Source organism: Gracilinanus agilis, chromosome 2 (genome assembly GCF_016433145.1).
Source record: "Gracilinanus agilis isolate LMUSP501 chromosome 2, AgileGrace, whole genome shotgun sequence".
Classification (NCBI taxonomy): domain Eukaryota; kingdom Metazoa; phylum Chordata; class Mammalia; order Didelphimorphia; family Didelphidae; genus Gracilinanus; species Gracilinanus agilis.
Genome location: NC_058131.1, coordinates 358,554,070 through 358,698,248, shown reverse-complemented (window position 1 = coordinate 358,698,248; position 144,179 = coordinate 358,554,070). Strand labels below are relative to the sequence as shown.

The 144,179-nt window shown below is 37.3% G+C and overlaps 1 protein-coding gene, 1 long non-coding RNA gene and 1 pseudogene across 4 annotated transcripts; all 3 read right to left on the bottom strand.

Moving 5' to 3' along the window:
- Positions 1-31,087: 31,087 nt before the first annotated feature.
- Positions 31,088-109,470, bottom strand: FBXO38 (F-box protein 38). 3 transcript variants are annotated; one of them, XM_044664435.1, is made up of 21 exons: positions 109,343-109,470; positions 99,667-99,800; positions 88,750-88,913; positions 86,347-86,512; positions 80,657-80,794; positions 78,062-78,199; positions 71,778-71,871; positions 70,466-70,596; positions 65,008-65,178; positions 63,363-63,505; positions 60,802-61,012; positions 57,825-57,932; positions 56,868-57,047; positions 52,426-53,148; positions 42,526-42,626; positions 41,172-41,274; positions 38,910-39,076; positions 36,745-36,890; positions 34,036-34,139; positions 33,327-33,440; positions 31,088-32,050 (listed from the first exon to the last, which is right to left on the bottom strand). In XM_044664435.1, the coding sequence occupies exons 1-21, from the start codon at positions 109,468-109,470 to the stop codon at positions 31,872-31,874; spliced, it is 3,543 nt and encodes a 1,180-aa protein (XP_044520370.1). In that variant the 3' UTR covers positions 31,088-31,871. The 3 variants fall into 3 exon arrangements, with proteins under 3 accessions (XP_044520370.1, XP_044520371.1, XP_044520372.1); XM_044664436.1 differs by having other exon boundaries at positions 52,651-53,148; XM_044664437.1 differs by lacking the exon at positions 52,426-53,148.
- A 1,352-nt stretch (positions 109,471-110,822) lies between these two features.
- On the bottom strand, positions 110,823-111,775 carry LOC123233780 (annotated as a pseudogene).
- A 19,723-nt stretch (positions 111,776-131,498) lies between these two features.
- LOC123235523 lies at positions 131,499-133,381 on the bottom strand. The gene is made up of 3 exons (XR_006505389.1): positions 133,325-133,381; positions 133,138-133,227; positions 131,499-132,003 (listed from the first exon to the last, which is right to left on the bottom strand). It is a non-coding gene; the product is annotated as an uncharacterized LOC123235523 (long non-coding RNA).
- Between the last annotated feature and the right edge of the window lie 10,798 nt (positions 133,382-144,179).

Below are 144,179 nucleotides of genomic sequence, written 5' to 3'. Positions count from 1 at the left end.
GACCAAAGTAAAGCAGACTCTGACCTCAAGGATCTTACATTGCATCAGAAAAGATAACAGATACATTTAGAGATACAAAATAGATATGAGGTGATTTTAACGGAGAGGGCATTAGCAGCTGTAGAATCAGAAAGAGGCTTGGTGTCATCTGGGAGATAAATTGCTTTGCCTGCCATGGAACTAGACTCTTAAATAACATTTTTAGCAGTATGGTAAGGTAGAAAGTACACTACACTTAAGAGACTTGAGTTCTAATCCCAATTCTGCTATTAACCAGTTGTGTGACTTTGAAGAGTTCACTTCAACACTCTGAGCCTGGGTTTCCTTAGTTGTAATACAAGGATAATAATGTTTGTGCTACCTAAGTAATAAGGCTTTGCATCTGTGGCTACATGATTTCCTTGGTACAAGTACTCTCTTCAATGACACAAATTCTAATTTTCCAGACTTTTAGTAGACATTCTTCATGAGTTGCTACAGCCAACCCTCTAGTCATGAGCATCTCCAAACTTTAACTATTTTTATTTTTATTTTGAATATTTTCCCATAGTTACATGTTTCATGTTCTTTCCCTCTCCCCAAGCCCCCCCTAGCCCCCCTTAGCCGAAGCACAATTCCACTGGGTTTTACATGTATCATTGATTAAGCCCTAATTCTATATTATTGATAGTTGGACTAGAGGTATCATTTAGTGTCTTCATCCCCATCCAAACTTAACTAGATAAAAAGTCAGCTAAGTCATGCACACAGGTCCATTATCAAGGCCTTTACAGCTTGGGAGGACTTGCCAAAGTTTAGAACCGTTTAGGTAATGATATCCTAAAATGCAAAAACATGAGTGCAGGAAAGAACTTTGGAGGCTATTGAGACCAATGTCCTCACTATGTGGAGGAAGAAACAGATATCCAAAGAAATGACTTGTCTAAGACTTGTCCACTACTACCAGAAAGTAGTAGAATGGACCTAAAAGCAAAGTAATTGATCCCTGCCTCTCAAAGCCTCTCTTCAATGAAGTGTTGGTTTTGAGATCTCAGGGCCACATTCACACCATATCATAATGGAACACTGGACAGGGATTTAGTAGAGATGTAATCGGGTATTATAATTATTCTACTATGATATGGTAGAAAGAAGCATTAGATTTAAGAGACCCAATTTTCTTTTAAATTCTTAATTTCCAGCTTAGATTCAGTATTGGTTCTAAGGCAAAAGAATAGTAAGGGCTAAGCAGTGGGAGTTAAATGACTAGCCCAGGGTCACATAGCTAGGAAGTATCTGAGGCCAAATTTGAACCCAGGACCTCCTGTCTCTGGGCCTAGCTCTCTATCCACTGAGGCACCTAGCCGCTCCCAAGATTTGACTTCTAACCTTGATTCTGCCACTTTATAATTGTTTGGCTTTGGATAGATCACATCAACTATCTTAGATTCATATCCTTAGCTGCAAAAAAAAAGGGATAATTACAATTACCAGCAATGAATTATTTGAGCCAAAACAAGTTATAAAGACCATTAACTAAGACAGGGAAGATCTGTAGTCTTTGTGGGTCAAGGGCAGACCCTCACTTATAAAATCACAGAAAGCAATGAAATATTAAGATTCTATATCATCTTGCCTAGCTTTTCTTTTTTAATCTTTATAGAAGCTTTTTGTTTTTTTTTTAATCACAACCATTTCAAAACACACCCTCTTTTCTGAACTACTGCCCAGATCCCTTCCTTGTAACAAAGAACAACAGTTAAACCAAACTAATCACACAGCAGCTGAATTTGCTGAAAGAGGCAACATTTGTTCTCTATAGTCCCCTGCCTCTGAGGGAGGTATGTACCAGTATCAGTCCTTTAGGAATAAAATTGGTCAGAGTTCAGTTGCCTTTTAGTTTAGTTTTCGTTTATATTATTTGAGATATCATAGATAGTGTTCTCTTGCTTCTGCTTTCTATCAGTTCATATGTCTTCCCATTTTTCTCTAATTTCCTCATTTAAAAAATTTTCTTATAGCTCAATAATATTCTGTTACATGCATCTACTGTGATTTACTCAGCCATTCTCTCACTATTGGGAAATCACATTCTTTCCAATTCTTTTCCAGTCACGAAAAATGTCCAAATTTTATTAAGGAGACTTAATCAACAAAAAAATCATTAAACACGTTAATGTACCAAGCAGTATTATAGGAACTGAGGATATAAGAACAAAACTGAAATGGTCTCTGCCCTCAAAGAACTTACATTCTATCATGAGAAACAGCATGTATCCATGTAAGCATATACAGAATGAGAACGAATTATGTATAAGGTAATTTTGGAGTGGTTTATAGACAGCTGTCTGAAGGAAAGACAAACAGGTTAAGCCAAGCTCTAGCTATTTCTCTCATTATTATTTCTTTAGATCTTGAAAAGACCTTGCTCCTGATCTTTGAGGTAGTGGGAGGAGGGGTCACTTCTCTATCTTTGCTGCCCCTTGCCTTACCTAGTTTCTTGAAAATGGAGATAATTCTAGGCTCTCTCTCTCTCTCTCTCTCTCTCTCTCTCTCTCTCTCTCTCTCTTTTCCTCTTCATCTGCAATTGGGACAAAGTCCCCTAATAAACCTGGGTCATATTCTCCCACCAATGGAAATGGTGTCCATGGTAGGGAAGATATGAGTATAGTTACAGAAACCTAGTGATGAAACATATGGGAAAAGCAACTCATGTGGTTAGGGAAATTCATTCTCCTTTTCTCATTTCCAAAATCTTCTAATGTTTCAAAACTGGTGTCTCTTTGTAAGACAGGACCCATCTCTAACTCAGACTGAAAAATCCAAACTCCATAGTTCTATTAGGTAAAACAAAATCAAATAATTTACAATTTCCTTATAGTCTCAAAGTAGTGCTTTATTATTTGTCATTGTCTTAAAAATCCTTTTTAAAAAAGTATATGTTAATAAGCTGATGGACCATATAGCCTTAGAACTCTTGACTTTTAGTTGATTTCCAACAAATCCTCTGAATCCATTTGAGGGACCATTTTCTATCAGTCCTCAGACGTCTGTCAAACAACTGTTAAAATAGCCTTTTCTATGAATTACAGTAACCAATTATGGAAATATCATGATGGGTGGAGATTGCCAGAATTTTCCATCATATCATTTCTGTGGTCCTTTGACTAAGTGCATGTGTGGAGGGACTGGGAACTACATGCAAAGCAGGAGTGGCAGTAAAAATGAGACAGAAAGATAGGTAGGAAACAGAGCTCAAGAAAATAGAATTAGGAGTGAGGAGCCTGTTTAGCCCAACAGAGAGAATATGCTGCTCAAATCATTGTGAAATTGGAGAGAAGGCAGGACGTGGTCAGAAACAGTGGAGAAGAATTACATTTGCTAACTTCTTCTAATTGTATAGAATGAAATCTAGGTGGTAGTCATGTTGCTCCTTTTGGGACCTTAAATTGTCAACATCTTTATGAGTCTGGGTCCTTTATGAGCCTGGGCTGGATATCATCAAAGAGCATAGGACCTAAGAACCAGGGGGAAGACCTCCTTGCAACAATAAACTACTATAAGGCTACAGTTTCCCTACCTTTCCATTAAGACATTGTCACAAAGGAGTCTACTCTATTAGGAGACAGAATGGTGTGATGGAAAGAGCATCAATTCAAGAATCAGAGGACAATGGATTCAAAACTTGGCTCTTATACTTAGCAACTGTTGTGGCCATAAGCAAATCCACTTTTTTGGTTAGTGAAGCAGTGGATAGAGAACTAGCTTCTGAGTCAGGGAGAATTAGGTTCAAGATCCACCTCTGACCATCAAGGGAGATATGACCCAAGTAAGTCATTTAGCATCTCAATGCTCCCAGGTAACTCTCTAAAGACTGTAAACTGGGAAACACATATTGATCTGTCTGGACAGAGGGAGTTTCCTCATAGGGACTCCCCCGTCCTGATGAAACCAAAGGTCTTGGCCTCCTTATAGTTCTGGTCTCCAGTTTACTAACATGTAAAATAGAAATGAGTTTCTGTAATCACTTCCTTCTCAGAGATATTGGGAAGAAAGTGCTTAGAAAAATTTTAAGCGCTCTAGAAATGGGAGCCATGGTTATTAGAAGAGGGGACTGCTGTTTGTCTCAGTGGAGGGAATCCGTACATGGATGAAACCATGCATATTTTTTTTCAAAATTTCAGAGTAATGCTAGATAGAAAAGAATGCTAGAAACACATTTCTGTATCTCCCATGAGTGAACCAATAATAACCAATTGAAACTCCAACATCATTCTAATAGGTTTCATGTGATTTAGAGCTAAAAGAGCTCTAGAAACAAGTTAAAATCCTCCATTTTATAGATGGGGAAACTAGGGAAGAGTGACTAGCTCCCAGTCACACAGGTAATGAGTTGCAGACCTGGAATTTAAACCCCTCTGCTTCTTCTGACTCCCTGTTTATTGTTCTTTTCTCTATCCAAATTGACTCAGTTCTTTGTAGGGAGTGTCAGGGTACAAGGAGGTGGTGCACTCCCCATACTACTTTTTACCTAATCTGTGCTATCAAGTGCCCTACTATATTCCAGACTTCATTCTAAGAGGTGATCACAGAAAGTAAAGGGCAGAGAATTGATCCAGGGTTTATTATCAATATTCTAATGAAATACCATGAGCCTTTTATTCTTATTGAATTGGAAGAGCAATTGGCCAGTGGAGGAATGAAAACTGGTCACCCCACTGCAAGCCTTTTATAAAGCTAAGGCTGCCAAGCCCTGAAAACAAACAGTTCTAGGAATTCTAGGCAGGGACCAGAGCAGGGGATGTGAGTCCTACATCACCAGAAGACAGCAGAGATGGGGAAAAGATTTTCTCTCCTCCCTCTATTTGGATGGAGCTACATGCCCATCTGCATCAAATCTAGCAGTGGTAGAGTTCAGAGCATTGAGAAGTTCAGGACGGAGTACAGATACGCAGCCTCCCTGCCCTTCCTTCCCCCACCCCACATGGACACAGAGAAGGAGTGCACCTCAAGGTAGGAAGTTTTAAGGAGCAAGATCTATGGCAGCAAAGAAGAGAGCTAAATGTTTATTTAAAAGAGAACTTGTCCTGAAAGTTGAAATTGAGTTGCAGAGAGGAGCAGAAGTAGGGAATCCAGTTGTTCCCAGAAGAGCACAGCATGAAGATGACTTGAGATGAGAAAGGATATTGGGGTCTTGAAGTGCTGGAGACATGAATTGTTTTGGTCCCAAATGCTAGACAGTTGGTAGGTGGCACTGTTGACAAAGCACTAAACTAAGAGTCTGAAGATCTGAATTCAAATCCAGCCTCAAATACTTACTAGCTGTGAGCAAATTACTTAATCTCTCTCAACCTCAGTTTCTTCCTTTGTAAAATGGGGCTAATAATAGCACCTCCTGAATTGATGTTTGCATAATGCAAGTGAAACAATGAGATATTTATAAAGTACTTTGCAAAACTTAAAGCCTCATATAAATATTATTATTATCTATATGTGTGTAGATACTCTACCAATGTACTGTAAGTGACAATCTTCTTGTAAATGTTAGGAGTATTTGTGGGCAAGGGTACTCCTGTTTCATGAAAAGGAAAGCTTTGCCCTTATATTGTCAGCTTAATAAAAGTCTTGGGCTTTAAGGCAATCGTCCCTACTCAATAATTGTTAAAGATATGCTCACCTGGTGGTAGGGTGGTGGGATGGTAGAGAGAGAATAGTAAAGAGTTATAGTTTTAGGAGTGCAAATCCACAGAGAACTTTTGGATCTGTAAGAGTATATTGTCTCCTGGGGCCCGAACATACAAACCTGTGCATGTCAGGTTGGAAAATTAGTCCAGAGAGGGTGCTATGATAACTAATTGGACAAAAAAATTCAATTTATGTTACTACTACTACTACCACCACCACCAACCACCACCATCACCATCGCTACTACTACCCCTACCACTACTACCACCACTATAACCATTACTACAACTACTGCCATTGCTACCACTATTACTACCACTACCACTACCACCACCACCACCACCACTACTACTACTATTATTACCTTACATTTGCATAGGTCTACAAATAGGCTTGCCCAAGGAGGAAAAAGATCTTATTTTGTTTTCAACATTCCAAATATCTATAATTCTACTGAAATATCATTCCTCCACCAACCCAGGCTATAATTCCTCTACTCTTCAGTAGATATTTCCATGGAGTGCTGTGGCTTCAGAAGTCCATCTCCACACTTCTTTAAGTTGGATCTTGGCTAATGTGTAGACACCTTGGCTAATGTGTGCCTTTACAGTATGGTAGGACTTAACAGAGCTTATGTTCTATTGACATAACCTTTAAAAGTCCAGAGTCACCCATATAACATATGGAGGAATTGGAAGAAGGCTTCATTGGAAATAAGCAGGAACCTAAAGTAAAAGAAGGTAATGCAAATGTTAATTTCTTTCTTCTTCTGAGCTTTGGAACCCGTTAATGACATACATACCTATGTAGGAATATTTGGCTTGAGATCTGGGTTAGATTTAGATGATCTTGGAGATCCCTCTCTCCTCTGAGCACCTACAATTCATATTTCCCAGAACCTAATAATCCTGCACTACAGAGATAAAGAATCCCAAAGGATTGTGCAGGCTATTTCTCTTCATTTTGACCTCCTTGGGCAGATGGCAAAAGCCCTGTGTAGACATGAAAGATAAATGTGTACATCGAGTCTTCCAATTCAAGCATAAATAAATGCATCAACCAAATGTATCAATGTGCCTTCTCTCTCAAGCATCACAGGGAGAGTTTCCATATGATTTTCTCTCCAGAAAGCTTCCATACTGTTTAACTAATGAACAAGTAAATGCAAAAGAAAGCTTATGCTTTGAAACAAAATTGAGTAGGGGAAAAATGGGAATAGAGACATATAACTGAAAGAATCTTAGGGACAAAGAAAAAGCATTTATTCACCCAATCATGCAGCCTCCCCCCACCCCCAACCTCATTCATTCACTTAGTCATTCTCATTTATTTGTTCAAACAATAAGCATTTATTAAGCACCTATTATGTACTGGGCACTATGCTAAGGGCCAAGGATACAAGACAGTCCTTGCTCTCAAGAAGCTTACAATCTAATGGAGATGATAACAGGTAAATCGATATATACAAACAAGATATTATACATAAGATGTACAGTCACAAATTCTACTGTGTACTAAAGATTCTTAGGAAAACTCTCTGTGACCTAGTTCATAATTAAATACAGAAAGGAACCTACTTCCCCACTCCCAAATATGTAGTGAAGAAAATGTACAAGCATCATTTTGCAAAAGTGTCAGAGGCAGCAAAGAACTTTTCTAAACTATTATACTGTGCTACAGGCAAATGACAGAATTTTAGAGATGCGAAAACTCATGATGTAAAATTCTTACTGTTCCTAGGAGCTGCAATGTGTGGCTAAGAAGTTGGGTAAACTTGATATAAATGATTACAGCAATACTACTGATATTAGTACTTGAGCTTTAAAACACGCAAGAGTTATCATAAAGAAACCCATCTGAGTCATAAGGAAATGTGCTAGAAAACTGACCGTGCAATTATAGTCTTAAACAAACGAGAAGAAAAATGCTAATTTTTCTTTAGTGGATTTCAAATACTTGGCTGTCCAATTATAACAGTTTTGGTAGCAAAAGCCCCCATAATGTAACATCTAGGCTCACTCTCCTAACTCCCACTGCCATTGGCAGGTCGAGTCTCTAGAAAGCAATTACTATATCTCCTCTACAAATTTTAAGAGTAATGCTCCAGATAGAGTTCATATTTATCTGGTTTATACTTGTCTGGTATAGTCACTAATAAACCTTCAACAAGTCCAAATTGATTATCAATTTTTGTTGCTGTTGGCACTTAGTCATGTCTGACTCTATGTTACCTCATGGATCACCTCATGAACTTTGTCCATGGAGTTTTCTTGGCAGACACTGGTGTGGTTTGCTATTTCCTTTTCCACCATGTCCTCATTTTACAGATGAGGAACTGAGGCAAATAGGGGTTAAGTAATCTGCCCAGGGTCACACAGCGAGTAAGTGTCTAAAGCCAGATTAGAACTCAGACCTTCCTAACTCTAGGTTCAGTGCTTTATCCACTATACCACCTAGCTGTCCCTGATTATCAATTACCGGAGTTTATTAGCCTTAAAATGCTGTAAAATTAGCTGTAAAAACTAAGAGTGCATAGTAAGAACAGATGGCTAATAATAATAATAATAATAATAATAATAATAATAATAATAATACGGGACACATTCTCTCACAAGTACATACAGAGCCTAGGAGGAAGTGCTTCAAGCCTGAAGAGCTCATGTGGCCAAAGGCTAAGCTCACAACATTGAATTATTGAATAGAAGTCATTTCCTACTTTTATGGAGTCCTTATGAAGTTCCCCATAGACATAGCTCTTAATTAAACTCCTAGGATGGGTGTCTTTGCAGAGTCCTGATGCTGCCTTTCCTTGGTGAATCTAGATGTTCTTGGCATGTCCCTCAGCTCCCAGTGTAAACATTGACATAAGTCGTTACTGCTCAGGGAACACTCACACCAACACAGATGAATGTCCAAATCTTTTGACCTTTATAAGTTAGTTCACAAGGCTGAGATAGTCTAAGGAGAAAGAGGTGAATATAACAGTACTTTTGGGCTAAATGCTCTTTTCCCTGCCCCTCAATAGATTTAATTTAAGGAATCTGCCTCCTCAAGTGCTTCTGATACCTGATTACTTTCAGCTCAAATCCCTTCACTGAAATACATACACACACACACACACACACACACACACATTACATAAACACACACATATCTTCAAATATGTCTAATTGTTTCAAGCAATCCCGATACAATTTCTTTACATCTGTCACTTGATTTCATTCAATAACTTGAAACACTTCACGCTTCCCAATTTAAGGACTTATTAACACCTAGTTTACATCCTTAATTAATTATTGTAATTCAATCAAAGAAATATTCTCACTCAATAGAGGTATCAGGGTATAGAGTATCTTGTTAATTATATTACTTGGGATTGTGGGGTGTATATAATAAAATCATTAACCATTTTTACATGACATTTTCAGCATTCTCTGCTCCTTATTTTAAGGTACCTCCTACTTCTAAAATTCCATGTTCTGTGTTCAATGTTTTTATCCAAATCTGACATTCGATCTAGTATTTATTATGGTTTCTTTTATTTATTTATTTGGTTGGTTTCGAGACTGGGTCTCTCTATCTCAGCCAGGCTGGAAGTACATTTGTCACTTAAAGGTCTGATTCCACAATGCATCTAGATGCACAGAAGCTTTGATCAGCTCATTTCTAACCTGTTCCAATTCACCCCTTCTTGGGCAGCCTGGCGGTCCCTGCTCCTGGGGGCTGATCATATTGTTGGATCCCAAATCAGCTTTCATCCTCTTAGCACTTAGAATTCTCTTACTCAAGTCATTCACCAATTTCATCCTTCTTGAGTTGAAGGGTTTACAAATACATGCCGCCATGTTCAGTTACTAAGGTTGTTTTGGGCTTTAGCATTCTATGCTCAACATTCAAAGGTCCCTTTTGGCTCTAAGCTCATATGCTATATATATAAAGTAAAGTCCCATCTAATGCTGACATTCTATGTTCTCTTGCCTGACATCCTTTCTAGTTCCACATTCTAAGGTTACTTCCACGTCTAATATTCAGTGTTCTATTTTACATTCATTAGCATAAATGTTCTATGTTGTCTAGCATGAAATTTTACAAAGAAACTAGTTAGAAAGGACCAGTGAAATAATCTAATCCAATTACTTCATTTTCCGATCAAGATACCTGAGATCAGGATGGGGTATCCTGCCCAGCATCATAACTATAATAAGTAAAAAAAGCTGGGATCGGAACCCAGGTCTTCTGCACTTCTTCCGCTCTCTCACACAGCCTCTTTCCCTTTCAGCTTTGACAGTCTCTGTTCTTCATTCTCAGGTCTCTCTCAACTCTAACATTCTATTATACTAATTGACCCAGCTTATATTTTAGTAATTAAAACATCTTATGCTAAGCATCCTATTGTGATCTCTCCTGGTGGGGGGTGACAGGAAGGGGGTAAATTTAGGAAGAGGGAATGAGGGCTGGGCCATGTGTAATAAATTCTAATTATTTCCTCCTAATAGCTATGCCATGTATTTGCACAGCAAGCTGAGCAACTCCAAGAGATTATTATAATGCATCTAATTATCAGCATCAGGCTGCTCTAAGTGCTATGCTAATGACTCAGTGAATGAATTGTAGACTCAGGTAATTACAGAACCTAATGTAACTCTAAGCTCCCTGTTAATGCCAGGGAAATGGAAACAGAGCCAGCTGAGGGTGAGAGAAGCTCGATGCCTTGCAGCAGAGAGACAAGGACTAGATTTTGAAAAACCTATGATACACCTGTCTGCTCCACCGCCTACTGGTCTGTGCTCTCCTACAATTTGAAGGTGTGACCCTACAAACGGGAAGTGGAAATAGTCTATAGGAATGAGCCCTGGTCTTAAAATCACCAGCCTGGGGTTCTAGTCCCATTCTACCACTGACTTACTCTGTGACCCTGGGTGAGTTACTGCCCTATTTCTGAGCCTTCATTTCCCCATATATAAAATAAAAAATTCTTTCCAGCTCTAAGAGTCTATATTCTAGAATGGAAGGGATCTAATAATACAGAATGATAGAACCTAGATCATAGACTCCTTGAGCTAGAAGAAAGCTGAGATATTATTCAGTCCTAACTGAATACCTACCTGAAGCAATCATTTCCCTTTATTGCCACAGTGCTGTGTCCCTAAGAAACAAACAGAGAACCAATTGCGGACCACAGAGGTCCTTGAACCAAACCACAGACCTTTGTGATCATCTAATGGTAGGGGTTCCTAATCTAGAGTCCATGAACTCATTTTAAAAATATTATAACTATATTTCAATGTAATTGGTTTCCTTTGGATGCCTATATATTTTATTTTGTGCATTTAAAAACACTGTTCTGAAAAGGATCCATAGACTTCACCTGACTGCCAGAGGGGTCTGTTACACATAATAAAAAGGTTAAGACCTAATTATTAAATCCCACTTCCTCATTGTTCAGAGAAAGAAACCAAGGTCCAGAGAGAGGAACTGACAGCCAGAGTTACATAGTAAGCTAGATATGAAGACAAGCCCTACTTAAACATGTAAATACAGAGACGGTACATTTCCTGAAACCAAATTTGTCAGATCTTGAAAATGATATTTCTTAGATATACTCACTGTGAAATATGTTTTTGTGATTGTTGATGGTCTACTGTTGGCTGTCTTTCACCAACTCTGTTCTTCCCAGGATGTACTTGGGTAATCAAGCCCTATATGCTGATAGTTCCTATCCCCAGTCCCACAAGGGGCCTGGACAGTCCAGCAAATGCTCAGCAAAACCAGCTGTGAAAGTGATGATTTGGAACATTCTCTCCCTCTCCTTTAGCTTCTAGATCTCCCTTATGTGTCTCTCTGTCTAATTCTCTCTCTCTCTCTCTTTCTCTCTCTCTCTCTCTCTCTCTCTCTCTCTCTCTCTCTCTCTCTCTCTTTCTCCATTTCTCTCTCCTCTCTCTTCTCTCTTATATGCACACACATACGCACACACACACACACATATCCTGCCCACTATTCTCCCTATTCCTTAACAGCTTACCCATTAACACATGGAATATAAACAGTCAGACATGTGGAACGAAGTGTGAACAGAGCCTTTGAAGATGGGCTCGCCACCATAGCAACGACTTTTCTAAGAGAAATCAAAACAGAACTCTTATCCTTAATGTGGATTCCTTTTTAGTGGAAGCTCAGGGATGGTGAGTGTGGCTATCCTTAGCATGGCCAGGAAGGAGGAAAGAACCGAGGTACAAGGGAGAGCCTAGAAACCCTGATGACAACATCTTGCCTTTCCACAGCACAGCCTAAATTAGTAAAATTTTTCCTTACATTGAACAGAAATCTCTCTTTGCAACTTTCACTTTTATTGTTTCTAATTCTGTTATGCAGGACCATGCAGGACAAATCTGAGCCCTCTTTTCTCTGACTGCCTTCCAAATACATATATAATTATGGTCTTGGGAGTTAAAGGCTGCTTAATTTAAATCACATATGACCAAGAATTCCTTCTATGACCTCCAAACAAGTAGTTATTAGACCTTTTCTTAAAGACTTTTAGGGGACATGTAAGTTGCTCAGTGGATTGAGAGCTAGGTCTGGAGACAGGAGGTCCCAAGTTCAAATCTGACCTCAGATACTTCCTAGCTGAATGACCCTGGGCAAGCCACAACCCAAATTGTCTAGTCCTTCTCACTCTTCTGCCTTAGAACCAATACTTAATATTGATTCTAAGATGGAAGATAAAGGTTGAAAAAAAAAGACCTTTAGCTAGTGAAACATTAACACAATCCAAAGAAACCCAAACACTTTTAAGATAGTTTCAGTGGGTAAGGAAAGGAAGATTGATATAATACTTGTGAGCTAGTCATAAAGTCATGGAGACCTGGATTTGAGCTCTAACTCTGATATATACTAGCTATGGGACAATGGGCAAGTCATTTAACTTGAGTACATCATTCAACTCTCTAAGATTATAAAACTTCCAATTTGCCAAACTATTTAGTTTCCTTTGCTGGTTCTTCTTTTTAGGGCTGTCATGCCCTAAAACCATCTGGACCATCTCTTTTGGCTTTATACTATGCCCATAGTGATCTTTCAGTTCGATGGCTTCAGTTATTATCTTTATGTGCATGATTCCTATATCTACATATCAGGCCCAAATCTCTCTGCTGAGCTACTTCTCCAACTGCCTCTTCTATATCTCAAACTGGATATCTCCTAGACATCTGAAACCCATCATGCCTCAGAGAGAACACAACTCAATATTTTTCCATTCAAAGTCTCCCACTTCTGAACTCCTTTATTACTATCAAGAACACCACTAATTTTCCCAATATCCCAGGTCTGCAATGTCATGTTTGACTCCTTTCACTCACCCCACATTGCTAATATATTGCTAAATCTTGTTCTTTCTACCCTTACAACATCTCTTGTACATATCCTTTCCTTTCCACTTAGACAGCTACAATTGTAATTTAGCCTTTCATAACCCCTTGGGTAGACTATAGCTGTACTTCTAACTGGTTTTGACCATGGCATCCTCTACCCCCATCCTTATTCAGTGAACTCTTCATTTCAGTCATTTTTTTAGTCATGCCCAACTTTTTGTGACCCCATTTGGGGGTCATAAACAGATGAGGAAAATAAAGAAACAGGGCTAAATGACTCGCTCAGGGTCACACAGCTAGTAAAGGTCTGAGGCCAGATTTGAACTCAAGATGATGAATCTTCCTGACTCTACATCCAGTATTCTATCCACTGTACCTCCTACCTGTCCCTAGGGTACTCCTTGTCATTTTACTTTCAATATAAGACAGAAACTCTTCTGTTTGGCATTTAAAGCTCTTTATAATCTAACCCCCCTTCCTACCTTAATTGCCTTCTTATGCTTTGCTTCTTCCTCTCCACTCACTCTACAATTCAACAACCCAGGATTATGTACTTGAAGTTTCTTGAACAGAACTCTCCATCTCACATCTCCTTTCCTTTGCACCAGTTGTTCTACATGACTACAATACTCTTTCCTCTCACATCCACCATTTAGTTTCCTTGGCTTCCTTCATGACTCAGTTTATATCACCTTCTAAAAGAGCTCCCTTAGTTGATAATGTCTATCCTTTATAGACTGCCTTCATCTCCTCTGCATATATCTTCTATGCACCTAGTTATTTATATGATATCTCCCCCATTAGAATGAATGCTCATTGAGGGTAGGGACTATTTTCTTTGGGGGCAGGGTTTGTTGTTGTTGACTGATTGAATTGGTGGAAGGACTTTCCATACAAGTATGTTCTCATGTAGATGAAATCACAGGTCTGGAATGTCCTAAAAATTACTAGCAATATCTTCCTTTCATTGATACTAAATCTTCTCATTGTTATTAGCCTAAGCAGAGCAAATCTAATACTTCTACATAAAAGAATAACCCCTTCCCCAGAGACCACCTCTACTCATTGCAAAAAATAATGTAAAGTAGGAATTCGTCTGACCAATTGTTTTGTCTATACAGGAAGCCAAACAATAGGTTTGATTAATACTTTTAATGAATTCACTACGAGTTTTGGTTCCATGAAGGCACTGATATGTGTGTGTGTGTGTGTGTGTGTGTGTGTGTGTGTGTGTGTGTGTGTGTGTATAGGGGGAGTTTAGTTTTAAACTCTACAGAAAGCTCATCAAAGTGATGACTAAGATGTAGGCATAGAGATAAGTGATAACAAAATGTGCATGAAATTGAGCTTGATTTAAATGCAATTAACATATTGAGTGCACCTGGGCTAGAAGATGAAAAGAATCATTGGCTGTCAAGATCTGATAAGAAAAATCTATATTGAAATTTCAGTATGGGTTTTCAAGTCAACATAGTTATTTGATTTATCTGTGTGATTTCTAGTTGCTCATATATAGATGGCAGAAATGAGAGAGTCCAGAACAATGAATGTCAAAACTAGAAGGAATCTCTTTCATGTCATGTCCTCCTTAAGTTTCCCCTTCTTCAGATTAAACTTTGCCATTTCCTTCCATCAATGACAAAATCTTAAGGCTCTTGACTATCCTGGTTGTTCTCTCCTGAATATTAGAATAAGAATCACAGATTTTAAGTTAGGAGGGACCACAGGGGCTAGAAAGGCAGCATGATGTATACTATTAGATCAAGAACTAAACTTTGGGTCAGGAAGATTTGGTTCACATTCCAACCCAAACATTATTAGTTCTGTGACCCTGAGCAAGTGATATGTTCTGTGATTCTCTGGGCCACAGGTACCTCATCTGTACGATGAAGGGATTGCACTCAATGACCTTTACATCCCTTCTAGTTCTAAATGGATGATTTCGTGATCCAGTTGAATCCATAACTGACCAAGAATCTCCTCTACAATATCCTTGACAAGAGGTCATCCTGTTTCCAAAGAACCTCAAGTCAAGCCAAGAATTTTAGGTCCTTGCTAAGTACCAGACCTTGTGCCAAGTCCTAAAAATACATATACGAGTAACAAGAAAGACTTTCTCTTCCATCTGAGGAACTTGCATTCTAATGAATGGAGACAATATGTAAAAATAAAAAGTTGTAAACGAAGGAGGAGGCAGAATACAAAAGAATCAGGGATAGCTGGTATTGGAGAATTCCCTTTACTGAAAGGGATAGGGACCTCTTGGTCCTCTCAGCAGGGGTCTAATGACTTTGGGTAAAGATAAGAGGCCAAAATGAAAGCGAAGAAAAGTATTGGCATTCTAAGGAATGCTGTTCTTGCTGATAGTAGTTTCATCTTCTTAGGGTACAGATTTGGTTTTATTATCTTTCAGACCTGCTTAGAAAGGACAGGATTCTGTGGCAATTTAGGATAGGTAAGTAAGAAAGAGAGGAATCCACCAAGCATGAAAAGAGGAGTATTTGGAGTGCAATGACAGAATTTACAATAATAATGGTAATAATAATAGATAGCAGTTATATAGGACTTTATCATTTGCAAAATACTTTATAAGTATTTTATTTTCTCCTTTAGAAATCTATTATTACTCCCATTTTATAAATAAGGGAAGAAGACTGAGGTCAAGTGACTTGCCTATGGTCAAACAGCTACTATCAGAAACCAAATTTGAACCCAGATCTTGCTGACTCGAGGTCTAGCACTCCATCCACTTCATCATCTAATTGCTTCTAAGCATAAGAGACAAAAGAAATAATGAAATATTTTTTACAATTATGAATTCTTTCTAGAATAAAACTGCAGAATCTCTTCCCCAAGAACAGCAAGTAGTTGTTACAGGAGTATATGAGACCATCTGCTTTACTGCATCCTTATATAGTTTACTATATTGTACTTTTCCTTCAAAGGGCTGGAGACTGTCTAATAGTAGGTAACCAGGTTGTTGGGGGAATTAGTACTTCAGTAAGGTAACTGTAGCTCCTAATTTTCCCCCATATTGGTCTCCAAATGAAGCTCACTGAAACAAGTAGTAAGAGAATATCACATCACCTACCACACCAGCTCATTTCACTTTGGAATCACTTTAATTATTAGAAAGTTTTCCCATACAATAATATCATCTTTAACTCTCATCCATTGTTTTTAGTTCAGGGAAGCATTTCAGATACTTGAAGACTGCTGTCATTATTCCTCTAAGTTTCCCATCTTCCAGATGAAACTGTAAAGAGTGAATCAAACTCTCTTTGTCAATCAGTGACTCTTAAGTGAATCAATCAAAAACTTAAGAACTTCTACTTAGTACCTTACCAGTCACTAAGTATGAGAGTTCACAAGTCACTTGCTAGAGTGGGTGACAACTACTCTGTCCCTGGGCAGTGCTAGGCAAACTGAAACACTACGATTGGTTCCCATAAAGTGGGGAAGGGACAGGAAGTTATGGGGGAAAAGGACTATAAAAAGTCCTGAATTTCCTGTCCAAGTAACTTCTTGAAACTTCTCCTTGGGAGCTCTTTTTTTGGAGTCTCTGCTCCTTGGATCTTCTCCTTTGGATTTCTTCTTTGGAGGGAAGCTCCTTGGGACTTTTGGACTTCAACTTGAAGCTTTACGCCTTTCAATTGGAGTTTTTGGCTTTGGGACTTTGACTTTGGAGCTTCTTGGAGTCAGGGACTTTCTTGTTGGGTTCACTGCTGCCTTGGTGAGCTTAGCTCAAGAGAGTTTTTCTGCATTGGGACCTTGCCTGGATCCTGCCCAGCTTGCTGGCAAATGACTAGGATTCCCATGTGGCGATAGGAACTCTGTCAGGGAGCAAGCTTCATTTCAGCATTTATGGTAGGCTAGGCAGTTTTCTTACCTCTTTCCCTTCCACATGCTCCTCTTTTTTTACTAATATTCCAATTAAACAAAATAGTTAAAAGCTGCTAATAGTTTTCCTGTCTCAAGGGATAATAATCAGTGATCACTTTTATAACTCTCTTATTTAGTCAAAATTCCAATTTAACCATTATAAAACTTTGCCATTTCCTTCCACCAATGACAGAGTCTCAAAGCCCTCAAGCTTGACTATCTTGGTTGCCTTCCCCAGACACTCTTCAGCTTATCAATTCCTAAAATTCAGTCCCTAGAACAAATCACAATACTCCAGATCTTTTCTGACTGAGGCAGAGGACTGAATGAAACCATTGTCTCCCTCAATCTGATTGCCACTCTTAAGATAACCTAAGGTCACATGGGATCTTGGGAAACTAGAACATGAAGTGTCAGAGTTCAAAGAAAACTAAGAGGTTGTCAAGTCTAACTCTTTATTTTAAAGAGGAGAGAAATGGAAGCATGAGAAGGGAAGTAAATTATTCAAGACCATGCTGTGAGACAGCAGTAGAACAAGAATAAAAACCAAGGTCTCTTGACCTGACCCCCTTAGCCAAACGCTTCCAATTAGAACACACAGAGCATACTTTCCCAGTCTCTCCACTCAGTCTTATGTTTTCCTCAGGGAATGACTTGGGAATTATGTCTTTGAGTTGGACTTATCAATCCAACCAACTACAGAACACATTAAATATACTACAAAGATCTTGTTATAGGTTGATCTAAAAGCAGAAGGGATGGAAAGGGGAGAGAAGATGGAAGAGTGTGGTTGAGAAATAGGACTAGTAATTACACTTGTGATTTCATTAGTTTAAGAAACTCCTAGTTAACTTCTTCCCGTTCCTTTTCAGTCACAAACTGCTACCAGTTTATTCTTTGTAAGGCAATGCTTTGATCACATCACTGCCTTCAACTCAAAAAGTTACCTTTCTCGTAAAACAAAATCTAAGGCCTTCCGTCTAAAATCGGTGGATTGGTTAGTCCTTGGCCTCTGGGAACCCAGCCTCTGATTAGAGGATGAGGACTTCTCCTAGAACCTTTATTTAAGGAAGGTACCTAGACCAGCCATCTCTTCATTTCCTACCAGGCTGTTTTCCTCTTGACTTCTCCTTCATGCCCTTCTTCCAGGATACTTTCACCATTTACCCCCCTTTTCAGCTTCCTTTTATGAAATATCTTCCCCCATTAGAATGTAAGCTCCTAGAAGAATTGACTTTGTGCTCCTATTTGTATTTCCAGGGCTTAACACAGTGCCTAGAACATAGTAAGCATTTAAGAACTGCTTATTGGCCAACTGCAGCTTACGGTCTAAGAAAGCTGCCTAGTATACTGAGAGATTTGAACTCAGGTGTTCCTTTCTCTGAAGCAGCTCTCCATTTACTCACTACAACACCATGTCTCATTGTGATTAGTTGGTCATGTCTAGATAAAGTCATTTGGATTCCTGGCTGGTCTTGGTATGAATCAGTGTGCTAGTAGTTACAACCGCAGCTGCTCCTTAAGGTCTATGGAACATCCCCTGGACAGCAGAAAACATCTTGTTCTCCTCTTTGTGGGGAGGTGAATGGACTTTTCACTCCATGCTCCTGTGGGAAGACAGGAAGGAAAAGAGAGGTTTAGGGGATCAGGGAGGTTGTGCAGAGTGGATTTACTGAAGAAAGTAAAGATGCTTCCCCTGGAGAAGAGAAGTTGGAAGAAGTCTGTAATTTAATTATCTTAAGAGTCTATAAGATGAGGGAATTGGTTTAGAATAGATCAATGATCCTGAAAGTAGAGGCTGGAGATGGGTGGTGAGGGTAGGGAAAAGAGTTATAGAGACTATCCCAGGAATTACCTGACATCATTGTGTTTATGATCAACCAGTTAAAAGATGGAAAGTCGGGCTACCAATCCTGATGTTTCTCCTCCATCCCTTGCAATTTAGAGATGCTTAGAAGTAGAATGAGTTGTCTCAAGAGCGAGCAAGTTCTCTGTTACCTTTTGGTACTTGTCAGCAATGTTGTAAAGGGAATTCCTGTTTGGGTATAGCTAAATTGAATGACCTCTGAAATTTCCTTCCAAAATTCCATGAAAAGTTTGCTGTTTATTTCATTTAGTTTAATTTTGTAGAATCTATAGTGGGGAAAAGGCTCAAAGAGGGATTAGAGTCACTACTTGGGATGGATAGAATGATTAATAACTCTCTTCTTCCCTCTTTTCTTCTTCCTTCTTCCCTTTCTATATCACATTAAGGTTTAGAGAGAACTTTCTTTACAATGCTCTGAGATAGAGAATGGATTATGAAATACTATCTCTATTTTACATATGAGAAAACAGGGTTTCAGAGAAAAGAAGATCACATAGCTAGTAAGAGGCAGTACTGGGATTTGAACCCTGATCTTCTAACTTCAATACTTTTCCAGTGCTGAGATTCTGTGATTCTATGACAGCTACATGATTCTTTCCCCTACTTTCCTTCTTCCCCAGGTACACAGTTTTACACAGTGGGCATCATCAGGAACTTGAGAAACTCCCCATACACAAGGACCCTGAATCCCAGGAGTCCTTTTTCTGATCAAAGACATGGATAACAGACAATAGGCAGCACTCTGGCAACAAGATTTCCAGTCACACTCACTTCCATTGAAGGGATACCTACCACATTTTTCTAGCCTTCCCTCCACTCCTCCAGAGGACTACAGAGGACAAAGGCTACAATAAAGTGAGGCAGCTGGGAAACAGCACCAAAAAGAAGCTGCTGCCCATGGAAAGTAAACCACAGAATTATAGAACCTCAACATTGGAAGGAATTTCAAAAAACATCTAGTCCAACTTTCTACCAAGGGCATCCCTGCCTTTCCTGACAGTTTCAACAGACGGTCATTCAATCTCTGCTTGAATAGCTGCAGCAAAGAGAACTCACTAACTCAGTGTTGTTGGATACTTCAACTTGTTAGGAAATTCAAATATTGATTTAAATCTACCTCCCTTTCACTTCTTCCCATTGCTACTAATTCTGCCCCTTGAAAGAGTCTAATAATCTTATCCCTATTCCCTGTCACAGCCCTATACATAGCAAAAGATGGCAAGTATCTCTTGTCCATCTTCTATGCCTCAGAACAGTGATGTGAACCTATGACATGGATGCCAAAGATGGCACACGGAGTGTTCTCTGTGGACATGCAGCTGCCCTCCCCCTTCTTTACCCTCCAGAGTTTGTTAATAGAAAGGCAGAGGGATCGGGTAGAACTGCTCTCCACCATGCCTGACATTTTTTTTACATTCTCTGCCCCTCTGTCCAGCAGCCCAATGGGAGCACACAGGGGATAAGGTGGACAGCTCACAGATGGCAGAACTGGAAGGGAACAGAGCACTCAGGCCACTCCCCTCCCCTTCTCTATATTTGCTGAGGACATTCCTCTCTTCAACCACCCCTCTGCCCAGCAGCCCAGTGGGAGTGCTTTCTCCCTCCCCTGTGTGTGTGTGTGTGTGTGGGGGGGAAGGTATAGCACTCAGTGAGATGAGTGGGGTGGGAGCAGGGTCTGACACTCCATCTCTAAAAAGTTCACCATCACTGCCCTAGGATTTCTCTTCCATAGTCCTTTAAGAGAATGAGAAAAAAAATTATTTAATCTAACCAATTGGTGAGTAATTCCAGTTGGACTAGTATACTCCTCAGTCCAACTGATCTTCATGGGACACAGTTTTGATTCCACTAGAATCCTAGGAATCCTCCTCTAAACGTTCTTCACAGAAATTCTATAAATGAAGCTTGACAATGTCAAGGCTAAGGCTAATTTTCTTTACTACAGACAAGGAAGGTAAAAGGGGTGGATACAATTCTAAAATCTCAGATTTGGAGGGGGGTCTGTAAGATCTCTAGCAGGAATTCCCATTACAATATCCCTGATGAATGTTTGTTCAGTTTCTGCCTGAAGACTTGAAGAAATGGGAAACTTGTTACCTCCCAGGGCAGCCTATTCTGTTTTGGAACAACTCCGATTGCTAGGATATTTTTTTCCACCTACCATCTTGGTTCCTCTACCAATGAAGCTTTGATTTTTAGCCAGACCTTTGTTTTTTTTTTTCCCCACACAGAAAGGTAGAGATATTGAAACTCAAGATGAATTTGGGATTGGGCTGCTGGAATACATATAAGGTTTCTGAGTGGTGTCCTGAGCCATGGAGGAAGAGGCTACTTGGCTTGGTTTTGAGCTGATACATGGATATATTTTTGAAACATGAATTCACTCTTTAGGTGAGAAGAGTTTGGAGGACCCTTGACTGGAAATTTGCTCTTTCCATAGAAGTAGGTAGCCAACTGTATTTTTTTCCTGGAGATCATCCTAGGACATCCTTTGGTGATTTCTCTCCCTCTGACAGGATGGAGTGGTGTTGGAGGAGGAAGTAGTTTTTGCTGTGTCCCAAGGGGCCATGTAGCACATCCTGTTCAATTTAAGTCATTTATTACATGTCTTTGTGTAAAGTCTCATGCTCAGTACTAGTGTTTTGAAGGTGGACAATAACAGGGCTCCTTAAAACAAGAGGGAACTTGCAATTTGAGTTCTGGTCACTACCTTTCTTGATTCCATAGAAATCTAGTATATAAAATGTCTTATGTAAGGTAGAATGTGATGAGGATGAAGTAGAGACCTCAGATCTAGTAATACTTTAAGAAAAAGAGAACAATTTCAGGTGGAGAAGGAGAGGAAAAATTCAGAGAAGGTAGCACTTGAGATAAGCTTTGAAAGAAGATTTTGATAAGTTGAGATGAGAGAGTGCAGTCCAGGTGGGTGGTTTGTGTGAATGCATGGAGACTACGGAGAAGGACAAATTTAGAGAAGAGGTATTAGTTCAGTTTTTCTGGAATGTAGAAGGAATAAAAAGGAATAGTATGAGATCAGACTGGAAAGGAAATTCAGTCTTGAATGCTAGGCTAAGGAGTCTGTGTAGTTTATTTTATATGCAACAGGAAGTGACATGATCCATCTGTCCCTTAGAGAGATTACTTGAGCAGCTGTATAAAAGACAGATTGGAAATATGGGAGAGTAGTCACAAGGAGACTAGTTAGGAAGTGTTATAAGGAAGAGAGGGTTTGAGTAAGTGTGCAGAGGGCAGAGATATGAGACTAACAGGGAGAGAACTGTAGAATGGGAAAGTGGGTTCAGACAGTTAAACTAAGGTTGGACTGGTCTTTCTCTGGTTTGACTTTCTCTGCTTTTCTTTGGTGGCTGATACTATCTTGTACTACTTGATTTTCCATCTTACCTGCTAACCTGATTCTTTTTGTGATCTATTGAGTTTCCTGGTATAGTCCTGAACCATCTAGACCATCTGTCTGTAAGGTCAGGTCTGGGGTCCTTGTGGATCCAAGATCTCTCCCTAGGCCCTGTTAAGTTTGCTGCAGATCACTACCTCTATTACCATCCAAGGAAGGGTTGGTTTAGTGCAGGCTTAGCTAGTTTAGGGACTGGAATCTTTAGACAGTTAAGTAATAATCAGTGTAGCTCAACTTTCATCTGAAGACTTTCGTCGAGGGAACAAATTTAGATCGGGGTGGGGGTGTGTTAGATAGTTGATTTAGTGTTAGGGTTATCCAAAATTCCCATCTAACCTTTCCCTGTTACAATAAATACAACATCCATACCTGTTACTGAGTGGTCTGTGTGTATCGGTCCAGATTCAGGCACTGCCTATTGGTCTTCCCAAACCTGTTAATCTTCTGATACTGGCCCTGTCTAAACTATCTGGTCCCATCCCCTAAATAATCTTACAGAGGTAAGAAAAATACTTGGGAAAGGGAGTGTCAAAAGAGAAGCCAATATCCTGGGTCCTGAATTCTCTCAAAGCCAGGGCTATACTTCCTGAATAAAGAGTCCCTGCTTTGCCCAGGAAGATGAGTGACTTGGCTGAACTGTGAATATTGGTATTACGAAGATAGAAAGCATATTATGATGAAAAGATTTCTCAAATGGGAAGCAGGAGACCTGAAATAGGAGAAATGACTATGCCACTTACCAGTGACTTCAAAGGCAAGTATCTATTAAGAACATACTATCTTCCAGTCACTTTGCTAGGCATGGAGGTCACAAAGAAAGAAAAAAGAGTCTCATCTCTCAAAGTATGTCTGATCTTGGGCAAGTTACTTGATTTCTCTGTATCTCAATTTCCTCATCTGTCATATTCTTCAAGACAGCCATTCTCAAAGTGTGGTCTGGGGACCCATGGGATCTCTAAGATCCTTTCATGGAGTCCATGAGGTCAAAATTATTTTCATAATAATACTAAGAAGTTTTAATTTATATTATGGTAAGTACACATACATATACATCTACACACACACACACACACACATACACACACGTATCCTGTATAAATGAAAACTCTTTGCGGGATCCTCAATAATTTTTATGAGTGTAAAGGAGTCCTGATATCAAAATGTTTAATAACTACTGCTCTAAAAGGCCCCTTCCCCCATCATTATATTTTAAAGTTCCTTTCAAATTCTAACATTCTAATTTCAAGGTCCATTCCAACTCTCAAGCAATAAGTTTTGAGGTTCCTTATAGCTGACAAACTATGTTCTAAAAGTTTTCAAAAATCAAGTCACGATTTGACTATCCCTGGGACAATAGTTACTTGCTATAGCCCATCATCATCATCAGTAAGGTTGAAATTTGCCTTTTTTTTTTCTCTTTCACTCATGGAAGGATTACACTTAGCAGACACATGTACTTCTGCAAAAAGAGTCCATTTTGCATTGCTACGTGACAGGTCTCCCTTGTTTAAAAAAAATATCTTGGATTGTGCAGTGATGCAAAGATTCCAGCGTGGGTGGGAGAGAGCCAAGCCCCCACCATTGCTCATGACAAATACTTATGGCCGCCAACCCAAGTCCTTGTCATTTTGAAAGGTCATGGCGATCCAGGCCAGTAGTAATGCCAATAATTAGATGAAATGGCACAGGAAGAGAGCTGGGGGCTGGGTGTAGATGTTGTTTCACTCCGAATAGCTAGCTGTTTTTGCCACAGACAAGGAAAACAGGAGGCTTTAGAGGGAGGTACTAGCAGGCTGCCTGGAGGAAGGTTCTGAGGTGCAGAGCTTTCCAGATTAGACTCAATACTCTGGATCTGGACTGGTAACCAATCGGTGGTCTCCCTTCCCCTCGTCAACACAGCACATCCAACCCCTCCCATTACACACATCTTCCAATGAACTGCTGGATGAACCTGTCAGAGACGGTGATATGAATAGATATGGTATCTACAGGCTGACAAGAAAATTGGTTTTGGACATGAACTTGTCTTAATTGTGCTGCTCACTGGGTGTGTCCTTGGGCCAATGACATTTATTTTCCTTTTTTATAATATGAGATTAGACCTTCTCAGTTCTGACCCCACTGTGCTTGAAATTGTATTAATATCAAAAGGTATAAAGTGTTGGGAAGGTGAAGGCAGAAGTGGGTATAGTTGCTCAAAAACAATTATGTTCGGCAGTAGGTAGGTGGCTCAGCGGACAGAGAGCCAGATCTGATGGAGGTAAAGGATTCCTGTGTGTGTGTTGTGGGGGGTGGGGGGGGGTGAGGAGGGGAGGGCATAGAATCTTGGAAGAGGAGCAAGAGACCAAATGGCAGTTGGAAGAGCAGAGAGACTTCTGGGAAGGATTTCCTGAGAAGAGGGTCTTCGGGGGGTAAGAGCTCAGTGAGGGGTGAAGGAGAAACAAGCTCTGAGCAGCCTGAAGGCTATCCTTGAAAGTTTCCTGATCTGAATGAGAAGATCTGATACCTTTGTTCACTGTCATCTTGATATCACCTCAGTCCAAGACCATACCAACCAGTGTTTGGGGGTTTCTGGACTCCATCTGGGAGTATATGCCTGAACCCCCATTTTCCTTGAACCTTGCCTTACAGAGAGCCTTATTAAATATAGACAGACTAATTAGAGATATTAGGCATAGGCTTAGCAGGAAGGGCAGGTGAAGCTTTGAGTTGAGACAGACTTGGTCTCCTCAAGGTGAAGGACCTGAAGGGGTCAAGAATGGCTTCCTGCTCCCGCTGACCACCACCTAACCCACCACCTTTATCCAATATCCTGTTATCCTCATTAAATACTTTAAAGTCAGATAGCGTTACAACTTATTCTTGAAACAGATAAGGGAAGAAGTACAACAGCTTTGCCTGACTGGGATCCATCTTTTAGCCAGACCCTCTGTGTTGTGGATGACTGATGGGCAATGGGGTGGGGTGGGGTGGGGAGTGCCTATGTGAGCCCCGGTTCTGAGCAGCAACAAATCAGGTCACCACACACCCCAGCCTGTGTAGAAGTCTTCCCTCTAACCCATTAGGGGTGGCACACCTTCCCTGGGTACCTCAATTTCCAAGGGGACCCGGCATAGTGCCACAGTATTTGTGGCCAAGAGTGAAAGAGGAGGAGGTTGCTACACTGATTCCACTTTATTCCCTTAGCTTTATCCTCCTCCTTATTAGCCACCTTAATACAATCTAGAGATGAGAGGTCCTGGATTCAAATTTGGCCTTAGATATTTCCCAGCTGTATGACCTTGGGCAAATCACTTAACCCCAATTGCCTACTTTTGCCACTCTTCTGCTTTAGAACTGATACTATTAAGAGAGAAGGTAAGAATTTTAAAAATGAGAAACAATATTGAGACTGCAAGAAATAACTGAAACAAGTGGAAGATAATGTACCAACAATTTTACTAGAATATTTGAGCAGATTAACAGGAGTGGGGCAGGTATATCTGGGACCAAACTGATCTACACTTATTGGTAAGAGAGTCTAGGGAAGGAGCAGTCAGGTCTGGAAGGCACAGTGGAATATACCAATTGGGGCCTCAGTGTCTCACCATTACCCAGTGCTACCTTGTGGTGGTGTGACTTGTAGAAATATTCCCTGGGCATCTGTACTGAGTGGATGGGCCATTAACTGCAATAATCTCCATGCAATAGTCCCCAGAGTTGGAGGACAATTGCCAAACACCATGGTCTGATCTAGTCTGGAGCTATCTGAATGGGACCAGCTGGGTTCCAACAAGGCTTCCTCTCCCTAGGGAAGGGGCATAGATTGAGGACTCTTGACAAACCTGCCTTGTCTCCACACTCACTCCATGGTCTTGTCCCAAGTTAAAGCTTCTCTATTTTAGGTATTTCTACTTCCTTTTCCATTTTGTCTCTATGTGCTCTGGTGCTCACATATCCATCCTGCTCCATCAAATTGCTTTAAAGTTTTGGGAATTAGGGAAGGGGGGAAGGGAACTGTAGTCTTTCTGTTGATGTGATAAAATTAGTTTTTATATTTTTGTCAGATAAAAAAGGTCACTGTCCTGTTGGAAAAGTGGACAGTGTCAAATAGACTGGGACAGGATCTGTGACTCTCTAGACATGGCCTTGAAGATTGGAATGTTGAGTTTCCTGTTTATTTCTTTTTTTTTTCCTGTTTATTTCTTATTCTTCCTTCATTTGTGACTAGATAAAATTCTCACATTAATGCGATGTACCCATAAAGAGATGAGCCTGTGCTTTTCTCAGAAGTCTGTGAGACACACAGAGATATTATTATCACTTTGGAGGTAAAGTGATTTGCCCAAGGTCATCCAGTTAGCAGATACGGAGGCAGAATTAGAACTCCCATGTTGTGATGTAAAGAAAGACATTGTTCCTTTCTATTATGGCATGGCAGCTCTCATTCCCAAGGGAATCCTATGTCTCCGCCTCTTCCCGTCTAGAAGGCTGAATACGTCTGTAATTTGAAGTAAAAATAAAGGTTTCATGGAAATTCTGGGTAAAGTGAGTTTTGATTCATAGAATTGTATCCCTCCCTTTTTGCCCCTCTCCCCAATCCCATTTCACATGAGAACAGTGAGGAGCTCATCTGGCTGCTATCATTCCTTTGCATTTGTGATTCATAAATCCTCTAAGGGAAAGAAACTCAACCTGGGAGATAGAATACTTGCATTCTGGCTCTGAGTTTTCCCATTGATATACTCTGTGACCTCTGGTAAATCTCTTTCCATCTCTAGACTTTTCTCATCTCTAAATTGAGGGGGCTGGGGGTGGGAGAGTGGCCAAGATAATAATACATAGCAGTTCATATATATCCAGGGCTTTTGCATTTACAAAGCACTTGGAACATTTACTTGATTGTCACAACCCCATAAAATAGATGTTATCATGCCTATTTTTACAGAGTATAAAAAACAAGGTCCAGATTTCCCAGTCATATCAAGATGCAAAAAGGAATTGAACCTAGGTCCTCCTCTTGATCTCAAGCATGACACTCCATTCATTAGCCCCAGGCTGTCACTAAGGTCCTTTCCTGCCATTGTGTTCTAAGTTCTATAGTTCTAACTCTACCATTATGTGAGTTTGGTGGCATAATAGCAGGAGCCTTCTGAATCTCCTTCCAACTGATCATTACAAAGTATCTAAAAAGGATAAAAATCAAAACCAGACAAGTAAAGGGGCTCTTACTGGATGTAGAGGTAAAGTTAGGCAGCGAGTGGGGATTCCCACATTATAAGGGGGGAAACTGCACTAATCAAAAGTGCAAGCTGATCACCCCTCCCCCCACACTTCCTACTGCACCAGAGTTAAAGAGTGAGGGCCAGCCAGGGCAATCTCTAAATTCTGGGGAGTTGGCTGAAAGCATCACAGACTTACCCCTGAAGGCAGTGCAAGGCCTTGGCAGCGAGACTTGAGGCTGAAGAGTATGGAGCTTGGGCAGCAGAGCATGGAGCTTAGGCAGAAACATGACTGGCCACAGCCAAGGCAACAGGGGCTGGAAAGATAAGTCTCAGGGCAAAACACACAGTGCAGCTGGAAATTCAAGCTGCAGAAGCTGAGGAAGATAGCCTCAGGGCAAAATGCTTTAATGCATGCACTACCCAAGAACACCATAGATCTCCCTGTCCTCACTCAAGCTTCAGACAGGGAAGGGAAGACACTACCATGGCAAAGCTCTGTGAAACAGAAGCCAAGAAAGCAATGACCACCAACATGCAGGAACCCCAATCCACTAGTGGCAAAAGGAATAAGCAACAGCAAAAAAAGCTCTTGACCCTAGATAATTTCTATGGAGAAAAAGAGCAAAATACTGAAGCAACAGCATAGTGACAAACAAGCAAACACATACAAACTCCTCCCCACACCGCCCCCCCCCCAAATGGAAATTGGTCACAAGCTCTGGAAGAACTCAAAAAAGAGTTCAAGAACCAAGTAAGAAAGCTTGAAGAAAAATGGGAATAAACGTGGAAAAAATAAATGAAAGTAATACAAAAAGAAAATAACAGCTTAAAAGATAATTGCCCATATGGAAAAAGAGGCACAGAAATCAAATGAAGTAATAAGCAAATTGGAGAACAAAACTGACCTGTTGGAAGCCATGAAAAGCTGGATAAACCAAACTGAAAAGGAAAATCAAAAGATTATAGCTGAAAATCAGTCTTTAAAGAGTAGAATTGGGCAAATAGAAGCTAATGATCTCACAAGACAGCAAGAATTAATAAAGCAAAATCAAAAGAATGAAAAAATAGAAGGAAACATGAAATATCTCATTGAAAAGACAACTGACCTGGAAAAACAGATCCAGGAAAGATAATTTGAGAATTATTGGTCTACCTGAAAGACTGGAACAGCAACAAAAATGCCTTGACATCATATTACAAGACATTATTCAAGAAAATTGCCCTGATATTCGTGAATGAGAGCAAAATAGACATTAAAAGAATCCATAGATCACTCCCTACATTAAATCCACCAAAAGTCATTATGTGAATTTTGTATCGATTGGCTACTGGAAGAGCAGACTATGCAGGGTTGTAAATGTCACTCAAAATCAGAAAAGCAGTGCCCTCCAGTGACTAAGCTGAGCACTGCTCAGAAAATTCATTTCTGCCTCTGAAATAGGCAAGTTTGTTGTTGATCTGGTGCTCAATAACTCAACATGAGATAGTGACACAGCATGTCATGCTTCTTCCTACAAGGAACAGTGTATTACAACACCATAGTCACTGATTTTGGAGGTTTTAGACCTGAATTTAAAGCCTCGCTTCCAACCCTTGATTTGTGACTAGGGGCAAACATTCCACCTCTAAAAGGGATGAGTCATTCCTATTTACCTTATGGGTTGTTAGATTAACTTGGCAAACTGTCAAGAACTACTGACAAGTTATTTCACAGTTTTCCTCAGGTGCTTTATGCTCCAGCCAGATTTAACTACAAGTAGTTCACCATTCTTTTAGTGCTTTCCAGGGTTCTTCCCTATGCTTGGAAGAGGCTACCCTGCATCTTCTCTGATTGAAATCTTCCTCCCTTCTGAAAGTCTTCCTTCCAAGCCATCTCTTCTCAGGGGCCTTCTATGAGCCCTCACATAAGAAATGACCTTTCCTTCCTGAAATGCCCAGTGACACTTTTATCTCTTAAAGCACCACTTACTGAATTTACCTCATTTTTTTCTTATTCCCTTCCCCTATTCTTCACAACTGAATCCATGGGAGTAGGAACTTCATCAAAATATTTGTTGCTCTCCTCAACATCACTGTCAAATAGCTCTGTTAATAATAACTCTCATCCCTTCAGAGCTCCAAATGTCTAAATATCTTCCAAACAATCCTATGAGGTGGGTGGTAAGGAGTACTGGCATCCTCATTTTTCAGGTGGAGAAACTAAGGCTTAGAGAGGTACTTATACCACTAACATCTAAAGTAGGATTGAAGGCTAGGTCTCCTAACTCCAAGTTCAGCACTACTCCTTCCTAGCACATTACCGCTTTCATTATAAAGTTATTTAAAAAAGCAAAAATCTGTTTCCTTGTCATTCTTCCAGATTCTCTTACTTCTTAGTCTGATCCCTTCTCATTAGAAGAGCCCTTGAAGATAATCATATTCCTCTTCCATAGGCATAATTTGTAGTCACTCCCCTCACTTGCCACACTCATGAAAACAACTCCAGGTTTGGTAGCTCTATAGTTTTCAAAGCACTTCCCCAACAAAAAGCTTCTAGGGGTAAATAGTGCAAATCTCACCCCCATTTTTACACATGATTTGACAGATTTGGAGATTAAGCACTTTCTGTGTGACTTTTACTAGGCCTCAGTTTCCTCACCTATGAGGCTAGATTAAATGACACCCGAGTCCTTTATAGTTTTAAATCCTATGACCCAGGAGGCAGGTGGGTGGCTCAGTGGATTGAGAGCCAGGCCTAGAGGCAAGAGGTCCTGGGTTCAAATGTGGCCTCAGACACTTCCTTAGCTGTGATTCGGGCAAGTTACTTAACCACTATTGCCTAGCCCTTACTGCTCTTCTGCCTTAGAACCAATATACAGTACTGATTCTAAGATGGAAGGTAAGGGTTTAAAAAAAAAATTCAATGTCCCAAAGTAATTGCAGAGAGTTATTATATGGTGGAAAGAGCACTAGTGCTACTGTCAGAGCACCTTATTTTTCCAGTCCTAGCTGTCAAGTCACCTGATTTTTCTGAACATGTTTCCCCATCTGTAAACTGGAAATAATATCCCTCACATGCTCCTAAAGGACTGCTATGGAGAAAATGCTCTATAACACTTGAAGTGGTAGACTAAGGGGAACTTTATTAGCAGAAATCCCACACAGGCCACATCTCATACTCCATCATCATTGTTTAGTAATTCCTTTGAAAGCTGTCCCAAGTGGCTTTCTTGTTCTTCCTACTCAAAGACTATCAGTGACTGGAACCCTTTTATCTCCTAAGGTATCCACTTCCCCTTTGATACAGTTCTAATTGTTAATAAGCTTTCCCTTAGAACAGGTCAAAATCAGTGTCTCTGTCTCTGCTACTCACTGCTACTAATTCTGGTCTCTGGAGCCAGGTATCAAGTCCAATCCCTCTTCCACCTGAAAGCCATTTGAGTACATGAAGACAGCTAGCATGTGCCGTCCTGCCTTCTCTTCTCAACACTAAACATATCCAGCTCCTTCAACCAATTTCCTCTGGCATGCCACAAACCTGATCAGCAAAACTTTTTTTTTTCCCTTTCTCCAGATTTTGCATGGATTTCAATATCCAACTAAAGAAAAATGGAGAAATTGTATCAGTCTTCATGTAGTCATTCTGTCTCCATGTAATGTCACCTTTGGAAATAAGGTTCAAGGTAAAAAACAAAAGCAAACAAAAAAACCCAGTTTGTAATAAAGTTTTATTTTCATATTCCAAGATAAAACAAATACACAATTGAATGTGGAAATAAATAACTAGAAAATGCTTTGGAATTCAGGTTTTCAAACTCAGGGAATTTCAGTCCATAAGCCTTTTTTATTTACTTGATTTTAAGAAATGTGGAAACTGTAATGTTTTTAAAAAAAATAGAAAGTACAGTCTCGTACAGAAAATCTTATTCCACCCTCTCCAATCGTGTTCTCCTATGTATGCTACAGCACTCAGATTTTTTTTTTTTTTAAATGCACTCGAGACACACAAACTGCTCAACAGATTTACTCAAACAGACTCGCTCAGGAAGAAAAAGGCACAGATTTAAGGAGACGCCAATGATTTTTCTGAATGTAGCAACTGAGGTCTTGGCTTGGCAAATGAAGAGACACTTAGGAACTGAAAGAGCCAAGAAAAAACAAACAACTGTGTCAATTCTTCTGTATTACCTGCCTTCATTTAAATGGATTTTTAAATTAAATTGTATAAACATATGATATAAAGTCTGAGCTTCAAGAAGCTCCCCCCCCACCCATATTTCCGCTATGTACAAATCTTTGTACACACTGTTAATGTTCCTTATACATTTACTACATACTCTACACCAAATCAAGCCAGGATCCCCCACCCCCTTCGAGGACCTGGCCCTGAGACATTGCAGTGCACTAAGGCAGCCCAACATATCCTCCTGTTTTCTAGAGGAATAGCTGGAGAGTGGGAGTGACCAGTGGCTGGTGGGGCACACTCAACCCAATCATATGTAGTCGTCCTCTACTGGCTCTCCATTGACATCACAATAATGGATGAAAATGGCAACTACTCGCTGAAAAACTCCCTTCTTCATCTGACGCAACTCTGAGATTTCCTCTCCTATTGTTTCCATACAGATATCGGCAGACAGCTGCCCTTTCCTCCGGGGAGCATAAATGGTGGCTAGGAAGAGAGAGAAGGGAGGGAGAGTGACATGGTTATTGAGATCATTTTGAAATCTGGTTTCTGCATTAGGCTTCTTAGAGGCAGCCTTATTATATAGACAGATCATCTTGTTGAAAATAGCATAGATTTAAATTAAAAAAAAAAAATCCAGTTTCTAAGACCAGTATGCCTCAGACAATGTCATTAACCAGTTCTATGAAAATGTAATTTAGGCACAATAATGGAAAGCAACATCATACAGTGGAAAGAGAAATGTATTTAGAATTAGAAGACTCAAGTACTAGCTAAATTTGAATCCTGGCTTTGCTATTTTTGACCTGCCCTTATAAAAGTCTCTTATAAACCTATACAGGCCTTAGCTTCATCAGCTAAAAACTGAAGGAACTGGATTAAATGCCTGACCTCAGAAGTCTCTTCTGGATCTGAGTCTATAATTCTATGATTCTTTGACTAGATGGCCTCTAAGGAATGTTTATTATGACTTGGCTGGATATGTAAATTCATATAAAGGAAACTGTCTAGAAGAACAATCTACCCAATAAAGAGATGTTTGATTCAACATTCAAGTCCATCAGTACTTCTCATAAACTCCTAATTTCAATGAAACCAATTCTTCTCTAAACTTAAGAACAAATATTAAGGAAAACATTTAAATATTGGTATAATGAAACACCCTTTATAAATTACATCTGTTTTACATTTAGCACCTAAAACCATTAGTGAAAACAGATAAGTGAACAATAGTTAATATGAAGTTGTCAGAAAACTCAAAGAAATAAAAATCATAATTCTTTAGAACTAGAAGAGCCTGACCTCAAAAAATTCAAGCCCCACCTAACCAGAAACTCTCTCTACAACAGCTCCCACAAGAACATCTGATCTTTGTTCAAAGTCCTCTAGAGGTGGGGAACCCACTGCCTCCTAAATACATTCCATTTCTGGATGCCCTGTGTGCAAGGAAGTTCTCCCTAGAATGAGCCAAGATCTGTCTCCCTGAAACTTTGTCCTACAGCTCTTGGTCCCACCCTTTGGTCCAAAGAGAATAAACCTGTTCCCTCTTGCAGTTGTATTTCAGCTACTATTAATTCTTTAGTGTTGATTGCTTCCTCTTTTGTATATAAATCAGGGTCATTTTTGAAAGTGAGGGAGAGGAGGGGAACTTCAATATCTGAGATTTCAAAAGGTTATTCCTGAAAAACATTCAGTTAAAATATCAGAGGTTCCTAAGCTATCAAATACAACAAAACCAGAGAGTACAACAAACAGTAATTACTTCTTTCATCATCTTCAAAATCATATCTTGCATAGCTATTAGGCTCTGCTGTCCGTAGTGACCTCAGCCACGGGAAGTCTGTAATCATGGAATATGGTGCTCCATCCACAACACCTAAAACATCAAGGATACAGAAAGTCAATTTTTCCAAAAGAAAATGACAAGAATATCAGTTAATGAGAATTTGAGGTATGCTTTCCCTGCTAAAGGATTACTGATCTTGATACCAGAAGGTCTAGGTTCTACTCCTGCTCTAAATTTGAATAATTTTAATAAATTTAAATAAAAGACTAAATTTGGAGAATTTCTTAAGTTTTCCTTTGGACTTCAGTTTCTTCCTTTACAAAATGAATGGATTTAGCTGTCCTCTAAAGCTCTTAACATTAAGTTCTAAGCTGTCTTCCTTATTTTAGCATTCCTTGTTTTGTTCTTTTCTTAAACTTTTTGAACTACACCAAAGTACTCTTATTGTGAAAGTCCTTCCTAGAAGTATACATGAGCAGACCAACAGTCATCAATCTTCATGTTCTGCTACTGGCTGAGATATGGACTTAATCTAAATTCATGGTTTTTGCTAAGCTTACCTTCATTGCTGGCCTAATGTCTATGGATCTTATAGAAGCATCTACACTTGCTTAGTCTTTTAAGAAAACATGTCTTTCATTTGTGTGTGATCAAACTCTTCAGATCTCCAACATTTCACGTTTACCTTCTAAAGTATAAATCTCTCTTCCCCAAGGGTACTTAGAATACTTCTTCAGGTCTCCTTCACTTCGTGTGGCTTCAGGAAAAAACTCATATTTAATGAGTTCTCTGCAGGTAAAAGGGAAAACACAATATAAATTACAGAAACGAGAATATTTCAGAAGAAAACTGTCAAAATACTGTCTATGACTAAGGGTTGATTCTCTTGTACCCATTTTATACACAGACACAGCAAGCACATTCTGAGCCTAGTAAAGTAGAAAGATTGTTAGGCTTCAAGTTGGGAGACTTGGATTCAAATCCTGGATGCCCTTGACCCACACACATACTATTATGATCTTGGCCAAGTCACTTCACTTCTTCTGAGACTCAGTTTTTTCCTTCTTCTTTTTAACCCTTACTTTCTGTCTTAGTAACAAAAGAACCTTAAAGAGTTACTCAAACAATCAAAAGGCAAGGGCTATGCAAACAGGTAAGTGACTTGTCCAGGGACACACAGCTGGGAAGTGTCTGAGGCCAAATTTGATCTCAGGTCCTCCTGACTCCAGATCAGGTGCTCTATCTGCTGTGCCACCTAGTTGCCCCATTAGACTCAATTTCTTCCTTAAAAACAAAAACAAAAAAAGGTATAACACCAGGAAGGCATTGATATATTATAATGAAAGTGTTTAATAGGCCTAAAAGCATATTAGAAATGGGAGCTGTTATTAAGAGTTCAGAAGAGGAGAAATTATCAAGAGAATCGATCATTCCATATCCTGCATCTTTGTAAGAAACATTATATTAATTTTTAAACTAAATGAGTTCCCTTCTCTATGAAATTATTGTAGAAGATATATAAAGACAAATATGCAGAAAAGCTGTCTTATGTTTTCCAAGGCAAGAGTTCTCCTGAAGGATGAGAGCTATTTTGAAAGGAATTAAAAGTGGTAGCCATGGCATGAGGCCCTTCCTTAGCCAGGTGGTGCATCAGGATCATACAGATATCAGTGCCTCCTGTAGACTGACTAAGGAACATCATAGTTATTTGCTGTAGCCAATGAAGTAAGTCAGGCTCAGAGGTTAGGTGGGGACAGGAGTCCTTGGAGAAAGACCTCATTCCAGGCTTAGGTGGGAGTATTTGGTTTATGGTCAGGGGTATTGTGAGGTTCAAATGAGATAATAGGTGTAAAGTATTTTGCAAACTTTAAAACACTACATAAATGCCAGATATTATTCTTATTCTTAGAACTTAGTTATTAAAACTTTGGCTTAAGGATAACTTCTGAGCCTTCTGCTATACTGTTGCTGAGCTCAAGCAAATTTTATAGAGCAATATAGGGGTATGCCGGTAAATGTTTTAACAACTGGTGAAAAAATATTTTATATACCTACACTTTTAACTTTTAATCTGTATTACAAATAATTTTTTCTCAAATTTCGATAATGAATAAAAATAGATCCAGTCCTGATTTGTAATGGTTGCTGATTTCCATGGTGTAAATGCTCACAATGAAAATTTAACAATCAGCTTGTTCATCCCTGCTTATAGTGGTTCCTGATTTCAACAAAGTGGAAGTCCTGGGCCCAGAAGTGTCATTTTTGGAGCCCTGATGGGGAGAAGGGGTAGGAAACTAGTTTAAATTGAAAAGCTTGGCATTACTCAGTTGTCACTGGTCAAATACCTATTGAATGCTCTGATTCTCGTATCTCTCTCATGCATATTAGAAATTTTACTTTTCCTGAAAGAAACACTTCTCTTGAAAACCTTAATGTGGCGTGGTGCAATGTGAAAAAAGAATGAGTACCTAAGGTTCAGGGGGAACCAGAGTGGTAGTGAAGATCTATGGTCACATGAGAAAGGCTGAGGTTTCAAGCAAGTCTCTCAGCCTCTCTAGAGGCCTTAGTTTCATGGGTAAAATGAAGTTGAACTAGATGATCTACAAGGGTCTCTTAATCCTAAAATCCTATGATACTAATAATGTGGCTTTCGCTATTAAGCAGTGGTTGGTTAGACCCGGGCAGAATTCAAGAGACAATGTAGTGTCATAGAAAGAGAACTGGTTTTCTAGTCAAAAGACCTGGTTCAAGTCCTAGCCCTGACACTTATTAGCTATAGGTGACCCATGACAATAAGCTATTACTTCATGGGGATATTAATACCTACAAAACTTATCTCACAGAGTTATTGTAAAGAAGTGTTCTATGAATCTTAAAAATGCTACAGAAATGCGAGTTATTAATTCAAGAAAGAAAAGTAAGTAGGATAGAATTCCTTATTTACAGATTAAGTTCTGTTAATGACTGGCTCAGGGACAGCTATGAAAATAAGATGGTTGCCTGTGGATTTCATTACTTTTCATTCTAAGTTGAAAAAAATCATTCCCTGCCATGCATCTTAAGAGGCTTCAGGTGAGCATCCTCCCACAGAAACACAAAGGCAGAGTAGTTCAGGGAAAAGAAGGTTGGCTTTTGATTCATAGGGCCTGGGTTTAAATCCTGGCTTTGACCCTAACTACTTGTGTGATTCTGGGCAACCTCTCTGGGTCTCAGTTTCCTCAGCTATAAAACAAGGGGGTTGGATTAAGTGACCACTGAGGGTCCCTTCTGTTTAACTGGACCATCTCATTGGTCTATGACTGTCTCAGCATCTGAGATTCACCTGTGGGCACTGCTTCTCAAAAGAAGGATGACTTTCAGACCTCTCCAGGCCTCTGTGCAGATGGATACTTACTGATTGATGTTTGCTATTGTGTCCATCCAACTGCGAATGCGAACTTTGTTCCGCACATTGGGAGGGTTACTGAATTCGTGAATGATACAGATGTGATAGGGATAAGGGCCGCTGAATATCTTCTGTTCCAAAGTCAGTGTGTCGACCTAAGGGGAAGGATACAGATGGAGGGCTCAGAGCCAAGATGGGTCAGGAAGGGAGATCCAGGGAACAGCAGAACTACTGCTCAGAGATGGGTTATGACTATAGGTTGGTACCTAGGTTCTAGCCTGGGCAATAACTTAGCTTGCTAGAGTGTGAAGATACCACTTGTATTCTCTGAGCCTTCCAGCTTACTCAGCTGCAAAATGGGAATAATACTACTTACCATCTGTACTTCTTAAGAATTGCTTTGAGGAAGGTACTTTGTTCAACTAGAGAAATTCAGGCTCTTTTTAGGAGGTGATACAGTAGAGTGGAAAGAGCCCTGGACTAGAACAGGAGGTCAGTTAGAATCTCAACTCTGCCACTTACCTACCCTTGTGACTTGATGCAAAGGACATCTCTCTGAGCCTCAGCATGTTAATTTGTAAAATTAAAGTACTAGACTAGATGAACTCTAAGGTCTCTTTCAGTCCTAAATTCATATAATCTCACCTTTAGGTTGTAAGCTTGTTAAAGGCAGAGATGTGTTTTAATTTATCTTCCCCTTAGCATCAAGTGCAAAATTTGGCATGTAATGTATATAAATAGTAAACACCTATTACTTATTCACACAAATAACTTTTTATTAGATCTACTATGTGGAAATGCATTGAATTAAAGGATAGAGGATATAAAAAGAAAAAGTAAGACAATCTCGGCCGTTAAGAAGGTATAAAATATAGCAGGGAGATTATGTAACTCACTCTCAAATATGCTAAGATACATATCAAGCACGAATAAGCTGCATCTTATTACCAAAAGAATTGTGCAGAGACAAAGCACTGGAAAAAGAGGTGGGATAACAGATAGAAAGCCCACATACACTTTGAGTATCCATGAAATGTCAAGAAATTTAGGGGAAAGTTTCCAATATAAAGCAGGTAAGGCATTCATGATGGGATGACATAGATAAGAATCAGATAGAATGAGAAGGTATGGATGGATTGTAATTTGCACTATGGGAGGCAAATACCTGCATCAGTGAAATCACAGATCCACTGAAGTATGGTAAGAGTAAAAGAGAAGTAAAAATTCTATGAGATGGAGAAATCACTTTCAGATGAAGGGGTTCAGGAAAGGCTTTCTGGAAGAGGTAGCATTTGAGCTGAGCCTTGAAATATGGGTAGAAAGTCTATAGGCTAAGACTTAAAGGGTGAATGTATGAGGATGGAGTGATCAAAAAGCAATACCATTAATCAAAAGCAGAGCTAACTACCAGCTGCACTGGGTGTTAGATGAAGAAGACATTAGAGGTATAGGACAGTATGAATAAAGGTACTGAGATGAGAAATTATGGAATGGGTACAAGAATGGCAAGTAGTTCAGTTTGGCTAGGATGCAAAATAGGTGAATAGGAATAGGTGAGGAGGAATAGCAGGAGACAAGGTTGGAAAGGTAGGTTAAAGACAGATACTAAAGGACCTATGTGTTCAAATGTGAAAGCTATAATTTACTATTTTGGGTGGCCTCAGGAAAGTCACTTAATCTTTCTGGGGTCTGGTGTCCTCACATGAAAAACAAAGGGGTTGGACAGCTTCCAAGATACATTTCAGTTCTAAATCTATGACCTCTTCTTTGTTTAGTAACCAAAAACAATCTGTAAAAAACCTTAGAGTACTGATGTTATGTACCTTAAGTTCTCTCGTTTTCTCTGTCTTTGTCTCTCTGTCTCTCTCCTGTATACCATCAAGACCCAGCATAGATTAGAGGGAAGAGAATGAAGAAAAGAAGACAAGTAAGACCACTGCAATAGTCTAGGTGTCAGGGAAAGTTGATGAACAACACTGTTTCATCTGCCTGGTGGAACTCTTTAAGTGTTTACAAAAAAACTACTATAGCAACTTTAATGAAGGACTATGGGATTCTTTATTAACAAAAACATGTAGGGTGAACATGAAAATGCAAATATCTAAAAAAGTGAACATACAGGAGAGGGGTGATCAAAAAGCAACCCCATTAATCAAAAGCAGAGTTGGCTCTACCTGCTGCATTGGGCGAAGGTATATGATCCGATTTCTCTCTGCAGGCATCCTTAGGATTTGATCTAGTACCTGATCCATGTTCAGTTTCTTGCACTGAGCATAGTCAAATCGATTTACAATTGGTGCATTCTCGACTTTCAAGTGCTTCAAGACTCGACATCTTGTAGCTACAAAAGAAAACACAAAGCTTCTCAAGGACCAGCACTACAGTGAAAGTAACATATTATCTACAATCTTTCTAGACTAAAATAAAATTGAATTCAGAGGCAGTAGCAGTGTAGTGCAATGAAAAGAGTACTAGATTTGGAGCTGAAGAACTCAAAATTGAGCAGGCTCAAGTTCCGGCTCTGCTACTGACATGACCTTTTGACCTTACATGTCCTATGTGATCTGGAGCAAATCATTAACCTCAGAACTTCAGTTGCTTCATCTGTAATGTGACTGATAGGACTGTGTGGCCTTTAAGGTTCCTTCCAGCATTGTTTCTAAAATCTATGATTATCTTGCTCATTTGTGGAATAATATATGCCTATTAAATACTTAAAAATCTCAACTTCATTCCACAACACTATGAGATAGAAGGCATATATGTATATGTACATTTATATGTATGCATGTATATTTCACAGTTGAGAAAACTAAGGTTAGTCAGGATAATGACTTATCAAAAGTCATAATTAGTGTTTAGGCCAAAGCAGTTTTGTTTTGTCTTTTTTGACTTCAGTTTTCAAGTCTTTTCCTCATACCCAAACTCTTGGGACTTGTATAAAAAAAAAAACTCCACAGATGTGGTTCATAAACAATGAGGTAGAAACTAATGCAATCTAGTACTGAAAAAGGAATGTCAGAGCTGTAGGTCTGTGTGTCAACCATTGCCCCAGAGGAGCTGAGCAATGCCATGAGAATCTTCTTAGTCAATGAATCTCAGAGTTGGAAGGAACCTAAGAGGCCATCAAGTTTAATCTGAGCAAGAATCTCTTCAACAACATCCTCAACAGATAATCAGTCTCAGCTAGAAGACCTCTAATGATAGAGAAACTCCCTCTGCAATTTAGGATTTTTTAAAAACCCTTATTTTCCATCTTAGAATCAGTACTATGTATTGGATCCAAAGGAGAAGAGTGGTAAGGGCTAGGCAATGGGGGTTAAGTGACTTGCCCAGGGTCACAGAGTTAGGAAGTATCTGAGATGTCTGAGGATGTTTCTGAAACCAGGATCTCTTTATCTCCATGCCTGGCTCTCTATCCACTCAGTCACATAGCCCCCTGTGGTTTAATTTTTAAAAGAAGTCATGACAAAACTCAATTGTGTTGTTCCATTCTTCACCCACAAGCTCAGGCCTTCTGTAAATTCAGTACTACATTGAGCATGGTTGATGCTCAATAAATATTTGTTGAATGAACAAATACATGAAAGTATTGGTATTGAAAATTTTAATTTGTTACATTTCATGGGCAAGAACTAGATTAACAAAAGGTCAGTTTCCATAGAGTAGTTTTTATACAGGTCCACAGAAACTAATAACATGGTTACAGAGAAAGAAGAAAGCTAGTATGTTACCACCATTCTAAAAGGATGCTGTCTTGGGCAGAAAGATGTGTGAGATAAATGGCATCTTGTCATTTGTTCTGCATTTTCTCTTCCACTATGCTAACTTTCTCACTGATGGGATCGCTTCTACAAACTCCATCTTCCTCCTGAAGGGCCCTAGATTTAGTCTACAATGAGATAATATTGGAGCATTCCCATATTATCATGATTACCTTTCAATAAAATGCACTATTATATTATGCTTATTACAAATATAAACAACTTAATTTGGGGACAGTGATTTCATTCATATGGTGCTGCTGAGTAATAAGTTTGAGTTAATAAGTAGTCTTTGCAATTCTCCATAGGCATGATGAAAATTTCTGCATAAGCTCTAACATAATCACAATCATTTTAGGCACAAAAATATGATTAGGAATGCTAAGAAGCCATGATTACTCTTTGGTTGAGTTTGTAAAGACATTCCTCAGATACTGAGCCCTTTACATTCAAAGGAAGTACTAATAATTTTTTTGAGTGACAAAATCTAGAATCTAATCAAATAGTGATGGCAGTAAATGTCTACTCCCTCTGTTATGTGTTGCAATACTGTGTGTTGATTATTTAAAAGTCAATCCTGCAAACGAGAATTTATTTTTTAAAGATGCCCAAAATTATGACACAATGTTAGCTTCTGGCACTAATTAAGCAAAACTGGAAATAAACACCTACCATGAATAAACATCATCTTAGGACAATCTTTAAGTACTAGATCTGTGATTCCACAATTGGTCAATGTAATTCCAACAAGATTCTTGGATTTCAAGACAAGAACCTGTTGATAGTAAAAAATAAAGTTAACACAAAGCATAAATCTCTGCTTAATACTATTATTGTTATTATTATTTTTAAAATGTTATATTTCCTTGCAACCCTAGAATCAACTTTGTCTCTTCCCTTTCCCACCATATCCCAAAGAGTAGCTCAGTCTTTCTGGTTCCACCACCAAAATATCTATCCTGTGTTCTCTTTTCCAGTATCACTGCCACAACTCTAATCTAGACCCTTATCTCTTGTCAACTGGATTGTCCTAAGCAGTTTTCCTATAAAACCAAACTTTCTCATTTCTAATCATATTTGTTGGGGAAGCTTTCATACTAATTATTTCTAATGGAGTTCATGATTACTATTACTCTATCTGAAAACCTAAAGCTCACCACTGCCTACCTGATACTAGTGTTCAATCAGCCTTTCGCTATGTCTCCAAAAGACTTCTTATAAGTGTCTTCTCTTATACTATTCTCCTTTTCTCTGTTTAAAGTTCCAACCCAAAGAGACTGCTCTCCATCCCCTTTTTTTTTTACCTTGCATCCTTTTGTTTATGTACCTTATTCATGATATTTATCCTCCACTCCTGCAATGGAGCTCTTAGTACCCATCTTCAGGGGCTGAAGTTCTTCCTTTCCTTCCTCAGGTTCACTACAAATCCTTACCTAAACTCCCTCTCACTAATCATATTTTTGTACCTGGGACTCATTAACCATCCAGTAGAAGATATGCTGTTTGTGAGAGTTTAACTCCCTCCATGCTTTGGTATATGGTCTTTGTGAGTTGCTGTGACTGAAAAAAAAAATCACCACCCAGTTGTCATCTTTCTAGCAGCGAACCTCTTTGAACTGAGCTAGGCTAGTTTTAAGGTAACAGGTACACAATCTATCACTGTGCCCGTATGTTCAGCACCTTCCAGCTTGTTAGGTAGGGGCTGCCAGATTTTTCATTTTGCTAACAGAAGGCTCTGAGAATGCAGGGTCACCTCCAAGACAAGAAGAGATCCGGGAGGAAAAAACTACTTATAGGACAAATTATACTCAAAGAGCATTCAAGGCCCTCTACAATTTCTGGTACTCTTGATTACAAATCTAGTTTTCTTTCTACTATATTACACTTAACATTTTTCTGAAAGACAAAGAAATGATGTAGATATTTAAAAGTTTATTCTCATTAATGTGAAATATAATTAAATCTCTATTGTATATGAAAACAAAAACATCTGATTGCGTTAATCCTAAAAGAAAAGGGATGTCACCTGCACGTGATCATCCTCAATAACAGGATCGCTAGTGCTTGTGGACTTATCAGCTGTCCTTTTCCTCTTCATTGCATGACGTGGCTTTGGTTTGGCAACCTCTGGAAGGAGAGGGAAAAACAAACAAACATATATTTCAATGTCTTTTCTTACTCTACATTCTATCCCTTGTTGACCTCATCCACTCTGTTGTCTTCAATGATCACAACTCAGAGGATAATTCTCCACTAGCTAGATCCAATAAGTAACCAGACTTCTGGAACTAAATTTCTACCTAAGTAAGCTGCTGACATCTTAAATTCAACATTTCTAAAACTGAACTCATTGTCTTTCTCCCCACTAGTGTATTTTCTCTTCCTGATGAATACCACCACCATTCTTCTAGCTATTTTATATTATATATTCATATAATTAGTTATATATCATATCTTATTTGTTAGAATCTATGATATTGTATACAATTATTATAATTTAATTTTATAATTATAATTTATATAAATTATAATTTATAATACAAATGTTATAATTTATATTAAAATAATATATTTGTATAATTATATAGTTACATTATATTTAAGACTTTGGGGTCATCGCAATTCTCCCTTTTCCAATTTTTCTTACTACCTTACAGCTAATGGACTTTAGAGATCACATAATCCAAACATTCACACTTACAAAATGCAAGGAATATCTTTTGTAAGAATTTACAGGTAAAGGACATAGAATGAGAGAGAAGATGGAAGGGATGAGATGTAACATTCAGACAGACAAAAAAATGGTGGTGGTATTTATCAGAAAGAGAAAATAATCTCTTAAATGACAAATACAGTGGTCTCTTCTCAATCTTCATTCTTCTTGACCATTCTGCAACATTTGACACTGTTGACTGCTCTATTCTCCATGGGTTTTGGTAACACAGTTCTCTTGGTTCTCTTTCTATCTGTCCAACAGCGTCTTTGCAGGCTATTTTGCTGAATTGCCCCCTAACAGTAGGGATGAGTTCTGTACATAAGAGTTATCTTAAGGGGGCAGCTGGGTAGCTCAGTGGACTGAGAGCCAGGCCTAGAGATGGGAGGTCCTAGGTTCAGATCTGGACTCAGACACTTCCCAGCTGTGTGACCCTTGGCAAGTCACTTGACCCCCATTGCCTTACTACTCTTCTACCTTAGAGTCAATACACAGTATTGACTCCAAGACAGAAGGTAAGGATTTTAAAAAAAAAAATAAAGAGTTATATAAGAATGCAAGTGCCTTGAAGACTGACACTGTTTTTATTTTTTTTTTTAATTTCTAGTGTTTAGCATAGTGCCTGGTACATAGAGTGCTTAATAATTGTTTTTTGATTAGTGACCTTATTGGCGCCTATAGAGTAAATGATCTCAAATTATTATGCAAATGAGCCTCTGATTTATTCATATTTAATCCTGGTTCACCAATGTGCCTTTTAGACTCTTCTGATATTCTATGTATTTCAAACCTTAGCATGTCTAAAACACAACATTTCCCCCCAAAAAGTTGTCCCTCTTCTAAACTCTTTTTTTCTGTCAAGGACATCAACATTCTTCTAGTCACCCAAATTAGTAACAGTTGAGTCAGTCTCCCCATTTCCAATCAGTGGCGAGATCTATCCATTTCTAATGCCTTAGTATTCACATCCATTTCCTTCTCTCTACCCACCTCCACCACCACTAATTTAGACCTTCATCAGCTCTGACCTGAGCCACGTTTATGCTCTACTTGTCACAAAGTTTCTTTATCTCCTTCCCAATCCATCCTATACACATCTGTCAAAATGATATTCCTAAAAAACAGAACTATGTCACTTCCAGTGGCTCCCTACCTGTAGGATCAATTTCCAACTCTTCTATTTGACATTTAAAATCCTCCCCAATGTGATTTCCAGACTTAATATAGACCACTTCTCTTCACATACCTTATGGCCTGGTTATAATGGAGAAAAGGAATATTCACAAGGAACCCAAGGAAGACATGGAACATAAGTTTTAAAGAACCACTTTAGTTTTATGTAATTAGATTCTATATAACTAGAATTCACATAATCTGAGAGTTGGAATTAAAGAGTTCCTTGAGGTCACTTAGTGATTTAGTGACTACTTCCTTAACTGCAGTTCTATATAAAGTTCAGAATTGGATGGTATCCAAGAGATGAACAAAATATCATTCCTTGGCCACTGAGCACACAGTTCTACAAGAATGATTAAGAACAACCAGAAAGAATAGTAACTTCTATGATGTTGTAAATACTCAGTGTTTTTCAAGTTGGCTTAAATGTAGCAATCTTCAAGTATAACTTGACCATTAAAGTTCACACAAGTATTACTTAAGATACTGAGGGGAAAAAAAGAGATGATTGCCCATATTTCACCAAGTGACTGAGACTCAATATAAAAAGTCATGACAGTAAATGGGTAAATCCCAAACTGTTTTTTTTTTTCTTATCAAAGCAACAACTTCCTGAAATGGGAAAGAGAATCCTATCTTTTTTTACAAGCCCTGCAGTGCATCCAAATACTTTCTCCTGCCCATCTAGTCCAGTTTATCTTATACAAATCTCCTTCACTAATTCAGCAGTTACTTTCCATTTTCCCATTCTTGTCCTCTTCCCTGATGCTCCCCAGGCTAAAGCTGATTTTCTCTCTTCCAATTTCTTCCAAAATTCTGTCTAGTCCAAATCTTGTATCTTTCCTTTGCATTGGTTATGTGTCTGTTTTTCCTTTCCTATCAAATTGAAACTCCTTGAGAGCAAGGCCTATTTCATAGTTGTCTTTGTATCTCCATTAGCAACAATAACAATTATAGGAGGCAGCTAGGTGGCTCAGTGGATAGAGTCAGACCTACAGACAAGAAGTCCTGGGTTTGAATGTGGTCTCAGTCACTTCCTAGCTATGTGACCCTCATTGCACAGCCTGTGTTACTGCTCCTCTGTCTTGGAACTAATGTACAGTATTGATTCTAAGACAGAAGGAGAGGGTTAAAAACAAAACAAAACAATTATAGATACTATTTTATAGTGACTTAAAGACTCCAAGACACTCATACATTACTCATACATACATTCCAAGGCACACAAACATTATTTCATAGAGGCTCCTAGTACAGTAGATAAGTGTGCTGGAGCTAAAGAAAATCTGGGTTCAAAATCCTACCTGACATCAGCCCCTGAGGGTCACAACCTCTCAGAGCCTCAGTTTCCTCATCTTTAAAATGTCAGACTAGATGACTTCTTAAGATCCTTTTCAGAGCTATATCTCTGATATCATGACACAACAAACTTGTGAAATGAATTCTATACCTATTATCCCCATCTGACACATGAAGAAAGAGGTTTAGAGTGGTTGTGACTTGCCCAAAGACATATAGCTCAAAAGTGTCAAAGACGTAGGATTTAAGCTCAAGTCTATAAATCTAGCAATGTTTTCCACTACACAATGCGGCCTTCACATGTGAGAATAGTCTTGCACTATAGATAACTTTATGTTTAAATGAATGAAATGCTCTTGTAGGGAACACATAATTCTCTTCTGAAAAGCCTTAGCTGAATAGCAAACTTTTCTCCCTCCCCCCCCAGCATCTGAATAAAAACATTCCCTAATTCACAACCAATGAGAAGTGTTTTTTATTATGCGTGTGTGTGGAGTGTGGTTAGCTTTGGCATTCAGAGAATCCAAGTCAAAAAGAACTGTGCTCAGTTCTGCTCTGAAATATCCTGGGGTTTGGTGACCTTCAGCAAATGAGTGAAGCTCCCAGTGGTCCAGGCAGCTCCCTTTTTAAAAGATTCTAAGTTGCAGATAAGGTACCAAACTGTGGAAAGAGGAATTTTCTCACTGAAAGTGGATGAAATCATAGGTCTGGTGGGGGGAAAAGAAGAATTCTATATAAATGAGTACCTACTGTGAGAAATTCTATAATTTAAGTTGAAGCTAATTAATTTCTATCTAAAAATCTAATTTCTATAATATAAATGAAAAGCATGTTAAGATATATATACAAGTATTTTTGAAATATTTCATTTTTCTTGTTTAAAAAATTTTCATCTTTCATTCTAAAAACTGGATACTAGCACAAACTAAATGCGTTTACTAGGGTGGAATGAGAGACCCATCTTGTGGTTGTTTAAGATATCACTCCTGAAGACCATGAAATTTATCTGACTGTGTTCCCCTAACATCACTGACATAAATGTGGTTCAGGGACAAGAAGAATTAAAGAGAAATGAGGAACTGTTCATCTTAAGACCATAAGTTAGAAGGGACATTGAGGTGAAGTGCTCCAGCTTCCTATACAGCATAGAAAGTGTTTCTACAATATCCCGTAAAGAGACACAAGGCAGAAGAGCTCATGAACCCCTCTGGAATCTGGTAAAAATGATGAGCCTCTTCTTGGAATAATGTTTTCCAATGCATGAAATAAGATACAAAGGAAGCCAATTAAACAGAAAACATGGATATCAAACTAGTTAAAAATTAAAAACAAGTTCAAACATTTCAGGCTAAGAACTTCTGGCCTGGAGGAGTTCTGAATTCTACATCAGACGAGTTGAGCCGAAGCTCTTGCTCTGCCTCTTCCTGGTTGTATGACACTGGCACAAGTCACTTCTCTAGAGTCTCGGAATCCTCAAGGAAACAAAAATAACTGCAATCCCGCCCCTCAAAGCTGAAGAGGGAAAATTGTGTTGTAAAGTGCTATACACATAGGAATTATTTTATTAAGTGTTACTCAATTTTTAGCTGAAAAGGAAACACAATCCCTCTCAAAGCTATCATTCTAAAGTTATATTGCTTTAGTTATTAAAGACAATCTTTTCTTATATCCAAAGACAGGCTTACATAGCCTTTTAGAATTCACATCTTTAGTCTAAATATCCCTAGCTTCTCCAGTTGTTTTTCCTTTGACTTAGTTTCTAGATGTTTCATTCTTATCACCATTCTATCTTTCTCTATTTCTCTCTTCAAACATAAAAAGAATATTTTGAATCTACAGTATAGCCAACTTTAAAATAGAACTGAAGTACCTGAAAAAATTATATTCTCTCTTAATTTTTACTTTTTAAAATATTTTACATTTCATTAAACAATATAAATTGGATTGCTAAATATATGTGCGTGTGTGTACACACACACACACACACACATAAACACACACACACACACACACACACACACACACACACACACAAAATCATCAATTGAAGTATTGGGAGCAGCTTGGTGCCTAGACATAGGAGGCCCTGAGTTTGAACTTGGCTTCAAATACTATTATGACTGTGGGCAAATCATTTAACCTCTATTGCTTTAGCCCTTAATGCTCTTCCGCCTTGGAATCCATACTAAGTATTGATTCTAAGACAGAAAGTTTTGTTTTGTTTTGTTTTGTTTTTAAGAAGTATTGTTCCTTCTTTAAAGGGAAAACATAACATATTAGAATCTTATCACTGAAAGAGACCTTAGAAATGACTACACCACTTTTAGCCAACTCTGGCACGAAAACCTTCAAATACTAATTCCCCAGCTATACCAACAAAATCAATGACCTTGAGTTCCTGGAGGCTAAAGATAAAACCAACTTCTACTAGAACTAAGGCTTCTCACAAGAAAATCACCTATATTAGCTCTAAGTTAGGAATCATAAATAAATGGTAAAGTGTACATGAATAGAATTCTTCCCACCTCCCAATCACAGAAAACAGATGTTTTTATTATATAAAGGAATGGGAGTCTGGGGTTTTCTTGGCTTTTACAAAGTAACTAAGTCATTGATGAGCACTGCCAGATGATTTTGTTTTCATTCCAGAATTTAAGCGACCCTCATTTCTTGGTGCAACTTGGTCAAGCTCCACTTGAAAGGGAAAAAAAGTCACATTCATTAGTCCAAATTGCAATCTGAAACAATGGTAATACCTCAATACAAGACGAAAGTAAGCAGTTATTTATCCTTACTTTTTTCTTCCTTTAAGTTCTTGAACTAATCTTCTATGGGGGTAATTTGGGGGAGTTTTATGTACTATACTTATGTTTTCTCTTGCAACAACTTTGTGAGGTAGATACTCTTATAAACCTAATTTTACAGATTAGAAAGGAAATGAGGGTTGAGAGGGGTTAGGTGTCTGAGACAGGATCTGAATGCAAGTATTCTTGGCTTCAAATCCAACACTCTATATGCCATGCTACCTAGCCGTCTCTATAGCCCATGTGATTTCCCACTAGACTCTGAAACCCTCTAATAAGAAGCTTATCAACTCTTAATGGCATGTCTTTGCCAGTCTTCCAGTTTCAAAGAGAGTGTATTTTAGAAAGCATGATGCAGTGGAACCAATGACTCTATCATGAGTACTAATTCTTCACAAAGCAAAATCACCACAAGATCTGAACAAATATATTTAACATTTCAGAAGTAAAGCAACTAAAAAGATTTCTGCTTTTCACTGGGGGATCAAGAACAAAAAGAGTACAAAAGCCCACACTATAGCAAGAGAAAGTTCATTCCTTTAATAACTTAGATTTCTTTTCTTAAAAACCTTGAAAAACTGATCAGCAAATAAGGTCCTAATTTATTTTAAATGTTAGGTGGCTAATACTATAGAATCACATTGTGTTAGAATTAGAAGACAGTTTATCAATTAACTAGTGCAACTCTCTTGCTTCGCAAAAGAAGAAAAAGGATTTATTTGCCCAACATCATTTATGCCATTGTAATAGTTAACAATTATGAGGCTGATAGTAGCTTAATAATAACTAAATAGGATTCCAACTCAAGTCTCCTGATTCCAATCCAGAACTCTTTCCACTACACCAGGCTTCTTCTCCTAAATAAAAAAAATTAATTACCTCTAATTTAAAGATGAAGAAACAGGCTGATAAGTTTAAATGTCTTGGCCAGGATTATAAAACTCCTAAATGGTATAGACTGCAAACCATATCTCCTGATCAAATCCAATGATCTTTCCTTTATACCAAGAGTTACACATAAATTTAGAGTCCTGCTGCTTGTAAAGTCATGGGTGCAAATGGTCATGTGGATTGTATTTTAAAGCAGTAAGAATGTTTTAGGAGTTTTTTTCTCCTTTAAAACACAAGCTAATACTTAGAAAGTCTTGTCATTGTGGAAAAAACTCTGCAAACTTGAAAGTGTTAGGCAAACAAGCTACTATGATGTTCCATTTGATCCCAGAAAGTGGGATCCCTTTTCTGTGGCTAATGTAAAAGGAGACACGGGCAGGTCGAAACATGGAAGTAGAGTTATCTTTTCCCATTAATTATTTACTCAAAAATGCAGGCAATCATGGGGAAGGAGGGAAGATGAAGCTTTATTAATATCATTAGATAGCATGTAAAATCTATTATCAGATTGCTTACTGTCTTGGGAAGGAGTGACAGAAGAGAGAATTTGGAACTCAAATTTAAGGAACAGAATTTAAAAATCAAAAAATTAATACTTATCAGAACAAACTTGAAAATATAATTTGTTGATATGGCAGAGGAGAGTTCTGGATTTACATCTGAGGCTCAAGGTCTGTCTTTTGTTAGCTGTGTGACTATGGGCAAACCATTTAACCTCTCTAAACTTCAGTTTCCTCTCTTGTAAAATATGTCTAATATAGTAGTATCTATATTATATATGTCTTCTGTAACAAAAATACTTTGTAAACCTTAAAGTACTTTACAAATGTGAAAAATTATTAATAACAATACTAATACTATAAAATAAATAATCTATTCTCAAAGATATGGGATATCATGAATTGATATTTGTTGGACATTTCAAAGATCCTATAGCAGTGATTCCCAAAGTGAGCACTACCGCCCCCTGGTGGGTGCTGCACTGATCCAGGGAGGCAGTGATGGCCACAGGTGCATTTATCTTTCCTATTAATTGCTATTAAATTAAAAAAAAAATAATTTCCAAGGGGCTAAGTAATATTTTTTCTGGAAAGGGGGCGGTAGGCCAAAAAAGTTTGGGAACCACTGTCCTAGATGAAAGGCAATATATTTTAACATTCACATAAAGAAGTATATACGACAGTCAAGAATAATTAGCATGGTTATTATTCAATCAGGGATTTGTTTATAGTCCCACTGTGAACAATCATGAATTGTGAGGTGACCTGATTAGAACCAAATGCAAAAAATTACTGACAAGGTGGTTATTGGTGCTGAACATAAAACTAACTTTTCTCCACACTTGTTGAGTTTCAAATATGCTTTCATTAGTGACAGAAATTAGTGATTCTTAAGGTCATGGCTCATTCTAAATCAATGTTGACAACAGAAGTACAAATAGGGCTCTGAATTATCCACAGATTAGTAGGCTTCCCTTTTGGTTGACATAGTTCCACAGGGAAACAGTACAATGGGAAAAGCTCTAGATTTTAGACTTTGATCCCAGTCCTACCTTTGCAATTTAGTCATTTATAGTACTCTGAGCCTGTATTTCCTCTTCTACAAAATATGGATAAAAATTCTTAACCTGCCTACCTTAGGTTTTTATTTTTAATGATGATTAAATGAGATAATATATAAAAAAACTTCATAGCTGTAAAGGGTTAAGTGAGCCTTTGTTCTTGTAGAAAATAAAAATTTAACCACTAACCCAGCTAGTTCATCACCTGCCTTAGCCCTCCAAACTTAGCAAATCAGAAGATATAGCAACAGGAAACATACAACATGCATGGATGTTACATAGATGGTGTACAGGCGCCCTAACCTTTTTTAGGCTCAAAGAAGGGGAACATAGGCTATAGGGGATAGAGAAAGAACACCACCACATCTAAGTATTCATAGGGGTGAATAAAGGGAAGGGTCATACATTTTTTTTTCCTTTTTCAACATTCTGAATACCACTACAAAAAATAATTTCTTAATGAATGGACTTGATCCTGTCCAAGCTCTACTCACAACCCTTTACTGCTTTTCCAGTTGGAACTATGTAATGCTTCACCTCTTCAGCCTGTTATTCAGTCTTCTGTGATCTGAACCTACTCCTTCTTCATATTATATTATTTTATTCCATATACTCTATGCTCCTGACTAATAGAGGACTATAATCCTTTCCTTTGACTATGACCTTGTTAGGTCTTAAATGCCTTTTTTTCCATCACCTGAATTTCTATCAAGCCTTTAAAGCTGCCTGACCTTCAGGAAGCCCTCTATGTGGGTAATGACTTCTTTTTTCCAGTTTCCTTCCTCTCTTCCTTTCATCACAACTATCAGATTTCTAGTCTCCAATCTCTCACCACAGTACCTGAACCTCATGAGGCACTTTTGGTATCTCTTAAAACATTTATTATTGACTAATAAGCATTACAGTTACCTGTATATTTGTATAGTCTCCTTATAAGACTATGCGCTAATGAAGTCAAGGACTCATGCCACAGTTAAACTTTGTACCTTTATGGGCATTTAGGAACAGAATGGACTTGCGAATAATGCTCAGTACCTGTACTCATGTGATGAGCTTGACTGAAATCTTTCTAAGTTACATTTAATTCTTTAAGTTCTTTAATTCAACAAAGTTGCTATTATTCTTATACTGATACCTACTTTGTCATGGGATCCAAAAGGCATCTTGAATTAGAAAAAATGCTCAGAAATCATCTCCAAACCACTCATTTAAAAGAGAAGAGAACTGACGGCTGGAGAAGAGAAGGAACTTATCAAGGCTCCCAGGAATAGTAACAAGGCTGGGATTTGAACCCAGGCTCTCTGACTACACCACAGTCTTTATACAATCCCAGATCTTTACACTTCAAAATATGGAAGAATCAAGCTTAATTTGCCAAAATGGCATGTGCCAGATAGCAGAAAACTTATGAAACTAATGCATGAAATGATAACCTTTACCAAGTCTGCAAGTCTGCAGCAGAGGCTGGGAACAAAACCATACCTGACTCAGATACCAGTGGTACATGGGAAAGTTTGCTCCTGGCTCTTGTTAGAGGTCTTCGAGGGTAGTCTTCATTATATTCCATTTCAAAACTCTCAGATTGGGAGCTTCCTCTCCTGTCATCCCCTGTGGCCCCATAGACATTCCCATTAGTCCTCTCGTCATTGGCTGGGCTTCGAGACCCACCATGTGGGAGAGTCCTAAAGGAGAATTCTGATCCTATGCCATTGGGACCATTAACAACACAGGCTCTGCTGGTGGAAGGCCGTTCCTCATCAGAACATCTGCTAGTTCTGCTTTGTGGTTCCTGAGACCTACTGCAGGAGCACCTGGAGGAAACTGAGTTTTCTCTATCAACGGCCCCTGAACCCTCAGTCTTACAAGGAGAGCAGACACATGGCTGGGATGGGTCTGGGGCTGGGGTACTGGGCTCACCAGAGTTGCCAGTCACGGTCCTTACAAAGTCAGGGCTTTGAGAAGCAGCATTGCATGAGGGGGAGTTGCCCACAGAGCCTGGGCTATTGCCACAACTGGGATAAACATCTTTGCTTTTCTTCTTCTCGGGCATGTCACTGGCTGCTTTCATATCAGCTTTGATCTGTTCACTTGTGACCTGGCAGCCTTTCTCACAGCTATTTTCCTCAATGGAGGATGACTTCAACTGGCCCATTTGATGGGAGGAGCTGCATCTCTTTCGAAGTGGTGTCTTGCCTTTTCCACTCACTGCTTACAGAAAAAGAAGAAATTTTCAGTTAGGATTCTGAAACACCTCTCATTATCAACAAAGGGATTCCTCTTTCATGTATATTTTGTCTGCTTTGGTTCTCTCCTCTGTAATTGCACAGACAATACTATTTCCACCTCTCAATAGGAGGCAGCTAGGTGGTGCCATAGTGCACAGAACATAACACACAAGCCTGGAATCAAGAAGACCCTGTTCAAATTTCATGTCAGACACTTAACCTTTCTGTTTGCCTCAGTTTCCCCAAATGAAAAGTAAGGAAGGGTTGCGCTGAGGCTCAGATTAGATTATATTTATAAATTGTTTGGCTTGGTGCCTGGCACATAGACTCTAGATAAATGCCTATTTACTTCCCCTTCCCTTCACTGGTATTGTAGTTGCTACCTAACAGGTCTCTCCCCTATTTTACACAGATGTTTACTCATTAAAGTTTACCACATAAAAACCTTCAATGGCTCCTTAACATTTACTGAGTAAGTTGCACCTTTCTCTATCTGGCATCTGCATGGCCTTCCACAGTCTGAGCCTGGTCTATCTTTCCAGCCCAGTCTCAGGTCAGATTTAGTCCTGTACCCAAGCTGATGGTACTTGATTTCCTCTCTAACACTTTGTTCCCTAAGTGTGCCAGGCACTCTTCTGCCTCCATGTCTTTGCTTACACTTTCCTATTCCTGCAATGTAATCCTTACCCTTCACCATCTGCTGAGGGCCTAGTCTATCTCTAAAAGGTCAACTCAAAAACAAAAACAACAACAAAAAAAAACCTTTCTCTAGAAAGCCAATTGATTTTCTCTGGTCAACAATGAGCTTAGTCCTCCAATCTGATTCAGGTCTTTGTTATCTACCACTGTGTCTGATCTTCCTATTAGATTGTAAGAGCCATGAAAATTATGTTTTATTTAAACTTGGTATCTCTACCAGTGCCTTGCACACATCAGTCACTTAATAAATATTTGCTGAAAGAATAAGGGAGAAACAGCATCTGGGTCCAATGCGTATGGAAGGGTTAATGTAAGGGAGGGGTGGGATGTTAGGCAATTTTTTTTTCTTTTTAAACCCTTACTCTCCATCTTAGAATCAATACTGCGTATTTGGTTCCAAGGCAGAAGAATCGTAAGGGCTAGGCAATGGGGCTTAAGTGACTTGCCCAAGGTCACACAGCTAGGCCACATTTGAACCTAGGACCTTCTGTCTCTAAGCCTGGCTCTCAATCCACTGAGCAACCCAGATGCCCCCAATTTGGTTTTTAATCTCAACTTCACCTTCTTGGCTGAAGGAAGTGTTGCAGCCACCTACATTTTATAAACCACAAGTTTCCGTGTATCCACAGAATAACACTGAAGGCCCTTTTCTGCCAAATGGGAATATTACAGGTGTTGAAGAAAATGAGATATAAGTCTCATAAACTTAAGACTTCTGTAAATCATCTAGTCAACCCCGAGGAAATGAAGAACAAGCCTAATGACTTTCTCAAGATAATTTTAGCTAGCCAGTGTCTGGGCCTGAACTAGAACTAGCCAGGTTTCCTGACTCCTATTTAAGTAATCTTTCATATGACAACAATAAACTTCTGGAATAAAAGGCATGCTATCAACATAAAGCAAGATGTAAAATACAAAAAGTTATAATTCTATTAAACACACATTTAAGGGTCTATGGTGTATAGAACACATGGAATTATTGCTTTCTGCAGAACTTAAAAAAAAAAAACCAAGACATTAAAACTTGAGAATGCAAATTCTTATAACATGTGTATTATAGGTATAGGGACAAAGGGAGCCCTGATCAACCTTGTGAAGCTGTGAAATTCTGCCCTAAATACATTGGATACTTATTTGTAACATTGTTCTTATATAATCAACCCTGTAATGTTTTTCCCCCAGTGTTCCATTTTCACAGAATCTGTTTATTGTTGCAGGGATATATCTGTATATGCTAAACACTCAACAAGATAGTTAAAGAAAATTAAGGTCCTGCTTCTGCACCTACTTGCAGTGCAGTCTCAGGCAATTTGCTTAAATACTCTGAGTTTCAGTTTCTTCATCTACAAACTAACGTAGTAGATGATCCCTAAAGTCCCTTCCAATTTTAAATACTATGCTGCAATCATTTTAGATAATCTGTTAAGCCTTTTAAAGTTCTATTAGGCTACTGAGGAAGAGGAGCAAGGAAAATAAATTCACATGTCAAGTAATCATCCAATAGAAAACACAGTATGCATTAGATAGTAAATAGTTCAAGGGAAAGGAAAGAGCCAGTTTGGAGATATGTACTCATGAATTAAGATAAATGAGAGGGTTGAATACTAAGCAAAATGACAGGAAATGTTTGACTATATTTAAGGAAACAGAAGCTGAAACAACAGGTTCTGTCAGCTTTCTCATAGAATATCTCCAGGACCTCTACCTATTACTAAGCATAAACTTTTGAACCAAGAAGACATCAACTTCAGGGAATTCAGTTCGTGGATCTTCATGATCCAGTAACTCTTTTAGGAATGCTTTCTTTTCCCTGGGTCTTTCTCTAAGAATCCTCATTCTAGAATGTCTATTGCGACATTCTCTCCTCCAAAGGGCACTCTCCTGATTGAATCAGAGGATATAGAGCTAGAAGTGACTTTTGAAATACCACCCCCTTATGCTTTAGATAAGGAAAAAGAGACCTAGAAAGCATAAGTACTTGAATGACCAAGGTCACCTAGAAAATTGAGTAGCAGAATCTAGATTTCTATGTCCCTCTTCTGACGGAAGATTATAGGATGAGCAAACTCAGGCCTAGGGAGGTTAAGCCATTTACCCAGGGTCACACAGCTAGCAAGTGTCTAAGGCAGGATTTGAACCCAGGCCTTCATAACTCAAAAGTTCAAATCCCATTTGACTCCGCTTCCTTATCTCTTACTAAGAAAACTTTCAAATCCACCATGCTGCCTTTCTCCACTCAGTCTGTATTGTTCTACATTACCTTCCTCACAGGGTTATTGTGAGCAAAGTGCTAAAAAGTTCCAGAGAAATGTGAGTTAGTATGACCATAGATCTAAAACTGAAAAGGGCTTTATACAAGTCGGAGTCCAACTCCTTCATTTTGTAGATGAGGAAACAGAGGCATAGAGTGAATTGACTTGCCTAAGTTTATATAGGCAGTAAATAGCAAAACTGGACCTGGAACTCAAGACATCTAACTGGAAACATCATCATCTGTTGCAGTGCAACAGACTGCCACTAATTACCCTATTCAAATTCAATACTTCCAGATATCTATTCTCCATCATTGTGAGGACTCCCTATCTGACAAAGCCTACAGCTCCTGCACACCTTCCTGTACATGACATGTTATCTTTATGATACAAAAGGTCCACATGTGTAAGATCTAGGCCTGTTTGCAACAGTCCTTCCACTGAAAGAGATTTCAATTTCTCCACACTTTCACAGAAGATGTTCATGAATTGTGGCAAAACCCTTCTAGTGATGAGGTTCTCTGTATTTGGCCAGGCTGGTCCTTAGACAACATACAATTGGTTACCAGATCCATGTTTACATCCTTTTCAGCATAATAGGATCTGCCAGAGCTTATAGTTTCCTAGTACAACTTTAAGCATAAAGTGTTAGAAGGAGATTTTAATGGAAAATTACAAATATTAGCTAGAGATTAAGTTGAGCCAAATTTCCTAAGGACAATGATACAAATGTCAACTAGCCATTTACCTGGGAGTTGCCTAGATTCTGCTGGCTCTCTGATTTTGTCTTCTTTGTCAGAGTAATTCTGAGAATTGTTCTTAGCGATGCAGTTTCCAGGAGATCCCATACTCTCTTCCTCATCTTCACTGTCTGAATCGTGAACGGTAATTGGTGTTGCTTTTGCAACAGGCTGAAGACCACTTGGTCCTAAGAGAAAAGTAAAGGTCAAGTATTTACCTAGGGTTTAAAGAAGATAGTCTAAGAAAGATTGCTTTCTGTTAAGTTTAATGCCATGAATTAGGGAACTGTATGGTATCTGATTACCAGTCTTTAACCTAAACCATTTAACAAGCAACATAGTGTAATGGAAAGGCTGCTAAACTAGTATAGCTCCAACATTTGGTAGGCATGTTGAAGAATAGAACAATACCTTTGTATTATTATTAAAATTATTATTATCATTAATAACAATAGCACATTTATACAGAACTTTATGATTCACAAAAAACAACACTTCACATAAAAATTCTGTAAGGCAATTAGGAGAAGATTATGTTCCCTTTTCACAAATGAGAAGGCCAAGGCCCAGAGATTAAGATCCAAGGTACCATAGTACATAGTAAATGGCAAAACAATCATTTGAAGTCAGGTCTCCCAATTATAAATCAAATGTTCTTTGGACACAGTCTCCAAAAACATTTCATCAAGACATTCTAAACATTTAGTCAAATTAAGCAATATATTTGAAAGCTCATTATGGCCAACAAGGACATTTATGGAGAAATGGAGGACATTTATTTTAAAGCAGATATAGAAGCTAGGATGTATCCAAAAAGGAATAGGTTTCAGTTTGAAGAGACTATAATAATTATATATTCAGCCAACAAAATGAGTGGTCACTGGGCAACATTTTGCTGTCACCAATTGTAATTAAAATCTACTTGTCAGGAACTAGGAATAAGGGAAGGAGACCTTTGGGATTACCTGCCTGTTCTTCATCAACCTCCATGGGAAAAACAGCATGGCTGTGAGTTGGGCCTTCGTTTCTACTCTCTCCGTCTTCCTGAGGCACTTCTTCCATTTCATTCAATGCTAAGAAAAGGAACAAAATTAAAGTGCGATCAAGGGAACATGAAAAGGTGAAGGGTGGGCAAATTTTGAAATACCATATCAAATAACACTAACAATTTTGAAAAGTTCTGCAATCAGTTCTACATTGTTAAACTACAGGAAGAGGGATTAGTATGTTTGGCTTAACATTCAGAAAAAATGAAGAACAATGGAAGAAAAGTGGCAGAGTGACAGATATATTTTGGCTTGCTATAAGGAAAAGCCTTCTAATAATTAAAGCTTTCCTAAAGTGGAACAGAATGCCTTTAGGTTATGATAACTATCCTTTTAAGACTTCTAAGGTCACTTCCAATGCAAATTCTGTGATCCTAGTAGGAAATATAGTTTCTATCACATGTGATATGGCCAATTAAAACCAGACTATTTCTTGGAGGTGGGAAGTTTGGGACAAAGATGACTTCACTATTTTCCAAAGACTGATCTCACCAAAGGTAGAAGGGTGAAAGAACACTTGGTAGCGAAATCAGGAAATGGTGTCTAAGGAAAATTGGTTCACTGCAGAATGTGAAGAAATATTTGTGACACAAGTCACATTCTCTTGCAGACTTGACCCATTACTACTCATCAGATCATGTATAGACAAAACCATGGAAGGATTCTAATATTATATGATAAGATATAATTTAGAGGTGAAAGAGAGCTTAGGAATATTCTAGCCCAATATCTTCATTTTAAAGATCAAAAGACACCACTAGAAAAATAGCATAACTGAGGCTAAGTGGGTAGTAACTAAGTCTGGATTTGAACAGAGGATTTATTACTGTTCGGGAATCAAACCTCTATTCCAGAATGGCTCTTAGTAACCATGATCTCAGTGGTGACTGGAGATACTTAGAGGGAAAGGTGGGAATGAGGGTGTGCTTTGTATAAGCTCAAGCAGAAAAGAGTATATATTAACTGGGCCACTGTACTTTACCATTACTATCATCTAGAGTTAGGAATTAAAAATAGTATAATGTAGTATGTTCCAAAAGTCTTAAGAGCAGTTTTAGGGGCATCATATGTACGACTAACAAAACTAACAAATTAATGTAAATCTTGTTTACATTTCTATCAATTCAAATCATCTATTTGAAATTAAATTTTCATTATAAATCATTAGTGTCTGTCAAGGAGTGATAACCTATAATTTCAGTCTTACATTTCTGGAAAAGATAGGCTGTCAGGAATTTCATATATCGCTAACATGAAATCAAAGTGGAGGAGCTTGGTTAAGCTATCAAATACTAATCTTTCCTAAAATCATGAGAAATAAAATGAGTCTTGAATTTGCTTATCTAATCAGACCCAGTCCAAATTCTTCAAACTTGTATTCAAGCACCTTCATTATTTAGCCCTGCTTCATCTATTCATGTTTCTCTCGATTCTAAAACATAGATTCTCAGGTCATTTGGGCCAGTCTTATAACCATCAATGACTCTAATAATTTTTTATTCATTCACATCTTTAGCACAGATGGTTTTCTATTGATGCTATGTGGATGTTGATCATGAAATGCTATTGTCTGAGAATAGCAAAATCAGAGGTAAGACAAAGGGAACCTGAGGATACTTCAGGTATGAGAAGTGGTATAAATGGCATCTAGGATGTGTATAACTAGAAAAGGAATCAAGTCGATCAGTTTGTGGGAAATGGTAATCCAAAATGCTAAGTGATATACCTGAGATTTTTAAAAACTAATTTTTAAAAAATTCTGAATTTAAATACCAAAAAGGAACATTTCCAAATATGTAGGAAAAAATTGATGCTACGTAAAAGCATGAATCCCCATTTCATATGGCTTGCTTTTTTAAAAAGTATGTAATAAATTCTACAGATTACTTTCAAAACTGTTCTGCTTATCTGTGCTTTCAACTGAACTTTTATTCTCTTCTATTCATTTTAAAAAATGTTACAATGGCTGAAAGAAATAATAATAATAATAATAATAATAATTCTAAAAAACTGGGCCAAATTCCTTAGCCAAAGATTTGACCTGATTTTGTAGGCACAAAATACAGAAGTCAGAGGTCTACAGCCATGCCTGAGCTATGTGGTCTGAGACATCCATATAGTACAGATTTCATAAGCTTTGGACAATTACTCAACAAAGTGGTACAAGCAGGGCCAGGTGTTCAGAACAGAGGTCTTGAACAAGTTGATGAAATGGTCTTCTTTGCTAACAGATTCCAGTAATAGTGTTATGTCCAAGGTACCCCACTTCTCTCCTTTCCCTCCTTGGGTGACTTGGTTATGACACTTTAGGACCAGGGGCCCAGTTTTCTCATGTCACAACCTCTAGAGTATATGGCAAGGAAAGGGGAAGTGTACAGATACTTTCATCATTGAAGAGGCTTTTAATACTATTCCTATTCTACCTTATTTAAATCCCACAGTTATAGCTTATCAAATGATCATAGAGGAGAGCCAAGCCTAGAGACGGGAGGTCCTAGGTTCAAATCCAGCCTCAGACACTTCCCAGCTGTGTGACCCTGGGCAAGTCACTTGACCCCCATTGCCTACCCTTACCACTCTTCCACCTATAAGTCAATACACAGAAGTTAAGGGTTTAAAATAAAAGAAAAAAGAAAGAAAGAAAGAAAGAAAGAAAGAAAGAAAGAAAGAAAGAAATGATCAAAGATGAATATTATGTGCTGAAAAATGACTTAAATTTTTTCTTGCAAAGGCAAACAAGGAATGCTCATTCCCCTTCTGTTTGCTCAACCAGTCAACCTAAAAACAAAGCCTGATGATTTCAAGAATAAGAAAGGAGATGGGACTTTTGGGAAAAAGAGAATGAATATGAAGTAAAAAACATTTCTCTCTGGAGCTCACAAAAGGTCAGGGTTACCCTCAGCTGCAATCTGCTGCTCTTCAGCCTGTCCATCTTGGCGCATCTCATTCTCTTCATTCTGATCATTGGCTTGCTGGGGATTATTGTTGGGTCCATTGGGATTGTTGTTTTGATGATTGTCATTTTCATTGTTGGAATTCTGGTTGCTTACAAGAGCTGATGAAACACCAATTCCTGTACCTGCACTCAGACCAACACGTGCACAACCCTAAGGAAACGGAGAGCCAAAGTCAGTGACAAGGGGATGATTACTCCAAATGCCTAGTTGAGTGAAATTTCAAAATTTTTACTTTCTCATTTTTGCCCAAGAATGATCTACTCTAAATGTTACATGCCCAAGAGAAGGAGTTTAATGATTTGAAGATGAAAGGTGATTTATGAGCTACAAGTTAATTATTCTTCATGTTGAATTTATACACTGTTCTGTTTGTTTTAAATCCTTTTACACATTTTATATGACTGGATATTGATTTTCTAGGACAGAGAATATGGCAGTATGGTAGAGTGGAAAAAACAGTAGACACTGAACAGGAGATCTGTCTTCAAGTCTTGGGTCCAAAAATGACTTAGCTGTGTGAGCATGGGAAAAGCAATTAGCCTCTGTAAGTCTTAGTTTCCTCTTCAAAATGGAGACAATAATTGTATCAACTATTTCATTAAGGTGTTATAAATAAAGTACTTCATAAACTCTAAAAAGCATGGCAGAAACATAGACTATTACTATTATTTTTTTTTAAACCCTTGTACTTTGGTGTATTGTCTCATAGGTGGAAGGTTGGTAAGGGTGGGCAATGGGGGTCAAGTGACTTGCCCAGGGTCACACAGCTGGGAAGTGGCTGAGGCCGGGTTTGAACCTAGGACCTCCTGTCTCTAGGCCCGACTCTCACTCCACTGAGCTACCCAGCTGCCCCTATTATTTTGGATAACATGGCAACAACAAAAACATTCCCACAACACATTCTGAGGTCCTATTTCCTCATTCCAGCCTGCTGACAGCAAATCCAATTCCACATTCATTTCTATATTGCAATCCTAGCATTATTCCAAATCTTTGCCCTTTATCCAACAAGTCACACTTTAGAGCAGAATCTTTTGGCTACATAGAATGCCAGAGCTAGAAAGACGTCGGAGATCATTAAGGCCAGGGGTTGTTAACCTTTTTTCTGTCACATACTCCTTTTTGGCAGGCTGATAAAGCCAATACCCTTTCTCAGAACAATTTTTAAAAACCATACTTGAAGGAAATGGTAAATTTCAGCTAGAAGTTTGTGAGCGGAAGATGTATTTTTTCCTCCAAAAAATTCATGGGCCTCCTGAAATCTTAAACTCATATTAAAAATTCCACATCTAGCCCAACCTGCTCATTTTATAATGAGGAAATTCAGGCCCAGAAAATAGAAATGACTTTCCCAGTAAGATAAGAAGGTACAGAGCTAAAATATGAACACAGGTCATCTAACTTCAAATATGATGTCCTATAAAGTAAGACATACTATATAGCCTTGTTTGGCCAGAATGCTCTCATGGGAGTAGTAGCTTAAAACACATGACTGAAGCATCATAACCATGCCTGCATACTTATATGGCAGGCACAAGTTTCTTCAAGGGGTAAAAACTTTTAAAGGTTGAATTTCCAAAGGTATAGAATTTTAGAGTTGGAAAGAACACTGGAGATTACATAGCCAAAATCTATTTATAGATGAGGAGACTAAGGACTAATAGGGGAAAATGCTCCCCATAAATTGATGTTTAAATACAACTGGGTATCTTAGACCCCAACCCTTGATCTTTGAGAGCAGGGCCTTCAGGAAGGGGCAGTAGGCACGGCAGACAAGCACATGACAGTGTGGACTTTGGTCTTAACTTGAGTGGAAAGTGCTCTTGTTGGTTTGTTTTCTTTCATTTAAATGAATAGAAGTATCCAAAGAATCTTAACTTCTCCAAGTGCTATTTTTTTTTCTTCTCTTTATAAATTACTGCAAGCTGTATAATATTTCTCCAGTATTATTACTGTAGCTGGGTAGCTCAGTGGATTAAGAGCCAGGCCTAGAGACGGGAGATCCTAGATTCAAATCTGGCCTCAAACACTTCCTAGCTATGTGACCCTGGGCAAGTCACTTAATCCCCACTGCCTAACCCTTACCGCTCTTCTGCCTGGGAACCAATACATAGTATTAATTCTAAGGTGAAAGGTAAGGATTTTTTAAAAATACATCTGCTTAGAAAAGAAAAATAATTTAGTTCAACTCTTATTTTACACATGAAGAAATTGAGGACAAGAAAGGGAAAGGGGCTTACAGTCAAACAGCATTTCTACTGGCAGAATCAGAAGTTTATTGATTTCCAGTTTATAGTTTTTCCCACTACATTATGCTGCCTATGCTATTTTCAGTATAATTTTCACTGTTTTCAGTTCATTCAAAAATAAATTCCTTTATTACAACTTTCAAAAAGTACACCTATTTTTGGAATGCTTGTTTCAGATCATATTTTCTTATTTTGTTTTTTTTCCCCATAGCTTCAAAATAAGCCAAACAAATACTCCCATTGAGAACTACCTTGGGTGGTTCTCGAAACATCTGGTCCAGAGAAATAAATTCCAGGCTTGGCAACAACTCAATGAACTGACTGAAAGATTCGAGTTTAACTGCATGACATCTCACCAAAGTGAGGTCAACCAGCCGTGTCCATCTTGAATGGTCTGCAAAAGGAAAAGTGAATAATTTCAAGCCTTAAACTTATGGAGTCTTGCTTTATATTTTAGGCTGCTAAACTGTTCCATTATCATCAGAGCATAGCATAGTCATAAAAGCTTATAAATCAAGACATTTTAGAGCTGGTAGGAACCACAGAGGTCATCTATTACAACCTCTTCATTTAGCAGATGAAGAAACTGTGGGCAAGAAATGTTAAGTGATTTACCTAAGATCAGATGGTTATAATCTGGACTATAAAATTGTATTTGGCAACACTGGGATTCATACTTAGGCCATTAGATTCTAAATCTGGTGCTCTTTTCACTACAATAGGAACTCTCATCCTATTATTCTCTCCTCCTAGAACCCTCCCCAAACCCTCCCAGTCTATTTATGTAAAAGAGCCACAAATCTAAGGTCTCTATTCTAAATATAGCATATATCTTTCTACCTTACAATAATGCCTCTTCATAAGCTCTAACTTATGAAACTTCTTTATAAGACCACTGTTAAAAACAGATTGGTGAAAGCTAGTTCTTTTAAAAACATTTTTCTAGCACCATCATTTTAAACATGAAACATGCTCCATTTCTAGAAAAACCAAATATCAATGTGACCCAAAAGTCTTTTGATGATTCATCTAGGGATATGTAACTTATGTAACTCTTAGAATCCAATTCTAACAGGTATGACTGTTAATTTTAGTCAGTGTCCCTGAAACCAAAGAGGGTTGGGAGCCTCACCCCCATAAAGAGGGAAAGTATTTGTTTCTTAAGAGTCCTGAATTTTAGACACAAGAAAAAAATCTTCCAAACCTATATTGGTCTAAAGTAAGCATGACTGTATTTTAACCTAAAAATAGTATTAGTTATTGGGTTTTATGTGGAACTGAAAACCCTAGCTATCATTCAGCCCAAACCCCTTTCTCTCTTGGTAAATGAAAAAATGGAGAACCATAAAACAATACAGTGTGGTAAGAAAAGCACTGAATTTGAAGTCAGAAGGCATGTATTTGATTACTGAATGACTTTGGGCACATCACTTAACCTCACAAGTACTCAGTTTCCTCATCTGTAAACAGAGCGTTTGGAAAGATCACCTTTCAGGTCTCTTCTTGCTCTAAATCTGATGAAGTAATTTTCCCTAAGTAACACAGGTAGTGAGTTGCAGAGCTAACATTTAGCCACAGATATCATCGATCATAATATTTGTAGGCTATAAAACACTACCTAAATGTCACCTTTGCTACCTACCTTATGAGATTATTGAAAGGAAAGTGCTCCATCAAATTCATTTGATGGAAATGTAAGGAGTTATATTTGTATTATCTCAGAGGACTAGTGTGAAGAAAGTATGACAGAAATACGAGATATTAAGAACAAAGCAAGATGAATATATGGGTCATGCTGTTGAACCTGTAGGGAGTGGCTTCTAGTAGCTCTAGATACAAGGTGGTGTCATTTTATTTTGACACATAGTTATAGTTTTATTTTTAAGTTTAGTGTACCTGTGATCCAATTATTTGGGTTATGCAGATGAGGACAATTATAAATAAGCAGGTATTTGATACAGGAAAAAACCTCATTGACAGCCTTCATCCCGATATCTGTGATGATGCCAGGATTTTCCACAACATCAGCTAAGCCATACTTCACCAAATCGGCATTAGTCATTTTACCTGAAACAAAAACCAATGTCAGAAAGTGAAACTCCTAGAAGTCACATAGCTCAGCTCATTTCCTACCTTCAGTCCACTCTGAATGAAGAACAATATAACGTAAAACCTAATTTTGATAATAATACTTCAAGGATACCTGACTTCAGCTGTGTAGCTAAATACGGTACCAATATTTCATCTATATTAGAAAGCCCTCCACCACCCCTATATACCAGTTTTTCTAAGTTGCAATGGCCAAATAAAATTATCATTTAGTAATCAATGCCCAATGACAAACCTCCAAAGCTAATCCTCACATAAGAGGTACATTTTCACACCATAATAAGGAATGGGACAGAAATTCTTAATGTTGAAAAATATGAATAAGAAAAATTTCTTTTCATCTCCGGTCATGAAAACAATAAATTTAAGACCAAAAATGAATGAGATCTGAATGCCCTCAAAGAATAGATAAAAAAAAATATACCGTATTGGCCAAAATATAAGGTGAGGTTCTCAGTTCTGGGTTAAAAAAAAAAGTAAAATAAAATTCTAATCATATAACCAAGCTCACCTCCAAGAGTTATACTCTTGGGAATCTAACATTTGAAAAATCACATATACCTGGCCAGCATCACAGGGATAAGGGATCATGTTTGGTTACATTAAACAAATAAATAAATACACTAGTAAATTAATTAATTAAATAAGATAAGCAGTTTAAATAAATAAATAAGCATAGCAGGCAAGTGGGATGCAGAGCACTTCCCTTTATCTCTAAGATATACTTTTGTGAATTTTATGGATCCCACCTGTATCCTGAGGTCACTGATAGAGACGTAGATATGTAAACAAACTGGCACTTGAGGGATTGGATAAGACCATGATTTTAAAAGATGGGACAAAGTCAGTTCAGCTTCTCAAGAATACAAATCTTGCAGGAAATGCTGAGATAATGTTTCATGAGAATATTGAGAATAGAGAGGGTTGCCGTTTTTTTAAACTAACAGTGACTGTGGGAAAAGTTTTAAGCTTTTGGTATCTACCCTCAGAGAGAGAGAAGACTGAACTTTTGTACACATACATGAGCTTCTCTCAGAAACAGAGAAGAGGCTTTAGATTAGTTACATAGAATATGGTTACAGAATAAAACCACTTACAAAGTAAAATCGAACAAAAAATGTATAATCAAGAATTAATTATCACAGGGAGCCTTGCCTTGAGCTAGTTAGTTTCATCTTTTGGGGATTCCAATTCCTCAAATATAAAATGAGGGGGCTGGACAAAATGAATTGTATAATCCTTTTCAATTCTAACAATGTGAAAAACCATGTGACATACAAAGAAGGGCACTGGATGTAGTCAGAGGACCTGGTTAGAATCCTAGCCTTGGATAAGTCACTCTACTCCCTAAACCTCAGTTCCCTTATCTGTAAAATAAAGAGATATGATTAGATTCAGAAACTATGATCTTTTCCCTTACTTAATCTACAAGCCCTCTAAAATTCCAAGAATCATTTTACTCCAGAGAAAGATAATTCCTAGCCCTCTTCTTTAGTTCTTCCCTTTTTCAAATCAATTAAACAAGTATTTATTATGCATCAACTATATGTACAATATAAAGACAAAAATGAAAGTAGTCCTTGACCTTAAGGAAGCTTACATTCTACTATGAGAAAAAACAGGTATGCAGGTTTTAGGAGAGTAAACACTGGGAACTAGTGAAATCACTAAAGTCTTCCTGTAGGAAGTAGTATCTGAGTGGAGACTTGAGGTCATCAAAAGATTCTAAAGGATGGACATGAGGAAGTATCTTCTAGGAATGAGGGACAGCCTATGGTAAAGGCATGGAAGTGAGAGAGATGATATTCTTGGGCTTTAACTCCTTTACATTCTACTTCACAGAATATAGAGTACCATATTCAGCCTTCCCCTATTAAGACAATGATGAGGAGTTAAGAATATACTGTTACTCTTTTCCAGGCTTTTTTTAAGAAATCTTTTCCTTCTGGAAAGGGGAGGTAAAGTGGAATATTAAGAAGGGAAGATTATATGGAGAATCTACAAGGGACAGCGAGAGCGGCAATATGATATAAGAAAACACTGGACCTGGTGTCAAAAAACATGGATTCAAACCCAAGCTTTGACTCTAATTAGTTGTGTAAATATGGCTGAAGTGTTTCCATCTCTCTGAAGCTCAATTTTCTCATCTATAAAATATAAACTAATAACTTTTTCAAGTCTGTTATAAGAAAGGCATTTTGTAAACCTTAGAACTCCACAGAGTTTAAGATTTAGAGCCAGAAAGGACCTTAGAGATCATCTTGAATAAGTTCCTCTATTGGTAGAGAATTAAACCAAGGCCCCATGATGTTAAATGACTTGCCTGTGAGGGTTGTTCTTGAGCCTAGTAAACAACAAAGCTGTGATCCAAACCCAATTTTGAGTCAAAATATATTTTCTACCACTCTTTCCACTATGTCACACATATTCTGGAAGAGTGGGTTTGGATGCCCTTTTCAAGACATATGGTTTCAAGGGCTGCCCTAGAATCTGTCTCAGGAGGTAGACCTTTGAGAAGATTAGGGATGGGGAAGGAGAGAAAGGTAGGGAAATGAGAGATGAGAGTTATAAATTTGGAAGTCCAGCTTTCCAAAGTGGACAAATCTGTCTGTAGTGATTAATGGACAAAAGAACGAAATTATAAAGAAATCATAATATCCAGGAAATTACAATTTTGATTTTAAGATCAAGAGTGCCAAAGAAGCAAACACATGTCTAGCTGCTTTTAAAAATGTTAAGTTATAAAAAGGAAAAAGTTCCTAAAGATATCAATACAGAGGCATGGCCTAAATCCCAATTCAGAACCAGTCCAAGATGGTATAAAAGGATGAAAGAGTAAAGTGGATTTGTCTGTAGCAGCTTAGCTATGAGCAACGCTTTCCAGAATATGTAGAAAGAGACCAGTTTTTTCCACCTAATGCTATATTTTTACTTTATATAAAAGATATAATTATACTGTGAATGCTGACGAGATGTCAATATTTCTTGCTAATACTGTTTTTAAATTTTGAATACAAAAAAAGGCAAGAAAAAACTGTAAAATCTACTGGAAATTAAGGACATACAACAGAGTTATATTAACTTTTGACCTAAGGAACTAAACTCCTTTTCTACTACTAGCATAAATCTTATCACATTACTTAATCTGCTCAAAACCATAAAATCTATACTAACTTCCTATGAGGGAAAGTTTAACCTCCTTAACTTGGCATTCTAAGTCCTTGATATAGTATTACTGTAATTTTCCAGGCTTACTGCACCCATGTACTCTACTCTATAATATGATACACAATTGGCTATCCCTACCACACGTTCTATGCTTTTCCTGATTCTGTTCATGTTTTTCCCTATGCCTCGGATGTCCTCTACTCTACTGGTTAAATTCTCACCATCCTTTAATACCATAACTCCTATCTTTAATCCAGTGATGGGCAAACTTTTTAAAGAGGGGGCCAAAGGAAAGGAAATGCTCCTCTGTCAGTCTGTTTCTAAGGCAACTCTTTCAAAGTTTCATTGTATTGTATCCAACTCATTGTATTAGTCAGATTAGGAATGTCACATGGCTGGATAGAACCGTTTGCCCATCACTGCTTTAATCAATAATGGTCTTTTGAATCTTCAGAACTTACATGGAATTTTGCTTGCATCTCTTTTCTACACTCATCATGCAATCTGAGGGATGAGTTGTTTTTGTGTCGTACTCCCCTCTGCCCCCTTAATTATACCAAGAACATCATGAAGGCGGGGATGGCACCTGATCGCAAATTTATTATCCCCGGTACTCAGGTGGTGCATATAGTAAGTAATAAATCAATCAATGGAATTAACAGAATTTGGGAGTTGGAAGGTACTTCAAAAGCCATCTTTGTCCAATTTCTAAGAGAAATACACTCTACTGATTTAAGTAATCTGGTACAGGTATTCATCCAGTTTCCACACAGAGACCTCTAGTAGGCACTGAATTTGCTTCCCAAATTGGTTCATTTCAATTTTGGTCAGCATAATTGTTACAAAGTTTCCCCTTAAAGCAAGCTTAACAATATCACTTTGCAGCTACAACTCTAGTTCTACCTGGGCTATAATTCTTTTCCAACATCATCCCCCTCATTCTCTTAGGCTTTTCTTCTCAATTCAAATTTAATAAACTTTTATTAGGTATCAACTATGTCCACAAAAGAGGGATTGTGAGTACAAAAATAATTTTTGAAGGAGTTTAAATACTCAAAGCTAGCATCCCTAATTCCTTCTAGAAATCCTTATAAGGCTACCAATCCTCTCATTAAGCTGATCAACCTCCTCAGGACCCATTTGAGTTTATCTAAGACCTTCTGACCTTCTTAAAATATGAATTGAATTGCCTCACTTTAAAAAAGCTGCAAGACAATATCCAAAGAGAATGCTAGGTGTGAATTGCAAGAAAAACAATGAATTAACCTTGGATCTTTTTTGAGGCTGGTTAAAAATAGGGACAAGAAGATAAAGAGTTTTTAAAAAAATAAAATATAAGCTTTTCCTGAGGATTTAACCAATGTGGTGAGAAAATAAGTTCGTGCAATGTATAATGATTTTGATGAGTATACCTGAAGGGGATGACTTCCCAATTGCAGGTTCTAGGTTGTTGCTGTGAACAAGCCTTTCAAAGACAACCTGCAGAAAGAGCGTATGGACTGGTTGCTCACTGAAGATCATATTCTAACACCATCTGGAAAAGTCAAGAAACCCTCAGTGGGCTTACTGTGTGAATGGCTAATGCAGGCATGGAATGGATGCTTATTTGAGAGTACTATTAAAAGCTTCAAGAAATGCAGCATAATAAACACAAATGAAGGACAAACTGGGGAAAGTATGCTGCAGGGGGAAAGGGCTTTAGGTAGTAGAAGAAAATAAGAAAATTGTGCAGGCAACATTTGCAAACAATTCTCTGCAGCTTATCTGATGTTCGTTGGTGATATTGCACTGATTAATATTTTGATATTTGGTATGATAGGTCCAAAATCCATCAAATACTCTAATTTTACAATGTTTTCCTAGGATAAGAGTTTGAGCTAGAAGAGACCTTAAAGATCATTCAGTCCAACTCCTTCATTTTACAGATAAGGAAACTCTTCTTTGAAAAACAAAATTGTCTAAGGTTTGAAATCACCTTATACATGGGACAACACGGTATATCAAAATTTGAGTTTCTAACTGGTCATGTTAAAAGAGAAGCATTTTTAGGGACAAAACAAAAGTAGGATAGGCTTACACTGCAGTAAAAACTCATCTACATATCCCAGGTGGAGGGTTTCAAACTGTGGGAACTCCAATTCTGCCATCTTGAGTGCAGAAAAGACACCATCTTTGGTTAGAGAAGGCTGGATTCTAACTTCATGTAACCTAAAAACAAAGAGATACAGGGATGAGATCAAAGAAAGTCAAGTAAGGTTTCACTAAACTCAATGACTTCTTAATAGATTGGTTATAAAAATAGTTCTTTCCAAGAAACAACACTGTATCATAGAAGTCAACCAAACTAACCAATCTGATTTAGTGGATACAAAAGAGAAAAATCTTATTATAAATAAAAATTAGTCTGGAGGCTTATTACTGGATTTATAAGTATTTATTAGTAAAAAAGAAGAAAGGGGGCAGCTGGGTAGCTCAGTGGATTGAGAGCCAGGCCTAGAGATGGGAGGTCCTAGGTTCAAATCTGGCCTCAGCCACTTCCCAGCTGTGTGACCCTGGCAAGTCACTTGACCCCCATTGCCTACGCTTATCACCCTTCTGCCTTGGAGCCAATACACAGTATTGGCTCCAAGACAGAAGGTAAGGGTTTAAAAAAAGAAATTAGGGTTCTTAGCCCTTCTAACTTCTAGTAAACTTCAATCCTCCTTTACAGTCGGCTGAGGCTGTAGGGCTTGTCAGAGATTACCAGATAAGAAAAGAGAAAAACACCAGCCCAGATACAGTTATGGTAGCAAAGAGACGCACTATGCTTCCAGTGCTGGCTTTTCAAAGCTTTTGCTCCTTCTCCCTTTTCTTGACCAATGGCATTCAAATGTCATGTCATCTGCCCTTCCATGGCAATATCATGCCAAGCCATCAGAACATCAGACACAACACATGACTCCTTGACTCCTATGTCCCACCACTGGGGTGTCATGGGATGGAGGTATTTTACTCTACACAAGTGATCACTAGACTTCTCACACACAGCTCATAAGTGTTGGGAATTTCTGTTGGTCTGGATCTCCTATGGGAAAGCTGTTCATATTTACCCTGAGAAACCATGAAAAAAATCATCATATTTGGTGGTGCTCCTGGAAAAATCCAGTAAAACATTCCCCCTTCCTTCTAATCCAGAAAGTCACTGCTTTAGTAAGGAAGAACTGGAATAGTCTAAGCTAGTCACCCTTCATAATTTTTACAAAGCAGCTAAGTCACTGTAGGCTATTATTTATATTTTTTCCTCAGTAGCTTAAGCAGTACTTATCAAAACCTTGTGGTCAGGTTGTACTCGAAAGTTATTCCTAAGAGCCAAAATGGTATAATTTCTGAAAGGAGAAGAGAAGGCATACCTTCGAGCAGCAGTGATGATGAGGTAGCCAAGATCAACTTCAAGAGCATTCTTGCAAGCTCCCAAAACAATAGTGTGCAAATTTCTAAAACCACCTGGACAAGGCAAGGAGAGAAAGTAGAGAATTAAAAATGTGTTTTTCAATAAAATTAGTTATGGGCTCTCCATTCCTTTACCTTACATTGTTTTCATTCATTCAAGGCATTTATTAAGTTTTATGCTCAAAGCAAGGCAAAGATAAGTAAATTCTTGCCCTCAAGGAAGTTTCACATATGACTGGCATTCTTTCACTTCAATTCTTTAAGGACCATCAATTCAATATTATTGACATTGATGACAACTTTCTCCTACATTCTTAGTTAAGCTGGTCTTCATAGATTGTGGTAGCCAAAAAAAACCTTTTTAACTCTTGTGGGCAATCTTCTAGCCCAAGAAGCAAATTCTCAAATCATAATCTCAGTCTATTCCCAGACCCATACATGAAGTCCTCCTCCCTTAGTAGTGGCTGTCTAATGTAACTGTGCTATGGCATTTCAGAATGTTTAATTCTCTTTATACAGTTTTGGAGGATATGAGCAGAGTTTTAATTATTTAAAAGTATTAATCAAGTAATGACTAGGGTTCTTGTGAGCTCTTCATGTGGAATCTCAGTTCTTTGAGCTTACCACGTAGTAATCAACCTATTTAAGTCACAACACTGTAGAAAGAGTGCTAGACTTGGAATTAATTTGTAGACCTGAGTTAATCAAAACTCACATTTATTAGTCATGTGAGCAGGGTCAAGTCACTTAATCTTAGTTTCATCTGTAAATGGGGAAAATACTACTTGCATCAACTACAGGACACAGTTGTGAGGAAAGTTTGTAAAATTTAAAATAGTAAAATAACAAATGTAAGCTGTTATTTTCAATTTTGTGGTCTTAGTTTGAATCAATAATCTCTAAACACCTCTTACAGAGACTATACAGAACATTTCCTTCTCTTTAAACTGTAATCAATCATTTTTTTTTTTTTGGCGGGGTGAGGGGTGGTCTCAGAACCTGTGATTTCTTCATAAAGTACACTTTGGTGAGAAAATTGTTTTCCCTAATGCAGACCAGCAATTTCTCTACAACTTACAGTATTAGAAATTTTCCTGGTAAACAGAGAGATTTAAGTGTCTTGCCCAGAACCACATAGTCACCATAAGTCAGAGGTAAGTATTAAACCCAAGTCTTCCCGACTTGAAAAGCAGCTCTAATATTTTAATGAAAATTATTCTGAATTTTCTTTTACATTTTAGTACTATTGTTCATGTTATGATACCTATCTCTTTACTCATTTGCATCCTAAATACTTGAACTCTTGATTTCTAGTTTTATGCATAAAACTTTAAATTAAGTGCAGAATCACAACTTCTCTCTGTAAAGCTAAACGTGCTTGCCCTTTAGTTTATATGCTATCAATAAGGGGAGCATTTTAAAGTCTATTCTACATTGGTTGGTCATTGGAAATTAGGTAAGTAGGATTTCCTAATTTTTGCAAGCTGCTTATCTAGTTGATAGTACTTTTAATCCCCAACTCATTGGGTTGACCACTTATAGAAAACTAATGGGAGAATATGAAAATCAAACAAGATGGACAGGCATAAAAGAATCACAGGAGAGAGTACCACAATTAATGAAATCGAAGCGGCTGTGGAAAATTAGTCATTTTCCTGTAAGAAATTTTATTAATAATTGGCATAATGCATAACGAACATAGGATAGGAAGATGTAGGTTCTAGTTCCACTGCTGATATATACTAGTTTTGTGACCTTGGGTAAGTCACTTAAATTCTCTTTGCTCTAAGCAATTATATAATGATAAACACTGCAAAGGTTACCAATCTGTATTAGTAGTAAGTTTCTTGACGTAGGAGTTTCTTTTATCAATGAAACCACAGTTCTAATCCCTAACCATAATTTTAAAAAATTCAGTTTTGTTTGATTTTAAGTTAAAAATTTTCTCCCTAACCCTTCTTCCCTCCATCTCCCAAATGAAAAGGGAAGAAAAAAACAATCTTACAAATACACAGACTTGTAAAACAAAGTTCTGCTCTTGCCATGTTCTAAGAAAAAAGAAAAAGAAATAAAAAGAAATGGAAGAAAATATGTTTCTATCTATATTCTGAGTACATCAGTTCTTTATCTGGGATTAGATAACATGTTTCATAATGTGTCCTTTGGAATTGTGGCTGGTCCATACATTGATCAGTTACTATTCTTTCAAAGTTGATTTTAAACAAATTCTTGGGATTGTATAAATTATTCTTCTTCTGGTAATACTCACTTCATGTTGCATTAATTCATACAAGTCTTCTCATATTTTCTGACACCATCTCATCTTTTCTTTTTTTTTTTAATTTAATTTTTATTATCATGCAAAACACTTCCATATTGGTCACTGTTGGAAGAGCACACTCGAACAAAACCTAAGCCCTAAAATAAAACTGTAAATACTATGATGTGAAAGATAGTATGCTTTGATCTATATCTATCTGACTCCAACGGTTCTTTATCTAGTGGTGGATAGCATTCCAAATCATAAGTATTTCGCAATTGTCCCAGATCATTGCACTGCTGAGAGGAGCCAAGTTTTCAGTTGATCATTGTACAATATTACTGTTATTGTGCATGATGTTCCCCTGCTTCTGATTATTTCACTCTGCATCAGTTCATGCAGATCTTTCCAGTTTTTTCTGAAATCATCCATGACCAACATGAACTATAATTTGTCCAACCATTCCCCAATTACTTCAATTTCCAATTCTTTGCCACTAAAAAAAGAGTGGCAGTAAATATTTTTGTACAAGTAGAGTCTTTCCCCTTTTTCATTATCTATTTGGGATAAAGACCCCTCCAGCAGTGGTATTAATGGATCAAAGTGTATACACAGCTGTATAGTCCTTTGGGCATGGTTCCAAATTGCCCTCTAGAATGGCTGAATCAGTTTATAATCCCACCAACACTGCATTGTTGTCCCAATTTTGCCACATCCCCTCCAACATTTATCACTTTCCATTCCTGTCATATTGGCCAGTCTGATAGGTGTGTGGTGGTACTTTAGTGTTGCTTTAATTTGCATTTCTCTAATTAAGAGTGATTTAGAACATCCTTTCTCATGATTATTGATGGCTTTGATTTTTTCACCTGAAAACTGTCCGTTCAAACTTTTTGACCATTTCTCAATTGGGAAATATTCTTGTGAATTTGACTTAGTTCTCTATAATATGAGAAATTAGACCTTTATCAGAGAAATGTTATAAATTTTTTCCTCCAATTTACTGTTTCCTTTCTAATTCTGGTGAGATTAGTTTTGTTTGTACAAAAGTTTTTTAATTTAACATAATCGAAAGTATTCATCTTATAATACTATCTCTTGTTTGATCATAAATTCTTTCCTTCCCCAGAGATCTGCAAGATAAATTATTCTAAGTTCCCCTAATTTAGTTATGGTATCACTCTGTATCTAAATCATAAGTCCATTTTATAGTGTGAAAGACTGGTCTAGACCAGGGGTCAGCAACGTATGGCTCTCGAGCCATATCTGGCTCTTTTGAGGGCCAGATAATGGCTCTTTCTGCAGGAGCCATAAAGTCAATTTTTTTTCAGGCACTGTTACAGGAGTACACGCTGTGAGCACTGTACGGCTCTCATGAAATTACATTTTAAAAAATGTGGCGTTTATGGCTCTCACGGCCAAAAAGGTTGCCGACCCCTGGTCTAGACCAAGTTTCTGCTATACTGTTTTCTAATTTTCCCAGCAGTTTTTGCTAAACAGTGAGTTCTTATTCCAAAAGCTGGGGTCTTTCAGTTTATCAAACACTAGATTGCAAATGGCATTATGTATCTAATCTACTCCATTGATTTACCATTCTATTTCTTAGCCAGTACCAGGCTGTTTTGATGATTACTGCTTTATAGTATACCTTGATATATGGGGTTGATGAGCCACCTCCCTTCACATTTCATTCCTTTGATATTTTGATTTTGTTTCATTGTTTCTTGATATTTCATGAAGTCATTAATTTCCAATTGTCCAATTCTAATTTTTAAGGAATGATTGTCTTCCATGATTATCTCCTTTTTAACTTGGCCAATTCTACTTTTATTTTCTTCCATTTCTCTTCCTCATTTTTCCTCCACCTCTCTTAATTGAGTTTCAAAATCCTTTTTGAGTGCTTCCATAATCTGAGACCAATTTATATTTTTCTTTGAAGCTTTGTGTGTTTGCTTTACTTTTACTATCCCTATCTGTGTTATGCTCTTCTTTGTCGCTATAAAAATTTTCTATGGTTAGGTTTTTTTTTTTTTTTTAAATATATATTTGCTTATTTCATCAGCCTTTTCCTTAACTTTCACTTTTATCTTAAAGTGGGCTCTGTTCTTAGGGTAAAAACTTCTGTTCTTCCTCAATGTTACCTGTAGCTCTATATCTGGCTTTCTGTAAGTTTCAATTCTTCCAAGGTGGAATGATAGCCTGTGGACTAGGAACTCTGAAAGCCACCTCATACTGCTGATTCAATCACCCTTTTAGATTGCTGAGGGCTTGTAGAGCTCAGAGCACTGTGAACTACCCTATGGTGGAGTTCAAACTATAGACTCAGGCTTGGGAAGGGGCTTTTGGTCTCACTCTGGGCTTGATCAGGTCAGGAACACCACGGACTGCCTTGTCCTGGAACTGGTAACTTTGCCTTGAGCTTTGGTAAGGGATAGCTCTTCATCTGGGCTCACACAGGCCAGCATGTTAGGGCTATCTTATGCTGGGGCTTGGGGCCTTGCTCTGGGCTTACACATAAGATTGCATGCATAGATTGCCTGGCACTAAGACTCTGGACTGTACTGCAGGTTTGGGCTGGGGAGTGGAATTTTACAGGATGAGTATAGGGTTGCAATGCTTAGTCAGGATTTTAGGATCTGAATGTTGGCTTGGGCCCTGATTCAGAGTGGAATAGTAGATGTGGGTTGGAGGGGTGGGGAATAGAGAGGCTCACTGATGGCTTGTGCTGGTATTCCTTGGTGTAGCCTCCTATAGCTGTGCTCCCCTTTCAAGCTATTTTCTGCATGAAAGTTGCTTCATTCCATCTCCTTGTTGGTTCTTTCAGCCTAATATTCATTTTAGGGAGTTATTTTTAGTGGGTTGGAAAGGATTCTTATGATAGTTCAAACTTTTCTTCCTTCTTCTCTGCCATCTTGGCTCTGCCTCTCATTATTTCTTCTAGCACAATAGTATTCCATCACATTTATACTATAACTTATTAGATATTTCCCAATTAATGGACATACCCAGTTTCCAATTCTTTGAAAACACACATACACACAGCTACTACAAATACTTTTCTTCTTTGATCTCTAGAAAGTAAAGACTTACTGGCATACATACCATAGGTAAAAGGGTAAGTACAGTTTAATAGCTTGTTGTAATATCTAGCCTTATTAATAACTATCACTATCATTGCCATTATACAAAATAATTAATCAAAAATAATATTATTATAATAAATGCAAGGTGATATGACAGTACTAAACTTGGAGTTGAGAGGATTAGGGTTCAAATCCTATTGGTCCCTGACATTTATTAGCTTTGTGATTATGGGCAAGTCGATTAACTTCTCAGTACCTAGAGCCAAGACTATAAATTACAGATAAGAAGCAATTTGCATCTGTGAAGGAGTCTCAAATTGAGGAAATCAAAAGTTTTTAGCATACTGATATGATTACAACCAATACGATTTTATAATAATTTATGTTATGAAATTTATTAATTTGCTACATATACTTACTAATTGGGTCTGAATGTATCATGCCTTAACCATTTCCAACAATTTTTAATTCTTTAATGCAGTTCAGTGACAATTACTGCATTTTTATAAAATTAATCAAATTAATAAAAACTTTATAATCTTATAAACAATTATTTTACAATTATCGTTATCCTCCTGAACATATTTGATGTAATTCATGAGAGAATATGATATCTGAGTTGTGAAACCCGAGTCATGAACTCTGATAGCACAAAAACATCTCCAATAGAATTTCTAATACATATCCCCAAGACATGATTTGATGTAGCAGTAACTAAGCAACAAGTAAGAAAAGGTCTCTTGCTAAACTTCCTGTCAAATGACATAAGAGGGGTGTGATTACTAACAATTGATTCCTATCACTTTTTAAATGGTTTTTAAAACAAATGCAAAAATTCCTCAAAAGGAAATTAATTTTTCAAAGACTGCATGATACTACAGGACAAATGAAAGAACTATACCTGATCGCCAACTGTCTTCAACTACGTGTTGGATGAGACCTCCTAGGAAAGGAACTCGAACTAATTCTAATTGTTCCAAGTTTCGGGCAGAAGCTAATCCAGTTACCAATGGGACATACTTCAAAGAGTTCGTAGGCCCTGAAAAACCAAAAACGTAATGATATGACAGATGGTGGTGCTGGTGATGTCAGCATTCATATAATGCTTTATAGTCAACAATATAAGTTTTTATCCTCACAACAACCCTGGGAAATAGGTACTATTATGATCTCCACTGTATAGCTGAGGAAACTGAGGCAGACAGCAGTTAAGTAACATGCCCAGAGTTAGTATCTATGTAGGTACCTGAGGTCATATTTGAACTCAGGTTTCTCAAAAACTAAGTCTCCATCCATTGCACCAGCTACCTCCTTTTAGATAATCTTAAGATGAACAATGGAAGCTTCCTTTTTTTCAAAACTGTTTCTGTAAAATATGATCAAAAGAATTTTAAAGATCTTAAGTCCTAAGTTCTAATTCTGAAGACTAAGGAACTAAGGACCAAAAAGATTAAGTGATTTGCTCTAGGTAATGTTTTCAGCCTTGGTTTGCTGACCAAAGCTTAGGGCTCTTTTCAAATAAATGTGTGTTTCAAAATAACACGTGTGCCTCAAAATGACACAAAAGTGACTGAGTCTCCAGAACGAGATTTCTGCTAGCGGTAAATAACTGAAAGACAATGGACTAGGAATCAGAAGGCTTTGTATGTCAATCCTGGTTCTGCTATTTATTCACTAAGTGACCTTGAACAGGCACTTCTCTTGGGCCCCAATTTGCTCCCCTTCTCTATAAAATCACAATTTAGACTAGATGGTCTCTACTATCCCTTTTTGCTCTAAAATCCCTTCTCTGAAGCCAGCCAATGACAGTCCTCAATATGCAAAAGTACCTCAGTGAAATCTGAAGGCATAGCATTCTTTCTTTATTCCTTTAGCACAGTTTGCAACTGTGATGCTATACTCCTCACCACCAAGACAATGAACTAACCAAATAAGCATTTATTGAACAATCAGGTGCCAGACATTGTGCTAGCAGGATATGAGAAGTTTAAAAAGTTTATAGCTTAATATTCTGAAACAATTATCAAGCAAAACAAAGAAGAACATAAATAATCCAGTGCCAAAACATAATAGGCAGACAAATCTTGGACTAGATGAGCTATGGGATCCCTTCCAAGTATGATATGCCATGATTCTGTGACTAAAGTACTAGGGTTCAGGATTTAGAGAAGGGGCATAGTCATAAAAAACTTTGTGGAAGGGGCACTATAATTGCTTAAAGTGGAGAGGAACTTAGAAGTTATCAAGTCTAACATTTGCATTATTTAGGTAAGAAAACTGAGGACATGTAATTATGTCATTAAGAGTGCCAAGGATTTTACCATGAGTAAATGGCAAGATGAAAAAAGTCCAGTATGATTCTGAGTAGGTAAAATCAGAACCAACAGGGCTGGTGCAGGGAATAGTGAGGAAGCAGAAGGTAGCTCAGTGGATAACACCTTAGGCCTCATTCACTTACTAGCTGTGATTATGGGCAAGTTGCTTAATTTTTTTCCCCCTCTAAGCCCCCTGGAGAAGGAAATGGCATAACATTCCAGTATCTTTGCCAAGAAAACACCAGATAGCACTGACACGCTACGGTCTGTCAGGTCATGTAGAATTAGACAGTTCTGAACAACAATGATACAAATGGACTCAGAGCAGAATGAAGCATTTTTCCTCCTTTTTTCTTTTTAGAAAATGAATAATGAAGAAATCTGTCATTTGCTTTTTGAAAAAAATTTGTTTTATATTTTGTCTTCTTAACAGATAGGGGAGAAGTGGATAATTTGGAAGTGTAAATAAAATTAAACTAAATAAAGAAAATGGAGAGAAAAGGGTGAATGTTAGGTAGCAGGAAATAAGTACAGATGAGTATGACCTAGCAAGGTATGCAGAGTTATTCCACCCTGATGCCACAGCTAAGGGAGTCAGTGGAGATTTCTGAGCAGGGAGGTAACATGAGAAAAGTTTTGCTTAAAGAAGACTAATTTTAAAAATATATACATGATAGACTGGATAGAAGCAGAACAGAGTCATAAAGTTTAAGTAGAAAGCTGTTCCAGGATGAAATGATGAGAGTTTAATTCAGGGTGTTGCAGATTGGAATGAAGTATAAAGGAGAGACATGAGAGAGTTTGAGAAGATTAAATACACTTTTTCATGATTTCCCTCAGAACTTTTGTGAAGTAAAAAGAACACTGTGTTAGAATGAAGTGAGGAAATACCAGGCTCAAACCTCACTCTCACTTATTATGTTGGACCAATCATTTTAAGTCTCTGGTCCTCGGTTTCCCTTACCTGCTTAAAAAAAAGGGGATAGGGGTTGTATTAGATGATCTCTAATCATTCTTACTACCTCTAGAAGCATGAATTTATCTTTCAGAGGTAATATTTAATAGTGCATAAAATAATCAATTTAACTCAATGTGTATGAGTATATGGCAATAAATTTTGCTTTAGAATTCTTTTAATATGTGCAACTTATTATAATTCTGTCACTCAGCCATATAATCACCTGCACAGTTCCTCATGACGAAAGTGCGTAAGCTGATGCAAAGGAAATCTTTAAAAGGCTGGGGCTTGGTGAGTCTCACCCACTTCAAATAAAGGTGCCTTAGCATTGGAATACAAGGAATTTCTGGAACATTTACCCCTAGAAGAAAAAACAGTTAAGAATTAAAATCAAATCCTTTGTTCTATAAGCAAACTCAAGAATGCATTTGCTAAGTCTCCTTCAAGGAGACTTCAACATCTGCAATTCATCTAACCAATGAATATCACATACGGTCTATTTGAAATAATCCTCAAACACATGTATATACTTATTGTAAAACAGACCTTTGTTAATGATTATTCTTCTTGGTTCTTTCTCAAATTAATATGTATATCATGATTAAACAATATAGAAGGCCCTGAAGATGTAGATGAAAAGTGCCCTCGGTCCTTGCTCACTAAGTCCTCACAGCCTAATATGGTATAGAGACAAAGATATATAATATACATACAAGTAAGTATGAGATAGGATAAAATTGTTACAGGAGCAAAGAACTATTAGACATCTGGGGAGGAGATGTTATTTCATCAGTTGAAAGGAAGGAATGTTTAAGGAAGGCTTCATCTGTCCCTCACATATCCCCAACCCTCATCCCCCATTCTTGAAGGAAATCAAGATAGAAAGAAAAGCAGATTATTGTGTTTAAGGGCAAAAAGAGAAAGTGAAAGAAGGCTGCTATGATGGTAAAGTGTTTAAATTGGTGTGGATGAGGGGGATTATGGAGCAGGGAGAAAGGACTTGCTTGCACAAAGACAATGAGTAAACAACCAGATTTGAGCAATAACTAGCTCAAGTCTAACTGTTTCTTTGGTCAATCTACCATTACTAAATTGGGAAAAAATATCATTAATGCCGCCTTTTCAAACTGCCACCAAATAGAATAATCATTTAGTTGTCTGTAATACCTTTTAACATTAGGCAGATGTGACTGAGAAGTATTTTATAAATATGTCAGTGTTTTTCCATCACTATCTGGTTTAAGATAAAATAATTTAAAATAAAAATATCATCATATTGAAGAAGGGCAGTTCATGAAGCTACCCTAGCTTGATGAAAATGTCCCAGAAAACTTACTCCTTTTGTTCCATGTGAAGCAGTAGAAAAAAAAAAAACAACCACTAGTCATAAAAAAAAAATAACAAAACCACAAGTCCCAGTCCCAAGTTATTTAAATTCTAAGTTCCAGGGTTCTTATCTGTAAAACAATGACATTATGTGTGGTTGCTAAGGCTTCAGAGGCTTCCTAAGGACAATCAAATGAAAAAAATTACGAAACCATGAAGTGCTATATAAATATCAGATGTTCTCTGTATGTAAAATGGATATAATACACTCACTGTCTTGCAGGGATGGGGAGGAAAGTGTTTTGTAAATTACAGGATGTATGCTATTACTATTAATTACATATATTCACTAAACTACCTTCTGACTAAGCAAAATAGTTTCTTCTTAGAAGAGTACACTCTGAAGAAGCCACTTAGACCAGCTAACTGGTCAAAATAAAGCTTTCATCGTCAATGAATAACTTGGCATTCTGGTTTACAAAAGGGTATCTTTTAAGTTTTTGTTTTTTTAAAAAAATTTAAATTTTATTTTTTTCCAGATATTAGGTCTTTCTTAATATTTGTTTTCTTATATTTTGCAATCTGGGTTCTCTCTCTTCCTATCCCATCCCTCTCTCTAAAAAGGCAGGTAAATATGATATAGGTTGTACATTATCATCTAATACATATTTCCATGTTCATTATGTGAATAAAGACCCATATTGCTTACAGTAGAGAAAAATTCATGGAGGAAATAAAGTAAAGAATGGTATGTTTTAATATGCATTTGGACTTTGTCTATTCCTTCTTTGGCAGTGGATATACTTTTTTTTGTCATGAGTCTCTTGGGGCTGTCTTGGATCCTTGCCTTGATGATAATAGCTGTAATTACAATTGATCATCATACATTATTACTGTTACTATATACAATATTCTCCTGGTTCTCCCCACTTCACTTTGCATCTCTTCATTTAAATCTTTCCAGGTTTCTTTTGTGATCATCTTGTTTATAATTTCTTAAGATACAATAATATTCCATTACAAGTATATAACACAACTTTTTCAGCTATTTTCCAATTGATAGACATCCCTTCAGTTTCTGGTTGTTTGCCAACACAAAAAGCTGCTATAAATATTTTTTGTGCAGGTACGTTCTTTTCCCTTATCTTTAATCTCTTTGGGATACAGACCTAGTAGTGATATTACTGGGTCAAAGAACATGCACAGTTTTTTGGTGCGTTGACGATAATTCCAGATTGTTCTCCAGAATGGTGGTATCGGTTTGTAGCTCCACTAGTCTTTTAAGATTCTGTAGTGTGAATCCTCAGAGCTTCAGCAACTCAGGGTAAATTAAAGAAAATCAAATTTCTGAGTCTACAAAACTCAAGACCTGTGGGAGCTCCCACCACAATACCACCAATATGACACTAATGCATTGCTGATGGAGCTGTGAAATGAACCAACCATTCTGGAAGGTAATTTGAAATTATGCCCAAAGGGTTATGAAACAATGAATACCTTTTGATCCAGTAAAACAAGGTCTATTCAAAAAAGGGGGAAAAGATTTACTTGTAAAAAATATTTATAGGGGGAAGTTAAGTGGTTCAGTGGATTGAGAGCCAGGTCCACAGAGAGGAGGTCCTGGACTTAACCCCCATTGTCTACGCCTTACAACTCTTCTGTCTTAGAACCAATGCACAGTATTGATTCTAAGATGGAATGTAAGGTTTAAAAAAGGTATAGCACCTCTTTTTGTGGTGGCAAAGAATTTGAAATTAAAGAGATGTCTATCAACTGGGAAAGCTAAACAAATTGTGGTATAGGATGGTGATGGGATAGTATGGTGCTATAAGGAATGATGAACAGGATGATTTCAGAAAGAACTGGAAAGAACTTCCATGGAGTAATGCAGAGTGGAATAAGAAAAACTGGGAAAACATCATACACATTAACAGCAACACTGTGGAATGATCAACTGTGATTGACTTGGCTATTATTGGTAACATGATGATCCAGGCCAATTCTGAGGGACTGAGGACAAAGAATGCAATTCACCTTCAAAGTACTGTTGGAGTTAGAATGCAGATGAAAGAATATGATTTTTCAATTGTTTATTTAGGTTTATATTTTGGGATTTTGGTTTTTTAAGATCAATCACTTAGAAAAATGAATGACATGTTTGTGTAATAATACATGTATAACCCAGACCAAATCACCTGCCAGCACCAGTAGGGAGAGAGAGAGATACGTTCAATAATATAACTTCAAAAAACTTATGAGGTTAAAATGGATATGTGATTTACATATAAAGAATGATACCATAACTAAATTAAGGGAACACAGAATCACTTACATAGCAGATCTCAGAAGAAGGGAAGAATTTATGACCAAACAAGAGATAGAGAGTATTATAAGATGTAAAATGAATAATTTTTATATTAAATTAAAAAGTTTTTGTATAAATAAAATTAATCTAACCAAGATTAGAAGGGAAACAACAAACTGAAAAAAAATTATAACAAATGCCTCTGATAAAGGTCTAATTTCTCAAATTTATAAATAACTAAGTCAAATTCACAAGAATACTTCAAGCTATTTCCCAATTGACAAATGGTCAAAGAGTATGAAAAGGCAGATTTCAGATGAAAAAAATCAGAGCCATTTATAATCATATGAAAAAATGTCCTAAATCACTCTTGATTAAAGAAATGCAAATTAAAACAATGCTAAGGTACCACCATATACTTATCAAGATTAGCCAATATGACAGTAACAGAAAGTGATAAATGTTGGAGGGGATGTACCAAAATTGAGACACTAATGCATTGTTGGTGGAGTTGTGAACTGATCCAACCATTCTGGAAGGCAATTTGGAATTACACCCAAAGAGCAATAAAACTATACATACACCCTGATTCTGTAATACCACTTCTGGGTGTCTTTGCCCTAGATGCATAATGAAATGGGGAAAGGTCCTACTTGCACAAAAATATTTAATGCAGCTCTTTTTTTTGGTGGCAAAGAATTAGAAATAGAAGGGATTTCCATCAACTGGGGAACAGCTGAACAGATTGTGATATGTGTTAATAATGGAATATTACTGTGATATAAGAAATGATAAGCAAGGTGATTTCAGAAAAAGCTGGAAAGATCTGCAGGAACTGTTGCAGAGTGAAATAAGCAGAACTGGGAGAACATTGTACACAATAACAGCAATACTGGATGATAATTATCTGTGAAAACCTGGCTGCTCTCAGCAGTGCTATGATCTGGGATAATCCTGAAAGACTTATGACGAGGAATGCTATCCACCTCCAGAGAAAGAACTGTTGGAGTTGTCTTTCACAAGAGTGTATTTTTTGCTTTATTTTGGGGTTTTGATTGTATACAACTTTGCTCTTACAACAATGACCATTATGGAAGTGTTTTGCATGACAAGAAAAAAATTTTAAAAAAAATTAAGAAAACTAATGTAGGTAATAAATAAACGAATGAATGAATGAATAAACTACCACCATGAGAGGCCCAACCAGAGAACCAGTTGGCTTTCCTTACACATAAACATTAAAACATTTCTGAATTCTGTAGGCTTTAACCTCTTGAATACAACTATTTCCAGTCCAGTTACTAGTTATTAGTGTTCTCTATACCAAAATATTAATTCCACTTCGAGGGCCCATGATTTTATCAGTGGGACTAACACAGATCACAATTCTTCCTCTACACTGTATTATATGGTCTTCAGGAATTGCTACAGACAAAACTATTCATAACCTTAAGTCCAACTTTCTTGGTGATGCCATTTCTGTAACACTTAGCCAGACCTTAGATGATCTATTTCTTGGACTATACTTGAAGCCTTTCTAGTTTGGTAGAATCTGCCAGAACTTGCCTCTGGCTGGTTCAGTCTTTGAGAAATTGGGCTCAGTTCCTTATCTTAAAACAATAGAGGAGAACTTTAGGGGAATAGAATACTACTAGTTCACATTTATATGATAATAAAAATTTAAAAAGAGATTTCTTCACAATAGAGTCATAAAGGCTACATGCATGTCTGTAACTATAGTTATTGGGCAAAACTGAGGGAAAAAATTATGCTGGCCACTATGAAAAACAAGGAGAAAATAAACTTTTATTGAGTGTTGAGAAGTTGTTTGAAAGTTCCAATGACAATGCCAAGGTTTCTAATTTCATTTTTTATCAAAGTATAAGATTATCATGTTTAGAGTAAAATCTGAAGTGAGGGTCTCTTACAGCTGTCCTCAGGGTCTCAAGAAGACAAAGAGAGAGTACACACAAAACACTCGAGTGCACAAATAACACTCAGGTGCCCAAATAACTTCTAAAGCACAAATTTGTAGGAAAAAAAAAGACTTGACTATAAAGCTGAGAAGTGAGAATGAAAAGTGTTACTGTTTGAGGTTGAAAAGGTACCAAAGGAAAGCGGATACTTAGAAAGCTAGTCAATAAAAAAACTAAATTTCTGCCCAAGTTCCTTAAGAATTTTTGATATCTTTAGGAGCTAGCAGGTACTTCCTTCTTATGGAATGCCCATTTTTTGGTACTAGCAAAGGAGGATTCCAAGTGACAGCAGAAGTAACCACTCACCCACTAGATGCAAGATTTGGATTTTGGCTCCTATGGGAATTTTCAGTTTGTTTTCAGGAGGGATGGGAAAAGCTCCGTTACGATTACGAAACTTCCCCAAAATGTGAACTTGAGGCATATAAGTCCAGATGGCTTCCACCAACTCCAAATGTGATGTCTCCACACCCTGTATTATAGCACAGATAATTAGGAAAGGAACTTGGGGTTAGCATCTGAAGGTACACATTTCTCTCCTCATGGTAAAACATTAAAGCAAGTGAATTCAGAGCATTTTCCTACCTATTTCCTTGAAATCTATGACTGAAATGCAATAACTCTGGTTTTTATAGTACTTTGAATTACAAAATACTTTAAGTTCCAATCAAGATTATGCCACTACGTGGATAAATGAAGTGGGAAACCTCCCTAATCTCAGTGATCTGAAATTTTTCTAAAGAAAAGTCAACTTACTTGATGTCATACAATTAGTAAGCATCAGAGCCAGGTCTTCTGAGTCCAAGACAAACACTAAAATACAGGGCTTAATGAAATCGGCTTTCCCTAATCTAAATTCATCAGAGAACATTTCTGATCTTAAAATATGACAAATTACACACGCCCATGAGTCCAAATAGTGTAAATGCTTCCAGAAGTAAGCTGGCTTGTCGATACGTATCAGAAGGGAACTTGAATTCTAACTGACTCGGAACAGCTTCATTATGCTATGATGCTTTCCTGTAATACTCTGAAGAGTAGCAAAAGTTAACACAAAAATATCTATTAATGAACTGACTACTTATAAAACTAGTCACCTCTCAATGAGTCAGGAAGACCTGGATTGAAATTCCTTTCTGATACATATTAGCAAGTTATCTTATTTTTTCAGAGACTACTCAGTCAACCAAGACTTACATTTCAAAATAGCTGCTTAACTGTTTATGCAGAAAGGCTATTACACATTACAAAGTATTTTTGATAAATACATGTAAGAAAAGTTCTCTAGTGCATCATTTGGAGACTTTAAGGAGGATCTGAAAAAAGAATCACACAGGAGAAAGGGGTAAGGAGGGACTGTGGTCTGAACCAATGAAGAGTATACCATCATTGATTAGATCATGGAGGTAAACTGCAAAAGTACAGGGGCTATTTCATATCTGAATATTCATTATACAAGTCCTCTTCAGTTATAGGTTGAACTCTGGTTTGGTCTAGACTGGGCTTGAGGAACTTCTAGGGAGAACCAAAGCAGATAAGTGGCTATTAAGTCTTGGTTGACTAGGCCTCTGAGAAGTAAGATATATCTGAAAGAAATTTTAATCCAGGTCTTCTTGTCTCTGAAGATAGCTTTCTATTAATTATGATAAGATACTCCTCTTTGACACTTAATGCAAAAATGTTTATTAATGAACTTATAAAACTAGTCACCACTCAATATTTCTCCACTTTGTGCTAGTGTGTATCCCTGACCATGCCTTAAAATCTCTGCTGTGAAATAGCAAAAGATTAAGAGAAGTCCTTAGGAAAATGGAAAAAGCCCTTTAATATTTTCACAAAAATAACGTTCTTTATGCTCTTGCTTTGAAAAATAATGTGTAAAAATATGAAAAAAATATGTGAAAATTGGAAGCACCTAGGTGGCTCCGTGGATTGAGAGTCAAGCCCAGAGATGGAAGGTCCCAAGTTCAAATGTGACCTCAGACAAACTTTCTAGCTGTATGACCCTGGGCAAGTCACTTAACTCCCATTGCCTAGCCCTTAACACTCTTCTGCCTTAGAACCAATACACAGTACTGATTCTAAGACAGAAGGTAAGGGTTTTAAAAAAAAAGTGAAAATCCAAAAATGTGAAGTGAAAGTTGTCATATTATGTGGCCATCTCTAAAAATTAAACACCTGAACCCTCACTTGACTCTTTGTTGATTCTAACAATTAGGGTATAGTTGAAATTGTGAACATAAATTTTTTAATATGAAAAAATATGAATTCCATTTTCCAAGATAAATATTAACATCAATATTCAAGCTCTCCATTATTTACTACAAAATATTCCCTATTTTAAGTGGATCTGCATATTATTTAAATGGTCTTTTTTCTGATGCCTATTATTGAACCTAATTTCATGCTCTAAGACAGACTTTGGGAGATAGTGGAGGATAGAAGAGCCTGACCTTTCTATGATACAACGGGTCAGAGTCAGATACAATTCAATGACTGAACAACAAAATCTAATCTCATATTTAATATTTTTATAGAGAAAAAATATGACTAAGCCTAAGGCAGCTATATCCACTATTTTATGAGATTCTCCCAACAACATTGTAGGGTAGTAAGTAGTGTAGGTATTATCCCCAAATATATAACAAAGCTTGTAAGTCCTATTTATTTCAAAGATACTCATAAATATATTAGGTATGATAGACTCACCAGCAAGTTTGGGCAAGCCTGCAAGGCTTCTAACACACCAGGGATACTAAAGGCTTCGTGCCCACGAACCCGTCGCCTCTCAAGGTATCTAGGGTGAAGCCCATAGAGCTGTTCAATGTCTGGCATCTTCTTTAACAGTGTTAGAAAACTGGAATCAGTGAAGCCTAAGAAGTTTATGAGAAGTTAGAAACAAGCCATTAATGTTGTTATCTCCTAATATTTACTTCTTGACTAACTGGAAGATAAGAAGTAAGATTACATGAAAAAATGAAATATATAGGAAAAATAGGTATATCCACCCACCTCTATGTAGGTCTCTAATACATTCAGACCATTTATGCCCATATCCTTTATCCTAAAAGATTCTATTTCCCGATATGTAATATACTCACTGAATAATCACTTTTTGTCTTCTCATTGGGATATGTTCTAAAATTAATGGAAACTACCTGCCACCAAGAATAGCTTACTCTATGACTCTGAGCAAGTCCCCATTTCTGACTGTAAAATAAGGCATTTGAATCAAACAATCTCTTAGGACCTGCCCCAGTTTGAACACTTGAAGTTTCTATAGGATATCTAATACTATATTCATATCTAAAGGAACTTAATGAAATGAAGATTCTTTAAAGGAACTTAACTTTAGGGTTGGAGGGTGATTTAAGAAATCATATGGGCAGCTAGGTGGTTCAGTGGATAGAGAACCAAGCGTGAAGTAGAGGACTTGGGTTCAAATCAGGCCTCACACACTTCCTAACTATTTGACTCTGGGCAAGTCAATTAACCCCAATTGCATAGTCCTTGCTGTTCTTTTGTCTTAAAACTGAGAGTAAAATGGTAAGTACGGGTTTAAAAAAAAAAGGAAATCATGAAGTCCAGATTTTACAGATGAGAATAAGGACAAGTGAAATTAAAAGACTCATGTAAAATCACATGGTTAGCAGGAAGAGCTAAATTTGAATCCGAATTCTCTGGCTCCAAATCTAGTGCTCTTCCCATGCCCTATCACTCTGCTTTTTTACTATAATCAAAAGAATTAACTGTTTGAGGTGATTAGAAAAAGAAGGCATAGATCCTGTCTTTTTAGAATGTAGTAATTTTCACACAGCAGGAACTGAATATTGTTGAATGAATCAATGTAAGTGAATAAAAGTCAAATAACATTAAAAAGGAATATGTATCCATTTCTACTTCCAGTCACCATGAGTCAATTACTAGATAGTATTTTTTTTTTGACTACAGTACCCTGTAAAACTGCCTAAATAGCAGATCTTGATCTGCCCTCAGGGAGGAGTACCTAATGACATCAATGAAATCACAGCTTAGAAGCTGAAATAATACATGGATAAACACATTGAAGGGACACATACATACACACACTGAAAAATGTTTTTGAGATAAATTTCATTTATCTGTATAGTGATATACTGTATAGTGGTATAATGATTTATTATCGTTACTCTAATTACATTCATATGCCTACTACACTAGGTTTTTGTGAGAAAAGTATACTGGAATCTAAAATTGTAACTTAATATATTGCTTAAGAGTTTTCAAATCAAGTTCATATCAATGTTCTTATAAGATCCTCACAACAATCCTGTGTCATTGGCAGGGTAGGGATTATCATCTATATAAAGAGGCAAATGAGCTCTAGAGAAGGGATGTAATATATACAAGATTATGTGATTAATTAATGACATGGAAGGGACATTCTGACTTGTAAGTAACTTCTTACACTATGCTACCTTTGAAATATTAAATTCTAAAGTCAGAGTTTAATGGAAGTGAAAAATATGAAGTGAATAATAAGAAGGAACAACCTTGGAAAATTTCTCTAACTGTATCTAACCTACTCAAGCTCTTCTTGAGCATTCTACCACCTTTCTTAACTCTCTAAGTCATTAAAAAAAATAAACACTTATCTTCTGTCTTAGAATCAATATTAAGTACCAATTCCAAAGCAGAAGAGTGGTAAGGGCTAGGCATTGGGATTAAGTGACTTGCTCAGGGTCACATAGCTGAAAAGTATCTGAGGCCAAATTTGAACCCAGGACCTCCAGTCTCCAGACCTGGCTGAGCTACCCAGCTGCCCCTTAAGTCACTCTACTCTTTAGCTTATTTCCTAGTCTTGTGTTTCATTACTTTACATAATTCATTTTGATAACAGTAAGAGACAATTCAGATTTATACAGACATTGAAAGTTCACAAAATGCTTTACTCATGTCAACTCTGCAAAGCAAAAAGTCCAAATATTACTTTCTCTATTTGGCAGATGAAGAAACTAATGTTCAGAGGGCCACATAGCTGACTGGAATGGGAACTGAAAAATCAATTTCTACTGATTCTCAGATCAGTAGTGACTTCCACAATATAGGAGAACTAAATGGAGAGGAAGATATTATCTACTCCAAGTTAGTTAAGTCTGGTTAGAGGCTCTTTAACTGGCAAGAAGCCAAGTATTCATGAGCTTAGTTCTATCAAAGGGTTTCTAGTTTCTCTCAACAAATACAAGAAAGGCAATGACAAAACAAGTCTGGTTCTATGGCAAAGGCTGATAGGAAGACCCTGGGACTTTATAGTATACTAGCTTTCACCAAGATAGGCAAAAAGCCATCTGCTTACTCACCAAGTAAAAAATTAGCTTTCATGAATTTAAAATAAGGCAATAGATGACTAAATCTTATAGTACCACAATCTATATCCAAGGAAAAGAAAACTGAGACCAAATAATCTTGTTAGTATAAATAGGTCTGGTAATACATTGAAAGGAAGGCTAGACCTGGATTCTGATCCTACTTCTGACACTAACTCAGACATTGTGATATGGTGGGGAAAAAAGTGATATACTGGATTTTAAGCAAGAGACCTTTGAATCAAATTTGGGCTTTGTATGGCCTTGAACTAGTCTTTTTTCCCCTCTGAATCTTAGTTTCCTCATTTAATAAATGGAGAAGTTGGACTAGATGATCTCTAAAACTTCCTACAATTCCAAATTCAACATCATCAGTGTTTCGTAGCAGCCAGACCTATCCTGCATTTGCCTAGGTCAGATCAAGCCTAGCCTGGCCTGAGAATTTCCTTAGATAACATAGTCAACAAGGATCTATTAAAGCAGTGATGGGCAACCTTTTGAGCTTTTGAGTGTCAAAATTTGCCAAAAACCTAAGCATAACTCAGGTGGTGTGTCACTTCAAGAAAAAAAAATAATTTCACAATCTTTATAGTATAAATAACAAAAATGTATAAATGTAATAACTGTATTTAATAAACCAAAATAGGTAAATTAATATAGGTAAAATTGTCATCTATAGTGCACAGAGTGTTTATACTACAGTACAGCAAATATTTCATCCTTGGCATGCAGCACCATACTTTTCTGTATGCAGTCGCATGCGGCCGCATGTAATTGAAAATGGCTATGCGTGTCAGTGCTGACACGTGTGTCATAGGTTCGCCACCATCATATTAAAGGCTACTACTATGTGCAAGGCATTGTTTTTTGGTTTTTGGTTTTTTTTTTTTTTTTTTCAGTTTTCTTGGAAGAGAAATGAATAGGTAAGTGGGGTCAGGATCTGTGATTCTAGCACTGTGAGGAACTGGCATAGAAATGACCTCTACCATAACAGTTTTAGAAGTTTGTTTAGTTTTATCTAGAACACTCAGAGGGTAATAACTTGGTCATGGTCTCATGGCCAATGTTTCAAAAGCCAGGTCTTCCCAAATCCAACTCCAGTATTTTATTGACATCATATTTCCTCTTATGGACAGTGGTCATGCAAAGACAAAAATGAAACAGTTCTTTCTCTCAAATGGTTTACAATTCTGCTGAGGAAGATGGTTGCATACAACACTTGTGGAGGGTAAGTAAAGTTAGTTCTCCCATAAGGCATATTTCAAAAAATGGGAATTTGTACCAACATGACTAATATATTAATGAACATTCTGAGCAGTACCCAAATTTAAGTTTGCTTCTATGCAATTTGTTCCATGAGAAACTTTGAGAATGCAGAAAACTGTACTCGTGATAATTCACAAATCTCAACCCTTCTGACATCCACAAATTTCAGGTGCTAAAGTTAAAATGCCATGTTTATTGAAAATCTTCTGAGTAAGTGAAAATTTCAGAAAGACGTAAACCTTTAAAAGTTTGAAGACACTTTTCCCCAAGCACTTTAAATAGGTGTGGAATAAAATTCATAATGAGCGAATAGAGAAGAGTTGGAGAAGTAAACAAGTGAGGCAAATAGTAGCAACTTACTTTTATGAAGGAAGTTGGTAAAGCAGAAAAGGTCACCCTGAACTTGAACTCATTAATACAGTCTGTATTTGATGATTTCTAAGATTCCTTCCAATTGTTTTACATTAAGAAAGGAATTTCTGTGAAATATTGTTTACTGTATTCAAAACATTTCCATCACAACACACCTATAGGATAGCTTAACTACCTTATTTTACTCATTTTGTAGATGAAAAACTGAAACTAGAGAGAAAAGTCACCTATACTATATTGCCTCCCATAGTAATGAGGAACCAGAAAAAAAGACCAGTTTGTTCCAGTAAAGAGCACAAAAGATTTTCTAATATTTGAAGTTAAAAAATTAATGTTGAGGAACTAGAAAAACAATTAGGTTATAGAAATCTAAACATGAGGAATCAGAAGGAACTAGAACTTCCTAGACCAGGAATAAGAAAACCTGACACCTTATAAAGTAACAGAGCTCATCCCCTCAAAGTTACAGACATGTACAGATATGCACGCATACATACACACACATACACAAAATCTATAAACATGTATGTTAACATAGGAATAAGAGCAAATGTGATAATAAAAAAATAAAGCATTTAAAAAGGGAGAGCATTATTTTCATTTTTGTTTTAGCTCCATCTAACATGACATGTGGCCAAAGTCTATCTTTCTAAACCTTGATTTTCTCACTTGCTCAATGTGTCTCTTAATCCATTCTGTTAGCCTTGCAAGGTTATAAGAATTTGATGAAAAAAATGTGAAACTCCTTTAAAACTATAAAACATGATACAAATTCAAGATATTTGCAATATGGGTTAAGTCGATGATGGCAAACCTATGACATGAGTGTCAGTACTGACACGTGTAGCCATTTTTGATGACATGTGGCCTCATGTGGCCACATACAGAGAAATATAGGGTGTCATGAGGAAGATGAAACATTTGCTGTAGTGTAGTGTAGACACTCTGTGCACTATAGATGACAATTTTACCTATATTAATTTACCTATTTTGGTTTATTAGTTATTTATTACAATTATACATTTTTGTTATTTAAACTATAAATATCGCGAAATTATGGTTTTTTTTTTCTTGGAAGTGAAATACCACCCAAGTTATACTCGTTTTTTGGGGCAAAATTTGACACACCAAGCTCAAAGGGTTGCCCATCACTGGGTTAAGTAAAAACAACCTATAGATATAGAGAGATCATCATGAGAAAAGGTGGAGGTGGTATACTACAGGAAAATGATCATCACTGACCCTAATTGGAAAAAAACTTCTGATATAGCAGCATCAAAAGTAAGGGAAGGAAACTGGAGGAGAGTGGAGGGAATGAGCATTTTATACAGTACCCACTGAATGCCAGGCACTACTAAGTGTTTCATAAATATTATCTCATTTGATTCTCGCAGCAATCCTGGTAAATAGGTGCTATTATTATCCTCATTTTAAAGATAAAGAAACCGAAGCAAACAGAGGTTAAGCAATTTGCCAAGGGTCACATAGAAAATAAATATCTGAAGCAGGATCTGAAATCAGGTCTTCCTGACTCCAGGTCCACTGCTTTTAACCTCTGTGCTACTCAGTTATCTCAAAAATAAGGATTAATATCAAGGCTGAGATTAGAGTCTAGGCATTTGGATTTGAATATCACATCTGAAATCTAAGTTAATTTTAGTAATAAAAGATCAAACCTTCCTTTGTCTCTTATAATTTGCAAAATCTTGGGTAACTTCCTTTCTCTGGACTCAGTTTTCTTTGTACCCTTCCCAATATTTTTTTACATATCATCTTAAAAAATGTAATACCACCATCTCTGCCTCTGAATAATACTTCTATCTACTATGATAATGAAAACAATTTTTAAGAGTTAAAGGTATCATTTTTCCATATAGGAATACAATCAATTTGACCTAACTGAAGCCCTTAAAAAAATCTTTCCCCCCCTTGTTCTTGTTTATCTTTTTATGGTTCTCTTGAATTTTGTATTTGGACATCAGTTTCCTTTTAGTTCTGGTCTTTTCTTTAGGAATGCTTGGAAATCTTCTATTTTGTTAAATGCCCATACTTTCCCCTGAAAGTATATAGTCAGTTTTGATGGGTAGTTGATTCTTGGTTGCAGACCCAATTTTCTTGCCTTCTTGAATATCATATTTCAAGTCTTGCGGTCCGTTAGTGTGAAAGCTGTCAGATCCTGTGTAATCCTGATTGGGGCTCCTTGATATATGAGTTGTCTTTTTTCTGGATGCTTGCAAAATTTTTATCTCGGCCTGGAAGCTCTTGAATTTGGCTATAACATTCCTGGGGGTTGTCTTTTAGGGATTTGATGTAGGGGATGATATAAGGATTCTTACAATGTCTATTTTGCCCTCTTGTTCAAGAATATCAGGGCAGTTCTCTTGGATAATTTCTTATTATATGATGTCAAGGCTTTTATTTTTTTCCAGGCTTTCAGGTAGACCAATAATTCTCAAATTGTCTCTTCTGGATCTGTTTTCCAGGCTGGACGTCTTTTCAATGAGATATTTCAAGTTTCCTTCTATTTTTTTTTATTCTTTTGAATTTGCTTTATTAATTCTTGCTGTCTTGTGAGATCATTAGCTTCTACTTGCCCAATTCTAGTCTTTAAAAACTGATCTTCAGCTATGATCTTTCAATTTTCCATTTTGGTTTGGTCTATCCAGCTTTTTATGGCTTTCAGCAGGTTAATTCTGGTCTCCAATTTCTTTATTACTTCATTTGATTTCTGTGTCTCTTTTTCCATTTGGACAATATTGTCTTTTAAGCTATTATTTTCTTTTTGTATTACTTTACTTTCCCCACTTTTCTTTCCATTTTTCTTCTAGCTTTCTTTTTGGTTCTTGAACTCCTTTCTGAATTCCTCCAGAGCTTGTGACCAATTTCCTTTTTTTTTTCTTCAAAGTTTGAATGTATGTGCTTATTTGTCGGTCTCTGCTATTGCTTCAGTATTTTGCTCTTTTTTTCCATAGAAATTATCCAGAGTCAATTTTTTTTTGGTTGCTGCTTATTTCTTTTGCCACTAGTGGATTGGAGTTCCTACAGGTTGGTGGTCATTGCTTTCTTAGCTTCTGTCTCACAGGGCTTTGCCATGGTAGTATTTTCCCTTCCCAGTCAGAAGCTTGAGTGAGAACAGGGAGATCTGTGATGTTCTTTGTATAGCACATGCTTTAAAGTATTTTGCCCTAAGGATATCTTTATAGCCCCTGTTGCCTTGGCTGAGGCCAGCCTCACTTCTGTCTAAGCTCTGTGCTCTGCTGCCCAGGCTCCAAGCTTTTCAGCCTTGGGTCTCAAGTCTCATTGCCAAGGCCTTGCACTGCCCTAGGTAAATCTGTAGTGCTTTCAGTCGGCCCCAGAGAATTTAGAGATTGACCCCAGCCCTCAATCTGATGCTAGCATGGTAGGTGGTGTGGGAGAGAGGTGATCAGTTTGAGCTTTGATAAGTGTATTTTCACCCTCTTATAGCATGGGAATCCCCAAACACTGCCTACCTTTAAGGCTGTGTCCAGAGGGAGAGCCCCTTTACTTGTCTGATTTTGATTTCAGTCCTTTTGAGACGCTTTGTAATGATCAGCTGGAAGGAGATTCTGAAGGCTCCTGCTACTATACTGCCACCTCTGCCCCCTAGACTCAGTTTTCTTATCAGTAAAATGAAGGGGTTGGATGACTTCCAAAGTCCATTCCTGATCTGAATCCTAGATCAAGATTCTATAACAACTGCTACTTCAAAATGGAGAATGACTCAATGGGTGCAATTTCTAAGAGATTTTATAAGTTGAGGAATAAATCCTATGCACATTTTCTAAAGAATTACTGCATAAAGTGATACTTGATTATATGTTTCCATTAGCGAGTCCACTATCTCCCCGTTATATTTCATTTACTTTCATGTCTGATTTTAGTGTATATGCTCTTGCATAGGTTACTTGCTATTTTATTTGAAACTGCTACTTCTACAATCTTTCTAAGTCTCCTTCATTTGGTCCAGCCCAATTTATATATCTTGAAAGCCATAAGCTTCTACAGGATGTTACAACTAGCACACCAATGTGTTATCCTACTCTGGGGATAGAAATTAAGGGATTTGTCTCAGGACATTCTATTCTTAAGATTATAGAAACAAACAGAATTATGATCTTAATGATCATGTTGTCTATACCCCTGACTTTAAAGATGAGGAATCTGGGTCAGATGAAGAGAGATTAGATGACAAAACTGGGATGAAACAAATATAAAGAAGGAAAGGCAAGATTTGTAATCAAATACCAGTGGTACCATGACACACGATTTAAATTCGTTCCATGGCCAAGCTTATAACTCATGTGTCAAATTGATCCCTATTTAAATGAATGGAAATGCAATTAATCTGTTCGGCCCCCAAAAAATCTTTCCATCGAAGTTTGTTCCTTCCTCCCTTTCAGAAAGTTTCAATAATATGTGAAACAAGTGTTGTTACAAAGCTCCAATGCATGACCTGTTGCAACTTTTTCTGGATGTGTCTTTTCAATAAACTATTTAATTTTCCCCCAAATCTTCAACATTTCCTTAATCTCACCTGTACTGATTATCTCATCCACCTGAGACTCCTCCTCACTAATTTCCTGTAAAATTTCTGTATGCTGCTACTGCTATAACTCCTTCAATTTCTCCATTATCAGTTCCTCACTGTGCTTCTTGATGAGATCAATGTTAAGCAAAATCAATTCAATACAGATGTTTGCATGGGCAGATGAACACTGAACTAAACGAGATGGGCTTCTGTAACTTGTGAAACTGAATGTTTGGCAGGCTATCTAGTGGAGGGTGGCAGAAGCTCGTGAATCAAATTTCTGCTTGTGACTTAAAGCAAAAAATCCCTATCATGACTGCTTGTGTCTCAAAATGCTTGTGACTTAAGGTATCAAGGTACCACTGTATGTTGGTTCCAAATCTAATGCTGGCTTCCCATTAAAATTAAGAAAGGGAAAAATCTTATTCTCTTCCACATGAGTGGAACTTCTGTTCACTTCATAGGTTTTATCATCTCTAGATGTAGCCAGTTCCTTTGTTATCATGGCCAATCTCCTTTGGATGGATGATCGCTGGATTATCTCTCTCCTTCTTAAAATATGGCACCCAGGTCTAAATACAATATTCCAGATACAATTTGCCAGAGTAGAGCACAATAGACCCATCACCTCCCTGGTCTAGGACAGCACGCCCTTCTTCATACAGCTTCAAAATATTATTAGTTTCATTGGCTGCTATATCACATTTTTGACTCGCACTGAGTTTATAGTCCATTAAAACATTCATATTTTTCTAAAACTACTGTTTAGTTACACATAACTATCAGATACTTAAATTTATCTCTAATAAATTTTGTCCAAATTATTTGACCTCGGGCAAGGAATTTCCCTCCCTCTTGACCTTAGTTTCCCTCCTCAATTCGATAGTATCAGTATTATTAATACTGGTAATAAAGTAGGAAAGAGCTCTGTAAATGGCCCTTAAAGCAATGTATGCAGTTGTTATGGTTTTAGAATGACAAATCAGGCTCACATAAATTAATTCAATAATTCATTCATTCAAAAATATTTACTTAGTACCTCATATGTACCAACCATGTGCTGGGCAGTAACAGGACACAAAGAAAAATCCCCTGTCCTCCCCCAAAATCTGAGTAGAGATAAAAGGATGTATATACAAAGTAAAGTTTGTATAATTGCATAAGTGAAGTTGTTTTTCAGTCATTTTTCAGCTATGTTTGATTATTCATGATCCCATTTGAGGTATTCTTCACAGTCTTCCTGAATCCAGGTCTGGTATTCTATCCACCATGCCACCAACCTTCTATCAGTGAAATAAGAGTACTAAAAGATCAGATGAGGTAAACATTACTACTGAGAGGAAGTGGAAAAGTCTTTACTGAGGAAGGAATATTTTATAAGGACTTTAAAGGTGTGGCAGGATTCTAAAAATGGTCAGATTTTTAAAATGAATGAGTAAGAAAATACATTCAGAACAACACTAAAATGGGAAAGGATAGGATAAAAGACAGAAAAGAATAGGGGATTTTTAAAAATAATAGTAATAATACAAAAAACAACAATAACTCATTTTATATAGTATCTTATAATTTGCTAAGTGCTTATCCTTATAATCATCATATAACTTATTTAACAGGGGAGGAAAGAGGAAAGAGAGGCGTAGAGATGTGAAGTACAAGATCCCTGACAAGTGGTCATTCAAGCCTTTGTCTAAAGATCTAAAGTGAAGATGAACTCGTAACATTCCAAAGGAATTCTATCTATTTTGGGGGCAAGTCACTCTCAGTAAGTTTTTTCTAATATCAAGCCTAACTCTGACTTTACAATTTCCATTCACTCCTGCTAATTCTTAGTTTACCTATAAAGTTGTCTGCATCTGGGACAGTGAGATGTAGCTGCTGACTTGGGAACCAAATCTACAGTAAGACTTGATTTATTTCAAACATCTCATCATACCACTGATTTAATTATATAGTAAGTCCAATCATGACCCAATATAGTTCTCCTACTAAAACAGTAAAGTTTTTCTAACCAATATATTATTCTCTTTCCCACAATACTTCCCAACACATGAAGAGATTCAATCATATTTTAGTTAATTTTAGTTAACTCACCAGTTGGCATATATTCCCACCAGCGGCCTGCACAGAGATCTACAATCTTCACTACTCTCAGATACAGAGTCACTGCCTCCTTCAGCTTCCGGGAGAGGCATTCCATGCACATGATATCCTGCAGGGGGAGGTACCTTTGTGAGAGAAAGAAACTCACATTTATCAAGAGAATAAATATTTCCCCATCATTAATGGGTTATATTTTTATTTTATCCCTTCCTCCCTACTTTAGTTTAAAAAATCCAAAAATATGTACAGTCCCTGTACTAACAGATGCCTCATGCTTGTCAATCTGGGTTTGGATTTATAAGCCTAATACAAAGGTTTTGCACATTTCCTCCTAGTCATTATGTATTGAGGGACTGCCACCAAGTGATTAGTGATCCCTAGATTACTGCTTTGAAATCAATAGTTAGATCTCTCAAGAATGTAGTCTTAAATTATAGCACATACTTTATTTTCCTATCAAAACATAACTTTATAAAATAACAAAAACCATCATCTTTGATTAGTTTTTGATAGTTTTATTTATTTAGATTGAGGTTTAAATTAGTATAATGTAATATAGTTTATTTAGATTGAGACTTAAATTAAAACTTTAGAAACAGATTTATAACTTCCAATCAGAAACTATTTAATCTTTTTCTTGCCTGTGTTCTCAGTCACCGTTTCTCTCTAAATCTGATTCCATAATGATACACAAAGTTTTCACACTTTAAACTATCTCTTCAAAAGATTTTTGTGATTATAATAGTGGTGGTTTTACAAAAAGCATTTTAATAGCAAAATTTGAAGCTAATTCTAAATTCAATTTAATAAATAGTTGATAAACATTTATTATGTCAAAAGTACTGTGCTACTTACGAGGGATACAAAGATGGATTATGACAGTTGTCCTATTCTCAAGAAGTTTACAATAATTAGTGGGAATGACAAATACAAATATGTATCCAGCAAGGGTTAAGATATTTAAAAAGAAAAGGTCTAAGCAAAGTGCCTTGAAATGAGTGAGAAAGGAAAGAGAAATTTTATTTAGTCAAGTTTGCTTATGTCAAGGAAGATTCCATGAAAGAATGGACTTTACTGAATTTTGGAGGGGTGTAAGAAAGGAAAGATTCTAACAGATGTAGGCAGAATGAAGAATCTTAATTTCAGGAATGGGGGAAGAGAGCATTTTGGGAAAATGAAAGCAAAAGAAAAATATTAGACAGGATCGGTAAAGGACTAAAGAAGTCCTTTTTAAAAAATTCCAATTGCTTTGTGCTTACTCAATATTTAACTAGTTAGATATTGTTTCTTACAGGTATAATATAAGCTATTTGAGAGTAGAAAGCATTTCATTCTTTGTCTTTGTATTCTCAGCATCTGAAAAAGTGCTTGGGACATAGTAGGCATTTAAACAATCTACATAAGACAGATTAGTATCTTGCAGCCAGTCTTTCACCAAAATTTAACTGTTTATAATAAACATATATGTATGGTTATGGTAGTAAATGATAAAAATAGATTAATAATATACAGTATTTATACATTTAGGACTAACTTGTTTTGTTTTCTTTACATATGAGTGTTGTCTGTGATTTTGGGCAGTATGTTGCAAATCTCCAAATATTCCGAATTAATTATCAATGGCCAGCCTACAAATAACTAAAACCTGTGAATGTCAAGGGATGACTATACTTTCTAATTTCCATTTGTATCTTACTTTACCCAATCTCTTTGCTTTCATTAATATCATGCCCCATGAATAAAAGGGACAATGGAAATGAAAACTTCCCATCCAGATTCTTTTTGCTGAAATCCCTCCCTTTTTCTTCAAGGCCTAATTATTCCATGCTTACCTGGTTGTCCCCTCCTCAGTCAATCATACACTACGCAAACACACAAGCATACATAAATGTGTGCAAGTGCATGTACACACATAGATATGAGTACACACACAAGCTGATAGTGAGCTCTCACTCTCGCCTTTCAATTTTCCTAGAACTCACCTCTGAAAGTAACATACTATGCCTTGAGTCCTGCTGAATCCCCTAACTTCTATTCTTTGAAAGCAGGACTAGTGTTACATGTATCTTTATATCCTCTTGAATAAAGTCTTACACATAAAAGACACTTAAAAGTAGTACTTCACCTACCTTAATCTTATTCTCTTACCACCCCCTTCCCTTTCAGTTTCTCTTTTCTACCATATGGAAGATCCCATCCCTTCAGTGTCCTTGCTCCCTATAAAACACCCATCTTGTTTTCATCAACCTCAATATACCCTTTGCATTTTCATTCTTTCTTTTCATATTCCTTCCCCACTACTTTCAAATATACATCAACTTACTCTGTTGCCTCCTTTAACTCTTCTCCTCAGGGAAATTATTCCTTCAAGATCCTTTATGTCTAATTTACACATTTTTTTGGTTTCTAATTTGTAAAACTTTTCAAGTATTACTCTATTTTCAACAGTAGTTACACTGGTACCTTGGAGACAACGTAATGTTAAGTACACAAATGTAGTTTCTAGGAAATGCTAGATGTTGATCTAATGATGTCCTTAGGGAATTTAAGGACAGGTTTGTGAGGCTCCAGAAACAGTAACCTGTTGTTGCTATCCAGAATGGAAAATACTTCTGTAGCAGCAGGATGAAAAATACTGCAATTATGAGAGAATGGAGGAAAGAGGCACACTGGCCAATAGTGGCTCTAAGTTACCATCCTTTGGATACTTTATGTTACCAGCTCACCACAATGTCCAAGGTTTGTTTTCTGGTAATTTCTCTGATCAGTGTGGTTGGAGCAGAATCCCTTGTCTATGTGAGATAGCAAAAACAAACAGAGCATAGTTGACAAGCAAACTCACTAGAGGGAACCAAACAATGACAAGATAAATGGCTACAGACTCGGTTTTATACAATGTGTTTCGAGTTGGTAATGAGAACTTCCCGTTTTCTCTGCTCTGCTTCAGAGGTTTCCTTTCCCCTATTAATGCCCCAACTCTTTCAACTCCAAAACTATCTAACCCTTTCACTATGTCATCTGGAATTCCTGCTCCACAGGAAATAAACTTGCTTTCATTTTATATTGCTTCCTTTCTCACTGCTTCCATCATCTGGCTGTTGTTACTGAGACCTAACTCCCTCTTGATGACACAGCCACCCTGGCCACTCTTTCCAGCACAGTTCAATTTTCCCTCACTGGTCAAGGTTGGAGAATTGAGATACTCTTTGCTTTCTACTTCCATTTCCAGATTCTCCCTCTACCACCATCATTAAATTACCACTCCTACTTTGAGTCACTCAATTAATATTTCTCATATATTTTGCTGGATCTTCATCAAAATCATACCCACTAACTATGAGTGCTCCAGAGAGCTCTGATCAAAATCCCCTCCTTTTTTCCATCTATGCTACTTCGCTTGGTGATTTCATTAGTTCTATGGATTTAATATCATCTCTAGTCTGATGATTCTCAAATCTACTTATCTAGCCCTAATCTACTCGCTGACATACAATCTCTATTCTCCATGTGGCTATTAGATATCTTGAAATGGATGTATGTTCTGAACTCGGGCCAGCAGTGGGACCTTGAGACCATGCCTAAGCCAACATCAGAGCACTCACACCCTTGAAGTTCTGAGCCACAGGGCAACCCTTCAGTGTGCGTGGCTGGGCAAGCCTATGGTGAAGTACTGATTCCTGATAGTGTGCCTGTCATAGCAAACCAAAAGCAGGCCCTGAGGGAGACTGAATCAGCAGTAGGAGATGGCTACCAGAACTCTCAGCCCACTGGTTATCACACCATGTTGGAAGAACTAAAACTTACAGACACCCAGAACTAGATCTGAGGGCAATTGCCAAAAAATACTGAATTCAAGAAAGCACCCTCTCTACATTGAGAACAGAGTCCACCCTCCTTAAGATACATAAAGAAGTCAAGAAAAAGAGTGGGAAAAATAGCAAACATAAAAAAACCTCAACTATCATAGAAAATTATTATGTAGGCAAGGAAGAACAAGACACAAACTCAAAAAGGGACAATGAGAACAAAGCAGCTACATGCAAAATTTCAAAGGAAAATGGGAATTTGTTTCAGACTCTGGAAGAGCTCGAAAAGGATTTAAAAAATTAAATATCAGAGTAAAGGAAAAATGGGGAAAAGAAATGAAAGCAAGACAAGAAAATAACATTTTAAAAGGCAGAATTGACAAGACAGTTTACCAGTTGACCAAATATTTTGAAAAGGAAGTTCAAAAGCTGACTGAAGAAAGTAATTCCTTAAAAATTAAAATTGGGCAAATGGAAACTAATGACTTTATAAGACATCAACATATAATAAAACTTATTAAAAATAAATAATTTTTAAATTAAAAAAAACTTAGACATCATATTACAAGAAATTATCAAAGAAAATTGCCCTGATACTCTTGAAGAAGAAGGTAAATTAGAAATTGAAAGAATCTACTGATCACCTCCCCAAAGGAAAACTCCCAGGAATAATATTATAGCCAAGTTCCAGAGCTTCCAGACCAAGGAGAAAATACTGCAAGTAGCCAGAAAGAAACAATTCAAAAACTATGGAGGCACATTCAAGATTACAAGTACTTATCAGTTTCTACATTAAAGGATCAGAGAATTGGAATATGATATTCTGGAAGGATAAAGAGCTAGTTTTACAACCAATAATCGCCTACTCAGCAAAACTGAGTATATATCCTATTGGGGGGGACGGGGATTGTCATTTATTGAAAAAGAAGACTTAATAAGAAGTCCTAATGAAAAGTCTAACCTAAACAAAAAAATCTGATATTCAAATACAGGACCCAAGGGAAGCATAAAAAGATAAGCAAGAAAGAGAAAACTTAAAGGGATTCAGTAAGTCCAAACTATTTACATAGCTATATGGGAAGATGATACTTATAAATTTTAAGAATTTTTATCATTATTAAGACACTATACATAGACAGAGGTACAGGAATAAAATGGACAATGGTGACACACTATAAAAAAAAAAACAAGGAGTGAAAAAGATAATTATAGTGAGAGAAGGGAGAAGCAGAATGAGTAAATATGTCAATTATATCACCTAAAGAGACACAAAAAAAGCTACTGAAGTTGTGAAGATGGGATTAACTCTCCCCTGCCCACTTTTAGATTTAATCACCACAAGCATATACACCCCACTTATCCTTAAGTATGGGGTGGTCTGTGACCCCATGTGCTATAGTGGGTGACGAATCAGAAACAACTGACTTCCCCTAGGCAGTCCTAAGCAAAGCTAAAGTTATAACTGGTCCACTTAAAGTGAAAAGAAGGCACAGGAAGTGATGCAAAGAAACGTCTTTAAAAGCATTGGTAATTTCCTGTGAAGACAATTCTTCAGTTTGGAGTTCGAGTTTGAGTTGGAGGCTGGTGAAGGATCTATGCTTCATGGACCTGAGACTCTGAAATTTGGTGAGACTGTTCTTGAATCTCTCCCTTTGAACTACCACATGGGTGAGTGAAAAGGCTGACTCCTTTTCCTGGCTTTCTGGAGGTACTAGCCTCCAGAGAGGCCTCTGTTTTGGAGAAGGCCTCGTGGCTGGAACCTTTGTTTAGTTTACCTCTGGGCCCCGCTTGCTCTGAAGCCCTGCCTGGTTTGGACCGGGTCAGAGTAATTATCTACTCTCTCTCTCTCATTTCCTTAGTCTCACTCTTTTTTTCCTTTTGTAAGTAAACTGCCATAAAAAGTCATTCTGACTTGAGTAATATATTTTCAGCAATCACATTTTTATGCATTTAGTACAACCTTTAGTTTTTCACACTTACAAAGTGAAGGGGAGAATGAATGCTAATGGATAGCATTTAAACCTTACTCTCATGGAATTGGCTCGGAGATGGAATAATATCTATATTCAGCTGGATTTAGAAATCTATCTTATCCTACACTGAAGTAGTAGAGGAATAAAAAGGGAGAGGGCTATAAAAAAGGAGAATAATTTAGGGGAGGTGGTGGTTACAAGCAAGACACTTGTGAGGATGGACAGAATGAAAGGAGGGAACAAAAGGAGAAATAGTATGGAGGAGAATACACAGCACAAGATATACAATAAGCAATTGTGAATATATTAAACTGAAAAGGTTTTGTACAAATACTAATGAAACTAAGATTAGAAGATAAACAACTGGGAAAAGTTTTTACAACAAATTTCTCTGATAAAGGCTTCATTTCTCAAAAACATACAGAACAGAGTATTTAAAGAATACAAGTGATGGATGCATTTAGATAATGGTCAAGGGATATTAACAGGCAGTTTTCAGATGAAGAAATCAAACTTGTCCATAGTTATATGAAAAAATGTTCTAAATCACTACTGAATAGAGAAATGCAAATTGAAACAACTCTGAGCCAATAACTAATACCATCAGACTATTAACATGACAATAAAGGAAAACAATAAATGTTGGAGGGGATGTAGCAAAATTGGGACACTAATGCATTGCTGGTGGAGTTACAAATTGATCCCACTATTCTGAAAAACAATTTAGAATTATGCACAAAGGGCCACAAAACTGCATATCCTCTGATCCAGTAATACCACTACGAGATCTGTTCCCCAAATAAATTAAAAGGGAAAAGGAACTTTTTGAACAAAAACGTTCATAGCAGTTCTTTTTGTGTTGGCAAAGATTTGGAAATTGAGGGGATGTCCATTAATTGGGGAATGACAACAAATTATGATTGTGATGGAATAATATTGTATTATAAGAAATGATTAATAGGATGATTTAAGAAAAATATGAAAAGACCCACATGAATCGATGCAAAGTAAAGTGAACAGAACCAGGAGAATACTGTATACAGTAACAGCAATATTGTAGATGATCAACTGTGAAAGATTCGGCTAGTCTCAGAAATAAGATAATTCTGAAGGATTAATGTTATTCATTTCTAGAGAAAGAACTGATGGAATCTGAATGCAGATCAAAGCATACTATTTTTCACTTTGTGTGTGTTTTTATTTTGATGTTTTGGTTTTATATGAATACTCTGTCACAACATGACCAATACAGAGTTTTGCAAGTTCATACACATATAATACAAATTGCTTACCCCCTCCTCAGAGAGGAAGATAATTTAGATATTATATTTTGGGGAAATGTATGTAAAAGATTGTTATTACATGTAATTGGGAGGAAAAAAAGTAATGGATGCATTTAGTTAAGTCCAATCACTTAACCCCTAACCCTTTAGTGAACCGAAGTAGCTCCCAATTGTCTCCAGGATCAAATATAAAATCCTTTATTTGGTGTTCAAAATCCTTCATAACCAATATACTGTCCACCCTATCCACCTTTCTTATTTTCTTACATATTATTCCCCACTCCTCACTCTTTGATCCAGCTATACTAATCTCCTTGCTACACAAAACAAAACACTACATCTTTTGGCTATAGGCATTTTCACTGTCAGTCCTCCATACCTGGAATGCTCTCTCTCCGACTTCTTCAGCTTCCTTCAAGTCTCAACTAAAATCCCATCTAATTCCAGTGCCTTTCTTCTGATATTTACTATTTATTTTGTATATAATTTGTTTGCTTGTTGTTTCTTCCATTAAAGCTCCTGGAGAGGAGGGACTGGCTTTTTCTTTTTTGTAACCCTAGAACTTAGCAGTATCTGGCACATATTAAATGCTTACTGACTAATCTTAAACTTAGCATGTTCAAAACTAAATTTAATGTCTTCACAAATTCTCTCCTCTTCCACATTTCCCTATTACTAGTGAGGGCATCTTCATCCTCAACTCTTCACTAGGCCTGCTGATTGTACTTTTGTAACATCTTTCAAATTTGGCCCTTTCTCTTCTCTGATACTGCTACCAATCTAGTTCAGGCCCTTATCTTCCTTCTCAGGCCTGGAAAAATGCAATAGATTGGGAGGTGGTCTACCTGTCCCAAATCTCTTTTAACTCCAATCCATCATCCTCCACTTCATCATCAAAGTGATTTTCCTAAAGTGCAGTTCTGATCAGGTAATGCCTCCCAATCTTCCTACCCACCACTAAATTCCAATGCTCCCCCCCACCCCCCATTACCTCCAGGATCAAATATAAAATTCTCCATTTGGTATTCAGACTTTCAAGGCCTACTATGTACCCACATCAAATCTTTCTAGTCTTCTTAAACTTCATATCCCCACTCCTGACAATGTACTCTTTGATTCAATAATATTGGCTTCTTTGATGTTCTTTAAGAAGACACTTTCTCAACTGGTCATTTTCTCTGGCTATCTCCAATGCCTAAAATGCTCTCATTTCTCATATTTACCTTCTGGCTTCTTTCAAGTCCCAACTAAAATCCCATTTCCACAGGAAGTCTTTCTTAATCCTTCTTATTAGATATAAGATGACATACCTTCTCTCAGTTTATTTTTTCTCTTTATCCTGCATACAGATGGTTTATATATAGTAATTTACATGTCTCCTCTATTAGATTTTTTTTCAAATCCTTACCTTCCACCTTAGATTCAATATTGTATATTGGTTCCAAGGCAGAAGAGAGGTAAGGGCTAGGGAATGGGGCTTAAGTGACTAGTCCAGGGTCACACAGCTAGGAAGTATCTGAAGCCAGATTTGAAAGTAGGCTCTTCTGTCTCAGGGCCTGGCTTTCCATCCACTGAGCCATCTTGCTGTATAATCCTCCATTAGATTTTGAGCTCCTTTAAAGATAGGGATTATCTTTTATCTTTCTTTGTACATCCATGATTTAGCAAAATTGTCTAGAACATAGTAGGTGCTTAGTAAATGTTCATTAACTGACTGATGTCAATAAATACATCTTGAGAATCAACAACTGCCTTCATGAGACTATAAGATCTAAAAATATTTTTTTAATGATGAAACTAATCTAACACATTGACAATATGACTTTTTTGGGAAGGTTCTAAAAATCTCTTTGGAATCTGCTCACATTTACATATGGCCAAGGAAATGTGTAAATGGAATTAGCTCATCCTCATTCATTCTTTAGACTTTAGCCATCAGGAATAATATCACCCCACCCAACTTAGAATTAAGTTGGGAGGGGGAAGGTCTGTGACCCACATGTGATAGTAAGTGACAAATCAAAAACAAGTGACTGCCCCCTGGGCAGTTCAAAACAGTGTTGAGATTGCCATTTGTCCATGTGAAATTGGAGGTGGACACAGGAAGTGACGAAAGCTACAATCTTTAAAATATGATGGTAACTTCCTGTGAAAGGGCTTTCGGCACTTTGAACTTGGTGTTGAAGGAGCTTGGGTGAGACCTCAGACTGCTTCCCTTTGAATTGTCATGTGGGTAAGTTAGGCTGACTCTCTTTCTCTTCTCTTAGCATTTCTGGAGGCTCTAGACTCAAGGAGGCCTCTCTCCTTAGAGGAGGTCTTGTGGCTAGAAGCATTGTTTAATTAACCTCTGTGCCCCCTCTGCTGGGGCCTCTAAGCCTCCCTGTTTGGGGTCTCCAGGCCAGGCCAGGGTTTCTCTCTCTCATTTTCCCTACCTTCAACCTTCCTAATTGTAAATAAAAAACCATAAAAGTCATCCTGACTTGGGCCTCTTATTTGGAATCGAGTAATCGATCCCTGGCAACAAAACTTTAAATATCCAGTCCGACCATAATCTTCCCATTTTCCCCTTTTACAGAAAAGAAAGAGAAAAAACAGAATCTCTTACCTAAAGATATGGCAGAGTACTTCATGTGAAAGCTGGTTCATGTAATCTTTTGTTTCATCTGATTTTGTCACTTCAGGGCTTTCCTTATTTGGGAGACATGGTTTCACAGTTTTCCTTCGTGGGCCCATCCTTATGGTGACTCCAGGAGAAAACGAGCAATTGTACCTTGGTTACTTAAGTTCAAAGTTGCTAAAAACAAGCAGAAGTGAGAGAATTTAAGAGTAGGATCTAGCTTTGTAAAAGAATGCTTTTCATGAGAAAATTTAAATAAATTGACCAATTAGCTAGTAAAATAGCATGGCATTTTCAGGAGCAGAAACATGGAATGACTTTTAGAAAACTAGTTTGGCTAAGTATAGAAAAAAGCAGTATCAATTCAAAGGCTAGGTTGGAAGTCAAGAAGATCTTTTCTCTAACAACTTCTGCTAATTTACTACACAATCTTAGATAAGCCATGAGACTTCTAATGGCCTGAGTTTTCTCATCAATAAAATGAGAGCAGTAGAGTAGATGGGTTTCCTTACAGTTCTATCATTTGAAGGCTTGAATCCTTGTAATTGAGAGCTATAAAAGTGGAAATAGCAACTGAAATTTGTAAACCACTGATTTTAGCTATTATCATTTAGAATGTATATTACTACAGAGGCAGAATGGACTTGTAGGACAGATACCTGGGCCTGAATTCTGATTCTACAATTTAAGAGTTTGTTGACTTGAGACAAACCATTTAAATACCCCAGAACCTCATTTTGGCTATCTATAAAACAAGGATAATAATACTGGAATACATTTAACTCACAGATTTGTGGGGAAAACACTGTAGAAAAAGGTACAATTATTATCATTTGCAAAATACCTAGCTAGGGATAGCGAAGAAACAGAAAGAAGTGCAAAACATTGGTTCGAGGACCTTAAAATCTAAGATTAGAGTCAAGACAAAAAGAGACTAAAAGTTAAAAACAAATAAGAGAATCAACTAGAAGTTGAAGAAAACTAAAGCAGAGATTAATATCAACATTTGATGAGTTGCCTAGACAATGACAGTGTTTTAGCATACCATAATTACCTTTCTTTTCTTTAAAATACTGATGAATTTTTCTTTATAGTTTAAAAATTTTCCCACAAAAAAAAATGAATTCAATACTGACATAGCATATAAATTGTTTTGTCAGGAAGTAGTTTAATTAGAACGTCAGCTTTGGGAGTTGATGGTAGGGTGTTATGCCTTCTTCTTGAGATGTCCTAGGAAGGAGTTTTCCTTCATTATTGGCTTACAAGGCCAGTATTTTGGTTAAATTACTTGGACAATTATGGGTATTTTGGCTGGAGTAAATAGTTCTCAAGTATTCCTGCTAATGGTATTAGGATGAGGATAATAGTAAAGTAGGAAATTGAGGCTATTTGGCCAATAATGATGAATGGTTGTTCTACAGGTTGGCCTCCGATTCAAGTTAGGATAAAAGAGGTTAGCTGTAAGAATTCAAAAGAGGGTTTGTGAGATTGGTCGGAATATTAGACTTCTTGTTTGGATGTATGGAGGAGGGGAATGACTAAGAGTACTAGAATGGATGCAAGCAGTGCTAATACTCCTCCTAGTTTGTTAGGGATGGAACTTAGAATTGCATATGCAAATAGGAAGTATCATTCTAGTTTAATGTGGGGTGGGGCGTTTAATGGATTGGATGGTGTAAAATTGTCTGGGTCTCCTAGTATGTCAGGGGAGAATAGGGCTAGTGATAGAAGTGTAAGGATTATGAGGATGAATCCTAGGATATCTTTGATAGTGTAATAAGGATGAAATGGGATTTTATCTGAGTCAGGGTTGATCCCTGTTGGGTTACTAGAGCCTGTTTCCTGGAGGAATAAGAGGTGGACAATGACAGGGGCTAGAATAATAAAAGGTAGGATAAAATGGAAAGCAAAGAAGAATTGGGTCAGTGTAGCTTTATCTACGGAGAAACCACCTCAGATTCACTCAACTAGTGTTGTGCCTACATCAGGAATAGCTGATAGGAGGTTTGTAATGACAGTAGCCCCTCAGAATGATATTTGTCCTCATGGGAGGACGTATCTGACGAAAGCAGTTGCTATGACTGTTAGAAGTAGGATTACTCCAATGTTTCAAGTTTCTTTGAATAGGTAGGACCCGTAATAGATTCCTCATCCTACATGGAGAAATAGGCATATGAAAAATATGGAAGCTCCATTAGCGTGTAAATTGCGAATCAATCAGCCATAGTTCACGTCTCAGCAAATGTGGGCTACTGATGAGAAAGTGGTTGATGTATCTGATGTGTAGTGTAAGGCTAGAAATAATCCTGTAAGGATTTGGATAATTAGGCAAATTCCTAAGAGAGATCCAAAGTTTCATCAGGCTGAGATGTTGGAGGGTGCTGGTAAGTCAATGAAGGAGTGGTTGATTTGATTAACCATCATAAATAACATCAATTTGTTAAATTAACAAAAAATTTGTTTTCTCTTTCTTTTGTCCATCAATAAAAAAAGGAAAAAAAGTAAAAAAAAAAAAAAAACAAACCAAAAAACAGTTTTTAAATTCCTACTTCAGTTAAGTCCAGAAATATAGTCCTTGTTCTGTACCCCAAACCTATTGCCTCTCTATCAGGAGGTAGGCAGCATATTTCATCACAGTCCTCTGGAATTGTGGTTGTTCACTGTGTTGATAAGAGTTACTAAGTCTTCACTATCTTTCACTTGAACTACTGGAATAATCATCTCACATCTAATTTACAAAGTACTATCAGATTCATCTCCCTAATAAAATGATCTGATTATGCTATTTCCCTATTCCATAAATTTCCCTAAGTTCCCTACTATTTACTATATAACATCTAAATTCATTAGCCTAGAATTCTAGGCTCTCCACTATATTGGGATCCAGCCTCCCTTGACAAATTTATTTATATTAACTATTCTCTTTCACATATCTCTTTGAACTGAAATCCTAATCATCTTTCAAGGCCAGTTCCCCCTTGCCCTCAGAATATGTGGCCTGGAATGGGGAGAAACTTGGAAGCAGTGAGACCAAGTAGCAGATTATTAAAATAATCAAAATGTGATATAATAAAAGTCTATATGAGTATGGTGACTGTGTTAAGTGGAGAGAAGGGACCTATATCAGAAATGTTATGGTAGAAATAACAGGGTTTGATAAATGATTAGATATGCAGGGCAAATGCAAGTGAGGACACTATGGTTGCAAGTCTGAATGACTGGGAGGATGGTGGTACCTTCAACAAAATAGGGAAGTTCAGAAGAGGTGAGGATTTAGGGAAAAGATATTGAGTTCTATTTTGAACACAATCGATTTAATTTGTCTTAGAACTTTCAATTTCAGACTTTGAATAGGTATCATTTGGTGATATAAAAATGGAAATAAGGGAAGAATGCAATAAATATATAGCATATATGTATAAATATATAAATTACATGTGGATAAATATATCTGAGAATGTTTAATATAGAGATGAAAATGGAATCCGTGGGAGTTAATAAGATCACTAAGAAAGAATAGAGACAAGAAAAGGCAGAAGACAGACTGCTGGGCAACACCCATAGTTAATGGAATGATATAGATGAAGATCCAAAAAAGTGTCACATAGATACAGAGAACTAGGAAAGAGCATTTAAAAAAGAGAGATAATATCAAGGAATGGGGGTGATCAAAGACTGAAGGCAGGTAAGTGATGCAGTAGAAAGAATGCTGGACCTGGAAACAGAAAGTTTCTTCTTCTTCAATTCGAACCTGGCCTCAGATACTTGCTAGCCGTGGGACCCTGGGCAAAAGTCTCTTAGCCCTGTTTGCCTCTGTTTCCTCATCTGTACATCAGGAGGAGGAAATAGTAAATTACTTTAGTATCTTTGCCAAAAAAACCCTAAATGGAGTTAGAGTCAGACATGACTGAAAAAATGACTGAACAGCAAACAATAACAAATATTCCAGGCACTGGGGATACAAAGAAGGCGAAAAATAAAAATAATTTGAAAGCTAAAGTCGAGAATGCTAAGGACTGAGAAAATGAGATACACTAGTAATTTTGGACAGAGCAGTTTCAAGTTAATGATTAAATTAGTCAAGAACAAGAATAGTAGCTCATTTATCTTTTCATTTCCTCCAGGGACTCACAGTATACGTTTCAAATATAACCCAAAATCGTCAAATTCTGATTTGGGCACTTCTACCTTGTTTATACAGTAAATCACATTCCTTTTCTGGCACTGCTATGATGTGTAAACTGAAGGGTAGAATAAAATGATCTCTACTATACCTTCCAGAGTTAATATATACAATTTTATGATCTATTCCATCAGTGTATGACTTTTACCACAGGAACAACCCCCATCTCAACTTATTAGAACAACCCCCATCTAGACTATTTATTAGATTAATGCCTTCATAAAATGCTAGCTTGCTCCAATCCTCACCAAAAAATAAAGTAACAAAAAAATCCACCAATCAATCTGCTAACCAACCTGGCCACTGCTGCCAGGTTCACTAGCCTCTCTGCATTTTATGCTGCTTCAGCTGGGAAGAGCCTGTCAGAATTTGGGTTTCACCTGCCTATCCTTTACGATAAAACCAGTTTTATTTCTAATGGCAAGTACATTACACATGATAGTCTCTTAATGTTTTCTAAGAGTTTACATTAAATCTGGAGTTGGGAGACAGAAAAATAGTAATCAAACAGTTTAAAAGAATTCAGTATAAGCCAAATGAAGCAGCTAGAAATTAGTCGTCTTACTAATTAGTCTACCAATAAAAATGTGTTGCTGGGGTCCTCTTTTGACTGTTTTAATGGCCAAAACAAAATAATACTTCTTGTACAAAGAGTGCCAAGCAATATAAAATCTGAACTAGAAGCTATAGCTTCCTGACAAATAAAGAAACTCATTTCCATAATATGCTGTTATTCTCGTCAGACCATCTTATTAATTTTGTTGTTGCAATAAAGCCAAATAGTAATGCAAGCTAGTATATAGTTAGTTAAAGTTGATGATCACAAAGGATTTTATAATGTATGTCCACAGCCATTTTCTAATTTGGTAATGTAAACAAAATACTTAGTCTTTTAATTTCCATCAAGGTCACTAGGAGTCAGAAACTGTGGCAAATCTAAGTGATAATTTTTAATCAATGAAAAACATATTTCTTGAATATGCAAATTTTTGTTTTTGAGTTCTTATTAAATGTTAGCATACTGTCTCCTTAATAACATTTCTATAGTGTTTGGCTGTTTACAAAATACTTTCTTCACAAAAGTGTAAGATATAAAAGTATTATCTTCATTTTACATATGAATAAACTGATGTTCAGTGAAGGGAAGCGATCAGTTCAAGGTCATATGAATTGACTTAAAAAACCCAGGTCTTCTGTCTCTATACGGGGCTCTTTTCACTTCATATAAAATATAGAATAAACTTTTTAGCTTAGCATTCCAAGTTTTCTAACCCATCTGCATTACCTAACCACTCTAGCTCAATTTCACAATACTTCTACATATATTCCAAAACAATTTTCCTTGTCTTTTCCCACCTTTATACTTTTGCTCACTCTATTTTCTAGAACTAAAATATCATCTATCTTTCCCTGTTAAAACACTATTCATCCTTTAAACTAAGGCTTTTCCAATCATTCTTTGGCAAATTATTAGCAATTTGCAAAACTTTTAATCCCCAAAGGTTTGAATTTAATTCCTAAATCCTACAAACTTTAAAAATATACTTACTGGATCTAAATTTGAGACAATCTGGTCAAACTCCCTGTTAAGTCAAACTAAGGTCATGTTTCAGCCCAGGTCCTCCAGATTCCAGGCCCTCCACTTTATCCACTGTGCCATCTAGCTGCCCCTTCAATGTTCTTTCTACTAATGCCTGCTTCTTACTTTTCTTCTCTGCCCCATCTTCTACCTGCATTTTCTTTTTCATTTTCAACCCTAGGTGCCAGTCTTCAATTCTAGAACCAGAAAGTCATTATGCTAAAGCTGGTCCTAAATATAGCATTCAGAGCCCTTCATAACCTGTCCCTTTCAGTCTTCTTACATCTTATGTTCTTCCCTTATAGCCCAAGAACTGCACAATTCAGAAGCACTGACCTCTTGATATTCCTCAAACAAGACACTCCATTTCCCAATTTCAGGCATTTTTTCTGACTGTTACGCATGCACAGAATGCTATCCCTTATTCCCTACCCCCTTTAATTTCTTTCAAACCCAGCTAAGAACCCATCTTCTAGAGCAGTGATGGCAAAATTATGGCATGGGTGTCAAACATGACACACAGAGCACTCTCTGAGGTACTCCGTCACCTCTCATGCCCCTCCTCCCCAGTTCATTACTAGAAAGGCAGAGGGGACTTGGGCAGAGCTTCTCCTCTACCCCTCTTCCACAAGCCTGATTACACATTTTTTTTTTCACATTTCCCACCCTCTGCCCAGTAGTCCAATAGGAGTACACAGGGGATAAGGTGGGCAGCTCATAGGTTGTAGAGCTGGAGGGGAGCAGAGAACTTGGTCCATTTCCCTCCCTCTCTTCACCTATGCTGAGGACATTTCTCAAATGACCCACTCCTCTGCTCAGCGGCACAATGGGAGTGCTTCCTTCCTCCCCTGTGTGTTGGGTAAGGGGGCAGAGGGGCATGGCATGTGAAGGGGGTGGTGGTGGACAGAGTACTCAGTCTGGAGGAGAGGAGTGCCCCAGCACTCTATCATTGCCATCATTAGAGGAAGCCGTTTCTGATTCTCATTAATTCTAGTATCTTTCCTATTATTATTTCCACTTTATCCTGTATATATCTTGTTTGTATACAGTTGTTTGCATGTTGCTGTCAAGCCCAGAGGGGGAGAGTAGATCACTCACCTTGATGAAATTCAGTTTATTCATCTGTAAAACTTAGGAAGAGTTAGGAGACTTAGGAAGAATTGTCTTTTACCTTTCTCTAATTTTACCAGAATTCTGCACAAAGTAGGGAGTTAATGTCTGTTTAAGTCAAATCTACTACTGCTTTCCTAAAAGGAATATTCTGTAAAACTAAGACATAGTTTCCTTGTGGATAAAAAAAAGGCTTGAAAACGCAATCCTTTACTTTAGTGGATACTTTAAGTGTGGCAGACAGGTAAAGTTATCTATTTCCAGCTTGAGAACTTATAGGTTGATAGGATGAATGCACAATGGATAAGTAGATAGCTTTCAAGTTTCTGAGTCAGGTTTTCACATTATGCTATCACTAATTTCTTCAAAGTATTGTAAATTTTCCCAACATCAGAAAAACTATAACCAGATTCAAATACAGAAAGATTTCCAAGTCAATAAACTGAAAAGTTAATATTCCTTCCTAGATTATTCATATCTCTTCTTCAAGAATAAGTGAATGACGGACTTCCAGGTTAAGATGGCTACAGAATAGAAGCAGCGTGCTTAATCTCTCCTAACCCACATACTCATGACTCCTCAAAAGGACAAAAAAAACAAATCCAGATGAACAAAGGGACCCTATAAAAGGGTGTAGCATTGAAGGTATGTGGGATTTGGGCATTTCCATGCTATAAGGGGGTGAAATAGCTCTCACTAAAATGCAAACTGGTCAACCTCCTCTTCCCCACCCCCCCACTCCTACCTACAGTGCCAAAGCCAGGACACAAGAGTTAGAGCAACGTTGAGGTATTCATTAAGTTCTTGGCAGCTACCTGGGATCACCAGGGCCTGCTCCTGAGAGCAGCAAGACTTAAGACCCCAAGAGGCAAAAGAACATGGACTTTGAACACAGACCTTGAGCACAGACCCTGGTCGTGGACCTTGGGTAAAGACCTAGTACGAAGGGGTGCCTGACTGTGGAAGCAGTGTGCTTAGACTCTTTAAAGGAGCTTCGGGCAGAGGAGCAAGCAAGGGGACCACCAGGAGGCCTGACCCTGAGAACAGCTAGACTTGAGACCCCAGGAGCCTAAAGAGGGCAGACCGTGGGCGTGAGGATAAAGCTGAGAGGGGGCAGCACTGTGCTGTGACTCGGTCAAAAACTGCTCCACAGCTCTATAGACAGAGAGTCGGCCTGCCTCATCCAGACTTCTGACTGAGAAAAATAAACATCATAATAATAATGGCAAGCCAGGCCTAAGAACCTCCAAAAAGAAAGATCAAGAAGAAAGCTTTGACACTAGATAACTTTTACACAGAAAAAATTCAGACAACAGAGCAGATAGCAGAGGAGAACAAACAAGAAATCACATCCAAAACTTCCCCCCAAAAAAGAAAATTGGTCACAAGCTCTTGAAGAGTTCAAATCTGAGATCATGAGAAAGATGGAAGAGATTTGGCAAGAAAAGTGGGAAATAGATCAAAAGGAAATTAACAATTTAAAAGACAGAAACTCCCAATTAGAGAAAGATGCCTCCAAATCAAAAGAATTGATAAGCAAATTGGAGACCAAAATTAAACAGTTGGAAAATGGGATAGACCAAACTGAAAAGGAAAATCAAAAGATTACAGCAGAAAATCAGTCTCTAAAGACCAGAATGGGGCAAGTAGAAGCCAATGATCTCGCAAGACGGCAACAGTTAATAAAGCAAAGTCAAAAGACTGACAAAATAGAAGGAAACATGAAATATTTCACTGAGAGGATGACAGATCAAGAAAACAGGTCTAGAAAAGACAATCTGAGAATCATTGGTCTTCTTGAAAAATCAGAAATTAATAGAAATTTGAACACCATATTACAAGAAATTATCCAAGAAAACTGCCTTGATGTTCTTCAACAAGAGGGCAAAATAGACATTGAAAGGATCCATAGGTCACCCTCTACACTAAAACCCTCAAAAGACAACTCCCAGGAATATAACTGCCAAATTCAAGAGCTTCCAAATTAAAGAAAAAATATTACAAGAAGCCAGAAAGAGACAATTCAGATATCAAGGTGAACCAGTCAGGATCACACAGGATCTGGCAGCCTCCACGCTACAATAAGTGAATGACAAATTGATAAGTCTAGACCATTCCTAAACTGATGAATACAATGAGTAGGATACAATATAATGAAACTTCAAAAGAGCTGCCTTAGAAACAGACTGATAGATGAGCATTTCCTTTCCTTTGGCCCCCTCTTTAAAAAGTTTGTCCATCACTGGTCTAGACAAAAAATACTTTTCTCTTTAGACTTTCTGCAGCCAGTTCCAAATTAAACCTATGTTGTAAAGAAGGAAACAATGAATTGAAAATTCACAGTATGGGTTGAACATAGGCATATTTTCAATCCTACTTTTATCAAAGACATAATAGTATCCCTGAGGCTAAGTTAGGGAAAAGGAAGAGTTAAAGGAAAACTGTTCTGATGACCAAATCCTCACAAGCAGAAGAGAGCATAGCACAATGTAAAGCATGCTAAGCCAGGAAAAGGGAATTCCAGGACTCCAATATCAAATGCTTCATTGTGGACAAGCCATTTACTTTCTTTAAGCTTCATGTTTTCTTGCCATAAAACGAGGGAGGTTGAACCAAATAGTTCATAAAGTCCTTTCAGCTCTGATATTCTACTCTTCTAAGATCCATTTTGTAATGTTTTTCAGAGCTATGAAATAGTTATAATGAAATACAAAACTGGTAAAGTCTAAGATATAAATAAAATAAGGCAAATTTCCACTAATAAAACACACCGAAATCACACCTAGACTATACAATTGGCATTCTTACCCTCTACTGAAAAACCAACAGATTAATATGGAATTGATGATTTACCCTTGTCTTCCTCTCTTCCTTCCACTACTCACTTGTTAGTCATGTCACTAAAGAGTAAAATTAGAAATGATAATACAAAGTAGAAAAAGCAATGCCCTTGGGAAGCAGGAAACAATTCTGACAATGACAAGCCATGTAACCCTAAGCAAGTCATTTAAAATCTTAAAGTCTCAATTTCCTCATCTATAAAATGGGGTAAATAAAAAGTATAGTCCCAGCAACATGGTGGGTCTATTTCTGAGGACCAGCCTACACAATTACAGAGAAGTTCATCACCAATAAGCTGAACACATGGCAACCTACTAAATTATAAAAAATGTAAAGAGGGAAAAAACCCATAACACCTTCAGTCTTGTGTGGTTCCCTTCTGTTTTGGCAGTAATACCTGCAATGGAAAAGCATGAAATGTACTGAGAATTAGATTTTAGACTATCTAAAATTTAATTTAGCTTTTAATAATGTAAATATAAAATCCTTCTCCAATTATCATTGAATTAACATAAAGCAGTGGTAGCAAATAATTATCTTATACTAATTGCTCATGAGACATATTTGCAAAAAGATCTTCAAGAAAATAAGTTTATGTACCAACATCAAATGTAGAAGAGAAAAATTTCAGAAAAAGGAAATTCTATGAATATCCTCTAAGTTATAAGATTTTCTAAATTAAATCAACGTATACTTTGTGAAATCAGATGATGATGATTGGCAAAAAATATAGCAGAAAGTATAGGTCAGAAGTAAGGAATTAGAGAAGCAAATGACTTGATCATGGAAGATTCATACATCTATATCATGAATACTTTTTTCCAAAAAAACATCAATTGATACTAGATATGAAGCTCTAATTAACATCACAGAAAATGAAATTTATTATATTTTGACAGGAAGAATCTTATTACTGATGTGTCATCTTTAACTGATTTAAATAAGACATTGATTTATAGTAAATATCATAATTAGTATAAAGATAAAGTTAGATGAAAGAATAATATGATGATGTAAAGTAAGTGAAACTCAATTCTGATTGATTTAAATTACTCATAATAAAAAGTTGGTAACTCACAGTAGAAATAACATCAACACCAATTATAATCATCTTAAAGAATTTTAGCTTCTGTAAATCAATTTCCTTAACAAGGAGACCAAACAAATCTAAAAAGCACATTAGTCAGCAAATACCTGACTTGTTTGCCAAGTAGCAATGGCATCTAAAGGCAACAGTAAGCTCATATAAAATCTTACAGAAAAAGATAAAAGATTATGAGCAATATTGCTTCAAGAAGCAGAGAAGTGACAGAGGCAAAACTAGTTTAACTCAAACTTGGCAAAAAACCCATGCAACATGATCCCAAAGGTATATGCAGATGAAAATGGAAAAGCAACAAAATGAAGAAAAAATTGAAGAGATCTGCAAAGATTTTATACAAGTCTTCACCATCAAAGATTGCAGTCTCTTACATGGATTCAAAAATCAATCACAGGGGCAGCTGGGTAGCTCAGTGGAGTGAGAGCCAGGCCTAGAGACAGGAGGTCCTAGGTTCAAACCCGGCCTCAGCCACTTCCCAGCTGTGTGACCCTGGGCAAGTCACTTGACCCCCATTGCCCACCCTTACCAATCTTCCACCTATGAGACAATACACCGAAGTACAAGGGTGTAAAAAAAAAAAAAAAAAATCAATCACAGATGTGTTTATAGAGGAAACCGAAAAAGTACAACAAACATGAAATGGTATTCATATTAGATCAAGTGCAGTAAGAGGAGATCCATGCTAGAGGCAATATTAAATGTGAGGGTTTTGAGGAACTGACCTAAAAGGTATATGAAAGAAGAGACTATTTCAGAGACATGACATAAATCTTCAACTTCACACACACACACACACACACCCATAGAAAACTACTGAAAGATTATAACAACCAATGACCTGTATACCTACTTTTCCATCCATACAAAAATTTTTATGAGAATCATCTAAACATGTATCGAGTTATCATTAAGTAACAGGAAGGCTTTCACAAGTGATATTGCATAGTACACCAAAATTAATTACATTATGCAGTTTCCTGAAGGATATAGAGAATTCAAGATCCCGTTGTGTTTACTATTTACAGATTATGAAAAAGCATCTGACATAATAGAGAAAAACATTACCTAAAGGCTCACTTCCAACAATGTCTCCCTTTCATACATCAAAACTTTTGTTTAAGGGGCAGCTGGATAGCTCAGTGGAGTGAGAGTCAGGCCTAGAGACAGGAGGTCCTAGGTTCAAACCCGGCCTCAGCCACTTCCCAGCTGTGTGACCCTGGGCAAGTCACTTGACCCCCATTGCCCACCCTTACCAATCTTCCACCTATGAGACCATACACTGAAGTACAAGGGTTTATAAAAAAAAAAAAAAAAACAACTTTTGTTTAAGATTCCTTGAAAGATAGAAAAGAAATAATGAGGTTCAACAAGCTTCAGATCACAAACATCAGGCAAAGCATAAAAACCAACTGTCAAAAAATATGATGGGAGCAAAGTCCATATAAAAAAAGAGATTCATTGTTAACAATCAGGTCTTACTGACGCTGTCTTGTGGGAAGCCAATAAGAGAATAGATAAAAATCTGAGACCCCTCTTTTGACACCTCTTATGATCCATGCCTTTTCTTATTGGAAAAACATTATAGAGTTATTGGAAAGTCCATACTCAGACCAGAAGCTACTGAGTTAACAATTTCTCTCCTTGATAATTAAGAAGTCCAAACCCTAAAAAATATATTACTTAGATAAGGATTGGAGCCAGACAATTTAGTCCAGACTATCTGACCAGGTGCAGATCTGTAAATCAAGGCAGAATGCAATTAGTAAACATCTCCATGAAATTTATTTCTGCTCCCAGAAGTAAACCCCTACTAATTGGTGGTTGGAATTTGGCCCTTGTCCTTGCACCTATATCTCTACTTTTTAGACTTTAATGGATTGTGTATGATTTGTAACCCCATTCACAGCTGTTATTCTTTCTTTGTGTTCTTTGTTTGAAACCAGTATAAAATAAAGTCCAAATCCCATTGCGTTAGAACAGCATGGGCTAACCACTAGTCTAGTTGTTCTCATTTTCTTTCTCCTGCTTTAACCATCCTATGCCACCACGCCGCTCAGGACCCCAAAAAATCATATAGAGGCCTGGCCCCTTATACTGTCTGCAACTGCCATTGTGCCATTTGTATCAAATACTGAAACAGTATTTTCTCCTGGAAATAATCTGTAACCACTCAAAAAAGTTGGTCTGACTATTCACATGGCTAAAGGGCAAGTGGATGAAGCTCATCTGGTGATTACAATATGGCATGCAATTAGATAGACAACCTACTGCTCTTCTCTAATGAATATATATGACACTGTAAAATGGATGAGTTTAACAGAACTTAACAGCAAGAAGAAAGTAAACTGAAATGCCTTTAGCAAATTACAAAGATCCTTTTAAATATTTTAAACTTTTCTAAGAAGTTACAATTAACTTTGGTTTTAATAACAATCTTCTAGTAGGGTGGTAGAGTCATGAGGCATCAAACATAAAACTCTCTTAAGAACTGAAAATAAGTATCGCATAAAGGGCAATGAAGAAATAGCAAGATATAAGCTATCCAAAGTGAGGAAGTTCAAAGAAGTGTATATAAATAAATACATACACATCTATTACATGTGTAAGTACAGTCTATTAGTTACCATTTGGACAATTATATGGCACTTTCATTACTTTCAAGACAAGTGCTGCTACAAAAGCCTCTCTCTCTAAAAGCATTATATCCCCACTGATACAAACTAACTACACTAGACTTGCAAGTTCCTCAACTGAAAATGAGATGAATAAGATGCATCTAAAGTATATTCCCATTACTATGAGATATCATATTCCGAAAGAATCAAAATTCTAACTGACCTAAATGGTACTTTAATAACTCATGATGGCTATAAAGATGTTGAAGATGACATTAAGATAATCAAGAAATTGCATCAAAAGATATCTTTGAGATGTTTATGACTAGAAAAAGATCAGCTAGACTGAAGACCAGAATATTCTTGGTAGAGCCGTCTAACTCTTGAGATATAAAAACCATAATAAAAAGCACAGGAAAAATCTAAGTACCTAAAATAAATATGTTACAGATTTAAATGTTATTTATTAGCATCTTCTACAGAAGGTTTGAAGAAACAGATGATCTAAAAAAATGGTTAAAATTATGGCTAGGGGATCACATGTATATTTCTATTATCCAAAGACCACCACTTGCTAAAAGATTTCAAAGTTAGCTGTAAGTCACCAATGGAAAAACACAGTCATAGAATTTTAGAGTCAGACACACTTCTGAGACTAGGTCAATATATAGGTCTCCTGAAACAAAATTCATTGCTCTTTCACTACTCAAATGAGTAGTGAGGCATCTGGAACATAAATTGTATGTGTATCTAAAACTACTACAAAAATAACATTTTGACAGTTTCTACAGTAGAAATAGTATCATGGAAAAGATGGGAACTCATGTTATAGTAAATTGACACAACTCAAATAATCCATTAAAAACTCTGTCAAAACAGGCAAATTAATTAAATGAACCAAGATTTTCTAAGACAAGTAAATTTAAAATAAAAAAAAGGGGGGAGGGATAACATACAATTCTTTGATACTTCAATGCATGAGATGTCTTCAAATGAGTGACTGACTTGGACAAACATTTATCAATTGCTTAGAATGTAGAGAATATATTTTTCTGTTCTCTGAAACTTTTGATGGCCGAACCTTCCTGGAAGGAGTCCAAAATAAGCCTAAGCATTACAAAATAGTGTACAGAGTGAGCAATATAAGGAAGTGGGGCTGGATGGCCATTTGTCAGGCCATTTGACAAGTATAGAGAGCATTCAAGCTTCAGACTGGCACAGAATAAAATGACCCCTAAAGTCTCTTGACTCTTTAAGGTTTTTCAATTTTAAGGTCACTCCCATGGTTTCATCTATTCTTTCCCTAACTATGGCTCTTCAATGCTGTATCTCCAGCCCTAATGTATTCCTTTAGTGCCAGATTACCATTTCCAATTGAACTTAATACATTTAATAAATCCAAACAGACAAGATGTTCAATTTCAACTTCAATCTCAAACTAAAACTAAACTCATAATTGCTCCTTTCTCTAGCCCCTAATATTTATCTAATATTTCTTACATCAGATGTGAAACACAAAGCCTACAATACTCCTAAGGTGGCCCACACTAGATTACAATGCAATTAACAAAATAAAAAATACACAACAAAACAAAGGTAATGTTATGATGTGGTTCTCTAAGTCAGTGTCCCTTCAGGGGTTCTTATGTAAGGGTCAACAGTCAGTTCTATTTGAGTTTGACTCCAGTCTTAAAGCTTATAATTTCCACAACTACCATTTCACCCAAACTATCACAAGAGCTTACTGGTCTTTTCCCATCAACACAAAAAAACAGATAGATTTGTGTTCAAATTGTACATATGTGAGTATGACAATTTGTGATCTTTTAACTTTTACATATGAAATTAAAGTTATAATGATAATACTCCAAAATGGAGACAAACTAAATTATCCTGATGCCCATAAACCTTATAGGCAATGACAGAGTTTCATACTTTCCCACTTTTCTAACCTATTTTAACTGTCAAGCAGTTAATGCTCATAGTATATACTGGTATAATATAATATAGTGGAATCTGGGACTTGGGACTGGACTTGAATTCCAGTCATTCCACTTACTACTTTTATGATTCTAGAATATCCGCCTAATCTCTCTGGGCCTCAGTTTCCTTATCTATAAAATGAGATTGAACTACATCACTTCCAAGGCTTATTAGCTCTAACTCTCTGACATGAAGAAGTCATTTACCATTCTGACTGCCTTCCTCTGGATGTTTTCCAACCTTTCAATGTCATCTCTTAAACACAGAACTCAGAACTGAACAGAATACTGTAAGATGATGTTTTGACCAGGCCAGAATGTTATTAGACTAATGAACTCTGTAATACTGGACACGCTTTCTAAATGCAACCTAAAATTTTAATTAAGTTCTTGATTATGGTATTATAAACACTAAGCCTACAATCCATTACCACCTCCCAGCTAAGGTTTCATTCAAATAATCTGTCATACATGAGGCTCCTCTATCTAGTACTTATAAAACTGATTTTTTAAATACCTAGAAGAACTTGCCTTTATTTATACTGAATTTCATCTTACTATAAATGGGTCAGTTATTTGGTCTGTCATTGACTGTGTATAGATCTAAAGCTATGTTGATGAAGCTGTGGCAGCATGGAGGGGGCTGCTCTTTTCCCCTTCTCCACAGCACCCAAGGACATTTTTTGTATGCCTTGTCCCTCTGTCCCACCACCCATTGCAAGTATTTCCTCCCTCTGTTGTCTGGGGTAATGTGAGAGGTAGGGTAGGGTACATAGGCAGCTTAAAAGTGCAGTTTGGGCATGTGATCTCAAAAACATTCGCCAATGCTGATCTAAGATCTTCCACTCAATGTGTTTATAATGGTGCCATTAGAAAACTCAATGGGCTTGTCATTTATGCCTTTATCCACTGTACTAGAGACATCTTTTCAAGATGATATTGAGCCATTAAGGACTGCTTTAATCCAAAGATTCAACCAGTTTCAAATCCACCTAAAATGTACTATTACTTAGTTCACATTTTTCCATGTTATTAACAAGAAGAGTATTAAGTCTTTTCCAGGTGATTTTGTGGGAGAAATAAAATTTTGTGGATAAACCTATTAAGATTTAACAAGGATGTAAGTGTAACTCTTTCATAAGTTAAAAAAGTCAATTCAACTGCAAAATAAGGTGTTTTAGAGTGCGGCAACAATCCATGTAAAAAAGATCTGTATATTTTAGATTTGAAAGCTTACTGAATGAGGCCAAAATTGTAACAAGATCTTAAGCAATGTTGATACAAGTATAGTGTAAAATCTTGAAGACTGAACAGATTTCTTTCAAAGAAAAAAAAATAAAGCTCAGCAACAAACAGTAGAGGGGAAAAGCAAAATTTAGAAGACCTAATTCAACTAGATCACAGTTATAGCACTTATAAAACTAGATGGAAAAATAGACATAATGTGGGGAAAAAGAATTTGCCAGTATTTCTATAGTGATCTAATCTTATCAATGGTCACTGTGCAAGCAACAAAGTTGTACTCCGTTAATGCCCAATGTTTTACATGACAGAAAAGATATCACTTCAGAAGATGAAATTAAGAATAGCAGCTAGATCTAACCAAACAAAAAGAGAAGAAATATATGCTGTTACATAAGTTGAAAGGAAGGCAGGGATTAATTTTCAAAATACTTAATAGAAAAGTTTCATAAAGAAGTTGTGATTTGGGGGAATTTTGAGACAGAAAAGACATACAAAAGCTCTAAACCACTTGCTCACTGTATCGATATTCCTATTAAGGATACTCTTGATGAAAACATGAAACAGGTAGAATTAAGTTTCACAGATAATTATTTACAACATCTTTATATACAACTGCTTTTGGAATAGAATACTGCTTAATGATTACACACAGATCTAAAAGGTTCTTTTCTAACACCTTTGCATATAGTCAGTTCTGTAATAATGCTTGTTTTGAAGATGCAAATTTGATCCAATCTGATTGATATATTAGGAAAAAATTCGAGAACTTAATTATGAGTTTATTTACATAAGTATAGTGAGAATGCATTATACTGTCCACAGTTCAAAGTAACTCATAAACTGCAACCCTTCAAAAGCCTACTTTCAAATGCAAAGATCTTTTTTCATGACAAAGTGCCATATTTATAGTGTTATCTTCTGGTGCAATAGGAGCTATGGGCAGAGGAGATTACGCTGCTCTCTTAGCTCAGGGAAAACTCAGCCACGCCCAAGACTTCACGTATCATTGCTATTTACTGTAATATTTATATTGCTTCTTACTTATTTAATATGTATAATATTGTCCTACCATTTTGATTAGGTTTCCTTCTTTTTCTTTTCTTAATATATCACCAATGAAGTTTTTGAGTGTTGCTTCCCTCATTTTTCCACAAGCCTTGTTTATTGTATGATTTAGCATATTATAGTGATTTTTTTAGGAATACATATTGTTACAGCAGAACTGAATATATTAAGATGACTGAAGACTACTCAGTAAAGTCAACTAGAAAAATAACTTCTATGATTTCTGACTATTAACACAAAATAAAAATAAAAGAGATAGTATTCAGTATCACAGAAGATTCCCTAGACAAAGTCAGAATTGAAGTGAGTTCTCTAGGTTTCTGTCTGTAGATGATACTGTACAGATTGCATCAAGTTCTGAAATCCTAATGAGTTTCTTCAATGGGATAGTCACTACCAAAAAAGAGGCTAAATGATACACACAGGAAAAATTAAACTTATGAAAAATACATAATGCCCAGATCATGACATCCATATGGCTATTCATCTTCCTAAGTTAGTCCATCAGTGTGTATATCTTGAAAGGCTCCAAAGATAAACAAAAAGGAATTGGAAGAGCAAGCTAGAATGGATTTAGAAAAACACTATGGAGTAGCGAGGTATCTTAGTGGATAGAGTCAGATCTAGGATCTAGAGATGAGTAGTCCTGAGTTCAAATATGGCCTTAGGTACTTCTGTGACTCTGGACAAGTCAATTAACCCAATTGTCTAGCACTTAAAACACTGTTCTGCCTTGGAACCAATATTTAGTATCAATTCTCAGGCAGAAGGAAAGAGTTAAAAAAAAAAACAGAAAGAAAAACCATATAGCACTTTCAATAATCCTAAATTTCCTTATGATTTAAGGAAATCTAAATTTCAGGTGATCCAAAGGACAATGGAAACAATAATGGATGTTTATGTGCTTCAAATGCATTATCACACTTAAATCTAACAACAACCATGAGGTGGAGACTACAAATTAATTATTCCATTTGGAGGATGAATAAACAGATACAGAACTGATCTGTCCAGGATTATATAATTACTAAGGGACAAGAGGAGATTTCAGCACAGGCCCCGACTCTCAGGGCAGCCTTTTAGCTCCTATACCCTGCTGTTTCTCTAAAAAACCATTGGTGTGTATAAGGAGGTGGCAACATTACTAAGGATTTGCAGATGTTGTAAATGACATTAAGGACAGATATGACAGGAAAACTTTCTTTATGAAAAGCCTCAACAAACTAGACTACGGAAGATGGGATCTATTTTGGTAGAAGTAATATCCACCCGGATTGGTTGATCTCTCGGACCCATTAAAGAAGGGTTCAGAAAGAGGGAGGTGCTAGTCTCAACATAAATCTGCCCTGCTCAGACCCTCTTTGTAGTCATCTGAACATTTATAGGTACTGTATTTCAGAAGTGATACTGAGAACTGACATGCATCCATAACATGTCCAAGGATGCTACAGGAACTAGAAACTGTCCATGAGGATCAGCAGGATGAACTGGGGAGGTTTAGAAAGAGATAAGTAGCTGTCCTGTGAAAGGGAAGATTAGATTTGTTCTGTTTGGCCTCATGAGGCATATTAGAAGCAAAGGATACAAATTAAGAGGGATACAGATAGACCTGACCAAAAATGGAATATGATGCCTCAGGAACTAATGATTTCCATAAAACAAGATTATCTTCAAAGTAGAATAGAAGTAGATGGATAGCCACCTCTCAGGGATATTGTAAAGGGTCTCAAGTTCTGACACAGGTGGAACTAGATTATATGGAAGATTCCTTCTAGCTGAGAATCTACAGTTTCTACTATGTTGCAACATATTGGATACCTCCCTCAGGATCTTTTTTAGGCATCTCTGTCCTTAAAATAAACAGCCCTGTACTGTTATGTCTTGAGTTTGTGCACTTATCTGTTATGGTCTGCTGGCATCCAACATTTGCTTTTGTCTGGCATTAATCATTGCCCTTAGCATGCCTACTTCTAGAAGTACCCTTCATTCTCCCCTTTGACCTTTATCCCCTCTCTTTCAATTCCCCTTCTCCCTTCTAATTTTTTGCTTCTAATATACTACACCCTAAGAAGGCACATAAATAGGTTTATGAGAAATATGCCTGTAATAATAGTATTACTTAGGTCCCAAGGAAGGAAACTAAAGTGGTGACCTCTGAGAAAAGTGCTTGCATTGTAAGTTTGGGGTCTTTTTCTACTTTTTCTCTTGTATTTAGCCAGATCCCAGGCACGTGGTAGATCATTAGGCTTAGCTTTGATTAAAATAATTTTATTCTTTAAAACAAAAATTGTAATGTCTTGGCACAAGCCATTTGGTCACCCACCTCTCTCGATATGATCTAATTAATATTCTGTCTTGATAGTATTCTCTTTTCACTTATCCTCATCTGACTATATCTGAAGTCACCCATTCTCTAGCTACTGTTCTAAGCATAAAAACAATCTATTGCCTTCTTATGCCTAAGGTTTTTCTCATTATGTAACCAAAGCACAAGCCTGGCACAATAAAAAGGGCACAACCTGAATGCAGTTTGGCCCTGTAACTTTTACCAGCATACTATAAAGAATGTCAACTGCCTTATCTGAGCCTCAGCTGAATTCTCTGTTAAAATTTAAATTGGGCTAAAAGACATCTATTATTTCTTCAAGCTTTCACATGGAATGATTAGACCCCTAGGAACAACAATGGAGTGAGGGCTTCTTCAAAAGAATCATCAATACAAAGCAATCTGCCCATGTATGACAAAAGAAGCAAAAACCCTATCAGTCCAAATCCAACCCAAACTTTCTCCCCAAGTTGGACTCCTATCAAACTTGAGTATATGTCCTACCCTGTCCCACTCTAGCTGTGTTTATTTTTTCTTGTAAAGATATATCACTTCGGGGACTTGATCTATAGTCAAAGAAAGGCTATATTAAAGCAAAACCAAATTTATAATTTGTCTAGATACCTGTGACAGCAAATACTCAAAAGACACCTTCTAAACTTCCTCAAGGTCTCAGGTATTGAGATAATATTCTTCTCTAAACCAAATTCTGTCATTACAAAAATCAGAATCAAAAGAGAAAGTAGGTCAGATAGTTGACTAACTAGACATAAATCTCCTCTACAACATCCCTAATAATCTTCTCCTGAAGATCTCCACCATTTATGTTGAAAATATTTCTAATGTTCTGATTAGTGCTATTCATCCACACAATTTCTCCCTGAACTGTTGAGTCTACCCTTTGATCAGAATCTCCTATTCTTCCAATTTACCCATTCCATCACTAATTCTGAACCTTTCTCTTCATGACTGCTACATCTTCCTTCTAGTCCACCAAGCCCTTTAGAAAAGGAATCAAGCCCCACATGAGATGCTAAGCTAGCATTTAGCTTTCCTCAATATGTTCAAGTCATCTGGCCTAAAAAAATTCTAGCCCCAAGTATTCAAAGAAATCAGGATGGAATGGAGAGGTACTCCATAGGTCTGGAGATAGACAAGTGGTATGTCTCAATTCTCAAAAAGGGTATGATTTGTTTTCTAAGAAAACTGGGCTTTATAAGTATTACTTCTGTGATAATGGAATGGCCACATTTTAGGTCTCTTTTAACAGTAAGCTGTCTTGCTCCCCACTTATTTCTAAAATAGGACTCTTCCAAAACACAATTTCTCTTCCTACTGTCTTTGAAAATTGAAGTTATCCCCCTATTGTGCTTTTTTTTGTTTTGGGGGAGGGGGGAAGAGGGTTGGAACTTTCCCATACAGCTAGTTCAGGGTTTTTTAAATTTAATTCTTTCAAGGTCTACATAAACTATATTGTTTAGTGATTAACAGTCCAGATTATCTGTCTCCCTTACCATTGATTCACATCTTCCTACCATATACTATTAATAATAACAACGATAATAAGGGCTCATGTTCATATAGCTTACAACTACATCTGAAATTTCTCCTAATTCTCTCATTTTGGAATTAAATCACAAAGTAATAAGACTTAGAGTCAAAAAATTAACTAGTATGATCTCCTCATATTATAAATAAGGAAGATAAAGCCCAGAAGCCAAGTGACTTACAGAAATTTATGGTAGCAGAGATAGGTCCTCTGACTTAAAAATGTATTCTTTTATTTTACTACATCAGTTCAACTCTCAACTTCTCTGGTGCCAACACCTTCTCCTTAATATTTTCTGCATCTTGAGATCTGATTACCCTAATTAAGTTACAGGCACAGTCTTACCTTAAGATATTCCATTCTCAACTTCCTCAATTAGGTACCCTTTTTCTCACATGACAATTCCTCAGGTTTGATTGCCTTTTTTTTTTTTTTTTTAAACCCTTACCTTTCATCTTGGAGTCAATACTGTGTGCTAAGGGTAGGCAATGGGGGTTAAGTGACTTGCCCAGGGTCACAGCTGGGAAGTGTCTGAGGCCAGATTTGAACCTAGGATCTCCTGTCTCTAGGCCTGGCTCTCAATCCACTGAGCTACCCAGCTGCCCCCTTGATTGCCTTTTATCGATACAAATACATCAAAATTTAGAAGCAACCAAATGGTTCAACTAATGAACTTGGAAACTCCAGCTACCTAATGCCTAATTCTTTCTTTTCCCAAACCAATAAGCATATTCCTATATCCTTTCAGAGTTTCTCAATTGGAAAATGGATTAGAAAAATATTTCCTGTACACAAAGGATAGAATTGTAACCAGTGAAGAGAATTTACATGAAGGTGAGTTAGAGCTCAATGTAATAAATTTCTATTAATTAGGAAAATACAAAAGTAGAATGAACTGTCTTTGAAGAGTGGGCTCACCATCTCTGGAGGTTTTCAAGAAGAGAGTAGATGATCAACCATTTCTCAGCGAAGTTGTTGTTTGGATTCATAAAGGGTTTGACTTAGGATTTTATGATTCTCCATTTAGTTCCCTGATCTCTTCAGTAAATTCTCTAAAAGAAAAGACCCAATTAAATCATCTTGCTACTGGCTACTTAACTGCTGTCTCTCTTCATCTAGCTTATTAAATGTCAATCAGTTTGAAATCAGTGCCACTAGAATCATTCTGCACCACCCACTAAAACTCACTCACCCTCTCTCACTCACACTCACTCTTTCTCTCTCTCTCTCTCTCTCTCTGCATAATTTAAAAGAAATGAGGGCAGCTTAGCTTAAGTTTTTGAAATGGAAAGGGATAACGGAGTCCCTTGGAGCCGGAAGCTTCTGGAGCTCATAGCTTAGAGTTGTAGACTGTAAATTGTTACAAAAATAGTAAAGTAACTATTAATATTAATAAAAGGCTCTTTAGAAGACAAAGATAAATAATATGAAGTTCTTGCCCTATGGAGCTCATTATCTGGTAGAAGAGATAGACGGAAATAAATAAAAATGATGTAGAATATAGTGACTGGGAGAATGGCACATCCATTATCATAGGCGTTTAAAGAATAAATACATGGCTTCTGTCTTATGATGAAAACTCATGAAAGATTACCAAGAGGTAGCATTTGAACATGGATCTTGAAGAAAGGTTAAAATTTCAACTAGAGGAATCGTCAGGGTTAATACAGAAACTCATAGGACATCAATTCTAGAAGAAATCTTTGAGATCATCTAGTCTACCATTTCCCAAATTCCGTTCCATGCATTTAAAAAATGTCACTGTATAATACATTTCCATGGTTTTGCTCCAAGATTTTCCCCACCTACGGATGCAAGGGATCACATTTTTACTTTACTTAATCCTAGTGCTTCTTCTCCCTTTCTGCCATCCCTATATCTCCCAGCCACAGTGTGCCCCCTGGGTGTCCATCTGCCCTGACTCTGCGTCCTTTCATTTGGGCTTTTCGCTGCTCCCCATCCCCCCTCTTCTCCATTCAGGTGTCCAGATCCCACTGTCCACAGTCCCCTATCTCCGCCCGTCTTTGCCCTTCTCCCATCCCGGTTCTCAAAGTTGTCTTCTGCCTCCTATCCCCCAACTCTAGCAAGTCCTGGATTCTCTACGTATGAGGGAGATTCCGGCGTGTCTCCTCCCCACCTCCCCTGCGTCTCCAGCCGTGACAGCAAGGCTCCCCCTCCCCCATTACCGGGCACTCAGAGGCCGAGGCGGCGGTGGAGGCTGCGCGGGCCTGGGCCCACGGGAGGACCATGTTCCGGCTCCGAGACTGCAGCTGTGTCTGTGAGGAAGAACAAGCGAGACAGGGGCTCAACAGGGGACCAGCCGCCCCGCCACGCCCAGAACCGGAGCCCCCGGTAGCGTAGCCAGAGTCTCACCTGTCCAGCGGCCTCCTGTCTGTTATTGTGGCTCGGGAAGGGGGAGGGAGTGAGAACCCCGGCAAACACTTCCGGCTCCCCGCCACACCGCTTCCTTTTCCGGCGCTGTGGACCTCCACTTCCGGGGCGGGGTAGCCTGAGCTGCCATATTAGGAGTGGCTCCTGAGAATACGGCAAAGGCGCCATGTTGAATGTGGCGGAAATTGCCGTTAAGTTGTCTAGGAAAGAAGGTTAGTATCTCCTACTGATCCTGTTATCTAGGGACAGTGACACCTTGGGAGGGTCACTTTCCCTCTCTGGACCTCAGTTTTCTCAATGTGTAAACTGGGAACGCCTTGGCTGTTTGAGGTGGTGAAAAGAGCCCTGGCAGAGAATCGGGAGATGTGAGTATTTGTCGTGTTGTAGGAGAAACACTCCCGAGTTTATATCAGGGTCTCACCCCAAGAATGGGAAACTCAAACAATGTTTCATCCAGAAGTAAGAAATGAATTTTATTTGAAGAACTGGTTTATGGTGGTATAATAGCCTAATAGCCGTTGGAATAGTCTGGGTGCTAATCAGATAGCTTTAGGGCTGATGGATAAGCGCCGAGGCTAGTAGAATAGCCTCTTCAGATGTGATAGTATGGAGTTCTGTTCCCTCCATTCTGTGGAATGTATTTCTCCGCTTCTTTAACCAATTTTTGCATGTAATAATAATTTACAGCCCTTTCACCATCCTTCTAGTGAACTAAAGCTTGTCTTTATACTTTCTAAAAGAATGCAACCCAATTTTTCCCCCCAATTGTATGAATTTTTCATAAAATTTATACCTAGAAGAAACCTTACATTTCATGTAGAGAGTAAACTTATGAGTAGGGATTGTTCCATTCTCTGTTTTTATACCCTATATGTCCTAGAAATACTTATTGGTTGATTTTTTTAAAAACCCTTACTTTTCATTTTAGAATCAATACTGTGTGTTGGTTTTAAAGCAGAAGAATGGTAAGGAGTAGGCAACGAGGGTTAAGTGACTTGCCCAGGATTACAGAGCTAGGAGATGTCTGAGGTCAGATTTAAACCCAGGACCATCTCTAGGTCTAGCTCTAAATCCACTGAGGCATCTAGCTGCCTCCTTGGCTGATTTATTAGAGTGAAGTGCCTTGCCTAAGCTCACACTAAACAGAACTAGGATTTAAACTCATATCTACTGATTTCAGTTCTACTGCTTCTTCCTGCAATACAAATGCTAATCGATTTATTGGCCACACTGCTTTTATTTCTCTGAATTACTCCAGTACAAAATAGTAACTCCCCTCTTGGAATTCATAAATGAATTTGAATTTGTGTGTCCCAGGCTTTTATGCAGAAGATTGTAGTGTAGATGACCCTGAGGTTAGAGGGACTGGATATCAAGAACAGTACCAGTGCCTTTCAAGATAACATAGTTCTGAGGGCAGATACAATTTCTAATTAACTTCTAGAACTCATTATCTACCATGATTAACTTAGTGCTTCCCAACAGAAAATATGTTTTTCCATTCACACAAGATACCTACCAAATAATAGCTCACATTTATATTATGCTTTCATGCTTTAATGATTCCAAAGAACTTCATGAATGGTTATACTATTTAATCTTCTCACAATATCCTTGAGATAGATAGATTCACAGAATGATAGATTGATGTATTTGTAATGAAGGATGGAGTGAGTGTGTGAGTCCATATGTACTTGCTCGCCTCACAATGAGGCAAGACTAAACTTCACTAACATTTCCTCCCTCATGTCTTCTCCAATAGAGACTTTAATTCATGCTGGGAGGGGAAGCAGAAATTAGGAAGCAGGGAAGGTACTCTGTTCTCCTCAGAGAGTTGGGGTATTAGGATAAAATTATATCTAGATTTTGATAAATAGATAGGTAAATGATCCTTTAAATATTTTTTCTAGGGTATACAAATTTTAGTTTCAAAAATCTGATTGCTGTTTCTTAAGGGAGTCAGAAGCTTTATATCCAATGATGAAACTCCTTCCCGCCACATAACAATATCACAATGAACACACATAGGAAATAGCTAAGAAACCCATTTATCCAAATTAATAGCAAAATAGAAATCTGAAAAAGTATACATATCAGGATATACATTTACTAAATTCAATACAGATTGAAAGAGCTCTTTCTCGATTTCTTTCTCTCTGGGCATGAGATTACTCAATTCAACCAAGAGAAAGCTCCAAATCTTACCCAAAGAGAAATTTCTTGATATCTCCAATGTAGCAAGATGGGGAAAGACCGTGATCTCCTCTGAGGTCAACTTCTTCCTTCTCCCTCAAAGTTAGAAGCAAGAAGACCTCAAAGAGCTTGAAGAGACTAGATTTCTCTTCTCTCCTACTTTCAAAAACTCCATCTCAACCTTCCTATGGGTGCAGTTATTGATCTCCACCAGTTAGGAGAGAGGCCCATACTAATGGGACTTGGGGTTCAGGTTACACAAACACTAGGTTTGGGTAGATTCTTAGTACAGGAGAGGGAAACTGAGTCTCAGTAATCAAATCAATACTGCCATTAATTCTTGAAAGACCATTAGAACTCATTACCTGATGAGCATGAGGCCCAAGTCATCATCCTTGTGAGTCCTCAGATCAAAACTCCTTTCCTTAGTCACCACTTCTGAATAGAGGTGGGGGTGGGGGTGGGGGGTTAGGGGGAACTGTGGGAAATGGACAGAAAGAAAGTTTATATGAATATAAACTCCTCAAGGCAAGGAAATTCTCATTTCAAACAGTAAATTTAGCAAGTAATCAGAAGAAAGATCTTCACTTATAAAGGAAAGGAAATTCCAATAAGAACAATCTATTTTGCACCTACCAGAAACCCCAAAAGGAAATGGTATTATATGTTCCCAAGAGCAAAGGAGCTCAAAATTCAATCCTAGGATACTTAGGATACATACCCTGCAAACAGCACCCTAATCATTAATGAACAAAGCTGAATATTCAGTTTTAAAAAAAGGTATTTGAAGCATTCCTACAGAAAAAAAAGAAATTAAAGGATTATTTTCTTTGTATACAAAATAATTGAAAGTTACATAGTCTAACATCATCCTTACACACACATATATACACACATAAACCCATCCTCCCCCAGAACCCTTTGTACCCATATACTTTATTGATATAGACTTTGCAAATCCAAAAGTATGGTGAGTAATTCAGAGCCAGAATTTGAAAGTAGAGCTCTATTTCCAAAGTGAGTCCTTTTTCTATTATATTTAGAAAAACATATATATTTCTTGAATTAAAAAATGAACTTCCAACTTTGCTGCTTGCCACTCATAAGACTCAGGGCAAATCACTTCAACTCTATTGGTCTCAGTTTTCATCTGTAAAATGCTTTCTCTATGGTCTCTTCTGGAATGAAGTCTTGTAGAAACAAATTTCCCTTAATTCTGTATTTATTCTCCCCATTTCTTCTTACTGATCTGGCTTCCCTCAGATGTTAGTATATTTCCCATTCTCCTTCCTGTTATAGCTCTATTGCATCTCCCTTTGCTGTAATCACTCAGCAACTTCTCTTTTGAAGTTCATTCTATTAAAATCTTTCATGTTATACAGATCAAGGTGGCTATTTTCTACTGGCCACTGGTTTATTTTCCTTCTATTCCCAAGGAATTATACATTTGAATCACTATCTTCCTCACTCCCCCAACTCCTGTCTATAGTATGAGCCTTTAGCATTTGTGTTGATGTTCCTTCTCACAGATTAATCTCTCAGATTCTTTAATCTTCTCAAAATCCACATCCTTCCACCATGTTTAAAAAATGCTTTTATCTTTAATCTCAGCACTACCCATAAGTGTTCTGCTTCAATGATCAACACCTCTAAAATTCCTTGATAATTTTCTATCTTTCCATTGTTTCCTATGCCTTAACCCATTCACTCTCATTTTAAGTCAAGCATTAAATATCTACAATTTGCTACACTGGGAACACAAATATAAACAACAACAAAAATATCCCTTAGAAATATATATAGTAGGGGTGGAGCAAAGTTGGCAGAAAAGGTTCATAGACCCCCCTGATATCTATCAAATTACCTACCACAAAGCTACGACAATGCCTGAAAATGAAATCTGGAGCAGTATAATCCACAAAAAGATGGGGTGAAATAATTTTTCATCCCAAAACAACTTAAAAAGCCAGCAGAAAAGGTCTATTGCACCTGAGTGGAAGTGGATTACAAAGCAGCATGCCAGGGAAGTCCCCATCAAGGCAGTGGGCCCTGAGGGCAGTTGAATCAGCAGCAAAGGCTTCTTGAGCTCTCAGCCACAGGGGTTGAACAATTGCTCAGAAAAAAGATGACATGAGGTCCCTTTACTGACTGGGTACAAGACTCCTCACATTGCCCATTCAGAGATCTAGGTTACAGTTTGACCTCCTGTACTGTGTAAGGCTGAGAGCTATAGGAGCCTCTTCTGGTGATTCCATCACTCCCAAAGCCATTGGTTGGGAAATCTCTTTTAGGATGTGATCAGTGGATTCTTTCAATTTCTATTTTACCTCTGGTTCTAGAATAACAGGGCAAATTTCCTTAAAAATTTCTTGAAAGATGATGTCTAAGCTCTTTCTTTGATCACAGCCTTCTGGTAGTCTTATAATTCTTAAATTATCTTTCCTGGATTTATTTCCCAGGTCAGTTGTTTTTCCAATGAGATATTTCACATTTTCTTCTATTTTTTTTTTCATTCTTTTGACTTTGATTGTTTCTTGATATCTCATAGTGGCATTAGCTTCCACTTGGCCAAATTCTAATTGTTAATGCATGATTTTCTTTAGTGAGCTTTTGTATCTCCTTCATTTGGGCCAATTCTACTTTTGAAAGAGTCCTTTTCCTCAGTGAATTTCTGTAACCCTTTTGTCATATGGTTAATTCTTCTTTTTAAAAAGTTCTTCTCAGTGCATTTTTATGTATCTTTTTCCATTTGGCCAATTCTGCTTTTGAAGGGGTTCTTTTCAGTGGATTTTTGTGCATCTTTTACTAACTGGCCTATCTGTTTTTTAAGATATTGATTTCTTCATTTTTTTTGGTGCCTCCCTTACCAACTTAACTCTCTTTTCATGATTTTCCTGTATTGGTCTCATTTCTTTTTCCAATTTTTCTTCTACCTCTCATTTAATTAAAAAACCCTTTTTGAGCTCCTCCATTAATTCTTTTGGGGTTTGAGACAAATTAATTTTTTTGTGGAGGCTTTGGATACAATGGTATTGACTTTGTTGTCTTTTGAGTTTGTGTTTGGTTGTCCCTGTCACCAAAATAACTTTCTATGTTGAGTTCCTTTTTTTTGTTTTTTGCCCATTTTCCAGCTTTTTTCTTTTCTTTTAACTTAAAAAAATGTTAAAGTTGGACTCTGTAACTATGGTGAAGGAAACACTGTTCCAAACTTTAGGCTCTTTGTGCAGCTGCCTTCAGAACTAACTCTTGGAATCTATCTGCTTTCAGTTCTTCCAAGGTGGTATGATGTAAGAAGAGGTGTGTTTAATACTCTCCTGGCCTGTGCTCTAGTCTCTGAGTAATCACAAGCACTCTTTTTCACCTTGGAACTGTGACCAGGTTCCCTGCTCCCCTGCTGCCATAATCTCTGGTTTGTGCTATTACTCTTCCTTATTCTAAGACCACAATCCAGGATCGTGACCTAGAACTGCATAAGGACAATAGGACAAGAGTCTTGTACCTAGATCCAGAAAGGGGACCCCTGTAATCTCCTTCTGATGGGTTGTCTTGATTCCTCTTATCGTGTATGGCTGGGAGCTCCAGAAGCCTTTGCTATTGATTCAGATGCTTCCTGCCTTGGTATGCTGCTTTGTTTTCTACTTCCACATCGGCTCTTTTGTGCTAGCCTTCTAAGTTGTTTTGAGCTGAAATTTTATTTTATCCTATCTTTTCATGGAAAGAATCTACCAGTTACCTCCTGAAAAAGATCCCAAAAGGATAACTCATAGGAATATTACAGCCCAAATCCATAACTCACAAGTCAGAGAGAAAATACTGCAAGCAGCCAAAAAGAAACAATTCAGTTATCGTGGAGCCACAGTCAGGACACAAGATTTAGCAGCTTCTGCATTAAAGGAGCAAAGGGCCTGGAATATGATATTCCAGAGGGCAAGGGAGATAGGACTTCAACTAAGAATCACTTACCCAGCAAAACTGTTGGGAGGGGAGCACATGAAGCTTACTCTCATCAGAAGTGGCTCAATGAGGGAAGAATATACACAATGAATTAAGTATAGAATTCTGTCTTACCCAACCAGAAAGTAGGAAGGGAAGGGGACAGGAATAGGGGGTGAGTTGATAGAAATTAGGGCCAATTGGGGGATATTATGGTCCGAAATTAAACTTAAGGAAATAGGATGGAGGGTAATACATAGTAATAATGGGGAAAATGCTTTATTAAGTCTCCTTAATAAAGGCCTCATTTCTCAAATATAGAGAAATAAATTGAATGTACAAATATATGTCATTCCCCAGTTAATAAAGGGTCAAAGGATATGAACAGACAGTTCTCACACAAAGTAATTAAAGCTCTGTATAGTCATGCAAAAATATTCTAAATCACTATTAATTAGAGATGCAAATTAAAATGACTCTGAGGTACCATTCCTTACCTGTCAGATTGGCTATTATGACAGAAAAGGAAATGAGATAACTTTGAGGAGATCTTTGGAAAATTGATCCACTGATGCATTCATTATTGGGGGAGTTTTGAACTGATTCAGTCAATCGTGAGAGCAGTTTAGACCTATGGCCAAAAGGCTATAAAACAGTACATACCCTCTGACCCAGCAATATCATTACTATGTTTGTATCTCCAAGAAATTAAAAAAAAAAAGGGATGGGGGGGGGGGGGTAAGGACCTGTATGTACAAAAATATCTAAAGCAGTTCTTTCTATAGGGGCAAAGAATTGGAAAGTAAGGGGATACCCATCAATTAGAGAATGGCTGTGTAAGTTATAGTATAAGAATGCAATGGAATACTGTAATTAATAGAATATTATAAAGAAATGATGAGCAGGAGACTCAGAAAAATCTGGAAAAGACTTACAAGAATTGATGCAGAATGAAATAACTAGGAGAACATTGTACATAGTGACAGGAATACTTTATAATGAACAACTGTGAATAATTTAGTTTTTCTCATCAATACAATAATCCAAAACAACCCCAAGGGACTCATGATAAAAAAAAAAAACTAATAGAGTCTAAATCCAGACCAAAGGAAAATTTTTCCACTTTATCTCTTAATTTTCTTTTGTTCTAGTTTCCTTCCACAAAAGGATCAATATAGAAAAATGTTATAGGAGATTGCTTACCATCTCAGTGAGGTGAGGGTTTGGAGATGGAAAGAGAGGGAGGGAATTGGAGACTTAAAATTCATTTTAAACTGTTGGAAACTGTTTTTACATGTAACTGGGGAAAATAAAAATTTAAAAACATATGCAGTGTAAATATGAATTATAGAAACAAGTAGTTAAATACAAGGTATAATCTGAGAAAAGTCACTTATTGGCAGATCAGGAGAGGCCTCACACATAAGATGGCATCTGAGTTGCATCCCAAAGGAAATGAGGGCCTTTATGAAGTAGAAGTGAGGAGGGAGTGCATTCCAAACATTGGAGATAATCAATGGAATGTCACAGAGATAGGAAGTTGAGTTTCATGAGTGAGGAACACATAGAGAAGGCTAGATCTTAACAAGTGGATAGGGGAGTAATATCCAGTAAAGTTGGAAAAGTAGCTTGAGACCAGGTTGTACAGGCCTTTAAAAACTCAACAAAGTAGTTTATATTTTATTCTAGATGAAAATGAAAAAGGAAACCATTGAAACTGGTTGAATAGGTAAATCGGTCAGTCCTATCTGCTCCTAAAGAAAATTACTATCACAACAATTTACAGAATAGACTGGAGGAAGGAAAGGACCTGAATGGGCCTGAAGGAGAAAAGAGAAGGTTCAGAATAGCTTTTCTTGGAGGTAAGATAGGGAATTAGTTAGAAACCTCCAAACTCTATACTTCCTTGTATTTTTTCAAGATATTACCTCTGCAATGACTTCACTTTTCTCAATTTCTAATTTTCATCATGTAATTTACCAATTCAACTTCACACCATCATCTAATTTTGAATTGTTTTGCCTCTAGTCCTATTTCTTCTAATCCCTGACAAAATTCCAACCTTGAATTAATCCCACCATCTATTTTATCAGTTCCTACATAATTGTTGTTGAGAGCTGGAAAAAAAAGTAAAAGGGCTAATTGATTGCACTACATTTCAAATGTCATCTAAGCCCTCACTTCAGCAACACAATCTTATTATTCCTCTCCAATTGATTGTTTATTCCACTCCTCAGGCAGAATTACTGTACTAAACATTTTCTTCTCTCCTGAAGTCTTCCAAATATGCCCTTTCTTGAACCATCTCAGGTAAGGAGATTGATTACTTATTATTTTTTCTGAGAAAATTGAGGCTATTGTGAGCTCCTTTCTCCCTTTCTTCATTTTTAAAGCCTTTTTTCATCATTTTATATTCTATGGTTCTTTTCTCTGCTTACTAATAATGAGATAACTTTTCTTTCTATAGTCAACCTCTCTACATGATCCTTTAATCTTTTAACCTTCCATTTTCTGTGGTAGATTCCCCACTACCACTTTACTTCAGTCTCTTTCTATTGGTTCCTTCTCTACTGCCTTCAAACATAACAAAATCTCTCCCATCCTTGAAATACTTGTAGTAGACTTTACCATCTCCTCAAGCTATCATCCTATATTCTCCTCCCTTCTTAGGCAAACTTCTAAAAAAATGTTGTCTACAGGTATTGCTTCTACTTACTCATTTCACTAATTCCTGAACTCTTTTCATTTAGGCTTATGAGTTCATTACTCACTAAAAAAGACTCTCTGAAGATACCAATGAGCTCTTAATTGTCTAATCTCATTTTTTCCTCTCAGTCCTTGACTTCTTGGCATCTCTGTAGCATTTAGTACTGTTGACTAACTTTTCTTCCTATATTTCTTTTGTGTTTTTACGATATTACTGACTCTTGGTTCTCCTTCTGCCTATCTCACTGGTCCTTCTCAGGCTCTTTGACTAGATTATCATCCCTATGATATCTAGTGATTCTTGATGTACTCCAAGGCTTTCTGTCTTCTATTTTCTTCTGTCTTCTCCTTCTCCTTCTTTTCCTTCTCCTTCTCCTCCTCCTCCTCCTCCTCTCTCTCACTCATAAGGAATTAAATTTTATGAGTAATACTGTGGTCTAAAATAATACTGTGGTCACCAATTTAAAATATTATAGCACAAGTCAAAATGACTTTTAATAGCTTTTATTTACAAGAGAGTAGAAAGAGTGAAAGTAGAGAAATACAAAAAAAGAGGGAAGAGAAGATGTCTAACCTATCACACTTAAGTATTGCTCCAGTGCTCAGCTCAGCCCAGCAGGGCTTGTTAACCCATGAGCTGAGGACCTGGAGTTCCACCCACATGGCCTCCTCCAAGAAGGGAAGGCCTCCTCCAAGAAGGGAAGGGCTTTCGGAAACTAATCTTTCTCCAGACACCAGGAAAGGAAGGTCAGCTACTCACTCACCCAGAAGGCAATCCAAGAGCCAAGGTCCCAAGTCTAAGCCCGAAGCCACAGTCCCAGTCCACGATCCTCCAAGCTCCAGATTCAGGCCAAAGAGGACCTCCTGAAGACTATCTCCAGAAGACTGCTTGCAGAAGACTCTCTTGCTGAAGAAGATCAGGACTTTTATAGTTCTTTTTGTCCCTTCTCCTTTTCACAGGGACCAATCACAGCTTCCATATTGCCTAGCACTACCCAGGGAAGCAGTGTCTGTGGGATTCACACCTCTCATTCTCTAAAGGTGTAAACTCTTATCAAAAGGATTCACAAGTTCCTGACTGATTGAGTTTCTGAGGGTGTAAACTCTTTAAATAAGTGGCTTGTGAATTCTCTTATTTGTTGACTAACAAAGTGTTAAGTAGGGGTGTTTTCAATTTTTGGTTGATTAAATTAAAAGTTGCTGTTGCTAGAAAAAAGAAAGTCTGATTCATACTTCACACTCTGATTTCATCAGTTCCCCTGGGCTTAATTATTTCTCTGCAGATTATTCACAAATCTATATATAATGCTCATCTTTCTTTCTCCTGAGATCTAGTCCTACATCATGAACTGCCTATTGGAATTTCCAACTTGTATGTTCCATAGATATTTTAAACTTAACATGTTCAAATTACCTTTCCTACTAAACCCACTCCACTTCCAAACTTCCATATTTCTATAGAAGGTACTGTAGAACCCCAAAGTTATGACACAGAAACTAAGCAACCACAAGCAAACACAGGCTAGGGACTCCCAGATCAGGATGGCTCCGAGAAACCTAAAGTTACTAACAGGTCAGGATGTCTTAGAGAAATCCATGGTCACTAACAAAAAGATGTTATTAGGCTCCCAAATGTAGCATAAAGACCCTACATGCTTGGGGAGACAGCCAAAAACCATTAACTACAAAGGCTACTTCAGGAACTACAGGGCGCCCCTGAATCTGTCAACACCCACCACCTTACCCGCCATCCCTTGACCCCCCCCTTAACCACCAGCCCGGAATCTTTGCTCTGAATATACATCACTGGAACTCCTTTGCTGAGCTCCCCTAGCGCGCACTAGTAATAAAGACTTCCCTTTGCTTGGATTGCATTGTCTCCGTGTGCTCCTTGGGTGGCAATCCATTCGGACCCTAACAGTACCATCATTCTTTCTGTATTTCAAATTTATAACCTTAGCATTATCCTTAACTCCTCACTCTACCTTAACTAATTATTTGCCAA

Bases quoted from the DNA above. Each gene is read 5' to 3' on its own strand.
- FBXO38 (XM_044664435.1), bottom strand. From the start codon at position 109,470: ATGGGCCCACGAAGGAAAACTGTGAAACCATGTCTCCCAAATAAGGAA. The intron at 57,048-57,824 runs GTAATCCCAAAG...CTTTTCTCTTAG, and splicing joins GGTTGATGAAGAACAGGCAG to GACCAAGTGGTCTTCAGCCT. The intron at 39,077-41,171 runs GTAGGTGTTTAT...TTTCTTTTGTAG, and splicing joins TAAGATGATGTTTATTCATG to CTACAAGATGTCGAGTCTTG.